At 49.8% G+C, this 129,405-nt stretch overlaps 7 protein-coding genes across 7 annotated transcripts; 1 reads left to right on the top strand and 6 right to left on the bottom strand.

The window, feature by feature from the left end:
- Positions 1-2,029: 2,029 nt before the first annotated feature.
- On the bottom strand, positions 2,030-2,416 carry LOC138356657 (uncharacterized). Its single transcript, XM_069312848.1, has one exon. The coding sequence runs from the start codon at positions 2,414-2,416 to the stop codon at positions 2,030-2,032; it is 387 nt and encodes a 128-aa protein (XP_069168949.1).
- A 367-nt stretch (positions 2,417-2,783) lies between these two features.
- Positions 2,784-4,273, top strand: LOC138356656 (ice nucleation protein-like). The gene is made up of 3 exons (XM_069312847.1): positions 2,784-2,788; positions 2,956-3,266; positions 3,372-4,273. The coding sequence occupies exons 1-3, from the start codon at positions 2,784-2,786 to the stop codon at positions 4,271-4,273; spliced, it is 1,218 nt and encodes a 405-aa protein (XP_069168948.1).
- Positions 4,274-12,337: 8,064 nt separating this feature from the next.
- On the bottom strand, positions 12,338-14,677 carry LOC138356654 (uncharacterized). The gene is made up of 2 exons (XM_069312845.1): positions 14,363-14,677; positions 12,338-12,463 (listed from the first exon to the last, which is right to left on the bottom strand). Exons 1-2 carry the CDS (start codon positions 14,675-14,677, stop codon positions 12,338-12,340), a joined length of 441 nt encoding a protein of 146 aa, XP_069168946.1.
- Positions 14,678-15,506: 829 nt separating this feature from the next.
- LOC138356653 (uncharacterized) lies at positions 15,507-16,534 on the bottom strand. The gene is made up of 2 exons (XM_069312844.1): positions 16,289-16,534; positions 15,507-15,980 (listed from the first exon to the last, which is right to left on the bottom strand). The coding sequence occupies exons 1-2, from the start codon at positions 16,532-16,534 to the stop codon at positions 15,507-15,509; spliced, it is 720 nt and encodes a 239-aa protein (XP_069168945.1).
- Positions 16,535-16,788: 254 nt separating this feature from the next.
- LOC138356652 (uncharacterized) lies at positions 16,789-20,779 on the bottom strand. Its single transcript, XM_069312843.1, has 3 exons — positions 20,302-20,779; positions 17,526-17,935; positions 16,789-16,806 (listed from the first exon to the last, which is right to left on the bottom strand). The coding sequence occupies exons 1-3, from the start codon at positions 20,777-20,779 to the stop codon at positions 16,789-16,791; spliced, it is 906 nt and encodes a 301-aa protein (XP_069168944.1).
- An 887-nt stretch (positions 20,780-21,666) lies between these two features.
- On the bottom strand, positions 21,667-51,225 carry LOC138356651 (uncharacterized). The gene is made up of 5 exons (XM_069312842.1): positions 50,932-51,225; positions 50,281-50,424; positions 38,170-38,313; positions 26,871-27,155; positions 21,667-21,675 (listed from the first exon to the last, which is right to left on the bottom strand). Exons 1-5 carry the CDS (start codon positions 51,223-51,225, stop codon positions 21,667-21,669), a joined length of 876 nt encoding a protein of 291 aa, XP_069168943.1.
- Positions 51,226-51,515: 290 nt separating this feature from the next.
- Positions 51,516-96,422, bottom strand: LOC138356650 (uncharacterized). The gene is made up of 5 exons (XM_069312841.1): positions 96,150-96,422; positions 85,129-85,272; positions 75,034-75,177; positions 55,972-56,115; positions 51,516-51,536 (listed from the first exon to the last, which is right to left on the bottom strand). The coding sequence occupies exons 1-5, from the start codon at positions 96,420-96,422 to the stop codon at positions 51,516-51,518; spliced, it is 726 nt and encodes a 241-aa protein (XP_069168942.1).
- Positions 96,423-129,405: the final 32,983 nt, after the last annotated feature.

Below are 129,405 nucleotides of genomic sequence, written 5' to 3'. Positions count from 1 at the left end.
GCATTTTCGTTTGACTATTTCACTTGCAAGAAACAGATCTTACGACACTTACAGTAATTAATCTGGGGTAAATGATATGATAGCATATCTCTTACTAGTGACAAGTAACAAGTACGCACGTATAGAAAACGGTGAAGCAAACACAATGTCAAGAAAGGTCTCTGTAGACATGATCATGTTGAAGGTCACACACACAATCTGCGCATTGTCATCATGGCTATTATATAGTGACACCAGTTGCTTACTAATGCGATTACTGCAGTACGAGTTCTGAATATTGTTGTACATATCATTGAATGTGCTAACAATTAGATGGTTTACCTTGTATTGAAGTCACTGAGGATTACTATCTGCTATGCATTCAAGTCACTAGAGGTAATTATCTGCCTTGTATTGGTCACTAAGAGTAATTATTTGCCTTGCATTGGTCACTAAGAGTAATTATTTGCCTTGCAGTGGTCACTAAGAGTAATTATCTGCCTTGCATTGGTCACTAAGGATAATTATCTGCCTTGCATTGGTCACTAAGAGTAATTATTTGCCTTGCATTGGTCGCTAAGAGTAATTATTTGCCTTGTAGTGGTCACTAAGAGAAATTATCTGCCTTGCATTGGTCACTAAAGGTAATTATCTCCCTTGCAGTGGTCACTAAGAGTAATTATTTGCCTTGCAGTGGTCACTAAGAGAAATTATCTGCCTTGCATTGGTCACTAAAGGTAATTATCTGCCTTGCAGTGGTCACTAAGAGTAATTAATTGCCTTGCATTGGTCACTAAGTGTAATTATCTGCCTTGCATTGGTCACTAAGGATAATTATCTGCCCTGCATTGGTCACTAAGAGTAATTATTTGCCTTGCAGTGGTCACTAAGAGTAATTATTTGCCTTGCAGTGGTCACTAAGAGTAATTATTTGCCTTGCATTGGTCACTAAGAGTAATTATCTGCCTTGCATTGGTCACTAAGAGTAATTATCTGCCTTGCATTGGTCACTAAGAGTAATTATCTGCCTTGCATTGGTCACTAAGAGTAATTATCTGCCTTGCATTGGTCACTAAGAGTAATTATTTGCCTTGCAGTGGTCACTAAGATAAATTATCTGTCTTGCATTGGTCACTAAAGGTAATTATCTGCCTTGCAGTGGTCACTAAGAGTAATTATTTGCCTTGCATTGGTCACTAAGTGTAATTATCTGCCTTGCATTGGTCACTAAGGATAATTATCTGCCTTGCATTGGTCACTAAGAGTAATTATCTGCCTTGCATTGAAGCCACCCATAATGATGGTCGGGTTTAGCACAGTTTTGAAGGTTCATATAATTAAACTTGTCAGCAGACTGGAAATATTGAGTTAAGAGTTTACTTCATAAATTCTCACTCCGCGGTACTGAAGCCCTTCGGTTCTTCAGCTGTGAGGAGAAAGGAGGGGGGGAGGTCAGGGGGATTTTTGTAACCTGCGAGATATAGAAGTTAAGCGATTAATGGTTGTAGGCAAGAAGGGAGTGGGTGTAGGAGGGGGTCAGTGATTGGGTGTCGCAGGGGGCTTGGGGTGGATATGGGATTATATTCAGCTTTTGCTACAGTTCTGGCTGTTTATATACTATTCTCAGGTAGCCGTTGGTGGGACCTACACCGGGCTCTTTCCATCCCCCTCTGCTAGACATGGTTCTTGGTCCTACCTTTCCTCATTTAGGGAGATTGGTTAGGGATAGTTCTGTCCACCTCCGTTCCCTCCCTAGTGGAGATTAGTCCTGGGCCCTCACTTGCATCTCTGGTTAAAAGTTAAATAACCAGTCACATTTCTTTAATAACTCACACAAGTGCTGTAAAACTTGCCAGCACATCACCGAGAACATATTCGCCTCGCAGCAACTACAAAACCGGCTGATATCTTACTCTCAGACCATAAATAGATCCGGATTTCCCGGATGCGGTTGTTACCTGTGATGGGAGCTGGAGACGGTTGGCAGCGAGGCTTCCGCAGCGTCGTGCACTACAAGTATTTCAAGGTCATTAGCCTTTTAATATTACATTTAAATGTTTGTCTCCTCTTCCCCCATCCCTACGGCCACGTTGTCACCTGTGAACATCCCTACGGTCACGTTGTCACCTGTGAACATCCCTACGGTCACGTTGTCACCTGTGGACATCCCTACGGCCGCGTTGTTACCTGTGGACATCTCTACGGTCACGTTGTCACCTGTGGACATCCATACGGCCACGTTGACAACTGTGGACATCCCTACGGCCACGTTGTTACCTGTGGACATCCCTACGGTCACGTTGTCACCTGTGGACATCCATACGGCCACGTTGACAGCTGTGGACATCCCTACGGCCACGGTGTCACCTGTGGACATCCCTACGGTCACGTTGTCACCTGTGGACATCCTTACGGTCACGTTGTCACCTGTGGACATCCTTACGGCCACGTTGACACCTGTGGCCTCCCCCACCCTCCATGGCCACGGTCTCACCACGTGATCAGGGGATACGAATATCAAGACAATAATTCGCCTTACCATTACACGAGTGAAAGTACACGTCTAAGAACAGGTTAATGTTGCTACTGATGTACTCAACATGTTCCTAGTATGCTCATTACTTGAAACTCTTGTACTCTGTGCATGTCGGATAAGAATGATAATCACAATATATGCCAAAAAATATATTTAAAATGCAAATACATTTTGATTTGTTGATAATTCATAATAATTTTTTTATACAGTACATAACTTTTTTTTTATATGTACAATATTGGAATAGAGGTAATATAATGCCTTCAGTATGAGGTGAGGTTTATCACAGAGATCCCTAACACTGTTATATGGGGGAAGGTTATCTTGAGGTTATCTTTGTATGTGGTGTATAGTCATGGTGTTTGATGCCCGGACCTGCGCGAGGAGACATGCGCAGGCCGGATTTTTGCTCCCTTTCCTAGCTGCGCGTCATCTTGCAGTCCTTATTCACCGGGCCACCTGCGCACTGGTGCATGGGGCCACCTGCGCACTGGTGCATGGGGCCACCTGCGCACTGCAACATGGGGCCACCTGCGCACTGGTGCATGGGGCCACCTGCGCACTGCAACATGGGGCCACCTGCGCACTGGTGCATGGGGCCACCTGCGCACTGGTGCATGGGGCCACCTGCGCACTACAACATGGGGCCACCTGCGCACTGGTGCATGGGGCCACCTGCGCACTGCAACATGGGGCCACCTGCGCACTGGTGCATGGGGCCACCTGCGCACTGCAACATGGGGCCACCTGCGTACTGGTGCATGGGGCCACCTGCGCACTGCAACATGGGGCCACCTGTGCACTGCAACATGGGGCCACCTGCGCACTGCAACATGAGGCCACCTGCGCACTGCAGCATGGGGCCACCTGCACACTGCAACATGGGGCCACCTGCGCACTGGTGCATGGGGCCACCTGCGCACTGGTGCATGGGGCCACCTGCGTACTAGTGCATTGGGCCACCTGCGCACTGCAACATGGGGCCACCTGCGCACTGCAACATGGGGCCACCTGCGCACTGGTGCATGGGGCCACCTGCGCACTGCAACATGGGGCCACCTGCGCACTGCAGCATGGGGCCACCTGCGCACTGCAACATGGGGCCACCTGCGCACTGGTGCATGGGGCCACCTGCGCACTGCAACATGGGGCCACCTGCGCGCTGCAACATGGGGCCACCTGCGCACTGCAGCATGGGGCCACCTGCGCACTGCATCATGGGGCCACCTGCGCACTGCATCATGGGGCCACCTGCGCACTACAGCATGGGGCCACCTGCGCACTGCATCATGGGACCACCTGCGCACTGCATCATGGGGCCACCTGCGCACTGCAGCATGGGGCCACCTGCGCACTACAGCATGGGACCACCTGCGCACTGCAACATGGGGCCACCTGCGCACTGCAACATGGGGCCACCTGCGCACTGCATCATGGGGCCACCTGCGCACTGCAGCATGGGGCCACCTGCGCACTACAGCATGGGGCCACCTGCGCACTGCATCATGGGGCCACCTGCGCACTGCAGCATGGGGCCACCTGCGCACTGCATCATGGGGCCACCTGCGCACTGCATCATGGGGCCACCTGCGCACTGCATCATGGGGCCACCTGCGCACTGCATCATGGGGCCACCTGCGCACTGCAGCATGGGGCCACCTGCGCACTGCAGCATGGGGCCACCTGCGCACTGCAGCATGGGGCCACCTGCGCACTGCAGCATGGGGCCACCTGCGCACTAAAGCACATGTCCATTAAAGGTGTAAATGAAGGTGGCTTCCCCAACTTCTTTTCTTAAGGCACCCTTAACGTTAATGGTGTTCGTGGCCGAAGCCATGATAGTCGGTGAAGTGTGTGTGGCCCCCGGATGGGTAGTAGGTGGTGTAGTGGGTGTGGTCGCCGTGGTGGACGTGGGTGGTAAAGGGAGCACCGAAGGGACTGTAATGTCTGCGATATCCACCAAAACCAAACTGAGCCGCCGCCAGAGGGCTTGGCAGGGCTAGAGTCAACCCCGCCGCCACACACACGCACATCAACACCAGTATCTGCGGAAAGACATTGTCTTAATATGATATTTCGCCCGTGTTAATTTAAAACTACATGATTAATCATAATTTATGGATCGATGATCACAAATACATTAAGGTGTGAGAGTGAAAGAGAGCGAGGAGAGGGGCGAGAGGGGATAGGTAAAGGTGCGGGGGGAGAGATAGGTGGACCAGCACATGGTATTGCTGCAACACACTCGCTGTACACTGACTCATAAAGTCCGGTCACCGCTACACTAGCATGCCAAGGCGCGAGAGTAGGAATAAGACCTTGAAATCTTAGCAACATGTCTAACTTCATTTCCTGGGTGGAAGTGTGACTGTGAATATTATAACTAGATTATATTGTACCGCGGCTCATATCACAACCCGTTCTCACACCAGGCTGTTTAAAACAGCGGCCGTCCTCCCCAGATGCATTCTTCAATTTTAACATACTATGTATTAAATATTGGTTTGTTCTCATATATAAATTAATATTCTTATTCATAAAATTTTTTTGGCGTAGGTTAGATTATGTGCTTAGGTTCTGTTGGTAATTATTTGTATTTATAGGTTCGTGGGTGAAGCATTTCAACCCGTCCTCGACTCAAGTCCATTACATTCAGCGGTCGACCCCACAGACGCATTCATAAATTTTAACATGCTGTTCATTTAAAACGGGAATTTTCTCAAGTATAAATTAATATTATAATATATTGGCATATTGTGTATATATAGGCATAGGATAGGTTAGGTTAGGTGATTAGGTTCTGTTGGCGATTATTTGTATTTATAGTACGTGGGTGAAGCATTTATAGCGTTGTGATTCGAACAAAATTCGTCAGTGAAGCACTTGTTCCGGATATGCTCGAACGTCAGCAGTTGTGAGTCGTGTGTAAACCGTTTTTCATTCATAAACAGGGGGTTTGGCGGGTGCATGGAATCACTGTTGGATCTTTGTTCGGAGGACGGGCTGAGCATTTATAGAATTGTGGTTCGAACAGAGGACGTGAGCGAAGCACTTGTTCCGCAAGTGTTCGGACGTCATCAGTTGTGAGTCGTGTGTAAACAGCTATTCGTTCATAAACAGGGGGGGGGGGGGGTTGGCTGCTGGATTAAAGAGCTTGGATCTTTGTTTGTATGGGAGAACGGGTTGCATACCGTGAACGGTAGGCCGAAGCATGACTTATGAACACAGAAAGGACATTGAACCGATCCCAGTTAATATATAGAATACTGTAGTTCTGCCAGTTCTGAAGAAACAATGTTTATTAGGCAATGAAAGTCGCGTCTGGTGTCGAATTTTTAATTCGTCTGAAAACGTGTTAGTCTGTGTATACAAGTTATCCTGAAGTTGATTTTTTAACTTGACTATATAGGGCAACAAGCGTTTTAAAACATACATTTACATTAATATTAGTTATATAAGATTAATTTAATCAAAATGACATTCAGTAATCACGATTTCCTAAGATGTATTGACACTAGAGTAGGAAGGAAGACACGTCAGCAACACTTACAATCTTCATGCTGGTTGTTAAGACGCCAGCCGCTGCCCAGGACTGTTGTGTGCTTGTGAGGTGCGCAGGTGAGTCCCGGATATATATACCCGAGGGTGTGAGGAGTGGCCTTGAGAAGGTAGGCAGGGGAGGTGCTAGCAGCCGTCGCTCGCCAAAAATGGCCACAAAATGGGTAACGTTCGCCACTCAACATTTGAGTGCACGTAAACATTCCGTTGTTGACGTGCACTCAAAGTTTAAAAATATAGACCGTACAGCGAATGGCTTACGGGCTCGCCATAGCCCGTGCTACATGGACATTCCGTTGTCAGTAGCTAAATCTAAAACAACGACAACAACATTGTATGGTGAGTCGCAGATAATGGCTAGTAATCAACGACAACAACATTGTATGGTGACTCGCAGATAACGGCTAGTAATCAACGACAACAACATTGTATGGTGAGTCGCAGATAACGGCCAGTAATCAACGACAACAACATTGTATGGTGACTCGCAGATAACGGCCAGTAATCAACGACAACAACATTGTATGGTGAGTCGCAGATAACGGCCAGTAATTTAACATAAGTATTGTCAAGATAGATTATACTGGGTGTCTTTTGTTGTTATTATACTGGGTGTCTTTTGTTGTTATTATACTGGGTGTCTTTTGTTGTTATTATACTGGGTGTCTTTTGTTGTTATTATACTGGGTGTCTTTTGTTGTTATTATACTGGGTGTCTTTTGTTGTTATTATACTGGGTGTCTTTTGTTGTTATTATACTGGGTGTCTTTTGTTGTTATTATACTGGGTGTCTTTTGTTGTTATTATACTGGGTGTCTTTTGTTGTTATTATACTGGGTGTCTTTTGTTGTTATTATACTGGGTGTCTTTTGTTGTTATTGGATATTATAAATTTGTGAGTTGCTTCATGTTAGTCCCTCTCCCTGCAGTGTTGCCGGCGTCCCTCTCCCTGCAGTGTTGCCGGCGTCCCTCTCCCTGCAGTGTTGCCGGCGTCCCTCTCCCTGCAGTGTTGCCGGCGTCCCTCTCCCTGCAGTGTTGCCGGCGTCCCTCTCCCTGCAGTGATGCCGGCGTCCCTCTCCCTGCAGTGTTGCCAGCGTCCCTGCGAAGTGTTGCCGGCGTCCCTGCGTAGTGTTGCCGGCGTCCCTGCACATTGTTGCCGGCGTCCCTACGCAGTGTTGCCAGCGTCCCTGCACATTGTTGCCGGCGTCCCTGTACAGTGTTGCTGACGTCCCTGCACAGTGTTGCCGGCGTCCCTGCACAGTGTTGCCGGCGTCCCTGCACAGTGTTGCCAGCGTCCCTGCACAGTGTTGCCGGCGTCCCTGCACAGTGTTGCCGGCGTCCCTGCACAGTGTTGCCAGCGTCTCTGCACAGTGTTGCCGGCGTCCCTGCACAGTGTTGCCGGCGTCCCTGCACATTGTTGCCGGCGTCCCTGTACAGTGTTGCTGACGTCCCTGCACAGTGTTGCCGGCATAAATGCACAGTGTTGCCGGCGTCCCTGCACAGTGTTGCCGGCGTCCCTACGCAGTGTTTCCGGCATAAATGCACAGTGTTGCCGGCGTCCCTGCACAGTGTTGCCGGCGTCCCTGCACAGTGTTGCCAGCGTCCCTACGTAGTGTTGCCGGCGTCCCTACGCAGTGTTGCCGGCGTCCCTGCACAGTGTTGCAGGCGTCCATGCACAGTGTTGCTGGCGTCCATGCACAGTGTTGCCGGCGTCCCTGCACAGTGTGGCTGGCGTCCATGCATAGTGTTGCCGGCGTCCCTGCGCACTGTTGCCGGCGTCCCTGCACAGTGTTACCAGCGTCCCTGCGCAGTGTTGCCGGCGTCCTTGAACAGTGTTGCCGGCGTTCCTGTGTAGTGTTGCTGGCGTCCATGCACAGTGTTGCTGGCGTCCATGCACAGTGTGGCCGGCGTCCATGCACAGTGTTGCTGGCGTCCCTGCACAGTGTTGCCGGCGTCCCTGCACAGTGTTGCTGGCGTTCCTGCACAGTGTTGCTGGCGTCCCTGCACAGTGTTGCTGGCGTCCCTGCACAGTGTTGCTGGCGTCCCTGCACAGTGTTGCTGGCGTCCCTGCACAGTGTTGCTGGCGTCCCTGCACAGTGTTGCTGGCGTCCCTGCACAGTGTTGCTGGCGTCCCTGCACAGTGTTGCCGGCGTCCCTGCACAGTGTTGCCGGCGTCCCTGCACAGTGTTGCCAGCGTCTCTGCACAGTGTTGCCGGCGTCCCTGCACAGTGTTGCCGGCGTCCCTGCACATTGTTGCCGGCGTCCCTGTACAGTGTTGCTGACGTCCCTGCACAGTGTTGCCGGCATAAATGCACAGTGTTGCCGGCGTCCCTGCACAGTGTTGCCGGCGTCCCTACGCAGTGTTTCCGGCATAAATGCACAGTGTTGCTGACGTCCCTGCACAGTGTTGCCGGCGTCCCTGCACAGTGTTGCCGGCGTCCCTGCACAGTGTTGCCAGCGTCCCTACGCAGTGTTGCCGGCGTCCCTACGCAGTGTTGCCGGCGTCCCTGCACAGTGTTGCAGGCGTCCATGCACAGTGTTGCTGGCGTCCATGCACAGTGTTGCCGGCGTCCCTGCACAGTGTGGCTGGCGTCCATGCACAGTGTTGCCGGCGTCCCTGCGCACTGTTGCCGGCGTCCCTGCACAGTGTTACCAGCGTCCCTGCGCAGTGTTGCCGGCGTCCTTGAACAGTGTTGTCGGCGTTCCTGTGTAGTGTTGCTGGCGTCCATGCACAGTGTTGCTGGCGTCCATGCACAGTGTGGCCGGCGTCCCTGCACAGTGTTGCTGGCGTCCCTGCACAGTGTTGCTGGCGTCCCTGCACAGTGTTGCTGGCGTCCCTGCACAGTGTTGCTGGCGTCCCTGCACAGTGTTGCTGGCGTCCCTGCACAGTGTTGCTGGCGTCCCTGCACAGTGTTGCTGGCGTCCCTGCACAGTGTTGCCGGCGTCCCTGCACAGTGTTGCCGGCGTCCCTGCACAGGGTTGCCGGCGTCCCTGCACAGTGTTGCCGGCGTCCCTGCACAGGGTTGCCGGCGTCCCTGCACAGTGTTGCCGGCGTCCCTGCACAGTGTTGCTGGCGTCCCTGCACAGTGTTGCTGGCGTCCCTGCACAGGGTTGCTAGCGTCCCTGCACAGGGTTGCTGGCGTCCATGCACAGTGTTGCCGGCGTCCATGCACAGGGTTGCTGGCGTCCCTGCACAGTGTTGCCGGCGTCCATGCACAGGGTTGCTGGCGTCCCTGCACAGGGTTGCCGGCGTCCATGCACAATGTTGCAGGCGTCCATGCACAGTGTTGCTGGCGTCCATGCACAGTGTTGCTGGCGTCGATGCACAGTGTTGCCGGCGTCCATGCAAAGTGTTGCCGGCGTCCCTGCACAGTGTTGCCGGCGTCCATGCACAGTGTTGCCGGCGTCCATGCACAGTGTTGCCGGCGTCCCTGCACAGTGTTGCCGGCGTCCATGCACAGTGTTGCTGGCGTCCCTGCACAGTGTTGCCGGCGTCCCTGCACAGTGTTGCCGGCGTCCCTTCACAGGGTTGCTGGCGTCCCTGCACAGTGTTGCCGGCGTCCCTGCACAGGGTTGCCGGCGTCCCTGCACAGTGTTGCCGGCGTCCCTGCACAGTGTTGCCGGCGTCCCTGCACAGTGTTGCCGGCGTCCCTGCACAGTGTTGCCGGCGTCCCTGCACAGTGTTGCCGGCGTCCCTGCACAGGGTTGCTGGCGTCCATGCACAGTGTTTCCGGCATAAATGCACAGTGTTGCTGGCGTCCCTGCACAGTGTTACCAGCGTCCCTGCACAGTGTTGCCGGCGTCCCTGCGCAGTGTTGCCGGCGTCCTTGAACAGTGTTGCCGGCGTTCCTGTGTAGTGTTGCCGGCGTCCGTGCACAGTGTTGCCGGCGTCCGTGCACAGTGTTGCCGGCGTCCGTGCACAGTGTTGCCGGCGTCCGTGCACAGTGTTGCCGGCGTCCGTGCACAGTGTTGCCGGCGTCCCTGCGTAGTGTTGCCGGCGTCCATACACAGTGTTGCCGGCGTCCGTGCACAGTGTTGCCGGCGTCCGTGCACAGTGTTGCCGGCGTCCGTGCACAGTGTCCGGCTGGTCTACCTCCACCAGCAGCCACGACGCGGTCGGAAATCCCATGGACATTCCGTAGCGGAAAAGATGAATACAAAAACGTAACCGAGTTCTCAAGGAGGTGTTCTACAACCTTTGTCTCGGCCATGTACAGATACGTATTTATCCACAATGTGTCCAGGGTGCCGGGGTAACCCTTAAATGCGTCAAGCTTGAATGCTAACATGCATCTGATGCTTGTTAGTTTGGGGACCATTTAAGGTTGACGCACAAATGATACTCATGCGGCCCCAGCATGATTAAGTGATTTGATGAAATAGCTGTGCCCAAAGTGGTCAACGACAGCTGTCGGGTATTGGGTTAAGGGTCAAACGACTTCCAAATCTTTTGTACAGTCAGTGTGGCCTAGTGGTATCAGTATTGGACACGCCAAAGGGCATTGAGCCCTGACTGTCCAGACTCGAATCCTTCAAGGAGTAGAGTTTTCTGAGAAAATATATATATATTGTGACGATAATCTCTTTCAAGAGAGATTGAGCTGACTCTTCTCTACATCAAGTTACGTATATTATACAACAATAAGATGCTACCTTCAAGATACGTCTACCAGTAGCCAACATTGACTACATACCAGTACTAACATTGAGAAGATTTGGATATTGACTAATTAGGGCAGACTCAATTAAATTCCGTTCCACAAAGCCATTGCAATTGGCAATGCTTTTCCCCCCATCCCAATTAATAGTGTGATCACACAAACTTGTATGTAGATACAAAGCATTAGACGTTTGGGCAGTTCTTACACTATAAGCATGTTGGGACATACGTAATTGTAAGGATTCTTCTGTTTTTCCAAAGTACACAGACTCACAATCATTGCAGGGAATCGAATACACACAACCTGCAGTACCAGGGGACATTTTGTTTATTAAATTAGACTTGATCGTATTATTACTGAACACCAAATTGATATTAAGGTTCTTAAAAACTGGGGAAAGTTTCTCCAACCCCATCGCATAAGGTACCACCAATGAGTTTCTAATTTCTGGTTTCACTTTGGAGACATTATTATAAAACGAACGTTTAGCTTTCCCAAACGAACAATCCAAAAATATCTTAGGGTACTGTAAACTCTCCCCAATTTCATTGTTTGGGAAACGATTGTTCGTTTGGGAAAGCTAAACGATGGGGGAAATAGCCTTGGGTACCATCAGCTTTTGTCCGGTCGTGATGGTCGAGTGGGTAAAGTGCCCTGTACACCAGCTGCATAGTGCTCCTGGCAGTATGGGTTTGAGTCACTTCTGGGGTGTGAGTTTTCAGTTGCATATATGCCTGGGGACCATTCAGGATTGTTCGCGCATATATATATATATATATATATGTCGTACCTAGTAGCCAGAACGCACTTCTCAGCCTACTATGCAAGGCCCGATTTGCCTAATAAGCCAAGTTTTCATGAATTAATTGTTTTTCGAGTACCTAACCTACCTAACCTAACCTAACTTTTTCGGCTACCTAACCTAACCTAACCTATAAAGATAGGTTAGGTTAGGTAGGGTTGGTTAGGTTCGGTCATATATCTACGTTAATTTTAACTCCAATAAAAAAAATTGACCTCATACATAATGAAATGGGTAGCTTTATCATTTCATAAGAAAAAAATGTGAGAAAATATATTAATTCAGGAAAACTTGGCTTATTAGGCAAATCGGGCCTTGCATAGTAGACCGAGTACGACGTTCTGGCTACTAGGTACAACATATATATATTATGTATAAATATATATATAATTTTTTTTTCAAATAATTTACTGTTTACATTTGAGATTTATTTATGCCTTTCTTATATTGACGATTTCTGTATATCTATACATGACAATATATTTTGATTAATTTCGACAGAGCAACTGTATTTTTGTTCTTGGCGGTCAATTTAAATTGGTCTGATGTCAATTTACTCATCCATTAAAAACAATTGTTTATTACAAAAATGATTTCCTAGCAATAAAAAAAGTCTTAAAAAATAAGCTATTGAGGTTTTTGGCTGCGCTGGTTTTAGGCAGAATTTAAAGATTTTTGGTATGATATAATTGCTTTTTCCAGCCTGTGACGTATATTTTCGAGAAAAAAAATTCATAGATGGAGTCACGTTTAACTAGCAACTAGGTTCACGCAATTAACGGGGAAGCTGTTAAATGTTTCTCAGTGGATTACACCCACATGTAAGACCACACTCATTTTCCTAGTATTATTTTGTTTAATCAGGATCTGTGAACCGCTGAGGACCGGTTGACGTATAACTGGTTGTCGTGGGAACGTCAGCGGCACCTGAAGAATTTTGAACGTCAGTCATCTTTTTAGTCATGGTTAGTACGTAGCCTCATCACCTTCCCACGCCCCGGGGGGCGCCAGGTGTTGACCCGCGTGTAGAGTCACGGAGACCCTCAGTCACAGAGACGGTGTCCTCAGTCAGGGAGACGGTGTCCACAGTCATAGTGACGGTGTCCACAGTCATAGTGACGGTGTCCACAGTCATAGTGACGGTGTCCACAGTCAGAGTGACGGTGTCCACAGTCAGAGTGACGGTGTCCACAGTCACGGAGACGGTGTCCACAGTCACGGAGACGGTTTCCACAGTCACGGAGATGATGTCCGCAGTCATAGTGACGGTGTCCACAGTCATAGTGACGGTGTCCACAATCATAGTGACGGTGTCCCCAGTCACAGAGACGGTGTCCACAGTCACGGAGATGATGTCCACAGTCATAGTGACGGTGTCCACAGTCATAGTGACGGTGTCCACAATCATAGTGACGGTGTCCACAGTCACAGAGACGGTGTCCACAGTCACGAAGACGGTGTCCACAGACACAGAGACGGTGTCCACAGTCACGGAGACGGTGTCCACAGTCATAGTGACGGTGTCCATAGTCATAGTGACGGTGTCCACAGTCACGGAGACGGTGTCCACAGTCACGGAGACGGTGTCCACAGTGACGGTGTCCACAATCATAGTGACGGTGTCCACAGTCACGGAGACGGTGTTCACAGTCACGGAGACGGTGTTCACAGTCACGGAGACGGTGTCCACAGTCACGGAGACGGTGTCCACAGTCACGGAGACGGTGTCCACAGTCACGGAGACGGTGTCCACAGTCACAGAGAAGGTGTCCGAAGCCACGGTGACGGTGTCCACAGTCACGGAGACTGTTTCCACAGTAACGGTGACGGTGTCCACATTCACGTTGACGGTGTCCACAGTCACGGTGACGGTGTCCACAGTCACGGTGACGGTGTCCACAGACACGGAGACGGTGTCCACAGTCACGGAGATGGTGTCCACAGTCACGGAGATGGTGTCCACAGTCAGGGAGATGGTGTCCACAGTCACGGAGACGGTGTCCACAGTCACGGAGACGGTGTCCACAGTCACGGAGACGGTGTCCACAGTCACGAAGACGGTGTCCACAGTCACGGAGACGGTGTCCACAGTCATAGTGACGGTGTCCACATCTACAGAGACGATGTTTGCAGTCATAGTGACGGTGTCCACAGTCACGGAGACGGTGTCCACAGTCAGTGAAGGTGTCCACAGTCATAGTAACGGTATCCACAGTCATGGTGATGGTGTCCACAGTCATAGTGACGGTGTCCACTGTCATAGTGACGGTGTCCACAGTCACGGAGACGGTGTCCACAGTCACGGAGACGGCATTCACAGTCATAGTGATGGTGTCCACAGTCACGGAGACGGTGTCCACAGTCACGGAGACGGTGTCCACAGTCATAGTGACGGTGTCTACAGTCAGAGACGGTGTCCACAGTCACAGAGACGGTGTCCACAGTCATAGTAACGGTGTCCACAGTCACAGAGACGGTATCCACAGTCATAGTGACGGTGTCCACAGTCACGGAGACGGTGTTCACAGTCACAGAGACAGTGTCCACAGTCACGGAGACGGTGTCCACAGTCACGGAGACGGTGTCCACAGTCATAGTAACGGTGTCCACAGTCACGGAGACGGTGTCCACAGTCACGGAGACGGTGTTCACAGTCATAGTGATGGTGTCGACAGTCACGGAGACGGTGTCCACAGTCACGGAGACGGTGTTCACAGTTATAGTGATGGTGTCGACAGTCACGGAGACGGTGTCCACAGTCACGGAGACGGTGTCCACAGTCACGGAGACGGTGTCCACAGTCACGGAGACGGTGTCCACAGTCACAGAGACGGTGTCCACAGTCACAGAGACGGTGTCCACAGTCACGGAGACGGTGTCCACAGTCACATAGACGATGTCCGCAGTCATAGTGACGGTGTCCATTGTCACGGTGACGGTGTCCACAGTCACGGAGACGGTGTCCACAGTCACAGAGACGGTGCCCACAGTCACAGAGACGGTGTCCTCAGTCACGGAGACGATGTCCACAGTCATAGTGACGGTGTCCACAGTCACGGAGACGGTGTCCACAGTCACGGAGATGGTGTCCACAGTCACGGAGAGGGTGTCCGCAGTCACAGTGACGGTGTCCACAATCATAGTGACGGTGTCCACAGTCACAGAGACGGTGTCCACAGTCACAGAGACGGTGTCCACAGTCATAGTGACGGTGTCCACAGTCACGGAGACGGTGTTCACAGTCACAGAGACAGTGTCCACAGTCACGGAGACGGTGTCCACAGTCACAGAGACGGTATCCACAGTCATTGTGACAGTGTCCACAGTCACAGTACCGGTGTCCACAGTCACAGAGACAGTGTCCACAGTCATAGTGAGTGTCCACAGTCATAGTGACGGTGTCCACAGCCAAGGAGTCGGTGTCCACAGTCACGGAGACGGTGTCCACAGTCATAGTGACAGTATCCACAGTCACAGTGACGGTGTCCACAGTCTCGGAGACGGTGTCCACAGTCATAGTGACGGTGTCCACAGTCATAGTGACGGTGTCCACAGTCACAGTGACGGTGTCCACAGTCTCGGAGATGGTGTCCACAGTCACGGAGACGGTGTCCACAGTCACGGAGACGGTGTTTCATAGTCACTGTGACGGTGTTCACAGTCATAGTGACGGTATCCACAGTCACTGAGACGATGTCCACAGTCACGGAGACGGTGTCCATTGTCACTGTGACGGTGTTCACAGTCATAGTGACAGTATCCACAGTCACAGTGACGGTGTCCACAGTCTCGGAGACGGTGTCCACAGTCATAGTGACGGTGTCCACAGTCATAGTGACGGTATCCACAGTCACGGAGACAGTGTCCACAGTCACGGAGGCGGTGTCCACAGTCAGTGACGGTGTCCACAGTCACAGTGATGGTGTCCACAGTCACGGAGACGGTGTCCACAGTCACGGAGATGGTGTCCTTAGTCACTGTGACGGTGTCCACAGTCACTGTGACGGTGTCCACAGTCACTGTGACGGTGTTCACAGTCAATGTGACAGTGTCCAGAGTCATAGTGACGATGTCCATTCACTGTGACGGTGTCCAAAGGCACTGTGAAGGTGTCCAGAGTCACTGTGACGGTGTCCACAGTCACTGTGACGGTGTCCACAGTCACTGTGACGGTGTCCACAGTCACTGTGACGGTGTCCACAGTCACTGTGACGGTGTTCACAGTCATAGTGACCGTGTTCACAGTCACAGAGATGGTGTCCACACTCACGGAGACGGTGTCCATAGTCACTGTGAGGTGATCACTGTCAATTAGACGGTGTCCACAGTCAATTAGACGGTGTCCACAGTCATAGTGACGGTGTCCACATTCACTGTGACTGTGTCCACAGTCTCGGAGACGGTGTCCACAGTCATTGAGGCGATGTCCACTGTCACGGAGATGCTGTCCACAGTCATAGTGACGGTGTCCATAGTCACAATGACGGTGTCCACAGTTATAGTGACGGTGTCCATAATCACAATGACGGTGTCCACAGTCACGGAGACGGTGTCCACAGTCACGGAGACGGTGTCCACAGTCATAGTGTCGGTGTCCACAGTCACGGAGACGGTGTCAACAGTCATATTAACGGTGTCTACAGTCATAGTGACGGTGTCCACAGTCAAGGAGACGGTGTCCACAGTCACAATGACGGTGTCCACAGTCACGGAGACGGTGTCCACAGTCACAGAGACGGTGTCCACAGTAACAGAGACAATGTCCACAGTCATAGTGACGGTGTCCACGGTCACGGAGACGGTGTCCACAGTCTTAGTGACGGTATCCACGGTCATAATGACGGTGTCCACAGTCACAGAGACGGTGTCCGCAGTCACGGTGACGGTGTCCACAGTCACGGAGACTGTATCCACAGTAACGGTGACGGTGTCCATATTCACGTTGACGGTGTCCACAGTCACGGTGACGGTGTCCACAGACACGGAGACGGTGTCCATAGTCACAGAGACGGTGTTCACAGTCACGGAGTCGGTGTCCACAGTCACGTAGACGGTGTCCACAGTCAGGGAGACGGTGTCCACAGTCACGGAGACGGTGTCCACAGTCACGGAGACGGTGTCCACACTCATAGTGACGATGTCAACAGTCACAGAGACGGTGTCCACAGTCACGGAGACGGTGTCCACAGTCACGGAGACGGTGTCCACAGTCACGAAGACGGTGTCCACAGTCATAGTGACGGTATCCACAATTACAGAAATGGTGTCCACTGTCACAAAAACGGTGTCCACAGTCACGGAGACGATGTCCGCAGTCATAGTGACGGTGTCCACAGTCACGGAGACGGTGTCCACAGTCACGGAGATGGTGTCCGCAGTCACAGTGACGGTGTCCACAATCATAGTGACGGTGTCCACAGTCACAGAGACGGTGTCCACAGTCATAATGACGGTGTTCATAGTGATAGTGACGGTGTCCACAATAATAGTGACGGTGTCCACAGACATATTGTAGATGTCTACAGTCATTGTGACGGTGTCCACAGTCACGTAAACGGTGTCCACAGTCACAGAGACAGTGTTCACAGTCATAGTTACGGTGTCCACAGTCACTGAGAAGGTGTCCACAGTCACGGAGACGGTGTCCACAGTCACAAAGACGGTGTCCACAGCCACAAAGACGGTGTCCACAGTCACGGAGACGGTGTCCACAGTCATAGTGACAGTGTCCACAGTCAAGGAGACGGTGTCCACAGTCATAGTGACGGTGTTCACAGTCACGGAGACAGTGTCCACAGTCATGGAGACGGTGTCCACAGTCATAGTGACAGTGTCCACAGTCAAGGAGACGGTGTCCACAGTCACAGAGACGGTGTCCACAGTCACGGAGACAATGTCCACAGTCATAGTGACGGTGTCCACAGTCACGGAGACGGTGTCCACAGTCATGGAGACGGTGTCCACAGTCATAGTAACGGTGTCCTCTCACGGAGACGGTGTTCACTGTCACGGAGACGGTGTCCACAGTCATAGTGACGGTTTCCACAGTCAAAGAGACGGTGTCCACAGTCAAAGAGACGGTGCCCACAGTCACAGTGACGGTGTCCACAGTTATAGTGACGGTGTCCACAGTGACAGTGACGGTGTCCACAGTCACTGAGACGGTGTCAACTGTCACAATGACGGTGTCCACAGTCACGGAGACTGTGTCCACAGTCACGGAGACGGTGTCCACAGTTTCGGAGACGATCTCCACAGTTTCGAAGACGGTGTCCACAGTTTCGGAGACGGTGTCCACAGTCACCGAGACGGTGTCCAAAGTCATATTGACGGTGTACACAGTCATAGTGACGTTGTCCTCAGTCACGGAGACGGTGTCCATAGTCACGGAGACGGTGTCTACAGTCATATTAACGGTGTCCAAAGTCATAGTGACGGTGTCCACAATCACGGAGACGGTGTCCACAGTCACGGTGACGGTGTCCACAGTCACGGAGACGGTGTCCACAGTCACAGGTACGTTGTCCACAGTCATAGTGACGGTGTCCACAGTTATAGTGACGGTGTACACAGTCATAGTGACGGTGTCCACAGTCACTGAGATGGTGTCCACAGTCATAGTGACGGTGTCCACAGACATAGTGACGGTGTCCACAGTCATAGTGACGGTGTCCACAGTCACGGAGACGGTGTCAACAGTCCTAGTGACGGTGTCCACAGTCACGGAGACGGTGTCCACAGTCACGGAGACCGTGTCCACAGTCACGGAGACGGTGTCCACAGTCACGGAGACGGTGTCGACAGTCTCGGAGACAATGTCCACAGTCATAGTGACGGTGTCCACAGTCACGGAGACGGTGTCCACAGTCATAGAGACGGTGTCCACAGTCATAGTAACGGTGTCCACTCACGGAGACGGTGTTCACTGTCACGGAGACGGTGTCCACAGTCATAGTGACGGTTTCCACAGTCAAAGAGACGGTGTCCACAGTCAAAGAGACGGTGCCCACAGTCACAGTGACGGTGTCCACAGTTATAGTGACGGTGTCCACAGTGACGGTGTCCACAGTCACGGAGACGGTGTCCATAGTCACGGAGACGGTCTCCACAGTCACGGAGACGGTGTCCACAGTCACGGAGACGGTGTCCACAGTCATAGTGACGGTGTCCACAGCCATAGTGACGGTGTCAACAGTCACGGAGACGGTGTCCACAGTCATATTGATGATGTCTACAGTCATAGTGACGGTGTCCACAGTCATATTGACGATGTCTACAGTCATAGTGATGGTGTTTACAGTGATAGTGACGGTGTCCACAGTCACGGAGATGGTGTCCACAGTCATAGTGACGGTGTCCACAGTCACGGAGACGGTGTCCACTGTCACGGAGACGGTCTCCACAGTCCCGGAGACGGTGTCCACAGTCACGGAGACGGTGTCCACAGTCATAGTGACGGTGTCCACAGCCATAGTGACGGTGTCCACAGTCACAAAGACGGTGTCCACATTCATAGTGACGGTGTCCATAGTCACGGAGACGGTGTCCACAGTCATAGTGATGGTGTCAACAGTCACGGAGACGGTGTCCACAGTCATATTGATGATGTCTACAGTCATAGTGACGGTGTCCACAGTCATATTGACGATGTCTACAGTCATAGTGATGGTGTTCACAGTGATAGTGACGGTGTCCACAGTCACGGAGATGGTGTCCACAGTCATAGTGACGGTGTCCACAGTCACGGAGACGGTGTCCACTGTCACGGAGACGGTCTCCACAGTCACGGAGACGGTGTCCACAGTCACGGAGACGGTGTCCACAGTCATAGTGACGGTGTCCACAGCCATAGTGACGGTGTCCACAGTCACAAAGACGGTGTCCACATTCATAGTGACGGTGTCCACAGTCACGGAGACGGTGTCCACAGTCATAGTGATGGTGTCCACAGTCATAGTGACGGTGTCCACAGTCTTTGTGAAGGTGTCCACAGTCACGGAGACGGAGTCCACAGTCATAGTAACGGTGTCCACAGTCATAGTGACAGTGTCCACAGTCATAATGACGGTGTCCACAGTCACGGAGGCGGTGTCCATAGTCTCGGAGACGGTGTCAACAGTCACGGAGACGGTGTCAACAGTCACGGAGACGGTGTCCACAGTCACGGAGACGGTGTCCACAACCACAGTGACGGTATCCACAGTCATAGTGACGGTGTCTACAGTCACTGAGACGGTGTCCACAGTCATATTGACGGTGTCCACAGTCATAGTGACGGTGTCCACAGTCACGGAAACGGTGTCCACAGTCATTAACGGTGTCCACAGTCACGATGACGGTGTCCACAATCACGGAGACGATGTCCGCAGTCACGGAGTCAGTGTACACAGTCACAGTGACGGTGTCCACAGTTACGATGACGGAGTCCACACGGACACAGTCACATTGACGGTGTCCACATTTACGAAGACGGTGTCCACAGTCACAGAGACGGTGTCCACAGTCACGAAGACGGTGTGCACAGTCACGAAGACGGTGTGCACAGTCACGGAGACGATGTCCACAGTCATAGTGACGGTGTCCACAGTCACGGAGACGGTGTCCACAGTCACGGAGACGGTGCCCACAGTCACGGAGACGGTGTTTACAGTCACGGAGACGGTGTCCACAGCCACGGAGACGGTGTCCACAGCCACGAAGACGGTGTCCACAGTCATAGTGACGGTGTCCACAGTTGCGAAGACGGTGTCCACAGTCATAGTGACCGTGTTCACAGTCATTGTGACGGTGTCCACAGTGATAGTGACGGTGTTCACGGTGATAGTGACGATGTCCACAGTCACGGAGACGGTGTCCACAGTCATAGTGACGGTGTCCCACCGTCTCGAAGATGGTGTCGACAGTCACGGAGACGGTGTCCACAGTTATAGTGACGGTGTCCACATTCACGGAGACGGTGTCCACAGTCATATTGATGGTGACCACAGTGATAGTGACGGTGTGCCCAGTCACGGTGACGGTGTCCACGGTCACAGGTACATTGTCCACAGTCAAAGTGACGGTGTCCACAGTCACGGAGTCGGTGTCCACATTCATAGTGATGGTGTCCACAGTCATAGTGATGGTGTCCACAGTCACGGAGACGGTGTCCACAGTTACAGAGACGGTGTACACATTCATAGCGACGGTGTCCACAATCACGGAGACTGTGTCCACAGTCATAGGTATGGTATCCACAGTCATAGTGACGGTGTCCACAGTCATAGTGACGGTGTCCACAGTCATAGTGACGGTGTCCACAGTCATAATGACGGTGTCCACAGTCACAGAGACGGTGTCCACAGTCACGGAGAGGGTGACCACAGTCACGTTGATGGTGTCCACAGTCATTACCAGTGTCCACAGTCATAGTGACGGTGTCCACAGTCACGGAGACGGTGTCCACAGTCACGGAGACGGTGTCCACAACCACAGTGACGGTGTCCACAGTCATAGTGACGGTGTCTACAGTCACGGAGACGGTGTCCACAGTCATATTGACGGTGTCCACAGTCATAGTGACGGTGTCCACAGTCACGGAGACGGTGTCCACAGTCACGGAGACGGTGACCACAGTCACGTTGATGGTGTCCACAGTCATTACCGGTGTCCACAGTCATAGTGACGGTGTCCACAGTCACGGAGACAGTGTCCACAGTCACGGTGATGGTGTCCACAGTCACAGAGACGATGTCCACAGTCACGGAGTCAGTGTACATAGTCACAGTGACGGTGTCCACAGTTACGAAGACGGTGTCCAAACGGACACAGTCACGGAGACGGTGTCCACAGTCACGGAGACGGTGTCCACAGTCACGGAGACGGTGTCCACAGTCACGGAGACAGTGTACACAGTCACAGAGACGGTGTCCACAGTCTCGGAGACGGTGTCCACAGTCACGAAGACGGTGTGCACAGTCACGGAGACGGTGTCCATAGTCACAATGACGGTGTCCACATTCACAGAGACAGTGTCCACAGTCACGAAGACGGTGTGCACAGTCACGGAGACGGTGTCCACATTTTATGATCTCAGCCTACAGGAGAAACGAGTCTCCCTCCTTGAGAGTTATTCATCAAGCCTGACCTAACTAGAACGTCTAGCAGATATTGAGGTGATAACCCATATGTAAAATGGCTGGTTGGATATGTATAACAATTTAAGATTATGGGCAATGAAGAAGAAAACAGATAAATGACTGGCTAGGAGATGTGGACATTTTGCTGGAGGCGTGAGGCTCGCTTCTGGAGGGGCTTTGACCTCACTTGAGTGCCAGACATCGCAGGGGAAAGCCGCGCTCCGTTCGAGCTCCCGTCAGAAGGGAACCCCTAGTGATATATCTCGAAGAGAAGAGAAGTGTGCAGACGTACCACCTGTGGAATCGAGCTGGGAACGTTGTGGTCTCAAGTCCTGGTCGACGAGCAGATATTAAATCGCCAAGAGGCATTATTGTGGGCGGTGGAAGCGCCGTGACCAGACGCCGTCAGAGGGAGAAGCGCCCTCGACCAGACGATCTGTGGTAAGCATGATATACGCCAGTTCATAGTGATTGCTTGTAGTTGGTCGTGTGCCTGATAGTAGCAATGTTTATTTATAAGTTAGACATGTTTTAATAAGGCAGAAAGCCTGAAATAGGAGAGTGAAGAGGGAGGAACACGGAGCGACGTCCGTCCCCTCTGAGCTCTGACAGACGACTGAGGGAGCCCGGCTCCTGACGGAGGAAGATCCTCCCAGCGAGTGAGGACCGCCGCCGGGCGAGGTGGAGTATGGACCCGCCCAAAACGGGGGAGTCCACTCTCACTGTATGTAGAGGACAGATAGAGGTTTGAGGCAAACATATTGTGTGATTATTTGTGTTATGTGTTAAAGGGAAACAATTTTATTGGAGTGTCGATGGGTTGCAGGTTTGTCTTTGGGGGAAGAAGTTGCTGAGAACTTCGAAGCCAGCATAGATGAAGTAATTGATGAGACTCCAAGGTAGTGAAGCAGAGGACCTCGAGCTGTGAGAAGCAGTGAAGAGGAGTGTCAAGTGCTTCTGTAGAGGTGGAGAAGCACCATAGTTGCTCGAGGAAACTTCATGGTGTAGCAGCCAAGGGAGCTGTGGAGGAACCTAGCAGAAGGGTGAAGCACCGTAGTTGCTCAAGGAAACTTCATGATAGCAGCCTGAAGGAGCTGCAGAGGATCCTGGTAGTGAAGCCCGGAAGAACCTGAAGATATCAGGGTAGTGAACTTCCAGAGGTGGAAGGGAAGTTCTGGTGGATTACTTGTAGGGAGTTGATAGTGTTTGGTTGTCATTAGTGTGCAAGACGCAGTGAGAGGTGAGTGGTTGTTTGCATTCTTATGTCAAGGAGTGATTTATTCTGAAGTTTAGAGTTGCAGTCGTAGGCTTGATTACCTACAGATGTATGTGTTCTAGGGCTGATAGAGTGATCGATTGATCATTGTTGTGTATCAATGAATATTTATACTGATATATGTTATTGCATTCATATGCTGATTTTCTTTGTACACATTTATAGATACATATATATATTCTCTTGCTGATGGTGCAACAGTGTATGTAGACTTGATCAACTTGAGGAGGTTGATAGTATCAGGTAGTGAACCAGGAGATAGGAAACCACTTGATAAGCTGATGGTAGAGTTCTGGTTGTGTTGGAGAGCAACCTGATTGTAATAGTATAGAGTATAGGATTCATTATTATTATATGTGTGTATGTATTGTGTATGTGCTCTGTCCAGTAAATGTATTCCAATTTGCCGGTGTTTGCCCTTGTCCTAGTGAGGCTTCCCAGGAGGTAGTAAAGAAGGAGAGAGAGAGAGAAAGAACTAAGAACCACTGCTGTGGACAGGGTAGGAGGTAATACTAGTAAGTCATAGGGGATTGAGGAGATCATATCACCTAGGGAGAGAGTGGGGAGTCACAGCGGCTCGAGTGGGTGTGTGCACGTGACAACGAGGTTGAGTGTTGGAGCCGCATCCCCTAAACGTGTGACGTTGAGCCCCTCTCCAAGAGCCAGGAGCGCCAAGGGTTATCTCCTAGTGAGGTATAAGCACTCTACCGAGTTGTGGGTTGGGTTGTCCATAGAGAAGGATCAACGACGACAACACCAACCAACCCACAGACTATAATACCACAGTCATAGTGACGGTGTCCACAGTCATAGTGACGGTGTCCATAGTCACAGTGACGGTGTCCACAGTCACGGAGACGGTGTCCACAGGCACGGAGACGGTGTCCACAGCCACGGAGACGGTGTCCACAGGCACGGAGACGGTGTCCATAGCCACGGAAACGGTGTCCACAGTCATAGTGTCGGTGTCCACAGTCACGGTGACGGTGTCCACAGTCACGGCGACGGTGTCCACAGTCATTGTGACGGTGTCCACAGTCATAGTGACGGTGTTCACAGTCATAGTGACGGTGTTCACAGTCATAGTGATGGTGTTCACAGTCATAGTGACGGTGTCCACAGTGATAGTGGCGGTGTTCACAGTGATAGTGACGGTGTCCACAGTCACAGAGACAGTGTCCACAGTCACAGAGACGGTGTCCACAGTCACGGAGACGGTGTCCACATTCATAGTGACGGTGTCCACAGTCACGGAGACGGTGTCCACAGTCATAGTGACGATGTCTACAGTCATAGTGACGGTGTCCACAGTCACGGAGACGGTGTCCACAGTCATAGTGACGGTGTCCACAGTCATAGTGACGGTGTCCACAGTCACGGAGAAGGTGCCCACAGTCACCGAGACGGTGTCCACAGTCACGGAGAAGGTGCCCACAGTCACCGAGACGGTGTCCACAGTCACGGAGACAGTGTCCACAGTCACGGAGACGGTGTCCACAGTCACCGAGACGGTAAACACAGTCACTAAGACGGTGTCCACACTCACAATGACGGTGTCCACATTCACGGAGACGGTGTCCACAGTTACGGAGACAGTGTCCACAGTTTCGGAGACGGTGTCCACAGTTTCGGAGACGGTGTCCACAGTCACCGAGACGGTGTCCAAAGTCATATTGACGGTGTCCACAGTCATAGTGACGGTGTCCACAGTCATAGTGACGGTGTCCTTAGTCACGGAGACGGTGTCCACAGTCACGGAGACCGTGTCCACAGCCATATTGACGGTGTCCACAGTCATAGTGACGGTGTCCACAATCACGGAGACGGTGTCCACAGTCACGGTGACGGTGTCCAAAGTCATATTGACGGTGTCCACAGTTATAGTGACGGTGTCCACAGTTATTGTGACGGTGTTCACAGTCATAGTGATGGTGTTCACAGTCATAGTGACGGTGTCCACAGTGATAGTGGCGGTGTTCACAGTGATAGTGACGGTGTCCACAGTCACGGAGACAGTGTCCACAGTCACAGAGACGGTGTCCACAGACACAGAGACGGTGTCCACAGTCATAGTGACGGTGCCCACAGTCACGGAGACGGTGTCCACAGTCACAGAGACGGTGTCCACATCCACAATGACGGTGTCCACAGTCACGGAGACGGTGTCCACAGTCTCGGAGTCGGTGTCCACAGTCACGGAGACGGTGTCCACATCCACAATGACGGTGTCCACAGTCACGGAGACGGTGTCCACAGTCACAGAGACGGTGTCCACAGTCTCGGAGACGGTGTCCACAGTCACGGAGACGGTGTCCACAGTCATAGTGACGGTGTCCACAGTCATAGTGACGGTGTCCACAGTCAGGGAGACGGTGTCCACAGTCATATTAACGGTGTCCACAGTCATATTAACGGTGTCCACAGTCATAGTGACGTTGTCCACAGTCACGGAGACGGTGTCCACAGTCACGGTGACGGTGTCCACAGTCGCGGAGACGGTGTCCACAGTCACAGGTACGTTGTCCACAGTCATAGTGACGGTGTCCACAGTTATTGTGACGGTGTCCACTGTCATAGTGACGGTGTCCACAGTCATAGTGATGGTGTCCACAGTCACGGACGAGACGGTGTCAACAGTCGTAGTGACGGTGTCCACAGTCACGGAGACGGTGTCCACAGTCATAGTGACGGTGTCCACAGTCACGAAGGCGGTGTCCACAGTCACGGAGACGGTGTCCACAGTCACAAAGACGGTGTCCACAGTCACGGAGACGGTGTTAACAATCATAGTTGCGTTGTCCACATTCATAGTGACGGTGTCCACAGTCACGGAGACGGTGTCCACAATCATAGTGACGATGTCAACAGTCATAGTGACGGTGTCCACAGTCACGGAGACGGTGTCCACAGTCATAGTGACGGTGTCCACAGTCATAGTGACGGTGTCCACAGTCACGGAGAAGGTGCCCACAGTCACCGAGACGGTGTCCACAGTCACCGAGACGGTGTCCACAGTCACTAAGACGGTGTCCACAGTCACAATGACGGTGTCCACAGTCACGGAGACGGTGTCCACAGTTACGGAGACAGTGTCCACAGTTTCGGAGAGGGTGTCCACAGTTTCGGAGACGGTGTCCACAGTTTCGGAGACGGTGTCCACAGTCACCGAGACGGTGTCCACAGTCACCGAGACGGTGTCCAAAGTCATATTGACGGTGTCCACAGTCATAGTGACGGTGTCCACAGTCATAGTGACGGTGTCCTTAGTCACCGAGACGGTGTCCACAGTCACGGAGACCGTGTCCACAGCCATATTGACGGTGTCCACAGTCATAGTGACGGTGTCCACAATCACGGAGACGGTGTCCACAGTCACGGTGACGGTGTCCAAAGTCATATTGACGGTGTCCACAGTTATAGTGACGGTGTCCACAGTTATTGTGACGATGTCCACATTCATATGACGGTGTCCACAGTCACTGAGATGGTGTCCACAGTCATAGTGACGGTGTCCACAGTCACGGAGACGGTGTCAACAGTCGTAGTGACGGTGTCCACAGTCACGGAGACGGTGTCCACAGTCATAGTGACGGTGTCAACAGTCACAAAGACGGTGTCCACAGTCACAGAGACGGTGTCCACAGTCACGGAGACGGTGTCCACAGTCATAGTAACGGTGTCCACAGTCACGGAGACGGTGTTCACTGTCAAGGAGATGGTGTCCACAGTCACGGTGACGGTGTCCAGTCATAGTGACGGTGTCCACAGTCACGGAGACGGTGTCCACAGTCATAGTGACGATGTCTACAGTCATAGTGACGGTGTCCACAGTCACGGAGACGGTGTCCACAGTTATAGTGACGGTGTCCACAGTCATAGTGACGGTGTCCACAGTCACGGAAAAGGTGCCCACAGTCACCGAGACGGTGTCCACAGTCACGGAGACAGTGTCCACAGTCACAGAGACGGTGTCCAAAGTCACGGAGACGGTGTCCACAGTCACCGAGACGGTAAACACAGTCTCTAAGACGGTGTCCACAGTCACAATGACGGTGTCCACATTCACGGAGACGGTGTCCACATTTTCGGAGACGGTGTCCACAGTTTCGGAGACGGTGTCCACAGTCACCGAGACGGTGACCACAGACACCGAGACGGTGTCCAAAGTCATATTGACGGTGTCCACAGTCATAGTGACGGTGTCCACAGTCATAGTGACGGTGTCCTTAGTCACGGAGACGGTGTCCACAGTCACGGAGACCGTGTCCACAGCCATATTGACGGTGTCCACAGTCATAGCGACGGTGTCCACAATCACAGAGACGGTGTCCACAGTCACGGTGACGGTGTCCAAAGTCATATTGACGGTGTCCACAGTTATAGTGACGGTGTCCACAGTTATTGTGACGGTGTTCACAGTCATAGTGATGGTGTTCACAGTCATAGTGACGGTGTCCACAGTGATAGTGGCGGTGTTCACAGTGATAGTGACGGTGTCCACAGTCACGGAGACAGTGTCCACAGTCACAGAGACGGTGTCCACAGACACAGAGACGGTGTCCACAGTCATATTGACGATGTCTACAGTCATAGTGACGGTGTCCACAGTCACGGAGACGGTGTCCACACTCACAGAGACGGTGTCCACATCCACAATGACGGTGTCCACAGTCACGGAGACGGTGTCCACAGTCTCGGAGTCGGTGTCCACAGTCACGGAGACGGTGTCCACAGTCATAGTGGCGGTGTCCACAGTCATAGTGACGGTGTCCACAGTCAGAGAGACGGTGTCCACACTCATATTAACGGTGTCCACAGTCATATTAACGGTGTCCACAGTCATAGTGACGTTGTCCACAGTCACGGAGACGGTGTCCACAGTCACGGTGACGGTGTCCACAGTCACGGAGACGGTGTCCACAGTCACAGGTACGTTGTCCACAGTCATAGTGACGGTGTCCACAGTCACGGAGACGGTGTCAACAGTCGTAGTGACGGTGTCCACAGTCACGGAGACGGTGTCCACAGTCATAGTGACGGTGTCCACAGTCACGAAGGCGGTGTCCACAGTCATAGTGATGGTGTCCACAATCATAGTGATGGTGTCCACGGTCACGGAGACGGTGTCAACAGTCATAGTGATGGTGTCCACAGTCACGGAGACGGTGTCAACAGTCATAGTGACGGTGTCCACAGTCACAGAGACGGTGTCCACAGTCATAGTGACGGTGTCTACAGTCACGAAGGCGGTGTCCACAGTCACGGAGACGGTGTCCACAGTCACAAAGACGGTGTCCACAGTCACGGAGACGGTGTTAGCAATCATAGTGGCGTTGTCCACAGTCAGATTGACGGTGTCCACAGTCACGGAGACGGTGTCCACATTCATGGTGACGGTGTCCACAGTCACAGAGACGGTGTCCACAATCATAGTGACGATGTCTACAGTCATAGTGACGGTGTCCACAGTCACGGAGACGGTGTCCACAGTCATAGTGACGGTGTCCACAGTCATAGTGACGGTGTCCACAGTCACGGAGAAGGTGCCCACAGTCACCGAGACGGTGTCCACAGTCACCGAGACGGTGTCCACAGTCACTGAGACGGTGTCCACAGTCACATTGACGGTGTCCACAGTCACGGAGACGGTGTCCACAGTTACAAAGACCATCTGTGGACAACTGTGGACACCATCACTATGACGGTGTCCACAGTTTCGGAGACGGTGTCCACAGTTTCGGAGACGGTGTCCACAGTCACCGAGACGGTGTCCACAGTCACCGAGACGGTGTCCAAAGTCATATTGACGGTGTCCACAGTCATAGTGACGGTGTCCACAGTCATAGTGACGGTGTCCTTAGTCACGGAGACGGTGTCCACAGTCACGGAGACCGTGTGCACAGCCATATTGACGGTGTCCACAGTCATAGTGACGGTGTCCACAATCACGGAGACGGTGTCCACAGTCACGGTGACGGTGTCCAAAGTCATATTGACGGTGTCCACAGTTATAGTGACGGTGTCCACAGTTATTGTGACGATGTCCACAGTCATAGTGACGGTGTCCACAGTCATAGTGACGGTGTCCACAGTCACGGAGACGGTGTCAACAGTCGTAGTGACGGTGTCCACAGTCACGGAGACGGTGTCCACAGTCATAGTGACGGTGTCAACAGTCACAAAGACGGTGTCCACAGTCACGGAGACGGTGTCCACAGTCACGGAGACGGTGTCCACAGTCATAGTAACGGTGTCCACAGTCACGGAGACGGTGTTCACTGTCAAGGAGATGGTGTCCACAGTCATGGAGACGGTGTCCACAGTCATAGTGACGGTGTCCACAGTCATAGTGACGGTGTCCACAGTCATAGTAACGGTGTCCACAGTCACGGAGACGGTGTTCACTGTCAAGGAGATGGTGTCCACAGTCACGGAGACGGTGTCCACAGTCATAGTGACGGTGTCCACAGTCATAGTGACGGTGTCCACAGTCATAGTGACGGTGTCCACAGTCACGGAGACGGTGTCCACAGTCACGGAGACGGTGTCCACAGTCACGGAGACGGTGTCCACAGTCACGGAGACGGTGTCCACAGTCACGGAGACGGTGTCCACAGTCACGGAGATGGTGTCCACAGTCATAGTGACGGTGTCCACAGTCATAGTGACGGTGTCCACAGTCACAATGACGGTGTCCACAGTCATAGTGACGGTGTCCACAGTCACGGAGACGGTGCCCACAGTCACGGAGACGGTGTCTACAGTCACAGTGATGGTGTCCACAGTCACGGAGACGGTGTCCACAGTCACAATGACGGTGTCCACAGTCACGGAGACGGTGTCCACAGTCACGGAGACGGTGTCCACAGTCACGGAGACGGTGTCCACAGTCATAGTGACGGTGTCCACAGTCACAATGACGGTGTCCACAGTCATAGTGACGGTGTCCACAGTCACGGAGACGGTGCCCACAGTCACGGAGACGGTGCCCACAGTCACGGAGACGGTGTCCACAGTCACATTGACGGTGTCCACAGTCACGGAGACGGGGCCCACAGTTTCGGAGACGGTGTCCACAGTCACGGCGACGGTGTCCACATTCAAAGTGACGGTGTCCACAGTCAAGGAGACGGTGTCCACAGTCATAGTGACGATGTCTACAGTCATAGTGACGGTGTCCACAGTCACGGTGACGGTGTCCACAGTCATAGTGACGGTGTCCACAGTCATAGTGACGGTGTCCACAGTCACGGAGAAGGTGCCCACAGTCACCGAGACGGTGTCCACAGTCACCGAGACGGTGTCCACAGTCACTAAGACGGTGTCCACAGTCACAATGACGGTGTCCACAGTTTCGGAGACGGTGTCCACAGTTTCGGAGACGGTGTCCACAGTCACCGAGACGGTGTCCAAAGTCATATTGACGGTGTCCACAGTCATAGTGACGGAGTCCACAGTCATAGTGACGGTGTCCTTAGTCACGGAGACGGTGTCCACAGTCACGGAGACCGTGTCCACAGCCATATTGACGGTGTCCACAGTCATAGTGACGGTGTCCACAATCACGGAGACGGTGTATATAGTCACAGTGACGGTGTCCAGAGTCATATTGACGGTGTCCACAGTTATAGTGACGGTGTCCACAGTTATTGTGACGGTGTCCACATTCATAGTGACGGTGTCCACAGTCACTGAGATGGTGTCCACAGTCATAGTGACGGTGCCCACAGTCACAGTGACGGTGTCCACAGTCACGGAGACGGTGTCAACAGTCGTAGTGACGGTGTCCACTGTCACGGAGACGGTGTCCACAGTCATAGTGACGGTGTCAACAGTCACAAAGACGGTGCCCACAGTCACGGAGACGGTGTTAGCAATCATAGTGGCGTTGTCCACAGTCAGATTGACGGTGTCCACAGTCACGGAGACGGTGTCCACATTCATGGTGACGGTGTCCACAGTCACAGAGACGGTGTCCACAATCATAGTGACGATGTCTACAGTCATAGTGACGGTGTCCACAGTCACGGAGACGGTGTCCACAGTCATAGTGACGGTGTCCACAGTCATAGTGACGGTGTCCACAGTCACGGAGAAGGTGCCCACAGTCACCGAGACGGTGTCCACAGTCACCGAGACGGTGTCCACAGTCACTGAGACGGTGTCCACAGTCACATTGACGGTGTCCACAGTCACGGAGACGGTGTCCACAGTTACAAAGACCATCTGTGGACAACTGTGGACACCATCACTATGACGGTGTCCACAGTTTCGGAGACGGTGTCCACAGTTTCGGAGACGGTGTCCACAGTCACCGAGACGGTGTCCACAGTCACCGAGACGGTGTCCAAAGTCATATTGACGGTGTCCACAGTCATAGTGACGGTGTCCACAGTCATAGTGACGGTGTCCTTAGTCACGGAGACGGTGTCCACAGTCACGGAGACCGTGTGCACAGCCATATTGACGGTGTCCACAGTCATAGTGACGGTGTCCACAATCACGGAGACGGTGTCCACAGTCACGGTGACGGTGTCCAAAGTCATATTGACGGTGTCCACAGTTATAGTGACGGTGTCCACAGTTATTGTGACGATGTCCACAGTCATAGTGACGGTGTCCACAGTCATAGTGACGGTGTCCACAGTCACGGAGACGGTGTCAACAGTCGTAGTGACGGTGTCCACAGTCACGGAGACGGTGTCCACAGTCATAGTGACGGTGTCAACAGTCACAAAGACGGTGTCCACAGTCACGGAGACGGTGTCCACAGTCACGGAGACGGTGTCCACAGTCATAGTAACGGTGTCCACAGTCACGGAGACGGTGTTCACTGTCAAGGAGATGGTGTCCACAGTCATGGAGACGGTGTCCACAGTCATAGTGACGGTGTCCACAGTCATAGTGACGGTGTCCACAGTCATAGTAACGGTGTCCACAGTCACGGAGACGGTGTTCACTGTCAAGGAGATGGTGTCCACAGTCACGGAGACGGTGTCCACAGTCATAGTGACGGTGTCCACAGTCATAGTGACGGTGTCCACAGTCATAGTGACGGTGTCCACAGTCACGGAGACGGTGTCCACAGTCACGGAGACGGTGTCCACAGTCACGGAGACGGTGTCCACAGTCACGGAGACGGTGTCCACAGTCACGGAGACGGTGTCCACAGTCACGGAGATGGTGTCCACAGTCATAGTGACGGTGTCCACAGTCATAGTGACGGTGTCCACAGTCACAATGACGGTGTCCACAGTCATAGTGACGGTGTCCACAGTCACGGAGACGGTGCCCACAGTCACGGAGACGGTGTCTACAGTCACAGTGATGGTGTCCACAGTCACGGAGACGGTGTCCACAGTCACAATGACGGTGTCCACAGTCACGGAGACGGTGTCCACAGTCACGGAGACGGTGTCCACAGTCACGGAGACGGTGTCCACAGTCATAGTGACGGTGTCCACAGTCACAATGACGGTGTCCACAGTCATAGTGACGGTGTCCACAGTCACGGAGACGGTGCCCACAGTCACGGAGACGGTGCCCACAGTCACGGAGACGGTGTCCACAGTCACATTGACGGTGTCCACAGTCACGGAGACGGGGCCCACAGTTTCGGAGACGGTGTCCACAGTCACGGCGACGGTGTCCACATTCAAAGTGACGGTGTCCACAGTCAAGGAGACGGTGTCCACAGTCATAGTGACGATGTCTACAGTCATAGTGACGGTGTCCACAGTCACGGTGACGGTGTCCACAGTCATAGTGACGGTGTCCACAGTCATAGTGACGGTGTCCACAGTCACGGAGAAGGTGCCCACAGTCACCGAGACGGTGTCCACAGTCACCGAGACGGTGTCCACAGTCACTAAGACGGTGTCCACAGTCACAATGACGGTGTCCACAGTTTCGGAGACGGTGTCCACAGTTTCGGAGACGGTGTCCACAGTCACCGAGACGGTGTCCAAAGTCATATTGACGGTGTCCACAGTCATAGTGACGGAGTCCACAGTCATAGTGACGGTGTCCTTAGTCACGGAGACGGTGTCCACAGTCACGGAGACCGTGTCCACAGCCATATTGACGGTGTCCACAGTCATAGTGACGGTGTCCACAATCACGGAGACGGTGTCCATAGTCACAGTGACGGTGTCCAGAGTCATATTGACGGTGTCCACAGTTATAGTGACGGTGTCCACAGTTATTGTGACGGTGTCCACATTCATAGTGACGGTGTCCACAGTCACTGAGATGGTGTCCACAGTCATAGTGACGGTGCCCACAGTCATAGTGACGGTGTCCACAGTCACGGAGACGGTGTCAACAGTCGTAGTGACGGTGTCCACTGTCACGGAGACGGTGTCCACAGTCATAGTGACGGTGTCAACAGTCACAAAGACGGTGCCCACAGTCACGGAGACGGTGTCTACAGTCATTGTGACGGTGTCCACAGTCACTGAGACGGTGTCCACAATCATAGAGACGGTGTCCACAGTCACGGAGACGGTGTCCACAGTCACGGAGACGGTGTCCACAGTCACGGAGACGGTGTCCACAGTCATAGTAACGGCGTCCACAGTCACGGAGACGGTGTTCACTGTCAAGGAGATGGTGTCCACAGTCATAGTGACGGTGTCCACAGTCATAGTGACGGTGTCCACAGTCACGGAGACGGTGTCCACAGTCACGGAGACGGTGTCCACAGTCACGGAGACGGTGTCCACAGTCACGGAGACGGTGTCCACAGTCACGGAGACGGTGTCCACAGTCACGGAGACGGTGTCCACAGTCATAGTGACGGTGTCCACAGTCACAATGACGGTGTCCACAGTCACGAAGACGGTGTCCACAGTCATAGTGACGGTGTCCACAGTCACGGAGACGGTGCCCACAGTCACAGAAACGGTGTCCACAGTCACAATGACGGTGTCCACAGTCACGGAGACGGGGCCCACAGTTTCGGAGACGGTGTCCACAGTCACGGAGACGGTGTCCACAGTCATAGTGACGGTGTCCACAGTCACAATGACGGTGTCCACAGTCATAGTGACGGTGTCCACAGTCACAATGACGGTGTCCACAGTCATAGTGACGGTGTCCACAGTGACGGAGACGGTGCCCACAGTCACGGAGACGGTGTCTACAGTCACAGTGATGGTGTCCACAGTCACGGAGACGGTGTCCACAGTCACAATGACGGTGTCCACAGTCACGGAGACGGTGTCCACATTCATAGTGACGGTGTCCTCAGTCTCGGAGACGGTGTCCACAGTCATAGTGACGGTGTCAACAGTCACAAAGACGGTGTCCACAGTCACAGAGACGGTGTACACATTCATAGTGACGGTGTCCACAGTCATAGTGACGGTGTCCACAGTCACGGAGATGGTGTCCAGAGTCATAGTGATGGTGTCCACAGTCATAGTGACGGTGTCCACAGTCATAATGACGGTGTCCACAGTCACAGAGACGGTGTCCTCAACCACGGTGACGGTGTCCACAGTCACGGTGACGGTGTCAACAGTCACGGAGACGGTGTCCACAGTCATAGTGACGGTGTCCACAGTCATAGTGACGGTGTCCACAGTCATAATGACGGTGTCCACAGTCACGGAGACGGTGTCCTCAACCACGGTGACGGTGTCCACAGTCACGGAGACGGTGTCCACAACCACAGTGACGGTGTCCACAGTCATAGTGACGGTGTCTACAGTCACGGAGACGGTGTCCACAGTCATAGTGACGGTGTCCACAGTCACGGAGACGGTGTCCACAGTCATTAACGGTGTCCACAGTCATAGTGACGGTGTCCACAGTCACGGAGAAGGTGTCCACAGTCATAGTGACGGTGTCCACAGTCACGGAGACGGTGTCCACAGTCACGGTGATGGTGTCCACAGTCACGAAGACGGTGTGCACAGTCACGAAGACGGTGTGCACAGTCACGGAGACGGTGTCCACAGTCATAGTGACGGTGTCCACAGTAACGAAGACGGTGTCCACAGTCACGGCGACGGTGTCCACAGTCATTGTGACGGTGTCCACAGTCATAGTGACGGTGTTCACAGTCATAGTGATGGTGTTCACAGTCATAGTGACGGTGTTCACAGTGATAGTGACGGTGTCCACAGTCACGGAGACAGTGTCCACAGTCACAGAGACGGTGTCCACAGACACAGAGACGGTGTCCACAGTCATATTGACGGTGTCCACAGTCACGGAGACGGTGTCCACAGTCACAGAGACGGTGTCCACATCCACAATGACGGTGTCCACAGTCACGGAGACGGTGTCACAGTCTCGGAGTCGGTGTCCACAGTCACGGAGACGGTGTCCACATCCACAATGACGGTGTCCACATTCATGGAAACTGTCTCCACAGTCACGGAGACGGTGTCCACATTCATAGTGACGGTGCCACAGTCATAGTGACGGTGTCCACAGTCACAATGACGGTGTCCACAATCATAGTGACGGTGTCCACAGTCACAATGACGGTGTCCACAGTCATAGTGACGGTGTCCACAGTCACGGAGAAGGTGTCCACAGTCACGGAGACGCTGTCTACAGTCACAGTGATGGTGTCCACAGTCACGGAGACGGTGTCCACAGTCACAATGACGGTGTCCACAGTCACGGAGACGGTGTCCACATTCATAGTGACGGTGTCCACAGTCTCGGAGACGGTATCCACAGTCATAGTGACGGTGTCAACAGTCACAAAGACGGTGTCCACAGTCACAGAGACGGTGTACACATTCATAGTGACGGTGTCCACAGTCATAGTGACGGTGTCCACAGTCACGGAGATGGTGTCCAGAGTCATAGTGACGGTGTCCACAGTCATAATGACGGTGTCCACAGTGACAGAGACGGTGTCCTCAACCACGGTGACGGTGTCCACAGTCAAGGTGACGGTGTCAACAGTCACGGAGACGGTGTCCACAGTCATAGTGACGGTGTCCACAGTCATAGTGACTGTGTCCACAGTCATAATGACGGTGTCCACAGTCATAATGACGGTGTCCACAGTCACGGAGACGGTGTCCTCAACCACGGTGACGGTGTCCACAGTCACGGAGACGGTGTCCACAACCACAGTGACGGTGTCCACAGTCATAGTGACGGTGTCTACAGTCACGGAGACGGTGTCCACAGTCATAGTGACGGTGTCCACAGTCACGGAGACGGTGTCCACAGTCATTAACGGTGTCCACAGTCATAGTGACGGTGTCCACAGTCACGGAGACGGTGTCCACAGTCACGGTGATGGTGTCCACAGTCACGAAGACGGTGTGCACAGTCACGAAGACGGTGTGCACAGTCACGGAGACGGTGTCCACAGTCATAGTGACGGTGTGCACAGTCACGAAGACGGTGTGCACAGTCACGGAGACGGTGTCCACAGTCATTGTGACGGTGTCCACAGTCATAGTGACGGTGTTCACAGTCATAGTGATGGTGTTCACAGTCATAGTGACGGTGTTCACAGTGATAGTGACGGTGTCCACAGTCACGGAGACAGTGTCCAGAGTCACAGAGACGGTGTCCACAGACACAGAGACGGTGTCCACAGTCATATTGACGGTGTCCACAGTCACGGAGACGGTGTCCACAGTCACAGAGACGGTGTCCACAGTCTCGGAGTCGGTGTCCACAGTCACGGAGACGGTGTCCACATCCACAATGACGGTGTCCACAGTCACGGAGACGGTGTCCACAGTCTCGGAGACGGTGTCCACATCCACAATGACGGTGTCCACAGTCTCGGAGACGGTGTCCACAGTCTCGGAGACGGTGTCCACAGTCACGGAGACGGTGTCCACAGTCATAGTGACGGTGTCCACAGTCATAGTGACGGTGTCCACAGTCAGGGAGACGGTGTCCACAGTCATATTAACGGTGTCCACAGTCATAGTGACGTTGTCCACAGTCACGGAGACGGTGTCCACAGTAACAGTGACGGTGTCCACAGTCACGGAGACGGTGTCCACAGTCACAGGTACGTTGTCCACAGTCATAGTGACGGTGTCCACAGTTATTGTGACGGTGTCCACTGTCATAGTGACGGTGTCGACAGTCATAGTGATGGTGTCCACAGTCATAGTGACGGTGTCCACAGTCACGGAGACGGTGTCAACAGTCGTAGTGACGGTGTCCACAGTCACGGAGACGGTGTCCACAGTCATAGTGACGGTGTCCACAGTCACGAAGGCGGTGTCCACAGTCACGGAGACGGTGTCCACAGTCACAAAGACGGTGTCCACAGTCACGGAGACGCTGTTAACAATCATAGTGGCGTTGTCCACAGTCACGGAGACGGTGTCCACATTCATAGTGACGGTGTCCACAGTCACGGAGACGGTGTCCACAGTCATAGTGACGATGTCTACAGTCATAGTGACGGTGTCCACAGTCACGGAGACGGTGTCCACAGTCATAGTGACGGTGTCCACAGTCACCGAGACGGTGTCCACAGTCACCGAGACGGTGTCCAAAGTCATATTGACGGTGTCCACAGTCATAGTGACGGTGTCCACAGTCATAGTGACGGTGTCCTTAGTCACGGAGACGGTGTCCACAGTCACGGAGACCGTATCCACAGTCATAGTAACGGTGTCCACAGTCACGGAGACGGTGTTCACTGTCAAGGAGATGGTGTCCACAGTCATAGTGACGGTGTCCACAATCACGGAGACGGTGTCCACAGTCACGGTGACGGTGTCCAAAGTCATATTGACGGTGTCCACAGTTATAGTGACGGTGTCCACTGTTATTGTGACGGTGTCCACATTCATAGCGACGGTGTCCACAGTCACTGAGATGGTGTCCACAGTCATAGTGACGGTGTCCACAGTCATAGTGACGGTGTCCACAGTCACGGAGTCGGTGTCAACAGTCGTAGTGACGGTGTCCACAGTCACAGAGACGGTGTCCACAGTCATACTGACGGTGTCAACAGTCACAAAGACGGTGTCTACAGTCACGGAGACGGTGTGCACAGTCACGAAGACGGTGTGCACAGTCACGGAGACGGTGTCCACAGTCATAGTGACGGTGTCCACAGTAACGAAGACGGTGTCCACAGTCACGGCGACGGTGTCCACAGTCATTGTGACGGTGTCCACAGTCATAGTGACGGTGTTCACAGTCATAGTGATGGTGTTCACAGTCATAGTGACGGTGTTCACAGTGATAGTGACGGTGTCCACAGTCACGGAGACGGTGTCCACAGTCACAGAGACGGTGTCCACATCCACAATGACGGTGTCCACAGTCACGGAGACGGTGGCCTCAGTCTCGGAGTCGGTGTCCACAGTCACGGAGACGGTGTCCACATCGACAATGACATTGTCCACAGTCACGGAGACGGTGTCCACAGTCTCGGAGACGGTGTCCACATCCACAATGACGGTGTCCACAGTCTCGGAGACGGTGTCCACAGTCTCGGAGACGGTGTCCACAGTCACGGAGACGGTGTCCACAGTCATAGTGACGGTGTCCACAGTCATAGTAACGGTGTCCACAGTCAGGTAGACGGTGTCCACAGTCATATTAACGGTGTCCACAGTCATAGTGACGTTGTCCACAGTCACGGAGACGGTGTCCACAGTCACGGTGACGGTGTCCACAGTCACGGAGACGGTGTCCACAGTCACAGGTACGTTGTCCACAGTCATAGTGACGGTGTCCACAGTTATTGTGACGGTGTCCACTGTCATAGTGACGGTGTCCACAGTCATAGTGATGGTGTCCACAGTCATAGTGACGGTGTCCACAGTCACGGAGACGGTGTCCACAGTCATAGTGACGGTGTCCACAGTCACGAAGGCGGTGTCCACAGTCACGGAGACGGTGTCCACAGTCACAAAGACGGTGTCCACAGTCACGGAGACGGTGTTAACAATCATAGTGGCGTTGTCCACAGTCAGATTGACGGTGTCCACAGTCACAGAGACGGTGTCCACATTCATGGAAACTGTCTCCACAGTCACGGAGACGGTGTCCACATTCATAGTGACGGTGTCCACAGTCACGGAGACGGTGTCTACAGTCACGGAGACGGTGTCCACAGTCATAGTGACGATGTCTACAGTCATAGTGACGGTGTCAACAGTCACGGAGACGGTGTCCACAGTCATAGTGACGGTGTCCACATTCACCGAGACGGTGTCCACAGTCACCGAGACGGTGTCCAAAGTCATATTGACGGTGTCCACAGTCATAGTGACGGTGTCCACAGTCATAGTGACGGTGTCCTTAGTCACGGAGATGGTGTCCACAGTCACGGAGACCGTGTCCACAGTCATAGTAACGGTGTCCACAGTCACGGAGACGGTGTTCACTGTCAAGGAGATGGTGTCCACAGTCATAGTGACGGTGTCCACAATCACGGAGACGGTGTCCACAGTCACGGTGACGGTGTCCAAAGTCATATTGACGGTGTCCACAGCTATAGTGACGGTATCCACAGTTATTGTGACGGTGTCCACATTCATAGTGACGGTGTCCACAGTCACTGAGATGGAGTCCACAGTCATAGTGACGGTGTCCACAGTCATAGTGACGGTGTCCACAGTCACGGAGACGGTGTCAACAGTCGTAGTGACGGTGTCCACAGTCACGGAGACGGTGTCCACAGTCATAGTGACGGTGTCAACAGTCACAAAGACGGTGTCTACAGTCACGGAGACGGTGTCAACAGTCATTGTGACGGTGTCCACAGTCACGGAGACGGTGTCCACAATCACAGAGACGGTGTCCACAGTCACGGAGACGGTGTCCACAGTCACGGAGACGGTGTCCACAGTCACAGGTACGTTGTCCACAGTCATAGTGACGGTGTCCACAGTTATTGTGACGGTGTCCACTGTCATAGTGACGGTGTCCACAGTCATAGTGATGGTGTCCACAGTCATAGTGACGGTGTCCACAGTCACGGAGACGGTGTCAACAGTCGTAGTGACGGTGTCCACAGTCACGGAGACGGTGTCCACAGTCATAGTGACGGTGTCCACAGTCACGAAGGCGGTGTCCACAGTCACGGAGACGGTGTCCACAGTCACAAAGACGGTGTCCACAGTCACGGAGACGGTGTTAACAATCATAGTGGCGTTGTCCACAGTCAGATTGACGGTGTCCACAGTCACAGAGACGGTGTCCACATTCATGGAAACTGTCTCCACAGTCACGGAGACGGTGTCCACATTCATAGTGACGGTGTCCACAGTCACGGAGACGGTGTCTACAGTCACGGAGACGGTGTCCACAGTCATAGTGACGATGTCTACAGTCATAGTGACGGTGTCAACAGTCACGGAGACGGTGTCCACAGTCATAGTGACGGTGTCCACATTCACCGAGACGGTGTCCACAGTCACCGAGACGGTGTCCAAAGTCATATTGACGGTGTCCACAGTCATAGTGACGGTGTCCACAGTCATAGTGACGGTGTCCTTAGTCACGGAGATGGTGTCCACAGTCACGGAGACCGTGTCCACAGTCATAGTAACGGTGTCCACAGTCACGGAGACGGTGTTCACTGTCAAGGAGATGGTGTCCACAGTCATAGTGACGGTGTCCACAATCACGGAGACGGTGTCCACAGTCACGGTGACGGTGTCCAAAGTCATATTGACGGTGTCCACAGCTATAGTGACGGTATCCACAGTTATTGTGACGGTGTCCACATTCATAGTGACGGTGTCCACAGTCACTGAGATGGAGTCCACAGTCATAGTGACGGTGTCCACAGTCATAGTGACGGTGTCCACAGTCACGGAGACGGTGTCAACAGTCGTAGTGACGGTGTCCACAGTCACGGAGACGGTGTCCACAGTCATAGTGACGGTGTCAACAGTCACAAAGACGGTGTCTACAGTCACGGAGACGGTGTCAACAGTCATTGTGACGGTGTCCACAGTCACGGAGACGGTGTCCACAATCACAGAGACGGTGTCCACAGTCACGGAGACGGTGTCCACAGTCACGGAGACGGTGTCCACAGTCACGGAGACGGTGTCCACAGTCATAGTAACGGTGTCCACAGTCACGGAGACGGTGTTCACTGTCAAGGAGATGGTGTCCACAGTCATAGTGACTGTGTCCACAGTCATAGTGACGGTGTCCACAGTCACGGAGACGGTGTCCACTGTCACGGAGACATTGTCCACAGTCACGGAGACGGTGTCCACAGTCACGGAGACGGTGTCCACAGTCATAGTGACGGTGTCCACAGTCACGGAGACGGTGCCCACAGTCACGGAGACGGTGTCTACAGTCACAGTGATGGTGTCCACAGTCATGGAGACGGTGTCCACAGTCACAATGACGGTGTCCACAGTCACGGAGACGGGGCCCACAGTTTCTCAGACGGTGTCCACAGTCACGCAGACGGTGTCCACAGTCATAGTGACGGTGTCCACAGTCACAATGACGGTGTCCACAGTCATAGTGACGGTGTCCACAGTCACGGAGACGGTGTCCACAGTCACGGAGACGGTGTCAACAGTCATTGTGACGGTGTCCACAGTCACAGAGACGGTGTCCACAATCACAGAGACGGTGTCCACAGTCACGGAGACGGTGTCCACAGTCACGGAGACGGTGTCCACAGTCACGGAGACGGTGTCCACAGTCATAGTAACGGCGTCCACAGTCACGGAGACGGTGTTCACTGTCAAGGAGATGGTGTCCACAGTCATAGTGACGGTGTCCACAGTCATAGTGACGGTGTCCACAGTCACGGAGACGGTGTCCACAGTCACGGAGACGGTGTCCACAGTCACGGAGACGGTGTCCACAGTCACAGAGACGGTGTCCACAGTCACGGAGACGGTGTCCACAGTCACGGAGACGGTGTCCACAGTCATAGTGACGGTGTCCACAGTCACAATGACGGTGTCCACAGTCACGAAGACGGTGTCCACAGTCATAGTGACGGTGTCCACAGTCACGGAGACGGTGCCCACAGTCACAGAAACGGTGTCCACAGTCACAATGACGGTGTCCACAGTCACGGAGACGGGGCCCACAGTTTCGGAGACGGTGTCCACAGTCACGGAGACGGTGTCCACAGTCATAGTGACGGTGTCCAGAGTCACAATGACGGTGTCCACAGTCATAGTGACGGTGTCCACAGTCACAATGACGGTGTCCACAGTCATAGTGACGGTGTCCACAGTGACGGAGACGGTGCCCACAGTCACGGAGACGGTGTCTACAGTCACAGTGATGGTGTCCACAGTCACGGAGACGGTGTCCACAGTCACAATGACGGTGTCCACAGTCACGGAGACGGTGTCCACATTCATAGTGACGGTGTCCTCAGTCTCGGAGACGGTGTCCACAGTCATAGTGACGGTGTCAACAGTCACAAAGACGGTGTCCACAGTCACGGAGACGGTGTACACATTCATAGTGACGGTGTCCACAGTCATAGTGACGGTGTCCACAGTCACGGAGATGGTGTCCAGAGTCATAGTGATGGTGTCCACAGTCATAGTGACGGTGTCCACAGTCATAATGACGGTGTCCACAGTCACAGAGACGGTGTCCTCAACCACGGTGACGGTGTCCACAGTCACGGTGACGGTGTCAACAGTCACGGAGACGGTGTCCACAGTCATAGTGACGGTGTCCACAGTCATAGTGACGGTGTCCACAGTCATAATGACGGTGTCCACAGTCACGGAGACGGTGTCCTCAACCACGGTGACGGTGTCCACAGTCACGGAGACGGTGTCCACAACCACAGTGACGGTGTCCACAGTCATAGTGACGGTGTCTACAGTCACGGAGACGGTGTCCACAGTCATAGTGACGGTGTCCACAGTCACGGAGACGGTGTCCACAGTCATTAACGGTGTCCACAGTCATAGTGACGGTGTCCACAGTCACGGAGAAGGTGTCCACAGTCATAGTGACGGTGTCCACAGTCACGGAGACGGTGTCCACAGTCACGGTGATGGTGTCCACAGTCACGAAGACGGTGTGCACAGTCACGAAGACGGTGTGCACAGTCACGGAGACGGTGTCCACAGTCATAGTGACGGTGTCCACAGTAACGAAGACGGTGTCCACAGTCACGGCGACGGTGTCCACAGTCATTGTGACGGTGTCCACAGTCATAGTGACGGTGTTCACAGTCATAGTGATGGTGTTCACAGTCATAGTGACGGTGTTCACAGTGATAGTGACGGTGTCCACAGTCACGGAGACGGTGTCCACAGACACAGAGACGGTGTCCACAGTCATATTGACGGTGTCCACAGTCACGGAGACGGTGTCCACAGTCACAGAGACGGTGTCCACATCCACAATGACGGTGTCCACAGTCACGGAGACGGTGTCCACAGTCTCGGAGTCGGTGTCCACAGTCACGGAGACGGTGTCCACATCCACAATGACGGTGTCCACATTCATGGAAACTGTCTCCACAGTCACGGAGACGGTGTCCACATTCATAGTGACGGTGTCCACAGTCATAGTGACGGTGTCCACAGTCACAATGACGGTGTCCACAATCATAGTGACGGTGTCCACAGTCACAATGACGGTGTCCACAGTCATAGTGACGGTGTCCACAGTCACGGAGACGGTGTCCACAGTCACGGAGACGCTGTCTACAGTCACAGTGATGGTGTCCACATTCACGGAGACGGTGTCCACAGTCACAATGACGGTGTCCACAGTCACGGAGACGGTGTCCACATTCATAGTGACGGTGTCCACAGTCTCGGAGACGGTATCCACAGTCATAGTGACGGTGTCAACAGTCACAAAGACGGTGTCCACAGTCACAGAGACGGTGTACACATTCATAGTGACGGTGTCCACAGTCATAGTGACGGTGTCCACAGTCACGGAGATGGTGTCCAGAGTCATAGTGACGGTGTCCACAGTCATAATGACGGTGTCCACAGTGACAGAGACGGTGTCCTCAACCACGGTGACGGTGTCCACAGTCACGGTGACGGTGTCAACAGTCACGGAGACGGTGTCCACAGTCATAGTGACGGTGTCCACAGTCATAGTGACGGTGTCCACAGTCATAATGACGGTGTCCACAGTCATAATGACGGTGTCCACAGTCACGGAGACGGTGTCCTCAACCACGGTGACGGTGTCCACAGTCACGGAGACGGTGTCCACAACCACAGTGACGGTGTCCACAGTCATAGTGACGGTGTCTACAGTCACGGAGACGGTGTCCACAGTCATAGTGACGGTGTCCACAGTCACGGAGACGGTGTCTACAGTCACGGAGACGGTGTCCACAGTCATAGTGACGATGTCTACAGTCATAGTGACGGTGTCAACAGTCACGGAGACGGTGTCCACAGTCATAGTGACGGTGTCCACATTCACCGAGACGGTGTCCACAGTCACCGAGACGGTGTCCAAAGTCATATTGACGGTGTCCACAGTCATAGTGACGGTGTCCACAGTCATAGTGACGGTGTCCTTAGTCACGGAGATGGTGTCCACAGTCACGGAGACCGTGTCCACAGTCATAGTAACGGTGTCCACAGTCACGGAGACGGTGTTCACTGTCAAGGAGATGGTGTCCACAGTCATAGTGACGGTGTCCACAATCACGGAGACGGTGTCCACAGTCACGGTGACGGTGTCCAAAGTCATATTGACGGTGTCCACAGCTATAGTGACGGTATCCACAGTTATTGTGACGGTGTCCACATTCATAGTGACGGTGTCCACAGTCACTGAGATGGAGTCCACAGTCATAGTGACGGTGTCCACAGTCATAGTGACGGTGTCCACAGTCACGGAGACGGTGTCAACAGTCGTAGTGACGGTGTCCACAGTCACGGAGACGGTGTCCACAGTCATAGTGACGGTGTCAACAGTCACAAAGACGGTGTCTACAGTCACGGAGACGGTGTCAACAGTCATTGTGACGGTGTCCACAGTCACGGAGACGGTGTCCACAATCACAGAGACGGTGTCCACAGTCACGGAGACGGTGTCCACAGTCACGGAGACGGTGTCCACAGTCACGGAGACGGTGTCCACAGTCATAGTAACGGTGTCCACAGTCACGGAGACGGTGTTCACTGTCAAGGAGATGGTGTCCACTGTCATAGTGACTGTGTCCACAGTCATAGTGACGGTGTCCACAGTCACGGAGACGGTGTCCACTGTCACGGAGACATTGTCCACAGTCACGGAGACGGTGTCCACAGTCACGGAGACGGTGTCCACAGTCATAGTGACGGTGTCCACAGTCACGGAGACGGTGCCCACAGTCACGGAGACGGTGTCTACAGTCACAGTGATGGTGTCCACAGTCATGGAGACGGTGTCCACAGTCACAATGACGGTGTCCACAGTCACGGAGACGGGGCCCACAGTTTCTCAGACGGTGTCCACAGTCACGCAGACGGTGTCCACAGTCATAGTGACGGTGTCCACAGTCACAATGACGGTGTCCACAGTCATAGTGACGGTGTCCACAGTCACGGAGACGGTGTCCACAGTCACGGAGACGGTGTCAACAGTCATTGTGACGGTGTCCACAGTCACAGAGACGGTGTCCACAATCACAGAGACGGTGTCCACAGTCACGGAGACGGTGTCCACAGTCACGGAGACGGTGTCCACAGTCACGGAGACGGTGTCCACAGTCATAGTAACGGCGTCCACAGTCACGGAGACGGTGTTCACTGTCAAGGAGATGGTGTCCACAGTCATAGTGACGGTGTCCACAGTCATAGTGACGGTGTCCACAGTCACGGAGACGGTGTCCACAGTCACGGAGACGGTGTCCACAGTCACGGAGACGGTGTCCACAGTCACAGAGACGGTGTCCACAGTCACGGAGACGGTGTCCACAGTCACGGAGACGGTGTCCACAGTCATAGTGACGGTGTCCACAGTCACAATGACGGTGTCCACAGTCACGAAGACGGTGTCCACAGTCATAGTGACGGTGTCCACAGTCACGGAGACGGTGCCCACAGTCACAGAAACGGTGTCCACAGTCACAATGACGGTGTCCACAGTCACGGAGACGGGGCCCACAGTTTCGGAGACGGTGTCCACAGTCACGGAGACGGTGTCCACAGTCATAGTGACGGTGTCCAGAGTCACAATGACGGTGTCCACAGTCATAGTGACGGTGTCCACAGTCACAATGACGGTGTCCACAGTCATAGTGACGGTGTCCACAGTGACGGAGACGGTGCCCACAGTCACGGAGACGGTGTCTACAGTCACAGTGATGGTGTCCACAGTCACGGAGACGGTGTCCACAGTCACAATGACGGTGTCCACAGTCACGGAGACGGTGTCCACATTCATAGTGACGGTGTCCTCAGTCTCGGAGACGGTGTCCACAGTCATAGTGACGGTGTCAACAGTCACAAAGACGGTGTCCACAGTCACGGAGACGGTGTACACATTCATAGTGACGGTGTCCACAGTCATAGTGACGGTGTCCACAGTCACGGAGATGGTGTCCAGAGTCATAGTGATGGTGTCCACAGTCATAGTGACGGTGTCCACAGTCATAATGACGGTGTCCACAGTCACAGAGACGGTGTCCTCAACCACGGTGACGGTGTCCACAGTCACGGTGACGGTGTCAACAGTCACGGAGACGGTGTCCACAGTCATAGTGACGGTGTCCACAGTCATAGTGACGGTGTCCACAGTCATAATGACGGTGTCCACAGTCACGGAGACGGTGTCCTCAACCACGGTGACGGTGTCCACAGTCACGGAGACGGTGTCCACAACCACAGTGACGGTGTCCACAGTCATAGTGACGGTGTCTACAGTCACGGAGACGGTGTCCACAGTCATAGTGACGGTGTCCACAGTCACGGAGACGGTGTCCACAGTCATTAACGGTGTCCACAGTCATAGTGACGGTGTCCACAGTCACGGAGAAGGTGTCCACAGTCATAGTGACGGTGTCCACAGTCACGGAGACGGTGTCCACAGTCACGGTGATGGTGTCCACAGTCACGAAGACGGTGTGCACAGTCACGAAGACGGTGTGCACAGTCACGGAGACGGTGTCCACAGTCATAGTGACGGTGTCCACAGTAACGAAGACGGTGTCCACAGTCACGGCGACGGTGTCCACAGTCATTGTGACGGTGTCCACAGTCATAGTGACGGTGTTCACAGTCATAGTGATGGTGTTCACAGTCATAGTGACGGTGTTCACAGTGATAGTGACGGTGTCCACAGTCACGGAGACGGTGTCCACAGACACAGAGACGGTGTCCACAGTCATATTGACGGTGTCCACTGTCACGGAGACGGTGTCCACAGTCACAGAGACGGTGTCCACATCCACAATGACGGTGTCCACAGTCACGGAGACGGTGTCCACAGTCTCGGAGTCGGTGTCCACAGTCACGGAGACGGTGTCCACATCCACAATGACGGTGTCCACATTCATGGAAACTGTCTCCACAGTCACGGAGACGGTGTCCACATTCATAGTGACGGTGTCCACAGTCATAGTGACGGTGTCCACAGTCACAATGACGGTGTCCACAATCATAGTGACGGTGTCCACAGTCACAATGACGGTGTCCACAGTCATAGTGACGGTGTCCACAGTCACGGAGACGGTGTCCACAGTCACGGAGACGCTGTCTACAGTCACAGTGATGGTGTCCACATTCACGGAGACGGTGTCCACAGTCACAATGACGGTGTCCACAGTCACGGAGACGGTGTCCACATTCATAGTGACGGTGTCCACAGTCTCGGAGACGGTATCCACAGTCATAGTGACGGTGTCAACAGTCACAAAGACGGTGTCCACAGTCACAGAGACGGTGTACACATTCATAGTGACGGTGTCCACAGTCATAGTGACGGTGTCCACAGTCACGGAGATGGTGTCCAGAGTCATAGTGACGGTGTCCACAGTCATAATGACGGTGTCCACAGTGACAGAGACGGTGTCCTCAACCACGGTGACGGTGTCCACAGTCACGGTGACGGTGTCAACAGTCACGGAGACGGTGTCCACAGTCATAGTGACGGTGTCCACAGTCATAGTGACGGTGTCCACAGTCATAATGACGGTGTCCACAGTCATAATGACGGTGTCCACAGTCACGGAGACGGTGTCCTCAACCACGGTGACGGTGTCCACAGTCACGGAGACGGTGTCCTCAACCACGGTGACGGTGTCCACAGTCACGGAGACGGTGTCCACAACCACAGTGACGGTGTCCACAGTCATAGTGACGGTGTCTACAGTCACGGAGACGGTGTCCACAGTCATAGTGACGGTGTCCACAGTCACGGAGACGGTGTCCACAGTCATTAACGGTGTCCACAGTCATAGTGACGGTGTCCACAGTCACGGAGACGGTGTCCACAGTCACGGTGATGGTGTCCACAGTCACGAAGACGGTGTGCACAGTCACGAAGACGGTGTGCACAGTCACGGAGACGGTGTCCACAGTCATAGTGACGGTGTGCACAGTCACGAAGACGGTGTGCACAGTCACGGAGACGGTGTCCACAGTCATTGTGACGGTGTCCACAGTCATAGTGACGGTGTTCACAGTCATAGTGATGGTGTTCACAGTCATAGTGACGGTGTTCACAGTGATAGTGACGGTGTCCACAGTCACGGAGACAGTGTCCAGAGTCACAGAGACGGTGTCCACAGACACAGAGACGGTGTCCACAGTCATATTGACGGTGTCCACAGTCACGGAGACGGTGTCCACAGTCACAGAGACGGTGTCCACAGTCTCGGAGTCGGTGTCCACAGTCACGGAGACGGTGTCCACATCCACAATGACGGTGTCCACAGTCACGGAGACGGTGTCCACAGTCTCGGAGACGGTGTCCACATCCACAATGACGGTGTCCACAGTCTCGGAGACGGTGTCCACAGTCTCGGAGACGGTGTCCACAGTCACGGAGACGGTGTCCACAGTCATAGTGACGGTGTCCACAGTCATAGTGACGGTGTCCACAGTCAGGGAGACGGTGTCCACAGTCATATTAACGGTGTCCACAGTCATAGTGACGTTGTCCACAGTCACGGAGACGGTGTCCACAGTAACAGTGACGGTGTCCACAGTCACGGAGACGGTGTCCACAGTCACAGGTACGTTGTCCACAGTCATAGTGACGGTGTCCACAGTTATTGTGACGGTGTCCACTGTCATAGTGACGGTGTCGACAGTCATAGTGATGGTGTCCACAGTCATAGTGACGGTGTCCACAGTCACGGAGACGGTGTCAACAGTCGTAGTGACGGTGTCCACAGTCACGGAGACGGTGTCCACAGTCATAGTGACGGTGTCCACAGTCACGAAGGCGGTGTCCACAGTCACGGAGACGGTGTCCACAGTCACAAAGACGGTGTCCACAGTCACGGAGACGCTGTTAACAATCATAGTGGCGTTGTCCACAGTCACGGAGACGGTGTCCACATTCATAGTGACGGTGTCCACAGTCACGGAGACGGTGTCCACAGTCATAGTGACGATGTCTACAGTCATAGTGACGGTGTCCACAGTCACGGAGACGGTGTCCACAGTCATAGTGACGGTGTCCACAGTCACCGAGACGGTGTCCACAGTCACCGAGACGGTGTCCAAAGTCATATTGACGGTGTCCACAGTCATAGTGACGGTGTCCACAGTCATAGTGACGGTGTCCTTAGTCACGGAGACGGTGTCCACAGTCACGGAGACCGTATCCACAGTCATAGTAACGGTGTCCACAGTCACGGAGACGGTGTTCACTGTCAAGGAGATGGTGTCCACAGTCATAGTGACGGTGTCCACAATCACGGAGACGGTGTCCACAGTCACGGTGACGGTGTCCAAAGTCATATTGACGGTGTCCACAGTTATAGTGACGGTGTCCACAGTTATTGTGACGGTGTCCACATTCATAGCGACGGTGTCCACAGTCACTGAGATGGTGTCCACAGTCATAGTGACGGTGTCCACAGTCATAGTGACGGTGTCCACAGTCACGGAGTCGGTGTCAACAGTCGTAGTGACGGTGTCCACAGTCACAGAGACGGTGTCCACAGTCATACTGACGGTGTCAACAGTCACAAAGACGGTGTCTACAGTCACGGAGACGGTGTGCACAGTCACGAAGACGGTGTGCACAGTCACGGAGACGGTGTCCACAGTCATAGTGACGGTGTCCACAGTAACGAAGACGGTGTCCACAGTCACGGCGACGGTGTCCACAGTCATTGTGACGGTGTCCACAGTCATAGTGACGGTGTTCACAGTCATAGTGATGGTGTTCACAGTCATAGTGACGGTGTTCACAGTGATAGTGACGGTGTCCACAGTCACGGAGACGGTGTCCACAGTCACAGAGACGGTGTCCACATCCACAATGACGGTGTCCACAGTCACGGAGACGGTGGCCACAGTCTCGGAGTCGGTGTCCACTGTCACGGAGACGGTGTCCACATCCACAATGACATTGTCCACAGTCACGGAGACGGTGTCCACAGTCTCGGAGACGGTGTCCACATCCACAATGACGGTGTCCACAGTCTCGGAGACGGTGTCCACAGTCTCGGAGACGGTGTCCACAGTCACGGAGACGGTGTCCACAGTCATAGTGACGGTGTCCACAGTCATAGTAACGGTGTCCACAGTCAGGTAGACGGTGTCCACAGTCATATTAACGGTGTCCACAGTCATAGTGACGTTGTCCACAGTCACGGAGACGGTGTCCACAGTCACGGTGACGGTGTCCACAGTCACGGAGACGGTGTCCACAGTCACAGGTACGTTGTCCACAGTCATAGTGACGGTGTCCACAGTTATTGTGACGGTGTCCACTGTCATAGTGACGGTGTCCACAGTCATAGTGATGGTGTCCACAGTCATAGTGACGGTGTCCACAGTCACGGAGACGGTGTCAACAGTCGTAGTGACGGTGTCCACAGTCACGGAGACGGTGTCCACAGTCATAGTGACGGTGTCCACAGTCACGAAGGCGGTGTCCACAGTCACGGAGACGGTGTCCACAGTCACAAAGACGGTGTCCACAGTCACGGAGACGGTGTTAACAATCATAGTGGCGTTGTCCACAGTCAGATTGACGGTGTCCACAGTCACAGAGACGGTGTCCACATTCATGGAAACTGTCTCCACAGTCACGGAGACGGTGTCCACATTCATAGTGACGGTGTCCACAGTCACGGAGACGGTGTCTACAGTCACGGAGACGGTGTCCACAGTCATAGTTACGATGTCTACAGTCATAGTGACGGTGTCAACAGTCACGGAGACGGTGTCCACAGTCATAGTGACGGTGTCCACATTCACCGAGACGGTGTCCACAGTCACCGAGACGGTGTCCAAAGTCATATTGACGGTGTCCACAGTCATAGTGACGGTGTCCACAGTCATAGTGACGGTGTCCTTAGTCACGGAGATGGTGTCCACAGTCACGGAGACCGTGTCCACAGTCATAGTAACGGTGTCCACAGTCACGGAGACGGTGTTCACTGTCAAGGAGATGGTGTCCACAGTCATAGTGACGGTGTCCACAATCACGGAGACGGTGTCCACAGTCACGGTGACGGTGTCCAAAGTCATATTGACGGTGTCCGCAGCTATAGTGACGGTATCCACAGTTATTGTGACGGTGTCCACATTCATAGTGACGGTGTCCACAGTCACTGAGATGGAGTCCACAGTCATAGTGACGGTGTCCACAGTCATAGTGACGGTGTCCACAGTCACGGAGACGGTGTCAACAGTCGTAGTGACGGTGTCCACAGTCACGGAGACGGTGTCCACAGTCATAGTGACGGTGTCAACAGTCACAAAGACGGTGTCTACAGTCACGGAGACGGTGTCAACAGTCATTGTGACGGTGTCCACAGTCACGGAGACGGTGTCCACAATCACAGAGACGGTGTCCACAGTCACGGAGACGGTGTCCACAGTCACGGAGACGGTGTCCACAGTCACAGGTACGTTGTCCACAGTCATAGTGACGGTGTCCACAGTTATTGTGACGGTGTCCACTGTCATAGTGACGGTGTCCACAGTCATAGTGATGGTGTCCACAGTCATAGTGACGGTGTCCACAGTCACGGAGACGGTGTCAACAGTCGTAGTGACGGTGTCCACAGTCACGGAGACGGTGTCCACAGTCATAGTGACGGTGTCCACAGTCACGAAGGCGGTGTCCACAGTCACGGAGACGGTGTCCACAGTCACAAAGACGGTGTCCACAGTCACGGAGACGGTGTTAACAATCATAGTGGCGTTGTCCACAGTCAGATTGACGGTGTCCACAGTCACAGAGACGGTGTCCACATTCATGGAAACTGTCTCCACAGTCACGGAGACGGTGTCCACATTCATAGTGACGGTGTCCACAGTCACGGAGACGGTGTCTACAGTCACGGAGACGGTGTCCACAGTCATAGTGACGATGTCTACAGTCATAGTGACGGTGTCAACAGTCACGGAGACGGTGTCCACAGTCGTAGTGACGGTGTCCACATTCACCGAGACGGTGTCCACAGTCACCGAGACGGTGTCCAAAGTCATATTGACGGTGTCCACAGTCATAGTGACGGTGTCCACAGTCATAGTGACGGTGTCCTTAGTCACGGAGATGGTGTCCACAGTCACGGAGACCGTGTCCACAGTCATAGTAACGGTGTCCACAGTCACGGAGACGGTGTTCACTGTCAAGGAGATGGTGTCCACAGTCATAGTGACGGTGTCCACAATCACGGAGACGGTGTCCACAGTCACGGTGACGGTGTCCAAAGTCATATTGACGGTGTCCACAGCTATAGTGACGGTATCCACAGTTATTGTGACGGTGTCCACATTCATAGTGACGGTGTCCACAGTCACTGAGATGGAGTCCACAGTCATAGTGACGGTGTCCACAGTCATAGTGACGGTGTCCACAGTCACGGAGACGGTGTCAACAGTCGTAGTGACGGTGTCCACAGTCACGGAGACGGTGTCCACAGTCATAGTGACGGTGTCAACAGTCACAAAGACGGTGTCTACAGTCACGGAGACGGTGTCAACAGTCATTGTGACGGTGTCCACAGTCACGGAGACGGTGTCCACAATCACAGAGACGGTGTCCACAGTCACGGAGACGGTGTCCACAGTCACGGAGACGGTGTCCACAGTCATTGTGACGGTGTCCACAGTCATAGTAACGGTGTCCACAGTCACGGAGACGGTGTTCACTGTCAAGGAGATGGTGTCCACAGTCATAGTGACTGTGTCCACAGTCATAGTGACGGTGTCCACAGTCACGGAGACGGTGTCCACTGTCACGGAGACATTGTCCACAGTCACGGAGACGGTGTCCACAGTCACGGAGACGGTGTCCACAGTCATAGTGACGGTGTCCACAGTCACGGAGACGGTGCCCACAGTCACGGAGACGGTGTCTACAGTCACAGTGATGGTGTCCACAGTCACGGAGACGGTGTCCACAGTCACAATGACGGTGTCGACAGTCACGGAGACGGGGCCCACAGTTTCTCAGACGGTGTCCACAGTCACGCAGACGGTGTCCACAGTCATAATGACGGTGTCCACAGTCACAATGACGGTGTCCACAGTCATAGTGACGGTGTCCACAGTCACGGAGACGGTGCCCACAGTCACGGAGACGGTGTCTACAGTCATTGTGACGGTGTCCACAGTCACTGAGACGGTGTCCACAATCATAGAGACGGTGTCCACAGTCACGGAGACGGTGTCCACAGTCACGGAGACGGTGTCCACAGTCACAGAGACGGTGTCCACAGTCATAGTAACGGCGTCCACAGTCACGGAGACGGTGTTCACTGTCAAGGAGATGGTGTCCACAGTCATAGTGACGGTGTCCACAGTCATAGTGACGGTGTCCACAGTCACGGAGACGGTGTCCACAGTCACGGAGACGGTGTCCACAGTCACGGAGACGGTGTCCACAGTCACGGAGACGGTGTCCACAGTCACGGAGACGGTGTCCACAGTCACGGAGACGGTGTCCACAGTCATAGTGACGGTGTCCACAGTCACAATGACGGTGTCCACAGTCACGAAGACGGTGTCCACAGTCATAGTGACGGTGTCCACAGTCACGGAGACGGTGCCCACAGTCACAGAAACGGTGTCCACAGTCACAATGACGGTGTCCACAGTCACGGAGACGGGGCCCACAGTTTCGGAGACGGTGTCCACAGTCACAGAGACGGTGTCCACAGTCATAGTGACGGTGTCCACAGTCACAATGACGGTGTCCACAGTCATAGTGACGGTGTCCACAGTCACAATGACGGTGTCCACAGTCATAGTGACGGTGTCCACAGTCACGGAGACGGTGCCCACAGTCACGGAGACGGTGTCTACAGTCACAGTGATGGTGTCCACAGTCACGGAGACGGTGTCCACAGTCACAATGACGGTGTCCACAGTCACGGAGACGGTGTCCACATTCATAGTGACGGTGTCCTCAGTCTCGGAGACGGTGTCCACAGTCATAGTGACGGTGTCAACAGTCACAAAGACGGTGTCCACAGTCACAGAGACGGTGTACACATTCATAGTGACGGTGTCCACAGTCATAGTGACGGTGTCCACAGTCACGGAGATGGTGTCCAGAGTCATAGTGATGGTGTCCACAGTCATAGTGACGGTGTCCACAGTCAGGGAGACGGTGTCCACAGTCATATTAACGGTGTCCACAGTCATAGTGACGTTGTCCACAGTCACGGAGACGGTGTCCACAGTAACAGTGACGGTGTCCACAGTCACGGAGACGGTGTCCACAGTCACAGGTACGTTGTCCACAGTCATAGTGACGGTGTCCACAGTTATTGTGACGGTGTCCACTGTCATAGTGACGGTGTCGACAGTCATAGTGATGGTGTCCACAGTCATAGTGACGGTGTCCACAGTCACGGAGACGGTGTCAACAGTCGTAGTGACGGTGTCCACAGTCACGGAGACGGTGTCCACAGTCATAGTGACGGTGTCCACAGTCACGAAGGCGGTGTCCACAGTCACGGAGACGGTGTCCACAGTCACAAAGACGGTGTCCACAGTCACGGAGACGCTGTTAACAATCATAGTGGCGTTGTCCACAGTCACGGAGACGGTGTCCACATTCATAGTGACGGTGTCCACAGTCACGGAGACGGTGTCCACAGTCATAGTGACGATGTCTACAGTCATAGTGACGGTGTCCACAGTCACGGAGACGGTGTCCACAGTCATAGTGACGGTGTCCACAGTCACCGAGACGGTGTCCACAGTCACCGAGACGGTGTCCAAAGTCATATTGACGGTGTCCACAGTCATAGTGACGGTGTCCACAGTCATAGTGACGGTGTCCTTAGTCACGGAGACGGTGTCCACAGTCACGGAGACCGTATCCACAGTCATAGTAACGGTGTCCACAGTCACGGAGACGGTGTTCACTGTCAAGGAGATGGTGTCCACAGTCATAGTGACGGTGTCCACAATCACGGAGACGGTGTCCACAGTCACGGTGACGGTGTCCAAAGTCATATTGACGGTGTCCACAGTTATAGTGACGGTGTCCACAGTTATTGTGACGGTGTCCACATTCATAGCGACGGTGTCCACAGTCACTGAGATGGTGTCCACAGTCATAGTGACGGTGTCCACAGTCATAGTGACGGTGTCCACAGTCACGGAGTCGGTGTCAACAGTCGTAGTGACGGTGTCCACAGTCACAGAGACGGTGTCCACAGTCATACTGACGGTGTCAACAGTCACAAAGACGGTGTCTACAGTCACGGAGACGGTGTGCACAGTCACGAAGACGGTGTGCACAGTCACGGAGACGGTGTCCACAGTCATAGTGACGGTGTCCACAGTAACGAAGACGGTGTCCACAGTCACGGCGACGGTGTCCACAGTCATTGTGACGGTGTCCACAGTCATAGTGACGGTGTTCACAGTCATAGTGATGGTGTTCACAGTCATAGTGACGGTGTTCACAGTGATAGTGACGGTGTCCACAGTCACGGAGACGGTGTCCACAGTCACAGAGACGGTGTCCACATCCACAATGACGGTGTCCACAGTCACGGAGACGGTGGCCACAGTCTCGGAGTCGGTGTCCACAGTCACGGAGACGGTGTCCACATCCACAATGACATTGTCCACAGTCACGGAGACGGTGTCCACAGTCTCGGAGACGGTGTCCACATCCACAATGACGGTGTCCACAGTCTCGGAGACGGTGTCCACAGTCTCGGAGACGGTGTCCACAGTCACGGAGACGGTGTCCACAGTCATAGTGACGGTGTCCACAGTCATAGTAACGGTGTCCACAGTCAGGTAGACGGTGTCCACAGTCATATTAACGGTGTCCACAGTCATAGTGACGTTGTCCACAGTCACGGAGACGGTGTCCACAGTCACGGTGACGGTGTCCACAGTCACGGAGACGGTGTCCACAGTCACAGGTACGTTGTCCACAGTCATAGTGACGGTGTCCACAGTTATTGTGACGGTGTCCACTGTCATAGTGACGGTGTCCACAGTCATAGTGATGGTGTCCACAGTCATAGTGACGGTGTCCACAGTCACGGAGACGGTGTCAACAGTCGTAGTGACGGTGTCCACAGTCACGGAGACGGTGTCCACAGTCATAGTGACGGTGTCCACAGTCACGAAGGCGGTGTCCACAGTCACGGAGACGGTGTCCACAGTCACAAAGACGGTGTCCACAGTCACGGAGACGGTGTTAACAATCATAGTGGCGTTGTCCACAGTCAGATTGACGGTGTCCACAGTCACAGAGACGGTGTCCACATTCATGGAAACTGTCTCCACAGTCACGGAGACGGTGTCCACATTCATAGTGACGGTGTCCACAGTCACGGAGACGGTGTCTACAGTCACGGAGACGGTGTCCACAGTCATAGTGACGATGTCTACAGTCATAGTGACGGTGTCAACAGTCACGGAGACGGTGTCCACAGTCATAGTGACGGTGTCCACATTCACCGAGACGGTGTCCACAGTCACCGAGACGGTGTCCAAAGTCATATTGACGGTGTCCACAGTCATAGTGACGGTGTCCACAGTCATAGTGACGGTGTCCTTAGTCACGGAGATGGTGTCCACAGTCACGGAGACCGTGTCCACAGTCATAGTAACGGTGTCCACAGTCACGGAGACGGTGTTCACTGTCAAGGAGATGGTGTCCACAGTCATAGTGACGGTGTCCACAATCACGGAGACGGTGTCCACAGTCACGGTGACGGTGTCCAAAGTCATATTGACGGTGTCCGCAGCTATAGTGACGGTATCCACAGTTATTGTGACGGTGTCCACATTCATAGTGACGGTGTCCACAGTCACTGAGATGGAGTCCACAGTCATAGTGACGGTGTCCACAGTCATAGTGACGGTGTCCACAGTCACGGAGACGGTGTCAACAGTCGTAGTGACGGTGTCCACAGTCACGGAGACGGTGTCCACAGTCATAGTGACGGTGTCAACAGTCACAAAGACGGTGTCTACAGTCACGGAGACGGTGTCAACAGTCATTGTGACGGTGTCCACAGTCACGGAGACGGTGTCCACAATCACAGAGACGGTGTCCACAGTCACGGAGACGGTGTCCACAGTCACGGAGACGGTGTCCACAGTCACAGGTACGTTGTCCACAGTCATAGTGACGGTGTCCACAGTTATTGTGACGGTGTCCACTGTCATAGTGACGGTGTCCACAGTCATAGTGATGGTGTCCACAGTCATAGTGACGGTGTCCACAGTCACGGAGACGGTGTCAACAGTCGTAGTGACGGTGTCCACAGTCACGGAGACGGTGTCCACAGTCATAGTGACGGTGTCCACAGTCACGAAGGCGGTGTCCACAGTCACGGAGACGGTGTCCACAGTCACAAAGACGGTGTCCACAGTCACGGAGACGGTGTTAACAATCATAGTGGCGTTGTCCACAGTCAGATTGACGGTGTCCACAGTCACAGAGACGGTGTCCACATTCATGGAAACTGTCTCCACAGTCACGGAGACGGTGTCCACATTCATAGTGACGGTGTCCACAGTCACGGAGACGGTGTCTACAGTCACGGAGACGGTGTCCACAGTCATAGTGACGATGTCTACAGTCATAGTGACGGTGTCAACAGTCACGGAGACGGTGTCCACAGTCATAGTGACGGTGTCCACATTCACCGAGACGGTGTCCACAGTCACCGAGACGGTGTCCAAAGTCATATTGACGGTGTCCACAGTCATAGTGACGGTGTCCACAGTCATAGTGACGGTGTCCTTAGTCACGGAGATGGTGTCCACAGTCACGGAGACCGTGTCCACAGTCATAGTAACGGTGTCCACAGTCACGGAGACGGTGTTCACTGTCAAGGAGATGGTGTCCACAGTCATAGTGACGGTGTCCACAATCACGGAGACGGTGTCCACAGTCACGGTGACGGTGTCCAAAGTCATATTGACGGTGTCCACAGCTATAGTGACGGTATCCACAGTTATTGTGACGGTGTCCACATTCATAGTGACGGTGTCCACAGTCACTGAGATGGAGTCCACAGTCATAGTGACGGTGTCCACAGTCATAGTGACGGTGTCCACAGTCACGGAGACGGTGTCAACAGTCGTAGTGACGGTGTCCACAGTCACGGAGACGGTGTCCACAGTCATAGTGACGGTGTCAACAGTCACAAAGACGGTGTCTACAGTCACGGAGACGGTGTCAACAGTCATTGTGACGGTGTCCACAGTCACGGAGACGGTGTCCACAATCACAGAGACGGTGTCCACAGTCACGGAGACGGTGTCCACAGTCACGGAGACGGTGTCCACAGTCATTGTGACGGTGTCCACAGTCATAGTAACGGTGTCCACAGTCACGGAGACGGTGTTCACTGTCAAGGAGATGGTGTCCACAGTCATAGTGACTGTGTCCACAGTCATAGTGACGGTGTCCACAGTCACGGAGACGGTGTCCACTGTCACGGAGACATTGTCCACAGTCACGGAGACGGTGTCCACAGTCACGGAGACGGTGTCCACAGTCATAGTGACGGTGTCCACAGTCACGGAGACGGTGCCCACAGTCACGGAGACGGTGTCTACAGTCACAGTGATGGTGTCCACAGTCACGGAGACGGTGTCCACAGTCACAATGACGGTGTCGACAGTCACGGAGACGGGGCCCACAGTTTCTCAGACGGTGTCCACAGTCACGCAGACGGTGTCCACAGTCATAATGACGGTGTCCACAGTCACAATGACGGTGTCCACAGTCATAGTGACGGTGTCCACAGTCACGGAGACGGTGCCCACAGTCACGGAGACGGTGTCTACAGTCATTGTGACGGTGTCCACAGTCACTGAGACGGTGTCCACAATCATAGAGACGGTGTCCACAGTCACGGAGACGGTGTCCACAGTCACGGAGACGGTGTCCACAGTCACAGAGACGGTGTCCACAGTCATAGTAACGGCGTCCACAGTCACGGAGACGGTGTTCACTGTCAAGGAGATGGTGTCCACAGTCATAGTGACGGTGTCCACAGTCATAGTGACGGTGTCCACAGTCACGGAGACGGTGTCCACAGTCACGGAGACGGTGTCCACAGTCACGGAGACGGTGTCCACAGTCACGGAGACGGTGTCCACAGTCACGGAGACGGTGTCCACAGTCACGGAGACGGTGTCCACAGTCATAGTGACGGTGTCCACAGTCACAATGACGGTGTCCACAGTCACGAAGACGGTGTCCACAGTCATAGTGACGGTGTCCACAGTCACGGAGACGGTGCCCACAGTCACAGAAACGGTGTCCACAGTCACAATGACGGTGTCCACAGTCACGGAGACGGGGCCCACAGTTTCGGAGACGGTGTCCACAGTCACAGAGACGGTGTCCACAGTCATAGTGACGGTGTCCACAGTCACAATGACGGTGTCCACAGTCATAGTGACGGTGTCCACAGTCACAATGACGGTGTCCACAGTCATAGTGACGGTGTCCACAGTCACGGAGACGGTGCCCACAGTCACGGAGACGGTGTCTACAGTCACAGTGATGGTGTCCACAGTCACGGAGACGGTGTCCACAGTCACAATGACGGTGTCCACAGTCACGGAGACGGTGTCCACATTCATAGTGACGGTGTCCTCAGTCTCGGAGACGGTGTCCACAGTCATAGTGACGGTGTCAACAGTCACAAAGACGGTGTCCACAGTCACAGAGACGGTGTACACATTCATAGTGACGGTGTCCACAGTCATAGTGACGGTGTCCACAGTCACGGAGATGGTGTCCAGAGTCATAGTGATGGTGTCCACAGTCATAGTGACGGTGTCCACAGTCATAATGACGGTGTCCACAGTCACAGAGACGGTGTCCTCAACCACGGTGACGGTGTCCACAGTCACGGTGACGGTGTCAACAGTCACGGAGACGGTGTCCACAGTCATAGTGACGGTGTCCACAGTCATAGTGACGGTGTCCACAGTCATAATGACGGTGTCCACAGTCACGGAGACGGTGTCCTCAACCACGGTGACGGTGTCCACAGTCACGGAGACGGTGTCCACAACCACAGTGACGGTGTCCACAGTCATAGTGACGGTGTCTACAGTCACGGAGACGGTGTCCACAGTCATAGTGACGGTGTCCACAGTCACGGAGACGGTGTCCACAGTCATTAACGGTGTCCACAGTCATAGTGACGGTGTCCACAGTCACGGAGAAGGTGTCCACAGTCATAGTGACGGTGTCCACAGTCACGGAGACGGTGTCCACAGTCACGGTGATGGTGTCCACAGTCACGAAGACGGTGTGCACAGTCACGAAGACGGTGTGCACAGTCACGGAGACGGTGTCCACAGTCATAGTGACGGTGTCCACAGTAACGAAGACGGTGTCCACAGTCACGGCGACGGTGTCCACAGTCATTGTGACGGTGTCCACAGTCATAGTGACGGTGTTCACAGTCATAGTGATGGTGTTCACAGTCATAGTGACGGTGTTCACAGTGATAGTGACGGTGTCCACAGTCACGGAGACAGTGTCCACAGTCACAGAGACGGTGTCCACAGACACAGAGACGGTGTCCACAGTCATATTGACGGTGTCCACAGTCACGGAGACGGTGTCCACAGTCACAGAGACGGTGTCCACATCCACAATGACGGTGTCCACAGTCACGGAGACGGTGTCCACAGTCTCGGAGTCGGTGTCCACAGTCACGGAGACGGTGTCCACATCCACAATGACGGTGTCCACATTCATGGAAACTGTCTCCACAGTCACGGAGACGGTGTCCACATTCATAGTGACGGTGTCCACAGTCATAGTGACGGTGTCCACAGTCACAATGACGGTGTCCACAGTCATAGTGACGGTGTCCACAGTCACAATGACGGTGTCCACAGTCATAGTGACGGTGTCCACAGTCACGGAGACGGTGTCCACAGTCACGGAGACGCTGTCTACAGTCACAGTGATGGTGTCCACAGTCACGGAGACGGTGTCCACAGTCACAATGACGGTGTCCACAGTCACGGAGACGGTGTCCACATTCATAGTGACGGTGTCCACAGTCTCGGAGACGGTATCCACAGTCATAGTGACGGTGTCAACAGTCACAAAGACGGTGTCCACAGTCACAGAGACGGTGTACACTGTGACGGTAACGCGTTGGTGTTCGGCTGTTTAAGGCTAGGGGTATGGCCTCGTCACATAGTTATAAAAAAAAAATAGAAAAACTGGAACTTCGTCTGTGGTAAGGTAAGGAGAAGACACACAAAACACAAGTAAAACTTTAACAATGAAATTTTAATTACGTTAAATAAATCAAAACATGAAAATAATGCACAAACAAATATGTATAATAAAATCAATGAATCAAAATAATAAGAATACTTAAATGACACAATGAAAGTTACGTTAAGGCAAAATAATAAGAAGTGCAACACAAAAGTTAAGTGGGAGGTGCTGGAATATTGGCTTAAAGCCACCACCTCTCTCAGTACACGCTAACGTCTAGCTGGGAGGAGTGCTGGCTACGAAAGCACGGAACATTCTGAGGACTGATGTTGGGGCGACCCCAGACATCAGGTAGTATTGGGGGGGGCGGGGCAGGTGCAGCCAGACCGGCGACCAATCAGCGGAGTCGTAGCGATCAACGGGTAGTTTGGTGGTTGGAGTTCGAACAGGTGGCTGGTTGCATACGTTTCTGCTCACCCTGGCAAGCCTTGCTGGTGTTTGTTGTCGTTGTTGGACATTTCTTCCATAGTCTTTTATATAGTTGTGAAGACGTAATTTTGGAGGGAAGAGCAGGCTCAATCTCTTGAAGGAGATTATCGTCACAACTCTCCCCCGAAGCCTGCGGTTCTGGAAGAAGTACGTCGTTATGTGGTGGAGTAATGGATGGAGTTGCTTCTACTTCATAAACTCTGGAGAGATCATGGGCTAAGATGTTGTCAGACTCTTGGTATAGCGTGTCTCCAGGTTGAATTTCTGCAGTTAGCAAGCCCATAGTAGAAGACGTTGAGATGAGAAGTGGGCGTGCTGCAGGAGGTGTAGGGTGGTGTGGTCCGTATTGATGGTGGACCGAGCACTTTTCAGGTGTGGAGTGAAGTGCTGAAGCTTCAGGATGAGGAAGAGTAGCTCCTTGCCAATTGTTCCGTAGATCCTTGTAGCAGTAGTCGCTGACAGGTGTATTCTTCTCGCCTCGTTGCTGCATCACGACACCACCCACGTCGGTACCATTGGCGTCGACATGGAGGATGAAGGGCTTATCTGACGAGGTGAGAGTGGAATTAGAAGAGGGCATAGGAGCACGATTATTATCCTGAAAGCATTTGGGAAGATCATTAAGGATTTTGGAATTAGAAAGCGCCGACTCCTTGTCAGTGCTTTCGGGAGAAGAAGCCGGGATGGTCTCACTGTGGATGTAGGGTTCTGTGAAGGTAGAACAATTAATCAAGACAGTGGGAGGAGTACCATTATATTGCTTCAGGAGGTTGACGTGGCACAGCTGGGTCTTCCGCCGCCTATCAGGAGTCTCTATCACATAATTATTATTATTCCTGCACTCTTTGACGCAGTAGGGTCCTGAAAATCTGTTTTGTAAAGGTGAACCTGGGATAGGGAAATAAGCAAGGACGAAGTCTCCCGGCTTGAATTTTCTTACTTTGCTGGTCTGGTCGTAATGAGTCTTCATTCTCACCTGGGCTTTCAATAGATTATCATGGGCAAAGCGGTGGACTCTCTCTAGAATGTGCTGAAGGTTTTGAAGAAACTGGGGCACATTCTGATGCTCACTGAAGGTGGCATCTCTGAGAGAGTCTTTGAAAGCCTTAAGGGGAGTACGGCACTTACGGCCGTAGAGCATCTCATAAGGAGATACTCCTAGGGACTCATTGGGGAGACTTCTGAAAATACACATTATTAGGTCAATCTGCTTATCCCAATCCTTTGAGGTTTCACTACAAAACTTTTTCAAGAGTGCTTTGATGGTCTGATGACTACGTTCAAGAGAACCCTGTGAAGCAGGATGATAGGGGCTGGACAATACCTGTTTGATGTTGAACTCCTCCAGTGTCCTTTTGAAGAGATCACTGGTGAAGTTGGTGCCACAGTCACTTTGAATCTCCCTGGGAAATCCGTATTGAGTGAAGATCTTCAGTAGATGTTTGATAACCGTAGCAGCCGTGATGTTCTTCACTGGAACTGCTATGGGAAATCTGGTGGTAGGACACAGGATGGTTAGGATGTAGGCGTTACCTGAACTGGTCCGAGGTAAAGGACCGACACAGTCTATTATGAGTCTGTGGAAAGGTTCCGCAGGCACCTGTATGGGAATCAGTGGTGCTCTGGGAATGGAGACGTTCGGTTTGCCTGCCATCTGACATGTATGACACTGTTTTACGTACTGTTTGACGTTATTTACCATACCTGGCCAGTAGTAGTCTTGGCGAATCCCATGGTAAGTCTTGTTGAAGCCGTAGTGGGAGAATGCTCCATGGGCCAGGTGTAGAATAGTGGGCCGCAGGCTGGTGGGAATCACAAGTTGTTCGGTGTTGGCCCAATCGTCCTCCTCCTTCAGTTTACTGGGTCTATATCTGCGGTAGAGCAAGTCGTTCTCTAGGAAGAACCCAGGAATACTGTCGGGTTGAGTCTCAGCCTGGAAAAACAATGGTGTTAAAGTAAGATCTTCCCTCTGCAACTTACGGAACTCCAACTTGGTCAGATGCGGGGGTAGTTTCTGAGGGTCTTGAGGGACAGCGGTAGCAGTAGAGTCAGCTGGCTGTGGACGTGCGGCTTGTGCACGGGTGGTCACGAGAACCGGAGGAGAAACTTCATCACTCTCTTGAACCTCTGCTGGAACATACTCAAGAATAGGGTTACTTGGCACAGAGTTACACACCTGGGGTTTGTCCATGACGATCAGGTTGGTCGGTTGCAGGTCTTCTGCCAAGTCGTTGCCTAGGAGAAGTTGCACTCCAGGCATGGGAAAAGGCTTTTCCCTGACGGCGACTTGGACTTCCCCGTTCACGTAGGGACAATCCAGGTGGACTCTGGCGAGAGGGTATGGAGTGGTAGCAGTGAGGTCAGTGATGAAGACTGTTTCCCCGGTGTAGACTATGTTGGGCACAGCCGACTTCAAGATGATCGATTGTAGAGCCGCTGTGTCCCTCAAGATCTTCAATTTGAAACGTCCCTCCGGATTTGAACCGTTGGCAGAGACAGTTCCAGTATACAGGTGGTTACTGAAAAGAGAAAGATCATTAACATCAACACCAACATTCATCACAGGCTTACCGGACTTAGGAGGAGTTGGTTTGGGTCGTTGTTGGTCAGTGGTTCCCTTGTATTGAGACTTACCACACTTGTCTATGGTATGTCCATAGAGTCTACAATATTTGCAGTACAGTTGTGAACCAGCTTGATCGGGGCTCACCTTCTCGTAACTGTACCACGACTTCTTACTGGAGGATGGTTCAGGTGTCAGCCGGTGAATGAGGCTGTAAGTGTCAGCCGACTTAGCACACTTCAGGTAGTCGGTTTCTTCTTTATCTGCTAAGTAGAGGCGGACAGGAGGCGGCACACGTCTCAAGAATTCTTCAACAAGCATCAGGTTGACGAGTTCTGTAAAAGTAGAGACATGTGCTGCTTCCAGCCATTTCATGAAATACCTCCGTTTCGTGTTAGCAAACTCGAGGAAGGTAGTGGTACTTGCCTTCAGGTGGTCACGGAATTTCCTTCTATAACTTTCAGTAGAGAGGAGGTAGGCGTCCAACACTGCTTGTTTCAGAGTGTAGTAGTCATTCTCAGACGCCAAAGTACTGAGTGTGACTGCAGCTCTACCTGTAAGATGGACTCTGAGAAGTGTGGCCCATTGGTCGACAGGCCAACTGAGTTGATTAGCAAGGGTTTCAAAGGTGGTAAAGAACACATCAACTTCTGCTTCTACAAAGGATGGCATTAACTTACTTGCATGTGATATATTAAAACTGACGGGAAGATTGGCAGTAGCTTGCTGGCGTTGAGCGAGGTGTGAAGTTTCTAACGTGTATTCCCGTTGACGACACTCAAGAGCCAGAGTCGCTTGTTGCTTGTCATGTTCACGTTGCATTTCCAACTCGCGTTGTTTGGTTTCAAGCCGTATGCGTTCCCGCTCCTGGAGTAAGGCAATCTCACGTTCTTGTTCTTCCCTTCGTATGGCAGCTGCTCGTTCTTGTTGTTCGAGGGCTTCCCTTTGCTGTTCGCGGGCTTCCTTTTGCTGCTCACGTTCAATCTTAGCCAGCTCTAGTTCAAGTTTCATCGTTGCCAAGTCAGTTTTATCTGCAATATAGTAAGTTTCATGAGTTTCAGAGTCTATCTTACCTTGCTCTAAATAGTAATCCAGCAACAGGTTGTGTAGGTCATTTTTGTTGGCTTGGTAGGGAACTTCTAGTTGATACTCATGTGCAAGAGTTTGTAGTTCAGTCCTCTTGGCACGACTTAAAGTCCCTATTTCACCTGCTGGATTTGCACGGAAAGTTTGGAGACGAAACATGGTGAAATTAGCAAATAAAGGTACACGAATGTTCAATAATGAAATGTCAGAAACAGGACAACGTGGCAACTGGTACCTATCCTGTGTGATCTTTAACAATTAACGTTAAGTGAAAGATATTAAATGATTACATTAAATCAAGGGCGCAGGAAATCTTGTACCCGGTACTCATGTAAGAGAATAAGGGCAAGAAAATCCTACTAACAAATGAAACAAAGTTTCGAAAACAAATGAAACAGTTAAATGCTTCAAAAGTAAAATTGGTAGTCCAAGGATGTAGGCATACCTTGCCAAGTCTCTATAGGACATAAAGCAAGTTTTTCCTACTGAATTTAATATGATACTTACAGAATTAGCGAACTTTTGTGCTCTGAAAAAATAAGCTAATTCCCTACCGTTGTATGTATCATCATCTCTGACTGACGTGTAGGGGTGCGAGGTGTCAACTGGTGACGAGAACTGCTGCTGAGGTCCCAATTCAGCAACTAAAGTTCGAGCTAGAGGAACTATGGCCCTCTTTGTCCTCCTACAGTCAGATTGCAGAAGATTGGGTACTCTTGACCCGGGGCAGACCACAGTACCAGGGTACCAATATGATGATCTGTCAGAATGAGAAATATTCAAGGGACATAGATGGTAAATACGAGTAATAACATGGAGGGAGAGATGACCAATTAAGAGTATGACTGAGGCCTACAGTCACCACGTAATCCAAAGTTGTCTCACCTTCACTATATGTTACTCTCGTAATGCACAATACACCGCACCTTATAAAAAATGAAATTGAATGAAAAATAGTAAAGCTACGTTAACAGAGTTAAATACGCTTACCATAAATTACCACTTGGCACCAGTACCTGAGTGAGGCTCCCGGACAGGCCCCCATATAACTTGTGACGGTAACGCGTTGGTGTTCGGCTGTTTAAGGCTAGGGGTATGGCCTCGTCACATAGTTATAAAAAAAAAATAGAAAAACTGGAACTTCGTCTGTGGTAAGGTAAGGAGAAGACACACAAAACACAAGTAAAACTTTAACAATGAAATTTTAATTACGTTAAATAAATCAAAACATGAAAATAATGCACAAACAAATATGTATAATAAAATCAATGAATCAAAATAATAAGAATACTTAAATGACACAATGAAAGTTACGTTAAGGCAAAATAATAAGAAGTGCAACACAAAAGTTAAGTGGGAGGTGCTGGAATATTGGCTTAAAGCCACCACCTCTCTCAGTACACGCTAACGTCTAGCTGGGAGGAGTGCTGGCTACGAAAGCACGGAACATTCTGAGGACTGATGTTGGGGCGACCCCAGACATCAGGTAGTATTGGGGGGGGCGGGGCAGGTGCAGCCAGACCGGCGACCAATCAGCGGAGTCGTAGCGATCAACGGGTAGTTTGGTGGTTGGAGTTCGAACAGGTGGCTGGTTGCATACGTTTCTGCTCACCCTGGCAAGCCTTGCTGGTGTTTGTTGTCGTTGTTGGACATTTCTTCCATAGTCTTTTATATAGTTGTGAAGACGTAATTTTGGAGGGAAGAGCAGGCTCAATCTCTTGAAGGAGATTATCGTCACAACACATTCATAGTGACGGTGTCCACAGTCATAGTGACGGTGTCCACAGTCACGGAGATTGTGTCCAGAGTCATAGTGACGGTGTCCACAGTCATAATGACGGTGTCCACAGTGACAGAGACGGTGTCCTCAACCACGGTGACGGTGTCCACAGTCACGGTGACGGTGTCAACAGTCACAGAGACGGTGTCCACAGTCATAGTGACGGTGTCCACAGTCATAGTAACGGTGTCCACAGTCATAATGACGGTGTCCACAGTCATAATGACGGTGTCCACAGTCACGGAGACGGTGTCCTCAACCACGGTGACGGTGTCCACAGTCACGGAGACGGTGTCCACAACCACAGTGACGGTGTCCACAGTCATAGTGACGGTGTCTACAGTCACGGAGACGGTGTCCACAGTCATAGTGACGGTGTCCACAGTCACGGAGACGGTGTCCACAGTCATTAACGGTGTCCACAGTCATAGTGACGGTGTCCACAGTCACGGAGACGGTGTCCACAGTCATAGTGACGGTGTGCACAGTCACGGAGACGGTGTCCACAGTCACGGTGATGGTGTCCACAGTCACGAAGACGGTGTGCACAGTCACGAAGACGGTGTGCACAGTCACGGAGACGGTGTCCACAGTCATAGTGACGGTGTCCACAGTAACGAAGACGGTGTCCACAGTCACGGCGACGGTGTCCACAGTCATTGTGACGGTGTCCACAGTCATAGTGACGGTGTTCACAGTCATAGTGATGGTGTTCACAGTCATAGTGACGGTGTTCACAGTGATAGTGACGGTGTCCACAGTCACGGAGACAGTGTCCACAGTCACAGAGACGGTGTCCACAGACACAGAGACGGTGTCCACAGTCATATTGACGGTGTCCACAGTCACGGAGACGGTGTCCACAGTCACAGAGACGGTGTCCACAGTCTCGGAGTCGGTGTCCACAGTCACGGAGACGGTGTCCACATCCACAATGACGGTGTCCACAGTCACGGAGACGGTGTCCACAGTCTCGGAGACGGTGTCCACATCCACAATGACGGTGTCCACAGTCTCGGAGACGGTGTCCACAGTCTCGGAGACGGTGTCCACAGTCACGGAGACGGTGTCCACAGTCATAGTGACGGTGTCCACAGTCATAGTGACGGTGTTCACAGTCAGGGAGACGGTGTCCACAGTCATATTAACGGTGTCCACAGTCATAGTGACGTTGTCCACAGTCACGGAGACGGTGTCCACAGTCACAGTGACGGTGTCCACAGTCACGGAGACGGTGTCCACAGTCACAGTGACGGTGTCCACAGTCACGGAGACGGTGTCCACAGTCACAGGTACGTTGTCCACAGTCATAGTGACGGTGTCCACAGTTATTGTGACGGTGTCCACTGTCATAGTGACGGTGTCCACAGTCATAGTGATGGTGTCCACAGTCATAGTGACGGTGTCCACAGTCACGGAGACGGTGTCAACAGTCGTAGTGACGGTGTCCACAGTCACGGAGACGGTGTCCACAGTCATAGTGACGGTGTCCACAGTCACGAAGGCGGTGTCCACAGTCACGGAGACGGTGTCCACAGTCACAAAGACGGTGTCCACAGTCACGGAGACGCTGTTAACAATCATAGTGGCGTTGTCCACAGTCACGGAGACGGTGTCCACATTCATAGTGACGGTGTCCACAGTCACGGAGACGGTGTCCACAGTCATAGTGACGATGTCTACAGTCATAGTGACGGTGTCCACAGTCACGGAGACGGTGTCCACAGTCATAGTGACGGTGTCCACAGTCACCGAGACGGTGTCCACAGTCACCGAGACGGTGTCCAAAGTCATATTGACGGTGTCCACAGTCATAGTGACGGTGTCCACAGTTATTGTGACGGTGTCCACATTCATAGCGACGGTGTCCACAGTCACTGAGATGGTGTCCACAGTCATAGTGACGGTGTCCACAGTCATAGTGATGGTGTCCACAGTCACGGAGTCGGTGTCAACAGTCGTAGTGACGGTGTCCACAGTCACAGAGACGGTGTCCACAGTCATACTGACGGTGTCAACAGTCACAAAGACGGTGTCCACAGTCACGGAGACGGTGTCCACAGTCACGGAGACGGTGTCCACAGTCATAGTGACGGTGTCCACAGTAACGAAGACGGTGTCCACAGTCACGGCGACGGTGTCCACAGTCATTGTGACGGTGTCCACAGTCATAGTGACGGTGTTCACAGTCATAGTGATGGTGTTCACAGTCATAGTGACGGTGTTCACAGTGATAGTGACGGTGTCCACAGTTACGGAGACAGTGTCCACAGTCACAGAGACGGTGTGCACAGACACAGAGACGGTGTCCACAGTCATATTGACGGTGTCCACAGTCACGGAGACGGTGTCCACAGTCACAGAGACGGTGTCCACATCCACAATGACGGTGTCCACAGTCACGGAGACGGTGGCCACAGTCTCGGAGTCGGTGTCCACAGTCACGGAGACGGTGTCCACATCCACAATGACGGTGTCCACAGTCACGGAGACGGTGTCCACAGTCTCGGAGACGGTGTCCACATCCACAATGACGGTGTCCACAGTCTCGGAGACGGTGTCCACAGTCTCGGAGACGGTGTCCACAGTCACGGAGACGGTGTCCACAGTCATAGTGACGGTGTCCACAGTCATAGTGACGGTGTCCACAGTCAGGTAGACGGTGTCCACAGTCATATTAACGGTGTCCACAGTCATAGTGACGTTGTCCACAGTCACGGAGACGGTGTCCACAGTCACGGTGACGGTGTCCACAGTCACGGAGACGGTGTCCACAGTCACAGGTACGTTGTCCACAGTCATAGTGACGGTGTCCACAGTTATTGTGACGGTGTCCACTGTCATAGTGACGGTGTCCACAGTCATAGTGATGGTGTCCACAGTCATAGTGACGGTGTCCACAGTCACGGAGACGGTGTCAACAGTCGTAGTGACGGTGTCCACAGTCACGGAGACGGTGTCCACAGTCATAGTGACGGTGTCCACAGTCACGAAGGCGGTGTCCACAGTCACGGAGACGGTGTCCACAGTCACAAAGACGGTGTCCACAGTCACGGAGACGGTGTTAACAATCATAGTGGCGTGTCCACAGTCAGATTGACGGTGTCCACAGTCACAGAGACGGTGTCCACATTCATGGAAACTGTCTCCACAGTCACGGAGACGGTGTCCACATTCATAGTGACGGTGTCCACAGTCACGGAGACGGTGTCCACAGTCACGGAGACGGTGTCCACAGTCATAGTGACGATGTCTACAGTCATAGTGACGGTGTCAACAGTCACGGAGACGGTGTCCACAGTCATAGTGACGGTGTCCACATTCACCGAGACGGTGTCCACAGTCACCGAGACGGTGTCCAAAGTCATATTGACGGTGTCCACAGTCATAGTGACGGTGTCCACAGTCATAGTGACGGTGTCCTTAGTCACGGAGATGGTGTCCACAGTCACGGAGACCGTGTCCACAGTCATAGTAACGGTGTCCACAGTCACGGAGACGGTGTTCACTGTCAAGGAGATGGTGTCCACAGTCATAGTGACGGTGTCCACAATCACGGAGACGGTGTCCACAGTCACGGTGACGGTGTCCAAAGTCATATTGACTGTGTCCACAGCTATAGTGACGGTATCCACAGTTATTGTGACGGTGTCCACATTCATAGTGACGGTGTCCACAGTCACTGAGATGGAGTCCACAGTCATAGTGACGGTGTCCACAGTCATAGTGACGGTGTCCACAGTCACGGAGACGGTGTCAACAGTCGTAGTGACGGTGTCCACAGTCACGGAGACGGTGTCCACAGTCATAGTGACGGTGTCAACAGTCACAAAGACGGTGTCTACAGTCACGGAGACGGTGTCAACAGTCATTGTGACGGTGTCCACAGTCACGGAGACGGTGTCCACAATCACAGAGACGGTGTCCACAGTCACGGAGACGGTGTCCACAGTCACGGAGACGGTGTCCACAGTCACGGAGACGGTGTCCACAGTCATAGTAACGGTGTCCACAGTCACGGAGACGGTGTCCACAGTCACGGAGACCGTATCCACAGTCATAGTAACGGTGTCCACAGTCACGGAGACGGTGTTCACTGTCAAGGAGATGGTGTCCACAGTCATAGTGACGGTGTCCACAATCACGGAGACGGTGTCCACAGTCACGGTGACGGTGTCCAAAGTCATATTGACGGTGTCCACAGTTATAGTGACGGTGTCCACAGTTATTGTGACGGTGTCCACATTCATAGCGACGGTGTCCACAGTCACTGAGATGGTGTCCACAGTCATAGTGACGGTGTCCACAGTCATAGTGATGGTGTCCACAGTCACGGAGTCGGTGTCAACAGTCGTAGTGACGGTGTCCACAGTCACAGAGACGGTGTCCACAGTCATACTGACGGTGTCAACAGTCACAAAGACGGTGTCTACAGTCACGGAGACGGTGTGCACAGTCACGAAGACGGTGTGCACAGTCACGGAGACGGTGTCCACAGTCATAGTGACGGTGTCCACAGTAACGAAGACGGTGTCCACAGTCACGGCGACGGTGTCCACAGTCATTGTGACGGTGTCCACAGTCATAGTGACGGTGTTCACAGTCATAGTGATGGTGTTCACAGTCATAGTGACGGTGTTCACAGTGATAGTGACGGTGTCCACAGTTACGGAGACAGTGTCCACAGTCACAGAGACGGTGTGCACAGACACAGAGACGGTGTCCACAGTCATATTGACGGTGTCCACAGTCACGGAGACGGTGTCCACAATCACAGAGACGGTGTCCACATCCACAATGACGGTGTCCACAGTCACGGAGACGGTGGCCACAGTCTCGGAGTCGGTGTCCACAGTCACGGAGACGGTGTCCACATCCACAATGACGGTGTCCACAGTCACGGAGACGGTGTCCACAGTCTCGGAGACGGTGTCCACATCCACAATGACGGTGTCCACAGTCTCGGAGACGGTGTCCACAGTCTCGGAGACGGTGTCCACAGTCACGGAGACGGTGTCCACAGTCATAGTGACGGTGTCCACAGTCATAGTGACGGTGTCCACAGTCAGGTAGACGGTGTCCACAGTCATATTAACGGTGTCCACAGTCATAGTGACGTTGTCCACAGTCACGGAGACGGTGTCCACAGTCACGGTGACGGTGTCCACAGTCACGGAGACGGTGTCCACAGTCACAGGTACGTTGTCCACAGTCATAGTGACGGTGTCCACAGTTATTGTGACGGTGTCCACTGTCATAGTGACGGTGTCCACAGTCATAGTGATGGTGTCCACAGTCATAGTGACGGTGTCTACAGTCACGGAGACGGTGTCCACAGTCATAGTGACGGTGTCCACAGTCACGGAGACGGTGTCCACAGTCATTAACGGTGTCCACAGTCATAGTGACGGTGTCCACAGTCACGGAGACGGTGTCCACAGTCACGGTGATGGTGTCCACAGTCACGAAGACGGTGTGCACAGTCACGAAGACGGTGTGCACAGTCACGGAGACGGTGTCCACAGTCATAGTGACGGTGTGCACAGTCACGAAGACGGTGTGCACAGTCACGGAGACGGTGTCCACAGTCATTGTGACGGTGTCCACAGTCATAGTGACGGTGTTCACAGTCATAGTGATGGTGTTCACAGTCATAGTGACGGTGTTCACAGTGATAGTGACGGTGTCCACAGTCACGGAGACAGTGTCCAGAGTCACAGAGACGGTGTCCACAGACACAGAGACGGTGTCCACAGTCATATTGACGGTGTCCACAGTCACGGAGACGGTGTCCACAGTCACAGAGACGGTGTCCACAGTCTCGGAGTCGGTGTCCACAGTCACGGAGACGGTGTCCACATCCACAATGACGGTGTCCACAGTCACGGAGACGGTGTCCACAGTCTCGGAGACGGTGTCCACATCCACAATGACGGTGTCCACAGTCTCGGAGACGGTGTCCACAGTCTCGGAGACGGTGTCCACAGTCACAGAGACGGTGTCCACAGTCATAGTGACGGTGTCCACAGTCATAGTGACGGTGTCCACAGTCAGGGAGACGGTGTCCACAGTCATATTAACGGTGTCCACAGTCATAGTGACGTTGTCCACAGTCACGGAGACGGTGTCCACAGTAACAGTGACGGTGTCCACAGTCACGGAGACGGTGTCCACAGTCACAGGTACGTTGTCCACAGTCATAGTGACGGTGTCCACAGTTATTGTGACGGTGTCCACTGTCATAGTGACGGTGTCGACAGTCATAGTGATGGTGTCCACAGTCATAGTGACGGTGTCCACAGTCACGGAGACGGTGTCAACAGTCGTAGTGACGGTGTCCACAGTCACGGAGACGGTGTCCACAGTCATAGTGACGGTGTCCACAGTCACGAAGGCGGTGTCCACAGTCACGGAGACGGTGTCCACAGTCACAAAGACGGTGTCCACAGTCACGGAGACGCTGTTAACAATCATAGTGGCGTTGTCCACAGTCACGGAGACGGTGTCCACATTCATAGTGACGGTGTCCACAGTCACGGAGACGGTGTCCACAGTCATAGTGACGATGTCTACAGTCATAGTGACGATGTCCACAGTCACGGAGACGGTGTCCACAGTCATAGTGACGGTGTCCACAGTCACCGAGACGGTGTCCACAGTCACCGAGACGGTGTCCAAAGTCATATTGACGGTGTCCACAGTCATAGTGACGGTGTCCACAGTCATAGTGACGGTGTCCTTAGTCACGGAGACGGTGTCCACAGTCACGGAGACCGTATCCACAGTCATAGTAACGGTGTCCACAGTCACGGAGACGGTGTTCACTGTCAAGGAGATGGTGTCCACAGTCATAGTGACGGTGTCCACAATCACGGAGACGGTGTCCACAGTCACGGTGACGGTGTCCAAAGTCATATTGACGGTGTCCACAGTTATAGTGACGGTGTCCACTGTTATTGTGACGGTGTCCACATTCATAGCGACGGTGTCCACAGTCACTGAGATGGTGTCCACAGTCATAGTGACGGTGTCCACAGTCATAGTGACGGTGTCCACAGTCACGGAGTCGGTGTCAACAGTCGTAGTGACGGTGTCCACAGTCACAGAGACGGTGTCCACAGTCATACTGACGGTGTCAACAGTCACAAAGACGGTGTCTACAGTCACGGAGACGGTGTGCACAGTCACGAAGACGGTGTGCACAGTCACGGAGACGGTGTCCACAGTCATAGTGACGGTGTCCACAGTAACGAAGACGGTGTCCACAGTCACGGCGACGGTGTCCACAGTCATTGTGACGGTGTCCACAGTCATAGTGACGGTGTTCACAGTCATAGTGATGGTGTTCACAGTCATAGTGACGGTGTTCACAGTGATAGTGACGGTGTCCACAGTCACGGAGACGGTGTCCACAGTCACAGAGACGGTGTCCACATCCACAATGACGGTGTCCACAGTCACGGAGACGGTGGCCTCAGTCTCGGAGTCGGTGTCCACAGTCACGGAGACGGTGTCCACATCGACAATGACATTGTCCACAGTCACGGAGACGGTGTCCACAGTCTCGGAGACGGTGTCCACATCCACAATGACGGTGTCCACAGTCTCGGAGACGGTGTCCACAGTCTCGGAGACGGTGTCCACAGTCACGGAGACGGTGTCCACAGTCATAGTGACGGTGTCCACAGTCATAGTAACGGTGTCCACAGTCAAGTAGACGGTGTCCACAGTCATATTAACGGTGTCCACAGTCATAGTGACGTTGTCCACAGTCAAGGAGACGGTGTCCACAGTCACGGTGACGGTGTCCACAGTCACGGAGACGGTGTCCACAGTCACAGGTACGTTGTCCACAGTCATAGTGACGGTGTCCACAGTTATTGTGACGGTGTCCACTGTCATAGTGACGGTGTCCACAGTCATAGTGATGGTGTCCACAGTCATAGTGACGGTGTCCACAGTCACGGAGACGGTGTCCACAGTCATAGTGACGGTGTCCACAGTCACGAAGGCGGTGTCCACAGTCACGGAGACGGTGTCCACAGTCACAAAGACGGTGTCCACAGTCACGGAGACGGTGTTAACAATCATAGTGGCGTTGTCCACAGTCAGATTGACGGTGTCCACAGTCACAGAGACGGTGTCCACATTCATGGAAACTGTCTCCACAGTCACGGAGACGGTGTCCACATTCATAGTGACGGTGTCCACAGTCACGGAGACGGTGTCTACAGTCACGGAGACGGTGTCCACAGTCATAGTGACGATGTCTACAGTCATAGTGACGGTGTCAACAGTCACGGAGACGGTGTCCACAGTCATAGTGACGGTGTCCACATTCACCGAGACGGTGTCCACAGTCACCGAGACGGTGTCCAAAGTCATATTGACGGTGTCCACAGTCATAGTGACGGTGTCCACAGTCATAGTGACGGTGTCCTTAGTCACGGAGATGGTGTCCGCAGTCACGGAGACCGTGTCCACAGTCATAGTAACGGTGTCCACAGTCACGGAGACGGTGTTCACTGTCAAGGAGATGGTGTCCACAGTCATAGTGACGGTGTCCACAATCACGGAGACGGTGTCCACAGTCACGGTGACGGTGTCCAAAGTCATATTGACGGTGTCCACAGCTATAGTGACGGTATCCACAGTTATTGTGACGGTGTCCACATTCATAGTGACGGTGTCCACAGTCACTGAGATGGAGTCCACAGTCATAGTGACGGTGTCCACAGTCATAGTGACGGTGTCCACAGTCACGGAGACGGTGTCAACAGTCGTAGTGACGGTGTCCACAGTCACGGAGACGGTGTCCACAGTCATAGTGACGGTGTCAACAGTCACAAAGACGGTGTCTACAGTCACGGAGACGGTGTCAACAGTCATTGTGACGGTGTCCACAGTCACGGAGACGGTGTCCACAATCACAGAGACGGTGTCCACAGTCACGGAGACGGTGTCCACAGTCACGGAGACGGTGTCCACAGTCACAGGTACGTTGTCCACAGTCATAGTGACGGTGTCCACAGTTATTGTGACGGTGTCCACTGTCATAGTGACGGTGTCCACAGTCATAGTGATGGTGTCCACAGTCATAGTGACGGTGTCCACAGTCACGGAGACGGTGTCAACAGTCGTAGTGACGGTGTCCACAGTCACGGAGACGGTGTCCACAGTCATAGTGACGGTGTCCACAGTCACGAAGGCGGTGTCCACAGTCACGGAGACGGTGTCCACAGTCACAAAGACGGTGTCCACAGTCACGGAGACGGTGTTAACAATCATAGTGGCGTTGTCCACAGTCAGATTGACGGTGTCCACAGTCACAGAGACGGTGTCCACATTCATGGAAACTGTCTCCACAGTCACGGAGACGGTGTCCACATTCATAGTGACGGTGTCCACAGTCACGGAGACGGTGTCTACAGTCACAGTGATGGTGTCCACAGTCACGGAGACGGTGTCCACAGTCACAATGACGGTGTCCACAGTCACGGAGACGGTGTCCACATTCATAGTGACGGTGTCCTCAGTCTCGGAGACGGTGTCCACAGTCATAGTGACGGTGTCAACAGTCACAAAGACGGTGTCCACAGTCACGGAGACGGTGTACACATTCATAGTGACGGTGTCCACAGTCATAGTGACGGTGTCCACAGTCACGGAGATGGTGTCCAGAGTCATAGTGATGGTGTCCACAGTCATAGTGACGGTGTCCACAGTCATAATGACGGTGTCCACAGTCACAGAGACGGTGTCCTCAACCACGGTGACGGTGTCCACAGTCACGGTGACGGTGTCAACAGTCACGGAGACGGTGTCCACAGTCATAGTGACGGTGTCCACAGTCATAGTGACGGTGTCCACAGTCATAATGACGGTGTCCACAGTCACGGAGACGGTGTCCTCAACCACGGTGACGGTGTCCACAGTCACGGAGACGGTGTCCACAACCACAGTGACGGTGTCCACAGTCATAGTGACGGTGTCTACAGTCACGGAGACGGTGTCCACAGTCATAGTGACGGTGTCCACAGTCACGGAGACGGTGTCCACAGTCATTAACGGTGTCCACAGTCATAGTGACGGTGTCCACAGTCACGGAGAAGGTGTCCACAGTCGTAGTGACGGTGTCCACAGTCACGGAGACGGTGTCCACAGTCACGGTGATGGTGTCCACAGTCACGAAGACGGTGTGCACAGTCACGAAGACGGTGTGCACAGTCACGGAGACGGTGTCCACAGTCATAGTGACGGTGTCCACAGTAACGAAGACGGTGTCCACAGTCACGGCGACGGTGTCCACAGTCATTGTGACGGTGTCCACAGTCATAGTGACGGTGTTCACAGTCATAGTGATGGTGTTCACAGTCATAGTGACGGTGTTCACAGTGATAGTGACGGTGTCCACAGTCACGGAGACGGTGTCCACAGACACAGAGACGGTGTCCACAGTCATATTGACGGTGTCCACAGTCACGGAGACGGTGTCCACAGTCACAGAGACGGTGTCCACATCCACAATGACGGTGTCCACAGTCACGGAGACGGTGTCCACAGTCTCGGAGTCGGTGTCCACAGTCACGGAGACGGTGTCCACATCCACAATGACGGTGTCCACATTCATGGAAACTGTCTCCACAGTCACGGAGACGGTGTCCACATTCATAGTGACGGTGTCCACAGTCATAGTGACGGTGTCCACAGTCACAATGACGGTGTCCACAATCATAGTGACGGTGTCCACAGTCACAATGACGGTGTCCACAGTCATAGTGACGGTGTCCACAGTCACGGAGACGGTGTCCACAGTCACGGAGACGCTGTCTACAGTCACAGTGATGGTGTCCACATTCACGGAGACGGTGTCCACAGTCACAATGACGGTGTCCACAGTCACGGAGACGGTGTCCACATTCATAGTGACGGTGTCCACAGTCTCGGAGACGGTATCCACAGTCATAGTGACGGTGTCAACAGTCACAAAGACGGTGTCCACAGTCACAGAGACGGTGTACACATTCATAGTGACGGTGTCCACAGTCATAGTGACGGTGTCCACAGTCACGGAGATGGTGTCCAGAGTCATAGTGACGGTGTCCACAGTCATAATGACGGTGTCCACAGTGACAGAGACGGTGTCCTCAACCACGGTGACGGTGTCCACAGTCACGGTGACGGTGTCAACAGTCACGGAGACGGTGTCCACAGTCATAGTGACGGTGTCCACAGTCATAGTGACGGTGTCCACAGTCATAATGACGGTGTCCACAGTCATAATGACGGTGTCCACAGTCACGGAGACGGTGTCCTCAACCACGGTGACGGTGTCCACAGTCACGGAGACGGTGTCCACAACCACAGTGACGGTGTCCACAGTCATAGTGACGGTGTCTACAGTCACGGAGACGGTGTCCACAGTCATAGTGACGGTGTCCACAGTCACGGAGACGGTGTCTACAGTCACGGAGACGGTGTCCACAGTCATAGTGACGATGTCTACAGTCATAGTGACGGTGTCAACAGTCACGGAGACGGTGTCCACAGTCATAGTGACGGTGTCCACATTCACCGAGACGGTGTCCACAGTCACCGAGACGGTGTCCAAAGTCATATTGACGGTGTCCACAGTCATAGTGACGGTGTCCACAGTCATAGTGACGGTGTCCTTAGTCACGGAGATGGTGTCCACAGTCACGGAGACCGTGTCCACAGTCATAGTAACGGTGTCCACAGTCACGGAGACGGTGTTCACTGTCAAGGAGATGGTGTCCACAGTCATAGTGACGGTGTCCACAATCACGGAGACGGTGTCCACAGTCACGGTGACGGTGTCCAAAGTCATATTGACGGTGTCCACAGCTATAGTGACGGTATCCACAGTTATTGTGACGGTGTCCACATTCATAGTGACGGTGTCCACAGTCACTGAGATGGAGTCCACAGTCATAGTGACGGTGTCCACAGTCATAGTGACGGTGTCCACAGTCACGGAGACGGTGTCAACAGTCGTAGTGACGGTGTCCACAGTCACGGAGACGGTGTCCACAGTCATAGTGACGGTGTCAACAGTCACAAAGACGGTGTCTACAGTCACGGAGACGGTGTCAACAGTCATTGTGACGGTGTCCACAGTCACGGAGACGGTGTCCACAATCACAGAGACGGTGTCCACAGTCACGGAGACGGTGTCCACAGTCACGGAGACGGTGTCCACAGTCACGGAGACGGTGTCCACAGTCATAGTAACGGTGTCCACAGTCACGGAGACGGTGTTCACTGTCAAGGAGATGGTGTCCACAGTCATAGTGACTGTGTCCACAGTCATAGTGACGGTGTCCACAGTCACGGAGACGGTGTCCACTGTCACGGAGACATTGTCCACAGTCACGGAGACGGTGTCCACTGTCACGGAGACGGTGTCCACAGTCATAGTGACGGTGTCCACAGTCACGGAGACGGTGCCCACAGTCACGGAGACGGTGTCTACAGTCACAGTGATGGTGTCCACAGTCATGGAGACGGTGTCCACAGTCACAATGACGGTGTCCACAGTCACGGAGACGGGGCCCACAGTTTCTCAGACGGTGTCCACAGTCACGCAGACGGTGTCCACAGTCATAGTGACGGTGTCCACAGTCACAATGACGGTGTCCACAGTCATAGTGACGGTGTCCACAGTCACGGAGACGGTGTCCACAGTCACGGAGACGGTGTCAACAGTCATTGTGACGGTGTCCACAGTCACAGAGACGGTGTCCACAATCACAGAGACGGTGTCCACAGTCACGGAGACGGTGTCCACAGTCACGGAGACGGTGTCCACAGTCACGGAGACGGTGTCCACAGTCATAGTAACGGCGTCCACAGTCACGGAGACGGTGTTCACTGTCAAGGAGATGGTGTCCACAGTCATAGTGACGGTGTCCACAGTCATAGTGACGGTGTCCACAGTCACGGAGACGGTGTCCACAGTCACGGAGACGGTGTCCACAGTCACGGAGACGGTGTCCACAGTCACAGAGACGGTGTCCACAGTCACGGAGACGGTGTCCACAGTCACGGAGACGGTGTCCACAGTCATAGTGACGGTGTCCACAGTCACAATGACGGTGTCCACAGTCACGAAGACGGTGTCCACAGTCATAGTGACGGTGTCCACAGTCACGGAGACGGTGCCCACAGTCACAGAAACGGTGTCCACAGTCACAATGACGGTGTCCACAGTCACGGAGACGGGGCCCACAGTTTCGGAGACGGTGTCCACAGTCACGGAGACGGTGTCCACAGTCATAGTGACGGTGTCCAGAGTCACAATGACGGTGTCCACAGTCATAGTGACGGTGTCCACAGTCACAATGACGGTGTCCACAGTCATAGTGACGGTGTCCACAGTGACGGAGACGGTGCCCACAGTCACGGAGACGGTGTCTACAGTCACAGTGATGGTGTCCACAGTCACGGAGACGGTGTCCACAGTCACAATGACGGTGTCCACAGTCACGGAGACGGTGTCCACATTCATAGTGACGGTGTCCTCAGTCTCGGAGACGGTGTCCACAGTCATAGTGACGGTGTCAACAGTCACAAAGACGGTGTCCACAGTCACGGAGACGGTGTACACATTCATAGTGACGGTGTCCACAGTCATAGTGACGGTGTCCACAGTCACGGAGATGGTGTCCAGAGTCATAGTGATGGTGTCCACAGTCATAGTGACGGTGTCCACAGTCATAATGACGGTGTCCACAGTCACAGAGACGGTGTCCTCAACCACGGTGACGGTGTCCACAGTCACGGTGACGGTGTCAACAGTCACGGAGACGGTGTCCACAGTCATAGTGACGGTGTCCACAGTCATAGTGACGGTGTCCACAGTCATAATGACGGTGTCCACAGTCACGGAGACGGTGTCCTCAACCACGGTGACGGTGTCCACAGTCACGGAGACGGTGTCCACAACCACAGTGACGGTGTCCACAGTCATAGTGACGGTGTCTACAGTCACGGAGACGGTGTCCACAGTCATAGTGACGGTGTCCACAGTCACGGAGACGGTGTCCACAGTCATTAACGGTGTCCACAGTCATAGTGACGGTGTCCACAGTCACGGAGAAGGTGTCCACAGTCATAGTGACGGTGTCCACAGTCACGGAGACGGTGTCCACAGTCACGGTGATGGTGTCCACAGTCACGAAGACGGTGTGCACAGTCACGAAGACGGTGTGCACAGTCACGGAGACGGTGTCCACAGTCATAGTGACGGTGTCCACAGTAACGAAGACGGTGTCCACAGTCACGGCGACGGTGTCCACAGTCATTGTGACGGTGTCCACAGTCATAGTGACGGTGTTCACAGTCATAGTGATGGTGTTCACAGTCATAGTGACGGTGTTCACAGTGATAGTGACGGTGTCCACAGTCACGGAGACGGTGTCCACAGACACAGAGACGGTGTCCACAGTCATATTGACGGTGTCCACAGTCACGGAGACGGTGTCCACAGTCACAGAGACGGTGTCCACATCCACAATGACGGTGTCCACAGTCACGGAGACGGTGTCCACAGTCTCGGAGTCGGTGTCCACAGTCACGGAGACGGTGTCCACATCCACAATGACGGTGTCCACATTCATGGAAACTGTCTCCACAGTCACGGAGACGGTGTCCACATTCATAGTGACGGTGTCCACAGTCATAGTGACGGTGTCCACAGTCACAATGACGGTGTCCACAATCATAGTGACGGTGTCCACAGTCACAATGACGGTGTCCACAGTCATAGTGACGGTGTCCACAGTCACGGAGACGGTGTCCACAGTCACGGAGACGCTGTCTACAGTCACAGTGATGGTGTCCACATTCACGGAGACGGTGTCCACAGTCACAATGACGGTGTCCACAGTCACGGAGACGGTGTCCACATTCATAGTGACGGTGTCCACAGTCTCGGAGACGGTATCCACAGTCATAGTGACGGTGTCAACAGTCACAAAGACGGTGTCCACAGTCACAGAGACGGTGTACACATTCATAGTGACGGTGTCCACAGTCATAGTGACGGTGTCCACAGTCACGGAGATGGTGTCCAGAGTCATAGTGACGGTGTCCACAGTCATAATGACGGTGTCCACAGTGACAGAGACGGTGTCCTCAACCACGGTGACGGTGTCCACAGTCACGGTGACGGTGTCAACAGTCACGGAGACGGTGTCCACAGTCATAGTGACGGTGTCCACAGTCATAGTGACGGTGTCCACAGTCATAATGACGGTGTCCACAGTCATAATGACGGTGTCCACAGTCACGGAGACGGTGTCCTCAACCACGGTGACGGTGTCCACAGTCACGGAGACGGTGTCCACAACCACAGTGACGGTGTCCACAGTCATAGTGACGGTGTCTACAGTCACGGAGACGGTGTCCACAGTCATAGTGACGGTGTCCACAGTCACGGAGACGGTGTCCACAGTCATTAACGGTGTCCACAGTCATAGTGACGGTGTCCACAGTCACGGAGACGGTGTCCACAGTCACGGTGATGGTGTCCACAGTCACGAAGACGGTGTGCACAGTCACGAAGACGGTGTGCACAGTCACGGAGACGGTGTCCACAGTCATAGTGACGGTGTGCACAGTCACGAAGACGGTGTGCACAGTCACGGAGACGGTGTCCACAGTCATTGTGACGGTGTCCACAGTCATAGTGACGGTGTTCACAGTCATAGTGATGGTGTTCACAGTCATAGTGACGGTGTTCACAGTGATAGTGACGGTGTCCACAGTCACGGAGACAGTGTCCAGAGTCACAGAGACGGTGTCCACAGACACAGAGACGGTGTCCACAGTCATATTGACGGTGTCCACAGTCACGGAGACGGTGTCCACAGTCACAGAGACGGTGTCCACAGTCTCGGAGTCGGTGTCCACAGTCACGGAGACGGTGTCCACATCCACAATGACGGTGTCCACAGTCACGGAGACGGTGTCCACAGTCTCGGAGACGGTGTCCACATCCACAATGACGGTGTCCACAGTCTCGGAGACGGTGTCCACAGTCTCGGAGACGGTGTCCACAGTCACGGAGACGGTGTCCACAGTCATAGTGACGGTGTCCACAGTCATAGTGACGGTGTCCACAGTCAGGGAGACGGTGTCCACAGTCATATTAACGGTGTCCACAGTCATAGTGACGTTGTCCACAGTCACGGAGACGGTGTCCACAGTAACAGTGACGGTGTCCACAGTCACGGAGACGGTGTCCACAGTCACAGGTACGTTGTCCACAGTCATAGTGACGGTGTCCACAGTTATTGTGACGGTGTCCACTGTCATAGTGACGGTGTCGACAGTCATAGTGATGGTGTCCACAGTCATAGTGACGGTGTCCACAGTCACGGAGACGGTGTCAACAGTCGTAGTGACGGTGTCCACAGTCACGGAGACGGTGTCCACAGTCATAGTGACGGTGTCCACAGTCACGAAGGCGGTGTCCACAGTCACGGAGACGGTGTCCACAGTCACAAAGACGGTGTCCACAGTCACGGAGACGCTGTTAACAATCATAGTGGCGTTGTCCACAGTCACGGAGACGGTGTCCACATTCATAGTGACGGTGTCCACAGTCACGGAGACGGTGTCCACAGTCATAGTGACGATGTCTACAGTCATAGTGACGGTGTCCACAGTCACGGAGACGGTGTCCACAGTCATAGTGACGGTGTCCACAGTCACCGAGACGGTGTCCACAGTCACCGAGACGGTGTCCAAAGTCATATTGACGGTGTCCACAGTCATAGTGACGGTGTCCACAGTCATAGTGACGGTGTCCTTAGTCACGGAGACGGTGTCCACAGTCACGGAGACCGTATCCACAGTCATAGTAACGGTGTCCACAGTCACGGAGACGGTGTTCACTGTCAAGGAGATGGTGTCCACAGTCATAGTGACGGTGTCCACAATCACGGAGACGGTGTCCACAGTCACGGTGACGGTGTCCAAAGTCATATTGACGGTGTCCACAGTTATAGTGACGGTGTCCACAGTTATTGTGACGGTGTCCACATTCATAGCGACGGTGTCCACAGTCACTGAGATGGTGTCCACAGTCATAGTGACGGTGTCCACAGTCATAGTGACGGTGTCCACAGTCACGGAGTCGGTGTCAACAGTCGTAGTGACGGTGTCCACAGTCACAGAGACGGTGTCCACAGTCATACTGACGGTGTCAACAGTCACAAAGACGGTGTCTACAGTCACGGAGACGGTGTGCACAGTCACGAAGACGGTGTGCACAGTCACGGAGACGGTGTCCACAGTCATAGTGACGGTGTCCACAGTAACGAAGACGGTGTCCACAGTCACGGCGACGGTGTCCACAGTCATTGTGACGGTGTCCACAGTCATAGTGACGGTGTTCACAGTCATAGTGATGGTGTTCACAGTCATAGTGACGGTGTTCACAGTGATAGTGACGGTGTCCACAGTCACGGAGACGGTGTCCACAGTCACAGAGACGGTGTCCACATCCACAATGACGGTGTCCACAGTCACGGAGACGGTGGCCACAGTCTCGGAGTCGGTGTCCACAGTCACGGAGACGGTGTCCACATCCACAATGACATTGTCCACAGTCACGGAGACGGTGTCCACAGTCTCGGAGACGGTGTCCACATCCACAATGACGGTGTCCACAGTCTCGGAGACGGTGTCCACAGTCTCGGAGACGGTGTCCACAGTCACGGAGACGGTGTCCACAGTCATAGTGACGGTGTCCACAGTCATAGTAACGGTGTCCACAGTCAGGTAGACGGTGTCCACAGTCATATTAACGGTGTCCACAGTCATAGTGACGTTGTCCACAGTCACGGAGACGGTGTCCACAGTCACGGTGACGGTGTCCACAGTCACGGAGACGGTGTCCACAGTCACAGGTACGTTGTCCACAGTCATAGTGACGGTGTCCACAGTTATTGTGACGGTGTCCACTGTCATAGTGACGGTGTCCACAGTCATAGTGATGGTGTCCACAGTCATAGTGACGGTGTCCACAGTCACGGAGACGGTGTCAACAGTCGTAGTGACGGTGTCCACAGTCACGGAGACGGTGTCCACAGTCATAGTGACGGTGTCCACAGTCACGAAGGCGGTGTCCACAGTCACGGAGACGGTGTCCACAGTCACAAAGACGGTGTCCACAGTCACGGAGACGGTGTTAACAATCATAGTGGCGTTGTCCACAGTCAGATTGACGGTGTCCACAGTCACAGAGACGGTGTCCACATTCATGGAAACTGTCTCCACAGTCACGGAGACGGTGACCACATTCATAGTGACGGTGTCCACAGTCACGGAGACGGTGTCTACAGTCACGGAGACGGTGTCCACAGTCATAGTGACGATGTCTACAGTCATAGTGACGGTGTCAACAGTCACGGAGACGGTGTCCACAGTCATAGTGACGGTGTCCACATTCACCGAGACGGTGTCCACAGTCACCGAGACGGTGTCCAAAGTCATATTGACGGTGTCCACAGTCATAGTGACGGTGTCCACAGTCATAGTGACGGTGTCCTTAGTCACGGAGATGGTGTCCACAGTCACGGAGACCGTGTCCACAGTCATAGTAACGGTGTCCACAGTCACGGAGACGGTGTTCACTGTCAAGGAGATGGTGTCCACAGTCATAGTGACGGTGTCCACAATCACGGAGACGGTGTCCACAGTCACGGTGACGGTGTCCAAAGTCATATTGACGGTGTCCGCAGCTATAGTGACGGTATCCACAGTTATTGTGACGGTGTCCACATTCATAGTGACGGTGTCCACAGTCACTGAGATGGAGTCCACAGTCATAGTGACGGTGTCCACAGTCATAGTGACGGTGTCCACAGTCACGGAGACGGTGTCAACAGTCGTAGTGACGGTGTCCACAGTCACGGAGACGGTGTCCACAGTCATAGTGACGGTGTCAACAGTCACAAAGACGGTGTCTACAGTCACGGAGACGGTGTCAACAGTCATTGTGACGGTGTCCACAGTCACGGAGACGGTGTCCACAATCACAGAGACGGTGTCCACAGTCACGGAGACGGTGTCCACAGTCACGGAGACGGTGTCCACAGTCACAGGTACGTTGTCCACAGTCATAGTGACGGTGTCCACAGTTATTGTGACGGTGTCCACTGTCATAGTGACGGTGTCCACAGTCATAGTGATGGTGTCCACAGTCATAGTGACGGTGTCCACAGTCACGGAGACGGTGTCAACAGTCGTAGTGACGGTGTCCACAGTCACGGAGACGGTGTCCACAGTCATAGTGACGGTGTCCACAGTCACGAAGGCGGTGTCCACAGTCACGGAGACGGTGTCCACAGTCACAAAGACGGTGTCCACAGTCACGGAGACGGTGTTAACAATCATAGTGGCGTTGTCCACAGTCAGATTGACGGTGTCCACAGTCACAGAGACGGTGTCCACATTCATGGAAACTGTCTCCACAGTCACGGAGACGGTGTCCACATTCATAGTGACGGTGTCCACAGTCACGGAGACGGTGTCTACAGTCACGGAGACGGTGTCCACAGTCATAGTGACGATGTCTACAGTCATAGTGACGGTGTCAACAGTCACGGAGACGGTGTCCACAGTCATAGTGACGGTGTCCACATTCACCGAGACGGTGTCCACAGTCACCGAGACGGTGTCCAAAGTCATATTGACGGTGTCCACAGTCATAGTGACGGTGTCCACAGTCATAGTGACGGTGTCCTTAGTCACGGAGATGGTGTCCACAGTCACGGAGACCGTGTCCACAGTCATAGTAACGGTGTCCACAGTCACGGAGACGGTGTTCACTGTCAAGGAGATGGTGTCCACAGTCATAGTGACGGTGTCCACAATCACGGAGACGGTGTCCACAGTCACGGTGACGGTGTCCAAAGTCATATTGACGGTGTCCACAGCTATAGTGACGGTATCCACAGTTATTGTGACGGTGTCCACATTCATAGTGACGGTGTCCACAGTCACTGAGATGGAGTCCACAGTCATAGTGACGGTGTCCACAGTCATAGTGACGGTGTCCACAGTCACGGAGACGGTGTCAACAGTCGTAGTGACGGTGTCCACAGTCACGGAGACGGTGTCCACAGTCATAGTGACGGTGTCAACAGTCACAAAGACGGTGTCTACAGTCACGGAGACGGTGTCAACAGTCATTGTGACGGTGTCCACAGTCACGGAGACGGTGTCCACAATCACAGAGACGGTGTCCACAGTCACGGAGACGGTGTCCACAGTCACGGAGACGGTGTCCACAGTCATTGTGACGGTGTCCACAGTCATAGTAACGGTGTCCACAGTCACGGAGACGGTGTTCACTGTCAAGGAGATGGTGTCCACAGTCATAGTGACTGTGTCCACAGTCATAGTGACGGTGTCCACAGTCACGGAGACGGTGTCCACTGTCACGGAGACATTGTCCACAGTCACGGAGACGGTGTCCACAGTCACGGAGACGGTGTCCACAGTCATAGTGACGGTGTCCACAGTCACGGAGACGGTGCCCACAGTCACGGAGACGGTGTCTACAGTCACAGTGATGGTGTCCACAGTCACGGAGACGGTGTCCACAGTCACAATGACGGTGTCGACAGTCACGGAGACGGGGCCCACAGTTTCTCAGACGGTGTCCACAGTCACGCAGACGGTGTCCACAGTCATAATGACGGTGTCCACAGTCACAATGACGGTGTCCACAGTCATAGTGACGGTGTCCACAGTCACGGAGACGGTGCCCACAGTCACGGAGACGGTGTCTACAGTCATTGTGACGGTGTCCACAGTCACTGAGACGGTGTCCACAATCATAGAGACGGTGTCCACAGTCACGGAGACGGTGTCCACAGTCACGGAGACGGTGTCCACAGTCACAGAGACGGTGTCCACAGTCATAGTAACGGCGTCCACAGTCACGGAGACGGTGTTCACTGTCAAGGAGATGGTGTCCACAGTCATAGTGACGGTGTCCACAGTCATAGTGACGGTGTCCACAGTCACGGAGACGGTGTCCACAGTCACGGAGACGGTGTCCACAGTCACGGAGACGGTGTCCACAGTCACGGAGACGGTGTCCACAGTCACGGAGACGGTGTCCACAGTCACGGAGACGGTGTCCACAGTCACGGAGACGGTGTCCACAGTCATAGTGACGGTGTCCACAGTCACAATGACGGTGTCCACAGTCACGAAGACGGTGTCCACAGTCATAGTGACGGTGTCCACAGTCACGGAGACGGTGCCCACAGTCACAGAAACGGTGTCCACAGTCACAATGACGGTGTCCACAGTCACGGAGACGGGGCCCACAGTTTCGGAGACGGTGTCCACAGTCACAGAGACGGTGTCCACAGTCATAGTGACGGTGTCCACAGTCACAATGACGGTGTCCACAGTCATAGTGACGGTGTCCACAGTCACAATGACGGTGTCCACAGTCATAGTGACGGTGTCCACAGTCACGGAGACGGTGCCCACAGTCACGGAGACGGTGTCTACAGTCACAGTGATGGTGTCCACAGTCACGGAGACGGTGTCCACAGTCACAATGACGGTGTCCACAGTCACGGAGACGGTGTCCACATTCATAGTGACGGTGTCCTCAGTCTCGGAGACGGTGTCCACAGTCATAGTGACGGTGTCAACAGTCACAAAGACGGTGTCCACAGTCACAGAGACGGTGTACACATTCATAGTGACGGTGTCCACAGTCATAGTGACGGTGTCCACAGTCACGGAGATGGTGTCCAGAGTCATAGTGATGGTGTCCACAGTCATAGTGACGGTGTCCACAGTCATAATGACGGTGTCCACAGTCACAGAGACGGTGTCCTCAACCACGGTGACGGTGTCCACAGTCACGGTGACGGTGTCAACAGTCACGGAGACGGTGTCCACAGTCATAGTGACGGTGTCCACAGTCATAGTGACGGTGTCCACAGTCATAATGACGGTGTCCACAGTCACGGAGACGGTGTCCTCAACCACGGTGACGGTGTCCACAGTCACGGAGACGGTGTCCACAACCACAGTGACGGTGTCCACAGTCATAGTGACGGTGTCTACAGTCACGGAGACGGTGTCCACAGTCATAGTGACGGTGTCCACAGTCACGGAGACGGTGTCCACAGTCATTAACGGTGTCCACAGTCATAGTGACGGTGTCCACAGTCACGGAGAAGGTGTCCACAGTCATAGTGACGGTGTCCACAGTCACGGAGACGGTGTCCACAGTCACGGTGATGGTGTCCACAGTCACGAAGACGGTGTGCACAGTCACGAAGACGGTGTGCACAGTCACGGAGACGGTGTCCACAGTCATAGTGACGGTGTCCACAGTAACGAAGACGGTGTCCACAGTCACGGCGACGGTGTCCACAGTCATTGTGACGGTGTCCACAGTCATAGTGACGGTGTTCACAGTCATAGTGATGGTGTTCACAGTCATAGTGACGGTGTTCACAGTGATAGTGACGGTGTCCACAGTCACGGAGACAGTGTCCACAGTCACAGAGACGGTGTCCACAGACACAGAGACGGTGTCCACAGTCATATTGACGGTGTCCACAGTCACGGAGACGGTGTCCACAGTCACAGAGACGGTGTCCACATCCACAATGACGGTGTCCACAGTCACGGAGACGGTGTCCACAGTCTCGGAGTCGGTGTCCACAGTCACGGAGACGGTGTCCACATCCACAATGACGGTGTCCACATTCATGGAAACTGTCTCCACAGTCACGGAGACGGTGTCCACATTCATAGTGACGGTGTCCACAGTCATAGTGACGGTGTCCACAGTCACAATGACGGTGTCCACAGTCATAGTGACGGTGTCCACAGTCACAATGACGGTGTCCACAGTCATAGTGACGGTGTCCACAGTCACGGAGACGGTGTCCACAGTCACGGAGACGCTGTCTACAGTCACAGTGATGGTGTCCACAGTCACGGAGACGGTGTCCACAGTCACAATGACGGTGTCCACAGTCACGGAGACGGTGTCCACATTCATAGTGACGGTGTCCACAGTCTCGGAGACGGTATCCACAGTCATAGTGACGGTGTCAACAGTCACAAAGACGGTGTCCACAGTCACAGAGACGGTGTACACATTCATAGTGACGGTGTCCACAGTCATAGTGACGGTGTCCACAGTCACGGAGATTGTGTCCAGAGTCATAGTGACGGTGTCCACAGTCATAATGACGGTGTCCACAGTGACAGAGACGGTGTCCTCAACCACGGTGACGGTGTCCACAGTCACGGTGACGGTGTCAACAGTCACGGAGACGGTGTCCACAGTCATAGTGACGGTGTCCACAGTCATAGTAACGGTGTCCACAGTCATAATGACGGTGTCCACAGTCATAATGACGGTGTCCACAGTCACGGAGACGGTGTCCTCAACCACGGTGACGGTGTCCACAGTCACGGAGACGGTGTCCACAACCACAGTGACGGTGTCCACAGTCATAGTGACGGTGTCTACAGTCACGGAGACGGTGTCCACAGTCATAGTGACGGTGTCCACAGTCACGGAGACGGTGTCCACAGTCATTAACGGTGTCCACAGTCATAGTGACGGTGTCCACAGTCACGGAGACGGTGTCCACAGTCATAGTGACGGTGTGCACAGTCACGGAGACGGTGTCCACAGTCACGGTGATGGTGTCCACAGTCACGAAGACGGTGTGCACAGTCACGAAGACGGTGTGCACAGTCACGGAGACGGTGTCCACAGTCATAGTGACGGTGTCCACAGTAACGAAGACGGTGTCCACAGTCACGGCGACGGTGTCCACAGTCATTGTGACGGTGTCCACAGTCATAGTGACGGTGTTCACAGTCATAGTGATGGTGTTCACAGTCATAGTGACGGTGTTCACAGTGATAGTGACGGTGTCCACAGTCACGGAGACAGTGTCCACAGTCACAGAGACGGTGTCCACAGACACAGAGACGGTGTCCACAGTCATATTGACGGTGTCCACAGTCACGGAGACGGTGTCCACAGTCACAGAGACGGTGTCCACAGTCTCGGAGTCGGTGTCCACAGTCACGGAGACGGTGTCCACATCCACAATGACGGTGTCCACAGTCACGGAGACGGTGTCCACAGTCTCGGAGACGGTGTCCACATCCACAATGACGGTGTCCACAGTCTCGGAGACGGTGTCCACAGTCTCGGAGACGGTGTCCACAGTCACGGAGACGGTGTCCACAGTCATAGTGACGGTGTCCACAGTCATAGTGACGGTGTTCACAGTCAGGGAGACGGTGTCCACAGTCATATTAACGGTGTCCACAGTCATAGTGACGTTGTCCACAGTCACGGAGACGGTGTCCACAGTCACAGTGACGGTGTCCACAGTCACGGAGACGGTGTCCACAGTCACAGTGACGGTGTCCACAGTCACGGAGACGGTGTCCACAGTCACAGGTACGTTGTCCACAGTCATAGTGACGGTGTCCACAGTTATTGTGACGATGTCCACTGTCATAGTGACGGTGTCCACAGTCATAGTGATGGTGTCCACAGTCATAGTGACGGTGTCCACAGTCACGGAGACGGTGTCAACAGTCGTAGTGACGGTGTCCACAGTCACGGAGACGGTGTCCACAGTCATAGTGACGGTGTCCACAGTCACGAAGGCGGTGTCCACAGTCACGGAGACGGTGTCCACAGTCACAAAGACGGTGTCCACAGTCACGGAGACGCTGTTAACAATCATAGTGGCGTTGTCCACAGTCACGGAGACGGTGTCCACATTCATAGTGACGGTGTCCACAGTCACGGAGACGGTGTCCACAGTCATAGTGACGATGTCTACAGTCATAGTGACGGTGTCCACAGTCACGGAGACGGTGTCCACAGTCATAGTGACGGTGTCCACAGTCACCGAGACGGTGTCCACAGTCACCGAGACGGTGTCCAAAGTCATATTGACGGTGTCCACAGTCATAGTGACGGTGTCCACAGTTATTGTGACGGTGTCCACATTCATAGCGACGGTGTCCACAGTCACTGAGATGGTGTCCACAGTCATAGTGACGGTGTCCACAGTCATAGTGATGGTGTCCACAGTCACGGAGTCGGTGTCAACAGTCGTAGTGACGGTGTCCACAGTCACAGAGACGGTGTCCACAGTCATACTGACGGTGTCAACAGTCACAAAGACGGTGTCCACAGTCACGGAGACGGTGTCCACAGTCACGGAGACGGTGTCCACAGTCATAGTGACGGTGTCCACAGTAACGAAGACGGTGTCCACAGTCACGGCGACGGTGTCCACAGTCATTGTGACGGTGTCCACAGTCATAGTGACGGTGTTCACAGTCATAGTGATGGTGTTCACAGTCATAGTGACGGTGTTCACAGTGATAGTGACGGTGTCCACAGTTACGGAGACAGTGTCCACAGTCACAGAGACGGTGTGCACAGACACAGAGACGGTGTCCACAGTCATATTGACGGTGTCCACAGTCACGGAGACGGTGTCCACAGTCACAGAGACGGTGTCCACATCCACAATGACGGTGTCCACAGTCACGGAGACGGTGGCCACAGTCTCGGAGTCGGTGTCCACAGTCACGGAGACGGTGTCCACATCCACAATGACGGTGTCCACAGTCACGGAGACGGTGTCCACAGTCTCGGAGACGGTGTCCACATCCACAATGACGGTGTCCACAGTCTCGGAGACGGTGTCCACAGTCTCGGAGACGGTGTCCACAGTCACGGAGACGGTGTCCACAGTCATAGTGACGGTGTCCACAGTCATAGTGACGGTGTCCACAGTCAGGTAGACGGTGTCCACAGTCATATTAACGGTGTCCACAGTCATAGTGACGTTGTCCACAGTCACGGAGACGGTGTCCACAGTCACGGTGACGGTGTCCACAGTCACGGAGACGGTGTCCACAGTCACAGGTACGTTGTCCACAGTCATAGTGACGGTGTCCACAGTTATTGTGACGGTGTCCACTGTCATAGTGACGGTGTCCACAGTCATAGTGATGGTGTCCACAGTCATAGTGACGGTGTCCACAGTCACGGAGACGGTGTCAACAGTCGTAGTGACGGTGTCCACAGTCACGGAGACGGTGTCCACAGTCATAGTGACGGTGTCCACAGTCACGAAGGCGGTGTCCACAGTCACGGAGACGGTGTCCACAGTCACAAAGACGGTGTCCACAGTCACGGAGACGGTGTTAACAATCATAGTGGCGTTGTCCACAGTCAGATTGACGGTGTCCACAGTCACAGAGACGGTGTCCACATTCATGGAAACTGTCTCCACAGTCACGGAGACGGTGTCCACATTCATAGTGACGGTGTCCACAGTCACGGAGACGGTGTCCACAGTCACGGAGACGGTGTCCACAGTCATAGTGACGATGTCTACAGTCATAGTGACGGTGTCAACAGTCACGGAGACGGTGTCCACAGTCATAGTGACGGTGTCCACATTCACCGAGACGGTGTCCACAGTCACCGAGACGGTGTCCAAAGTCATATTGACGGTGTCCACAGTCATAGTGACGGTGTCCACAGTCATAGTGACGGTGTCCTTAGTCACGGAGATGGTGTCCACAGTCACGGAGACCGTGTCCACAGTCATAGTAACGGTGTCCACAGTCACGGAGACGGTGTTCACTGTCAAGGAGATGGTGTCCACAGTCATAGTGACGGTGTCCACAATCACGGAGACGGTGTCCACAGTCACGGTGACGGTGTCCAAAGTCATATTGACTGTGTCCACAGCTAAAGTGACGGTATCCACAGTTATTGTGACGGTGTCCACATTCATAGTGACGGTGTCCACAGTCACTGAGATGGAGTCCACAGTCATAGTGACGGTGTCCACAGTCATAGTGACGGTGTCCACAGTCACGGAGACGGTGTCAACAGTCGTAGTGACGGTGTCCACAGTCACGGAGACGGTGTCCACAGTCATAGTGACGGTGTCAACAGTCACAAAGACGGTGTCTACAGTCACGGAGACGGTGTCAACAGTCATTGTGACGGTGTCCACAGTCACGGAGACGGTGTCCACAATCACAGAGACGGTGTCCACAGTCACGGAGACGGTGTCCACAGTCACGGAGACGGTGTCCACAGTCACGGAGACGGTGTCCACAGTCATAGTAACGGTGTCCACAGTCACGGAGACGGTGTCCACAGTCACGGAGACCGTATCCACAGTCATAGTAACGGTGTCCACAGTCACGGAGACGGTGTTCACTGTCAAGGAGATGGTGTCCACAGTCATAGTGACGGTGTCCACAATCACGGAGACGGTGTCCACAGTCACGGTGACGGTGTCCAAAGTCATATTGACGGTGTCCACAGTTATAGTGACGGTGTCCACAGTTATTGTGACGGTGTCCACATTCATAGCGACGGTGTCCACAGTCACTGAGATGGTGTCCACAGTCATAGTGACGGTGTCCACAGTCATAGTGATGGTGTCCACAGTCACGGAGTCGGTGTCAACAGTCGTAGTGACGGTGTCCACAGTCACAGAGACGGTGTCCACAGTCATACTGACGGTGTCAACAGTCACAAAGACGGTGTCTACAGTCACGGAGACGGTGTGCACAGTCACGAAGACGGTGTGCACAGTCACGGAGACGGTGTCCACAGTCATAGTGACGGTGTCCACAGTAACGAAGACGGTGTCCACAGTCACGGCGACGGTGTCCACAGTCATTGTGACGGTGTCCACAGTCATAGTGACGGTGTTCACAGTCATAGTGATGGTGTTCACAGTCATAGTGACGGTGTTCACAGTGATAGTGACGGTGTCCACAGTTACGGAGACAGTGTCCACAGTCACAGAGACGGTGTGCACAGACACAGAGACGGTGTCCACAGTCATATTGACGGTGTCCACAGTCACGGAGACGGTGTCCACAATCACAGAGACGGTGTCCACATCCACAATGACGGTGTCCACAGTCACGGAGACGGTGGCCACAGTCTCGGAGTCGGTGTCCACAGTCACGGAGACGGTGTCCACATCCACAATGACGGTGTCCACAGTCACGGAGACGGTGTCCACAGTCTCGGAGACGGTGTCCACATCCACAATGACGGTGTCCACAGTCTCGGAGACGGTGTCCACAGTCTCGGAGACGGTGTCCACAGTCACGGAGACGGTGTCCACAGTCATAGTGACGGTGTCCACAGTCATAGTGACGGTGTCCACAGTCAGGTAGACGGTGTCCACAGTCATATTAACGGTGTCCACAGTCATAGTGACGTTGTCCACAGTCACGGAGACGGTGTCCACAGTCACGGTGACGGTGTCCACAGTCACGGAGACGGTGTCCACAGTCACAGGTACGTTGTCCACAGTCATAGTGACGGTGTCCACAGTTATTGTGACGGTGTCCACTGTCATAGTGACGGTGTCCACAGTCATAGTGATGGTGTCCACAGTCATAGTGACGGTGTCCACAGTCACGGAGACGGTGTCAACAGTCGTAGTGACGGTGTCCACAGTCACGGAGACGGTGTCCACAGTCATAGTGACGCTGTCCACAGTCACGAAGGCGGTGTCCACAGTCACGGAGACGGTGTCCACAGTCACAAAGACGGTGTCCACAGTCACGGAGACGGTGTTAACAATCATAGTGGCGTTGTCCACAGTCAGATTGACGGTGTCCACAGTCACAGAGACGGTGTCCACATTCATGGAAACTGTCTCCACAGTCACGGAGACGGTGTCCACATTCATAGTGACGGTGTCCACAGTCACAGAGACGGTGTCCACAGTCACGGAGACGGTGTCCACAGTCATAGTGACGATGTCTACAGTCATAGTGACGGTGTCAACAGTCACGGAGACGGTGTCCACAGTCATAGTGACGGTGTCCACATTCACCGAGACGGTGTCCACAGTCACCGAGACGGTGTCCAAAGTCATATTGACGGTGTCCACAGTCATAGTGACGGTGTCCACAGTCATAGTGACGGTGTCCTTAGTCACGGAGATGGTGTCCACAGTCACGGAGACCGTGTCCACAGTCATAGTAACGGTGTCCACAGTCACGGAGACGGTGTTCACTGTCAAGGAGATGGTGTCCACAGTCATAGTGACGATGTCCACAATCACGGAGACGGTGTCCACAGTCACGGTGACGGTGTCCAAAGTCATATTGACGGTGTCCACAGCTATAGTGACGGTATCCACAGTTATTGTGACGGTGTCCACATTCATAGTGACGGTGTCCACAGTCACTGAGATGGAGTCCACAGTCATAGTGACGGTGTCCACAGTCATAGTGACGGTGTCCACAGTCACGGAGACGGTGTCAACAGTCGTAGTGACGGTGTCCACAGTCACGGAGACGGTGTCCACAGTCATAGTGACGGTGTCAACAGTCACAAAGACGGTGTCTACAGTCACGGAGACGGTGTCAACAGTCATTGTGACGGTGTCCACAGTCACGGAGACGGTGTCCACAATCACAGAGACGGTGTCCACAGTCACGGAGACTGTGTCCACAGTCACGGAGACGGTGTCCACAGTCACGGAGACGGTGTCCACAGTCATAGTGACGGTGTCCACAGTCACGGAGACGGTGCCCACAGTCACGGAGACGGTGTCTACAGTCACAGTGATGGTGTCCACAGTCACGGAGACGGTGTCCACAGACACAATGACGGTGTCCACAGTCACGGAGACGGGGCCCACAGTTTCTGAGACGGTGTCCACAGTCACGGAGACGGTGTCCACAGTCATAGTGACGGTGTCCACAGTCACAATGACGGTGTCCACAGTCATAGTGACGGTGTCCACAGTCACGGAGACGGTGCCCACAGTCACGGAGACGGTGTCTACAGTCACAGTGATGGTGTCCACAGTCACGGAGACGGTGTCCACAGACACAATGACGGTGTCCACAGTCACGGAGACGGGGCCCACAGTTTCGGAGACGGTGTCCATAGTCACGGAGACGGTGTCCACATTCATAGTGACGGTGTCCACAGTCTCGGAGACGGTGTCCACAGTCATAGTGACGGTGTCAACAGTCACAAAGACGCTGTCCACAGTCACAGAGACGGTGTCCACATTCATAGTGACGGTGTCCACAGTCACAAAGACGGTGTACACAGTCACAGAGACGGTGTACACATTCATAGTGACGGTGTCCACAGTCATAGTGACGGTGTCCACAGTCATAGTGACGGTGTCCACAGTCACGGAGATGGTGTCCACAGTCACAGAGATGGTGTCCACAGTCATAGTGATGGTGTCCACAGTCATAGTGACAGTGTCCACAGTCATAATGACGGTGTCCACAGTCACAGAGACGGTGTTAACAGTCACGGTGACGGTGTCAACAGTCACGGAGACGGTGTCCACAGTCATAGTGACGGTGTCCACAGTCATAATGACAGGTGTCCACAGTCACGGAGACGGTGTCCACAACCACGGTGACGGTGTCCACAGTCACGGAGACGGTGTCCACAACCACGGTGAAGGTGTCCACAGTCATAGTGACGGTGTCTACAGTCACGGAGACGGTGTCCACAGTCATAGTGACGGTGTCCACAGTCACGGAGACGGTGTCCAGGAGTCATTAACGGTGTCCACAGTCATAGTGATGGTGTCCACAGTCACGGAGACGGTGTCCACAGTCACGGTGATGGTGTCCACAGTCACGAAGACGGTGTGCACAGTCACGAAGACGGTGTGCACAGTCACGGAGACGGTGTCCACAGTCATAGTGACGGTGTCCACAGTAACGAAGACGGTGTCCAGAGTCACGGAGACGGTGTCCACAGTCACGGAGACGGTGTCCACAGTCACAGAGACGGTGTCCACAGTCACAGAGACGGTGTCCACAGTCACGGAGAGTAGTAGGGATGGCAACGCACAGACGATATTTTATTTCTGGGAAATATCGTCTGTGTGAGCCAGGGTTTTCAGGTAAATTTAGAATATCGTCTGTGTGAGCCATGGTTTTCAGGTTCCAATATCGTCTGTGTGAGCCAGGGTTTTGAGGTTCCAATATCGTCTGTGTGAGCCATGGTTTTCAGGTTCCAATATCGTCTGTGTGAGCCATGGTTTTCAGGTCAAATATCGTCTGTGTGAGGCATGGTTTTCAGTTTCCAATATCGTGTCTGTGAGCCAGGGTTTTCAGGTAAATTTAGAATATCGTCTGTGTGAGCCATGGTTTTCAGGTTCCAAAATCACGCGTGTGAGCCAAAGTTTTCAGGTTCCAATATCTCGCGTGTGAGCCAGGGTTTTCAGGTAAATTTTGTGTCACAGATTTTAGAAGTAAGGATTTCTTACGAGAAAAATAATTTCCGAGACTTAGAAGTTTGTTAAGGCCTTATGGGACAAATTCAAGTAACGTATGTAGCTCTTTAGGGCTTCCAGGAGAACTCTACGGACATGTTTTACATGTTTTCAACTTACAAAATCGTCTATGTAAGCCTTAGTTATTCATATAAATTTAGAAAATCACCTGTGTAAGTCATAGTTTTCAGGGTTTCGTACATCACACCCCCCTCCCTCCCTCCCCCCTTACCTCGCAATCTGTCGCGTCACCTTTATTTACTTACGCCCGGTCAGCCAGACCTCTTATCTTATCTTATCTTCTTCATAATATCTCGACCATCCCTCCTCTCTCTCTCTCTCTCCTCCTCCTATTTCCTTACAACTATTTTCAGAGTTTCAAATAATCATAGAAGTTTATTTATATATTTATGACCGAATTTGTAAAAGGATCATTTTCAGAGAATATTGTCTTAGATGTTTTGTTAAGGAAAACAGACAACTTATCCATAACACTTAGTTTTATATCCATTTACGGCTATTTCATCTGTAAAGACCAAATTGAACAGAGCCCAGTTTTAAGCTCATATTTCATCAGAGTCCAGTTTATACCTAAAAATGAACAGAGTCCACTTTGAGAGCAAAATTCGTCAGAGACCACTTTGTGAGCAAAATTAGTCAGAGACAGTATTCAGCTCATATTTCATCAGAGTCCAATTATCAACAGAAATTCGCCAGAGTCTACTTTGAGAGCAAATTTCATCAGTGTCCTGTAATCTGTGAAAATTTGACAGAGTCCATTTTATACCCAATTTTCGTCAGAGACCATTTTATACCTAAAAATGAACAGAGTCTACTTTAATAGCAAAATTCATCAGAGTCCAGTTTTCTAGCAAATTTCATCAGTGTCCTGTAATCTGTGAAAATTTGACAGAGTCCAGTTCTTGATCGAAATTCATCAGAGTCCAGTTTTCTAGCAAATTTCATCAGTGTCCTGTAATCTGTGAAAATGTGACAGAGTCCAGTTCTTGATCGAAATTCATCAGAGTCCAGTTTTCTAGCAAAATTCGCCAGAGTCTACTTTGTGCCAAAATATTCAGAGTCCAGTTCATGATCAAAATTAATCAGAGTCTAATTAAAGACCCAAATTTGGCAGAGACCACATTTTCGCTACTAGCAGTCCAATCCCCCTGAAATTTTAAACAGTCATATTTCAGACGTAGTAAATAAGATCAAGTCAGTTACAGAGCTCCAGCTCTTGTCCCCCTGTATTTGCATATTTTCTCTATATTCAGCTGTGTTCTTCACTTTTTGTCCGTGTTTTCTGTGTTCATTCCATGTTCTATAAATGTTCACAGCAAGCTCAGTTCAAATTTTTTCTGCCATTTTTCCCCGTATGTTCACTATGTTCTTTGTCATATTTTCATGTGCATCATATGTTCTCTGTATAACTTTTTATACTCAATATTCATGTTCTCAATGTTCTTAGCTTGTTCTTCACATGTTCACAGTCCCATTCAGTTCATATTTTCACAAGTATCTCCATTTCTTCTATAATCTTTCTCTTAGTCTCATTACTTTCTCTACAAATTCTAGTCATATTTTCTATGTTTTCATGTTCATCACATGTTCTCTTTACAACTTTTATACTCAATATTCATGCTAACTTCCATATGTTGTGTTCTTTGTCAATATTCATGTTCCTCTACAAGTTCATATTCCCAGCATGTTCACTGTATTCATCAACTTTTCTTACATGTGTTCTTTGCCATGTTCCCCATATGTTCTCTGGGTTTTTCCCCTTACATATTATCTAACGTTCCTTAACTAAAAAAATCTTTCACCAATCAACTAAAAACATAGTCACTTTCGTCATTTCTCAACTAAACTTATTATCCAGTCAACTAAAAATAGTCAGAAATAGCCTCGTTCAACACTGTTCTTAACTAAAACAACCTTTCTCTTAGCTAAAAATTGTCAAAGGAAACTTTTTCAGCACTTTCTTAACAGGCGCTATGTTTCATCAAGAAAAATTACCAAAGGAAACTTTCCAAAACTGTTCATAACTAGCTTTTATCCATCGTCAATCAACTAAAAATAATAACTTTCATCATTTCTTAACTAAACATATTCCCCATTCATCAGAAAATAACCGTGTTCTTCATGTTTCATTGTCATTTCTTAACTAAAATTATCTGCCAATCATCAGAAAAAGTCATGTTCATCATGTTTTGGCTTTTGCTCAACTAAAAGTATTCATCGGTCAACTAAAAATAGTTACTTCATCATGTTTCCTTGTCATTTTCTTAACTGAAATATCACTTCTCTCATCTGAAAATAGTCAGGATTAACCTCATTCAACACCGTTCTTAACTAAAACAGCCTTTCGCTTAGCTAAAAATTGTCAAAGGAATCTTTTCAGCACTGTTCATAACTAACTTTATCCATCGTCAAGTCAGAAAATATAGTCAAAGATATCTATCATCGTCGTTCTTAACTGACATTTATACTTTGTGGAGCACTAAAATAGTCAAATGTAACTTTTTTCAGCACTTTCGTAAAAATTATATGTCGTCAAGTACGAAAAAAAATAGTCAAAGGTGCTCTCCGTTACACCAAAGTTACTCTTCGATAAATCAAAGACGCTCTTCAATACATCAAGGACTTACTCAAAGACACCAAGTTACACTCTAAGACATCCTTCGAGACATCAAAGACTTCCTTAAGACTTCAATGGGACTCTTCCATTCATCAAAGACATTCTCTAAGCCCTCAAAGTTATTCTCAGCACAATCAAAAGTTATTCCAAGACAACAAAAGTTATTCTCAGAACAATCAAAAGTTATTCCAAGACAACAAAAGTCATTCTCAGAGCTATCAAAATTATTCTCGGAGTCATCAAAAGGTATTCTCTAACTCACTTTGGTCATTAAAGTTAATTTCTATGTTATAAAAGTTTGTCTCAGAGACATCTAAAGTTAATCTTAGAGTTATCAAATGTAATCTCTAACTCTCTTTTGTTCATCAAAGTTGATCTCAGAGTTAGCAAAGGTAATCTCTAACTCACTCTCGTTCATCAAAGTTGTTTCAAAGACATCAAAGTTATTCAAAGAGCTAACAAAAGTTATTCTCAGAGTCACCTTCGTTCGTCAGAGAAACTTTCCAAAACATCTTTGTTCATCAAACTTGTTTTCAAAGTCATCAAAAGTTAATCTAAGACATCTTCTTTCATCAAAGTTATTTTCAGAGACATCTAAAGTTATTCTCAGAGCTATCAAACTTGTTCTCAGAGTCATCAAATGTTATTCTCGAAGTCATCAAAGTTATTTTCAGAGACATCTAAAGTTAATTTCTATGTTATAAAGTTATTCTCAGAGACATCTAAAGTTAATCTTGATCATCAAAGTTATTTTCAGAGACATCTAAAGTTAATTTCTATGTTATAAAGTTATTCTCAGAGACATCTAAAGTTAATCTTGGTCATCAAAGTTGTTCTCTAAACATCAATGTTGTTCTCCAAGACATCAAAGATGTTCTCAAAATCATAAAAGTTATTCCCAGAGCTATCAAAGTTAATCTCAGAGTTATCCAAAGATATTCTCATGTCCACAAAAGTTATTCCAAGAGACGTCAAAGTTGTTTCAAAGACATCAAAGTTAATCTCAGAGTTATCCAAAGACATTCTCAGAGACATCTAAAGTTATTCTCTAAGACATCAAAGTTGTTCTAAGAGTTATCAAAGTTATTCTCAGTCATGATATGTTATTCTCTAACTCACTTCCATTCATCAAAGACATTCTCTAAGTCCTGAAAGTTATTCTCTAAGACAACAAAGTCTTTCTCAGAGCTACCAAAGTTATTCTCAGAGTCATAAAAGTTAATCTCTAAGTCACCTTCGTTCATTAGAGAAACTTTCCAATCCATATTCATTGACCAAAGTTATTCTCAGAGTCATCAAAGCGATCTCTAATTCACCTTCGTTCTCCCAAAGTTGTTCTCTAAGACACCTTCGTTCATCAAAGAAACTCTCCTTCTTCCATCATGTTATTCTTTAAGACATCTTCAGTCATACAATTTTCTCTCCAAAATGTAACTAGTTCAGCTTTTCATACCAAACCTGCATTTCTGTTAAAACATATTTTCTTAGTTGCTTTACCCTAAAACTGTTCTCTGAACTACACTGTTCAAACCTACGTAACCTATCCTCTCCACCCAATGTTACTTAGTTAACGTAACGTTCCTAAACCTAGCTTTACCTATCCTAACATACCTTACCTTACCTTCCCTATCTTACCTAACTTTACCTATCCTAACATAACTTACCTTACCTTCCCTATCTTACCTAACTTTACCTATCCTAACATAACTTACCTTACCTTCCCTAACTTAACCTAACTTTACCTATCCTAACTTAACTTACCTAACTTATTCTGCTTAACATAACTTACCTTACCTTCCCTATCTTACCTAACTTTACCTATCCTATCCTAACCTAACTTGTCTTACCTAACTTAATCTTACTTTCCCAAACTGATGTATCCTAACTTATCTAGTCCAACCAGACATGATCTAACTTAAGTATTCCTTCTTGTCTTTGTGTTTCGTCAATCATTGTCTCATATTCATTTACTCATTTCATTAGTTAATTTCTCAAATGGTCACTTATGCATTTCAAGTGCTATTTGTTAGAGATTGGATATTTAAGCATTTCAAAGAATTATAATTTCTCAAATGGACGTTTTTGCATTTCAAGTGCTATTTGTTAGAGATTGAATATTTAAGCATTTCAAAGAATTTTTGTTATATATGGGCATTTACTCATTTCAAGGGATAATTTCTCAAATGGACGTTTTTGCATTTCAAGTGTTATTTGTTTAAGATTGGGTATTTAACCATTTCAAAGGATTTTTGTTATATATGGGAACTTACTCGTTTCAAGGGCTAATTTCTCAAATGGTCATTTTTGCATTTCAAGTGCTATTTGTTAGAGATTGGATATTTAACCATTTCAAAGGATTTTTGTTATATATGGGAACTTACTCGTTTCAAGGGCTAATTTCTCAAATGGTCATTTTTGCAGATCAAGGGTTATTTGTTAAAGTTCATCAAGTTGCCCATAAGTTGTATTAGTAGGTTCTATCTTATGTTCTTATTCCCCAACCCTTTAACCTAACCTTTCAGATGTAGTTTGTTGAATATATTATCCTTTTCCTAACCTTTCAGATGTAGTTTTGTTTCTCCTTTTTGTATATTTTTACCCAAACCCACCATCCCACTTAACCTTCTTTCCTTCTTTACTTTGTTTTCACATATAAGTTCTTTCTTTATCATAGTAATAATAAAATTACAATAGTAAAGAATCAGATCTACTAAGACTTGAAATTGAGAAACAAGAGCTCAAGGGAGTGAGAGCATGAAAAGAAGAGCAAGGAGTAAGAGAGAGGGGGCGGAAGAAAATGGGACCAAAGAAGAGAGAATGAGAGAGAGTGTGGGCATGGGAGCACTAAGACTTGAATTGAGAAAAAGAAAAACTAAGTGAATGAGAATGAGGGTGTGAGAATGGGAGCAATAAGACTTGAATTTGAGAAAAAGAAAAACTAAGTGAATGAGAATGAGGGTGTGAGAATGGGGGCAATAAGACTTGAATTTGAGAAACAAGAGAGCATTTGAGCAAATGAGGGAGAGAGAGAGGGAGGAAGAGAGAGAATAAGGGAGAGAGATAGAAAAGGAGGGTTAGAAGGAGTAGGAGACTCAAAGTAAAAGAAGGAAAGAAGGTTAAGTGGGATGGTGGGTTTGGGTAAAAATATACAAAAAGGAGAAACAAAACTACATCTGAAAGGTTAGGAAAAGGATAATATATTCAACAAACTACATCTGAAAGGTTAGGTTAAAGGGTTGGGGAATAAGAACATAAGATAGAACCTACTAATACAACTTATGGGCAACTTGATGAACTTTAACAAATAACCCTTGATCTGCAAAAATGACCATTTGAGAAATTAGCCCTTGAAACGAGTAAGTTCCCATATATAACAAAAATCCTTTGAAATGGTTAAATATCCAATCTCTAACAAATAGCACTTGAAATGCAAAAATGACCATTTGAGAAATTAGCCCTTGAAACGAGTAAGTTCCCATATATAACAAAAATCCTTTGAAATGGTTAAATACCTAATCTTAAACAAATAACACTTGAAATGCAAAAACGTCCATTTGAGAAATTATCCCTTGAAATGAGTAAATGCCCATATATAACAAAAATTCTTTGAAATGCTTAAATATCCAATCTCTAACAAATAGCACTTGAAATGCAAAAACGTCCATTTGAGAAATTATAATTCTTTGAAATGCTTAAATATCCAATCTTAAACAAATAACACTTGAAATGCAAAAACGTCCATTTGAGAAATTATCCCTTGAAATGAGTAAATGCCCATATATAACAATAATTCTTTGAAATGCTTAAATATCCAATCTCTAACAAATAGCACTTGAAATGCAAAAACGTCCATTTGAGAAATTATAATTCTTTGAAATGCTTAAATATCCAATCTCTAACAAAATAGCACTTGAAATGCATAAGTGACCATTTGAGAAATTAACTAATGAAATGAGTAAATGAATATGAGACAATGATTGACGAAACACAAAGACAAGAAGGAATACTTAAGTTAGATCATGTCTGGTTGGACTAGATAAGTTAGGATACATCAGTTTGGGAAAGTAAGATTAAGTTAGGTAAGACAAGTTAGGTTAGGATAGGATAGGTAAAGTTAGGTAAGATAGGGAAGGTAAGGTAAGTTATGTTAAGCAGAATAAGTTAGGATAGGTAAAGTTAGGTTATGAAAGGCAAGTTAAGTTAGGATAGGTAAAGTTAGGTTAAGTTAGGGAAGGTAAGGTAAGTTATGTTAGGATAGGTAAAGTTAGGTTAAGTTAGGGAAGGTAAGGTAAGTTATGTTAGGATAGGTAAAGTTAGGTAAGATAGGGAAGGTAAGGTAAGTTATGTTAGGATAGGTAAAGCTAGGTTTAGGAACGTTACGTTAACTAAGTAACATTGGGTGGAGAGGATAGGTTACGTAGGTTTGAACAGTGTAGTTCAGAGAACAGTTTTAGGGTAAAGCAACTAAGAAAATATGTTTTAACAGAAATGCAGGTTTGGTATGAAAAGCTGAACTAGTTACATTTTGGAGAGAAAATTTTATGACTGAAGATGTCTTAAAGAATAACATGATGGAAGAAGGAGAGTTTCTTTGATGAATGAAGGTGTCTTAGAGAACAACTTTGGAGAACGAAGATGAATTAGAGATCGCTTTGATGGCTCTGAGAATAACTCTGGTCAACGAATATGGATTGGAAAGTTTCTCTAATGAACGAAGGTGAGTTAAGATTAACTTTTATGATTTAGAGAACATCTTTGGTAGCTCTGAGAAAGACTTTGTTGTCTTAGAGAATAACTTTCAGGACTTAGAGAATGTCTTTGATGAATGGAAGTGAGTTAGAGAATAACATATCATGACTGAGAATAACTTTTGATAACTCTTAGAACAACTTTGATGTCTTAGAGAATAACTTTAGATGTCTCTGAGAATGTCTTTGGATAACTCTGAGATTAACTTTGATGTCTTTGAAACAACTTTGACGTCTCTTGGAATAACTTTTGTGGACATGAGAATATCTTTGGATAACTCTGAGATTAACTTTGATAGCTCTGGGAATAACTTTTATGATTTTGAGAACATCTTTGATGTCTTGGAGAACAACATTGATGTTTAGAGAACAACTTTGATGACCAAGATTAACTTTAGATGTCTCTGAGAATAACTTTATAACATAGAAATTAACTTTTAGATGTCTCTGAAAATAACTTTGATGACCAAGATTAACTTTAGATGTCTCTGAGAATAACTTTATAACATAGAAATTAACTTTAGATGTCTCTGAAAATAACTTTGATGACTTCGAGAATAACATTTGATGACTCTGAGAACAAGTTTGATAGCTCTGAGAATAACTTTAGATGTCTCTGAAAATAACTTTGATGAAAGAAGATGTCTTAGATTAACTTTTGATGACTTTGAAAACAAGTTTGATGAACAAAGATGTTTTGAAAGTTTCTCTGACGAACGAAGGTGACTCTGAGAATAACTTTTATGTCTTAGAGAAGAACATTGATGGTTTAGAGAGAATATCTTTGATGAAAAATGATGTCTTAGATTAACTTTGATGACTCTGTGAATAAGTTTGATGACTTTGAGAACAAGTTTGATAGCTCTGAGAATGACTTTTATGCCTCTGAGAATAACTTTGATGAATAAAGATGTTTTGGAAAGTTTCTCTGAAGAACGAAGGTGACTCTGAGAATAACTTTTGTTAGCTCTTTGAATAACTTTGATGTCTTTGAAACAACTTTGATGAACGAGAGTGAGTTAGAGATTACCTTTGCTAACTCTGAGATCAACTTTAATGACCAAAGTGAGTTAGAGAATACCTTTTGATGACTCCGAGAATAATTTTGATAGCTCTGAGAATGACTTTTGTTGTCTTGGAATAACTTTTGATTGTTCTGAGAATAACTTTTGTTGTCTCGGAATAACTTTTGATTGTGCTGAGAATAACTTTGAGGGCTTAGAGAATGTCTTTGATGAATGGAAGAGTCCCATTGAAGTCTTAAGGAAGTCTTTGATGTCTCGAAGGATGTCTTAGAGTGTAACTTTGGTGTCTTTGAGTAAGTCCTTGATGTATTGAAGAGCGTCTTTGATTTATCGAAGAGTAACTTTGGTGTAACGGAGAGCACCTTTGACTATTTTTTTTCGTACTTGACGACATATAATTTTTACGAAAGTGCTGAAAAAGTTACATTTGACTATTTTAGTGCTCCACAAAGTATAAATGTCAGTTAAGAACGACGATGATAGATATCTTTGACTATATTTTCTGACTTGACGATGGATAAAGTTAGTTATGAACAGTGCTGAAAAGATTCCTTTGACAATTTTTAGCTAAGCGAAAGGCTGTTTTAGTTAAGAACAGTGTTGGAAAGAGACTACACATGACTATTTTCAGATGAGAGAAGTGATATTTTAGTTAAGAAATGACAAGGAAACATGATGAAGTAACTATTTTTAGTTGACTGATGAATACTTTAGTTAAGGAAAAAGACAAAACATGATGAACATGACTTTTTCTGATGATTGGCAGATAATTTTAGTTATGAAATGACAATGAAACATGATGAACATGGTTATTTTCTGATGAATGGGGAATATGTTTAGTTAAGAAATGATGAAAGTTATTATTTTTAGTTGATTGACGATGGATAAAAGCTAGATATGAACAGTTTTGGAAAGTTTCCTTTGACAATTTTTTTCTTGATGAAACATAGCGCCTGTTAAGAAAGTGCTGAAAAAAGTTTCCTTTGACAATTTTTAGCTAAGAGAAAGGTTGTTTTAGTTAAGAACAGTGTTGAACGAGGCTATTTCTGACTATTTTTAGTTGACTGGATAATAAGTTTAGTTGAGAAATGACGAAAGTGACTATGTTTTTAGTTGATTGGTGAAAGATTTTTTAGTTATGAAATGACAATGAAACATGAAGAACACGGTTATTTTCTGATGACTAGGGAATAAGTTTAGTTATGAACAGTGTTGGAAAGATTCCTTTGACAATTTTTTGGTTGATTGGATAATAAGTTAGTTGAGAAATGAGGAAAGTGACTATGTTTCAGTTGATTGGCGAAAGATTTTTAGTTAAGAAGTTACAAGAAAGGTGTGTCTTTGTAAATTTGGAACTGAATAAAGTGTAGATTTGTTTAAGAACATGGCTGGTAGAACTATTAAGTTGACTACGAGAATTACTTTGACATAGTTTTTGCAAATAAAAACTTGGTGACTAAAATTGTTGAGGAAACTGTATTGCTGATGCTAATATTTGACAAAGAACTAGTTAGTGAATGGAAGAAACAAAGAACATAAAAAAATTGAGGTTAAGTAAGGGAATGAACACAGTGAACATACGGTGAACACAGAAAACACGTAAGAAAAAGTTGATGAATAGAGTGAACATGCAGGGAATATGAACTTATAGAGAATATGAAGACATGATAAGGAACATAGGGAATACAAACAATGAACACTGAACGTGTGAAGAACAAGCTAAGAACATTGAGAACATGAATATTGAGTATAGAAAGTTATACAGAGAACATATGATGCACATGAAAATATGACAAAGAACATAGTGAACATACGGGGAAAATGGCAGAAAAAATTTGAACTGAGCTTGCTGTGAACATTTATAGAACATGGAATGAACACAGAAAACATGGAAAAAATGTGAAGAACACAGCTGAATATAGAGAAAATATGCAAATACAGGGGGACAAGAGCTGGAGCTCTGTAACTGACTTGATCTTATTTACTACGTCTGAAATATGACTGTTTAAAATTTCAGGGGGATTGGACTGTTAGTAGCGAAAATGTGGTCTCTGTCAAATTTGGGTCTTTAATTGGACTCTGATTAATTTCGATCATGAACTGGACTCTGAATATTTTGGCACAAAGTAGACTCTGGCGAATTTTCGGTATAAACTGGACTCTGATGAAATTTGAGCTTAAAACTGTCTCTGACTAATTTTGCTCACAAAGTAGACTCTGACGAATTTGCTAGAAAACTGGACTCTGATGAATTTCGATCAAGAACTGGACTCTGTCAAATTTTCACAGATTACAGGACACTGATGAAATTTGCTAGAAAACTGGACTCTGATGAATTTCGATCAAGAACTGGACTCTGCCGAAAATTGGGTATAAAATGGACTCTGTCAAATTTTCTCAGATTACAGGACACTGATGAAATTTGCTAGAAAACTGGACTCTGATGAATTTCTGTTGATAATTGGACTCTGATGAAATATGAGCTAAAAACTGTCTCTGACTAATTTTGCTCTCAAAGTAGACTCTGGCGAATTTTCGGTATAAACTGGACTCTGATGAAATATGAGCTTAAAACTGTCTCTGACTAATTTTGCTCTCAAAGTAGACTCTGTTCATTTTTAGGTATAAATTGGACTCTGATGAAATATGAGCTAAATACTGTCTCTGACTAATTTTGCTCACAAAGTGGACTCTGTTCATTTTTAGGTATAAAATGGACTCTGATGAAATATGAGCTAAAACTGTCTCTGACTAATTTGATCTCAAAGTAGACTCTGGCGAATTTCTGTTGATAATTGGACTCTGATGAAATATGAGCTAAATACTGTCTCTGACTATTTTTGCTCACAAAGTAGACTCTGACGAATTTTGCTCTCAAAGTGGACTCTGTTCATTTTTAGGTATAAACTGGACTCTGATGAAATATGAGCTTAAAACTGGGCTCTGTTCAATTTGGTCTTTACAGATGAAATAGCCGTAAATGGATATAAAACTAAATGTTATGGATAAGTTGTCTGTTTTCCTTAACAAAACATCTAAGACAATATTCTCTGAAAATGGTCCTTTTACAAATTCGGTTATAAACATATAAATAAACTTCTATGATTATTTGAAACTCTGAAAATAGTTGTAAGGAAATAGGAGGAGGAGAGAGAGAGAGAGAGGAGGGATGGTCGAGATATTATGAAGAAGATAAGATAAGATAAGAGGTCTGGCTGGCCGGGCGTAAAGTAAATAAAGGTGACGCGACAGATTGCGAGGTAAGGGGGGAGGGAGGGAGGGGGGTGTGATGTACGAGACTTGAAACCCCTGGCCCGCACAGGTGATTTTCTAAATTTATATGAATAACTAAGGCTTACATAGACGATTTTGTAAGTTGAAAACATGTAAAACATGTCCGTAGAGTTCTCCTGGAAGCCCTAAAGAGCTACATACGTTACTTGAATTTGTCCCATAAGGCCTTAACAAACTTCTAAGTCTCGGAAATTATTTTCTCATAAGAATTCCATACTTCTAAAATCTGTGACACAAAATTTACCTGAAAACCCTGGCTCACACGCGAGATATTGGAACCTGAAAACTTTGGCTCACACAGACGATATTGGAATCTGAAAACCATGGCTCACACAGACGATATTGGAACCTCAAAACCCTGGCTCACACAGACGATATTGGAACCTGAAAACCCTGGCTCACACAGACGATATTGGAACCTGAAAACCATGGCTCACACAGACGATATTCTAAATTTACCTGAAAACCCTGGCTCACAGACACGATATTTCCCAGAAATAAAATATCGTCTGTGCGTTGCCATCCCTACTACTACGGAGACGGTGTCCACAGTCATATTGACGGTGTCCACAGTCATAGTGACGGTGTCCACAGTCTCGGAGACGGTGTCCACAGTCATAGTGATGGTGTCCATATTTATTGTGACGGTGTCCACAGTCATTGTGACGGTGTCCACAGTCACTGAGACGGTGTCCACAGTCAGCGTGACGGTGTCCACAGACACAGAGACGGTGTGCACAGTCACGGAGACACTGTCCACAGTCATAGTAACGGTGTCCACAGTCACGGAGACGGTGTCCAGAGTCACGGAGACGGTGTTCACTGTCACGGAGATGGTGTCCACAGTCAAAGAGACGTTGTCCACAGTCAAAGAGACGGTGCCCACAGTGACTGTGTCCACAGTTATAGTGACGGTGTCCACAGTGACAGTGACGGTGTCCACAGTCACGGAGATGGTGTCCACAGTCACAGAGATGGTGTCCAGAGTCATAGTGATGGTGTCCACAGTCATAGTGACGGTGTCCACAGTCATAATGACGGTGTCCACAGTCACAGAGACGGTGTTAACAGTCACGGTGACGGTGTCAACAGTCACGGAGACGGTGTCCACAGTCATAGTGACGGTGTCCACAGTCATAATGACGGTGTCCACAGTCACGGAGACGGTGTCCACAACCACGGTGACGGTGTCCACAGTCACGGAGACGGTGTCCACAACCACGGTGAAGGTGTCCACAGTCATAGTGACGGTGTCTACAGTCACGGTGACGGTGTCCACAGTCATAGTGACGGTGTCCACAGTCACGGAGACGGTGTCCACAGTCATTAACGGTGTCCACAGTCATAGTGACGGTGTCCACAGTCACGGAGACGGTGTCCACAGTCATAGTGACGATGTCTACAGTCATAGTGACGGTGTCAACAGTCACGGAGACGGTGTCCACAGTCATAGTGACGGTGTCCACATTCACCGAGACGGTGTCCACAGTCACCGAGACGGTGTCCAAAGTCATATTGACGGTGTCCACAGTCATAGTGACGGTGTCCACAGTCATAGTGACGGTGTCCTTAGTCACGGAGATGGTGTCCACAGTCACGGAGACCGTGTCCACAGTCATAGTAACGGTGTCCACAGTCACGGAGACGGTGTTCACAGTCAAGGAGATGGTGTCCACAGTCATAGTGACGATGTCCACAATCACGGAGACGGTGTCCACAGTCACGGTGACGGTGTCCAAAGTCATATTGACGGTGTCCACAGCTATAGGGACGGTATCCACAGTTATTGTGACGGTGTCCACATTCATAGTGACGGTGTCCACAGTCATAGTGACGGTGTCCACAGTCACGGAGACGGTGTCAACAGTCGTAGTGACGGTGTCCACAGTCACGGAGACGGTGTCCACAGTCATAGTGACGGTGTCAACAGTCACAAAGACGGTGTCTACAGTCACGGAGACGGTGTCAACAGTCATTGTGACGGTGTCCACAGTCACGGAGACGGTGTCCACAATCACAGAGACGGTGTCCACAGTCACGGAGACGGTGTCCACAGTCACGGAGACGGTGTCCACAGTCACGGAGACGGTGTCCACAGTCATAGTGACGGTGTCCACAGTCACGGAGACGGTGCCCACAGTCACGGAGACGGTGTCTACAGTCACAGTGATGGTGTCCACAGTCACGGAGACGGTGTCCACAGACACAATGACGGTGTCCACAGTCACGGAGACGGGGCCCACAGTTTCTGAGACGGTGTCCACAGTCACGGAGACGGTGTCCACAGTCATAGTGACGGTGTCCACAGTCACAATGACGGTGTCCACAGTCATAGTGACGGTGTCCACAGTCACGGAGACGGTGCCCACAGTCACGGAGACGGTGTCTACAGTCACAGTGATGGTGTCCACAGTCACGGAGACGGTGTCCACAGACACAATGACGGTGTCCACAGTCACGGAGACGGGGCCCACAGTTTCGGAGACGGTGTCCATAGTCACGGAGACGGTGTCCACATTCATAGTGACGGTGTCCACAGTCTCGGAGACGGTGTCCACAGTCATAGTGACGGTGTCAACAGTCACAAAGACGCTGTCCACAGTCACAGAGACGGTGTCCACATTCATAGTGACGGTGTCCACAGTCACAAAGACGGTGTACACAGTCACAGAGACGGTGTACACATTCATAGTGACGGTGTCCACAGTCATAGTGACGGTGTCCACAGTCATAGTGACGGTGTCCACAGTCACGGAGATGGTGTCCACAGTCACAGAGATGGTGTCCACAGTCATAGTGATGGTGTCCACAGTCATAGTGACAGTGTCCACAGTCATAATGACGGTGTCCACAGTCACAGAGACGGTGTTAACAGTCACGGTGACGGTGTCAACAGTCACGGAGACGGTGTCCACAGTCATAGTGACGGTGTCCACAGTCATAATGACGGTGTCCACAGTCACGGAGACGGTGTCCACAACCACGGTGACGGTGTCCACAGTCACGGAGACGGTGTCCACAACCACGGTGAAGGTGTCCACAGTCATAGTGACGGTGTCTACAGTCACGGAGACGGTGTCCACAGTCATAGTGACGGTGTCCACAGTCACGGAGACGGTGTCCAGGAGTCATTAACGGTGTCCACAGTCATAGTGATGGTGTCCACAGTCACGGAGACGGTGTCCACAGTCACGGTGATGGTGTCCACAGTCACGAAGACGGTGTGCACAGTCACGAAGACGGTGTGCACAGTCACGGAGACGGTGTCCACAGTCATAGTGACGGTGTCCACAGTAACGAAGACGGTGTCCAGAGTCACGGAGACGGTGTCCACAGTCACGGAGACGGTGTCCACAGTCACAGAGACGGTGTCCACAGTCACAGAGACGGTGTCCACAGTCACGGAGAGTAGTAGGGATGGCAACGCACAGACGATATTTTATTTCTGGGAAATATCGTCTGTGTGAGCCAGGGTTTTCAGGTAAATTTAGAATATCGTCTGTGTGAGCCATGGTTTTCAGGTTCCAATATCGTCTGTGTGAGCCAGGGTTTTGAGGTTCCAATATCGTCTGTGTGAGCCATGGTTTTCAGGTTCCAATATCGTCTGTGTGAGCCATGGTTTTCAGGTCAAATATCGTCTGTGTGAGGCATGGTTTTCAGTTTCCAATATCGTGTCTGTGAGCCAGGGTTTTCAGGTAAATTTAGAATATCGTCTGTGTGAGCCATGGTTTTCAGGTTCCAAAATCACGCGTGTGAGCCAAAGTTTTCAGGTTCCAATATCTCGCGTGTGAGCCAGGGTTTTCAGGTAAATTTTGTGTCACAGATTTTAGAAGTAAGGATTTCTTACGAGAAAAATAATTTCCGAGACTTAGAAGTTTGTTAAGGCCTTATGGGACAAATTCAAGTAACGTATGTAGCTCTTTAGGGCTTCCAGGAGAACTCTACGGACATGTTTTACATGTTTTCAACTTACAAAATCGTCTATGTAAGCCTTAGTTATTCATATAAATTTAGAAAATCACCTGTGTAAGTCATAGTTTTCAGGGTTTCGTACATCACACCCCCCTCCCTCCCTCCCCCCTTACCTCGCAATCTGTCGCGTCACCTTTATTTACTTACGCCCGGTCAGCCAGACCTCTTATCTTATCTTATCTTCTTCATAATATCTCGACCATCCTCCTCTCTCTCTCTCTCTCCTCCTCCTATTTCCTTACAACTATTTTCAGAGTTTCAAATAATCATAGAAGTTTATTTATATATTTATGACCGAATTTGTAAAAGGATCATTTTCAGAGAATATTGTCTTAGATGTTTTGTTAAGGAAAACAGACAACTTATCCATAACACTTAGTTTTATATCCATTTACGGCTATTTCATCTGTAAAGACCAAATTGAACAGAGCCCAGTTTTAAGCTCATATTTCATCAGAGTCCAGTTTATACCTAAAAATGAACAGAGTCCACTTTGAGAGCAAAATTCGTCAGAGACCACTTTGTGAGCAAAATTAGTCAGAGACAGTATTCAGCTCATATTTCATCAGAGTCCAATTATCAACAGAAATTCGCCAGAGTCTACTTTGAGAGCAAATTTCATCAGTGTCCTGTAATCTGTGAAAATTTGACAGAGTCCATTTTATACCCAATTTTCGTCAGAGACCATTTTATACCTAAAAATGAACAGAGTCTACTTTAATAGCAAAATTCATCAGAGTCCAGTTTTCTAGCAAATTTCATCAGTGTCCTGTAATCTGTGAAAATTTGACAGAGTCCAGTTCTTGATCGAAATTCATCAGAGTCCAGTTTTCTAGCAAATTTCATCAGTGTCCTGTAATCTGTGAAAATGTGACAGAGTCCAGTTCTTGATCGAAATTCATCAGAGTCCAGTTTTCTAGCAAAATTCGCCAGAGTCTACTTTGTGCCAAAATATTCAGAGTCCAGTTCATGATCAAAATTAATCAGAGTCTAATTAAAGACCCAAATTTGGCAGAGACCACATTTTCGCTACTAGCAGTCCAATCCCCCTGAAATTTTAAACAGTCATATTTCAGACGTAGTAAATAAGATCAAGTCAGTTACAGAGCTCCAGCTCTTGTCCCCCTGTATTTGCATATTTTCTCTATATTCAGCTGTGTTCTTCACTTTTTGTCCGTGTTTTCTGTGTTCATTCCATGTTCTATAAATGTTCACAGCAAGCTCAGTTCAAATTTTTTCTGCCATTTTTCCCCGTATGTTCACTATGTTCTTTGTCATATTTTCATGTGCATCATATGTTCTCTGTATAACTTTTTATACTCAATATTCATGTTCTCAATGTTCTTAGCTTGTTCTTCACATGTTCACAGTCCCATTCAGTTCATATTTTCACAAGTATCTCCATTTCTTCTATAATCTTTCTCTTAGTCTCATTACTTTCTCTACAAATTCTAGTCATATTTTCTATGTTTTCATGTTCATCACATGTTCTCTTTACAACTTTTATACTCAATATTCATGCTAACTTCCATATGTTGTGTTCTTTGTCAATATTCATGTTCCTCTACAAGTTCATATTCCCAGCATGTTCACTGTATTCATCAACTTTTCTTACATGTGTTCTTTGCCATGTTCCCCATATGTTCTCTGGGTTTTTCCCCTTACATATTATCTAACGTTCCTTAACTAAAAAAATCTTTCACCAATCAACTAAAAACATAGTCACTTTCGTCATTTCTCAACTAAACTTATTATCCAGTCAACTAAAAATAGTCAGAAATAGCCTCGTTCAACACTGTTCTTAACTAAAACAACCTTTCTCTTAGCTAAAAATTGTCAAAGGAAACTTTTTCAGCACTTTCTTAACAGGCGCTATGTTTCATCAAGAAAAATTACCAAAGGAAACTTTCCAAAACTGTTCATAACTAGCTTTTATCCATCGTCAATCAACTAAAAATAATAACTTTCATCATTTCTTAACTAAACATATTCCCCATTCATCAGAAAATAACCGTGTTCTTCATGTTTCATTGTCATTTCTTAACTAAAATTATCTGCCAATCATCAGAAAAAGTCATGTTCATCATGTTTTGGCTTTTGCTCAACTAAAAGTATTCATCGGTCAACTAAAAATAGTTACTTCATCATGTTTCCTTGTCATTTTCTTAACTGAAATATCACTTCTCTCATCTGAAAATAGTCAGGATTAACCTCATTCAACACCGTTCTTAACTAAAACAGCCTTTCGCTTAGCTAAAAATTGTCAAAGGAATCTTTTCAGCACTGTTCATAACTAACTTTATCCATCGTCAAGTCAGAAAATATAGTCAAAGATATCTATCATCGTCGTTCTTAACTGACATTTATACTTTGTGGAGCACTAAAATAGTCAAATGTAACTTTTTTCAGCACTTTCGTAAAAATTATATGTCGTCAAGTACGAAAAAAAATAGTCAAAGGTGCTCTCCGTTACACCAAAGTTACTCTTCGATAAATCAAAGACGCTCTTCAATACATCAAGGACTTACTCAAAGACACCAAGTTACACTCTAAGACATCCTTCGAGACATCAAAGACTTCCTTAAGACTTCAATGGGACTCTTCCATTCATCAAAGACATTCTCTAAGCCCTCAAAGTTATTCTCAGCACAATCAAAAGTTATTCCAAGACAACAAAAGTTATTCTCAGAACAATCAAAAGTTATTCCAAGACAACAAAAGTCATTCTCAGAGCTATCAAAATTATTCTCGGAGTCATCAAAAGGTATTCTCTAACTCACTTTGGTCATTAAAGTTAATTTCTATGTTATAAAAGTTTGTCTCAGAGACATCTAAAGTTAATCTTAGAGTTATCAAATGTAATCTCTAACTCTCTTTTGTTCATCAAAGTTGATCTCAGAGTTAGCAAAGGTAATCTCTAACTCACTCTCGTTCATCAAAGTTGTTTCAAAGACATCAAAGTTATTCAAAGAGCTAACAAAAGTTATTCTCAGAGTCACCTTCGTTCGTCAGAGAAACTTTCCAAAACATCTTTGTTCATCAAACTTGTTTTCAAAGTCATCAAAAGTTAATCTAAGACATCTTCTTTCATCAAAGTTATTTTCAGAGACATCTAAAGTTATTCTCAGAGCTATCAAACTTGTTCTCAGAGTCATCAAATGTTATTCTCGAAGTCATCAAAGTTATTTTCAGAGACATCTAAAGTTAATTTCTATGTTATAAAGTTATTCTCAGAGACATCTAAAGTTAATCTTGGTCATCAAAGTTGTTCTCTAAACATCAATGTTGTTCTCCAAGACATCAAAGATGTTCTCAAAATCATAAAAGTTATTCCCAGAGCTATCAAAGTTAATCTCAGAGTTATCCAAAGATATTCTCATGTCCACAAAAGTTATTCCAAGAGACGTCAAAGTTGTTTCAAAGACATCAAAGTTAATCTCAGAGTTATCCAAAGACATTCTCAGAGACATCTAAAGTTATTCTCTAAGACATCAAAGTTGTTCTAAGAGTTATCAAAGTTATTCTCAGTCATGATATGTTATTCTCTAACTCACTTCCATTCATCAAAGACATTCTCTAAGTCCTGAAAGTTATTCTCTAAGACAACAAAGTCTTTCTCAGAGCTACCAAAGTTATTCTCAGAGTCATAAAAGTTAATCTCTAAGTCACCTTCGTTCATTAGAGAAACTTTCCAATCCATATTCATTGACCAAAGTTATTCTCAGAGTCATCAAAGCGATCTCTAATTCACCTTCGTTCTCCCAAAGTTGTTCTCTAAGACACCTTCGTTCATCAAAGAAACTCTCCTTCTTCCATCATGTTATTCTTTAAGACATCTTCAGTCATACAATTTTCTCTCCAAAATGTAACTAGTTCAGCTTTTCATACCAAACCTGCATTTCTGTTAAAACATATTTTCTTAGTTGCTTTACCCTAAAACTGTTCTCTGAACTACACTGTTCAAACCTACGTAACCTATCCTCTCCACCCAATGTTACTTAGTTAACGTAACGTTCCTAAACCTAGCTTTACCTATCCTAACATACCTTACCTTACCTTCCCTATCTTACCTAACTTTACCTATCCTAACATAACTTACCTTACCTTCCCTATCTTACCTAACTTTACCTATCCTAACATAACTTACCTTACCTTCCCTAACTTAACCTAACTTTACCTATCCTAACTTAACTTACCTAACTTATTCTGCTTAACATAACTTACCTTACCTTCCCTATCTTACCTAACTTTACCTATCCTATCCTAACCTAACTTGTCTTACCTAACTTAATCTTACTTTCCCAAACTGATGTATCCTAACTTATCTAGTCCAACCAGACATGATCTAACTTAAGTATTCCTTCTTGTCTTTGTGTTTCGTCAATCATTGTCTCATATTCATTTACTCATTTCATTAGTTAATTTCTCAAATGGTCACTTATGCATTTCAAGTGCTATTTGTTAGAGATTGGATATTTAAGCATTTCAAAGAATTATAATTTCTCAAATGGACGTTTTTGCATTTCAAGTGCTATTTGTTAGAGATTGAATATTTAAGCATTTCAAAGAATTTTTGTTATATATGGGCATTTACTCATTTCAAGGGATAATTTCTCAAATGGACGTTTTTGCATTTCAAGTGTTATTTGTTTAAGATTGGGTATTTAACCATTTCAAAGGATTTTTGTTATATATGGGAACTTACTCGTTTCAAGGGCTAATTTCTCAAATGGTCATTTTTGCATTTCAAGTGCTATTTGTTAGAGATTGGATATTTAACCATTTCAAAGGATTTTTGTTATATATGGGAACTTACTCGTTTCAAGGGCTAATTTCTCAAATGGTCATTTTTGCAGATCAAGGGTTATTTGTTAAAGTTCATCAAGTTGCCCATAAGTTGTATTAGTAGGTTCTATCTTATGTTCTTATTCCCCAACCCTTTAACCTAACCTTTCAGATGTAGTTTGTTGAATATATTATCCTTTTCCTAACCTTTCAGATGTAGTTTTGTTTCTCCTTTTTGTATATTTTTACCCAAACCCACCATCCCACTTAACCTTCTTTCCTTCTTTACTTTGTTTTCACATATAAGTTCTTTCTTTATCATAGTAATAATAAAATTACAATAGTAAAGAATCAGATCTACTAAGACTTGAAATTGAGAAACAAGAGCTCAAGGGAGTGAGAGCATGAAAAGAAGAGCAAGGAGTAAGAGAGAGGGGGCGGAAGAAAATGGGACCAAAGAAGAGAGAATGAGAGAGAGTGTGGGCATGGGAGCACTAAGACTTGAATTGAGAAAAAGAAAAACTAAGTGAATGAGAATGAGGGTGTGAGAATGGGAGCAATAAGACTTGAATTTGAGAAAAAGAAAAACTAAGTGAATGAGAATGAGGGTGTGAGAATGGGGGCAATAAGACTTGAATTTGAGAAACAAGAGAGCATTTGAGCAAATGAGGGAGAGAGAGAGGGAGGAGAGAGAGAATAAGGGAGAGAGATAGAAAAGGAGGGTTAGAAGGAGTAGGAGACTCAAAGTAAAAGAAGGAAAGAAGGTTAAGTGGATGGTGGGTTTGGGTAAAAATATACAAAAAGGAGAAACAAAACTACATCTGAAAGGTTAGGAAAAGGATAATATATTCAACAAACTACATCTGAAAGGTTAGGTTAAAGGGTTGGGGAATAAGAACATAAGATAGAACCTACTAATACAACTTATGGGCAACTTGATGAACTTTAACAAATAACCCTTGATCTGCAAAAATGACCATTTGAGAAATTAGCCCTTGAAACGAGTAAGTTCCCATATATAACAAAAATCCTTTGAAATGGTTAAATATCCAATCTCTAACAAATAGCACTTGAAATGCAAAAATGACCATTTGAGAAATTAGCCCTTGAAACGAGTAAGTTCCCATATATAACAAAAATCCTTTGAAATGGTTAAATACCTAATCTTAAACAAATAACACTTGAAATGCAAAAACGTCCATTTGAGAAATTATCCCTTGAAATGAGTAAATGCCCATATATAACAAAAATTCTTTGAAATGCTTAAATATCCAATCTCTAACAAATAGCACTTGAAATGCAAAAACGTCCATTTGAGAAATTATAATTCTTTGAAATGCTTAAATATCCAATCTTAAACAAATAACACTTGAAATGCAAAAACGTCCATTTGAGAAATTATCCCTTGAAATGAGTAAATGCCCATATATAACAATAATTCTTTGAAATGCTTAAATATCCAATCTCTAACAAATAGCACTTGAAATGCAAAAACGTCCATTTGAGAAATTATAATTCTTTGAAATGCTTAAATATCCAATCTCTAACAAAATAGCACTTGAAATGCATAAGTGACCATTTGAGAAATTAACTAATGAAATGAGTAAATGAATATGAGACAATGATTGACGAAACACAAAGACAAGAAGGAATACTTAAGTTAGATCATGTCTGGTTGGACTAGATAAGTTAGGATACATCAGTTTGGGAAAGTAAGATTAAGTTAGGTAAGACAAGTTAGGTTAGGATAGGATAGGTAAAGTTAGGTAAGATAGGGAAGGTAAGGTAAGTTATGTTAAGCAGAATAAGTTAGGATAGGTAAAGTTAGGTTATGAAAGGCAAGTTAAGTTAGGATAGGTAAAGTTAGGTTAAGTTAGGGAAGGTAAGGTAAGTTATGTTAGGATAGGTAAAGTTAGGTTAAGTTAGGGAAGGTAAGGTAAGTTATGTTAGGATAGGTAAAGTTAGGTAAGATAGGGAAGGTAAGGTAAGTTATGTTAGGATAGGTAAAGCTAGGTTTAGGAACGTTACGTTAACTAAGTAACATTGGGTGGAGAGGATAGGTTACGTAGGTTTGAACAGTGTAGTTCAGAGAACAGTTTTAGGGTAAAGCAACTAAGAAAATATGTTTTAACAGAAATGCAGGTTTGGTATGAAAAGCTGAACTAGTTACATTTTGGAGAGAAAATTTTATGACTGAAGATGTCTTAAAGAATAACATGATGGAAGAAGGAGAGTTTCTTTGATGAATGAAGGTGTCTTAGAGAACAACTTTGGAGAACGAAGATGAATTAGAGATCGCTTTGATGGCTCTGAGAATAACTCTGGTCAACGAATATGGATTGGAAAGTTTCTCTAATGAACGAAGGTGAGTTAAGATTAACTTTTATGATTTAGAGAACATCTTTGGTAGCTCTGAGAAAGACTTTGTTGTCTTAGAGAATAACTTTCAGGACTTAGAGAATGTCTTTGATGAATGGAAGTGAGTTAGAGAATAACATATCATGACTGAGAATAACTTTTGATAACTCTTAGAACAACTTTGATGTCTTAGAGAATAACTTTAGATGTCTCTGAGAATGTCTTTGGATAACTCTGAGATTAACTTTGATGTCTTTGAAACAACTTTGACGTCTCTTGGAATAACTTTTGTGGACATGAGAATATCTTTGGATAACTCTGAGATTAACTTTGATAGCTCTGGGAATAACTTTTATGATTTTGAGAACATCTTTGATGTCTTGGAGAACAACATTGATGTTTAGAGAACAACTTTGATGACCAAGATTAACTTTAGATGTCTCTGAGAATAACTTTATAACATAGAAATTAACTTTTAGATGTCTCTGAAAATAACTTTGATGACCAAGATTAACTTTAGATGTCTCTGAGAATAACTTTATAACATAGAAATTAACTTTAGATGTCTCTGAAAATAACTTTGATGACTTCGAGAATAACATTTGATGACTCTGAGAACAAGTTTGATAGCTCTGAGAATAACTTTAGATGTCTCTGAAAATAACTTTGATGAAAGAAGATGTCTTAGATTAACTTTTGATGACTTTGAAAACAAGTTTGATGAACAAAGATGTTTTGAAAGTTTCTCTGACGAACGAAGGTGACTCTGAGAATAACTTTTATGTCTTAGAGAAGAACATTGATGGTTTAGAGAGAATATCTTTGATGAAAAATGATGTCTTAGATTAACTTTGATGACTCTGTGAATAAGTTTGATGACTTTGAGAACAAGTTTGATAGCTCTGAGAATGACTTTTATGCCTCTGAGAATAACTTTGATGAATAAAGATGTTTTGGAAAGTTTCTCTGAAGAACGAAGGTGACTCTGAGAATAACTTTTGTTAGCTCTTTGAATAACTTTGATGTCTTTGAAACAACTTTGATGAACGAGAGTGAGTTAGAGATTACCTTTGCTAACTCTGAGATCAACTTTAATGACCAAAGTGAGTTAGAGAATACCTTTTGATGACTCCGAGAATAATTTTGATAGCTCTGAGAATGACTTTTGTTGTCTTGGAATAACTTTTGATTGTTCTGAGAATAACTTTTGTTGTCTCGGAATAACTTTTGATTGTGCTGAGAATAACTTTGAGGGCTTAGAGAATGTCTTTGATGAATGGAAGAGTCCCATTGAAGTCTTAAGGAAGTCTTTGATGTCTCGAAGGATGTCTTAGAGTGTAACTTTGGTGTCTTTGAGTAAGTCCTTGATGTATTGAAGAGCGTCTTTGATTTATCGAAGAGTAACTTTGGTGTAACGGAGAGCACCTTTGACTATTTTTTTTCGTACTTGACGACATATAATTTTTACGAAAGTGCTGAAAAAGTTACATTTGACTATTTTAGTGCTCCACAAAGTATAAATGTCAGTTAAGAACGACGATGATAGATATCTTTGACTATATTTTCTGACTTGACGATGGATAAAGTTAGTTATGAACAGTGCTGAAAAGATTCCTTTGACAATTTTTAGCTAAGCGAAAGGCTGTTTTAGTTAAGAACAGTGTTGGAAAGAGACTACACATGACTATTTTCAGATGAGAGAAGTGATATTTTAGTTAAGAAATGACAAGGAAACATGATGAAGTAACTATTTTTAGTTGACTGATGAATACTTTAGTTAAGGAAAAAGACAAAACATGATGAACATGACTTTTTCTGATGATTGGCAGATAATTTTAGTTATGAAATGACAATGAAACATGATGAACATGGTTATTTTCTGATGAATGGGGAATATGTTTAGTTAAGAAATGATGAAAGTTATTATTTTTAGTTGATTGACGATGGATAAAAGCTAGATATGAACAGTTTTGGAAAGTTTCCTTTGACAATTTTTTTCTTGATGAAACATAGCGCCTGTTAAGAAAGTGCTGAAAAAAGTTTCCTTTGACAATTTTTAGCTAAGAGAAAGGTTGTTTTAGTTAAGAACAGTGTTGAACGAGGCTATTTCTGACTATTTTTAGTTGACTGGATAATAAGTTTAGTTGAGAAATGACGAAAGTGACTATGTTTTTAGTTGATTGGTGAAAGATTTTTTAGTTATGAAATGACAATGAAACATGAAGAACACGGTTATTTTCTGATGACTAGGGAATAAGTTTAGTTATGAACAGTGTTGGAAAGATTCCTTTGACAATTTTTTGGTTGATTGGATAATAAGTTAGTTGAGAAATGAGGAAAGTGACTATGTTTCAGTTGATTGGCGAAAGATTTTTAGTTAAGAAGTTACAAGAAAGGTGTGTCTTTGTAAATTTGGAACTGAATAAAGTGTAGATTTGTTTAAGAACATGGCTGGTAGAACTATTAAGTTGACTACGAGAATTACTTTGACATAGTTTTGCAAATAAAACTTGGTGACTAAAATTGTTGAGGAAACTGTATTGCTGATGCTAATATTTGACAAAGAACTAGTTAGTGAATGGAAGAAACAAAGAACATAAAAAAATTGAGGTTAAGTAAGGGAATGAACACAGTGAACATACGGTGAACACAGAAAACACGTAAGGAAAAAGTTGATGAATAGAGTGAACATGCAGGGAATATGAACTTATAGAGAATATGAAGACATGATAAGGAACATAGGGAATACAAACAATGAACACTGAACGTGTGAAGAACAAGCTAAGAACATTGAGAACATGAATATTGAGTATAGAAAGTTATACAGAGAACATATGATGCACATGAAAATATGACAAAGAACATAGTGAACATACGGGGAAAATGGCAGAAAAAATTTGAACTGAGCTTGCTGTGAACATTTATAGAACATGGAATGAACACAGAAAACATGGAAAAAATGTGAAGAACACAGCTGAATATAGAGAAAATATGCAAATACAGGGGGACAAGAGCTGGAGCTCTGTAACTGACTTGATCTTATTTACTACGTCTGAAATATGACTGTTTAAAATTTCAGGGGGATTGGACTGTTAGTAGCGAAAATGTGGTCTCTGTCAAATTTGGGTCTTTAATTGGACTCTGATTAATTTCGATCATGAACTGGACTCTGAATATTTTGGCACAAAGTAGACTCTGGCGAATTTTCGGTATAAACTGGACTCTGATGAAATTTGAGCTTAAAACTGTCTCTGACTAATTTTGCTCACAAAGTAGACTCTGACGAATTTGCTAGAAAACTGGACTCTGATGAATTTCGATCAAGAACTGGACTCTGTCAAATTTTCACAGATTACAGGACACTGATGAAATTTGCTAGAAAACTGGACTCTGATGAATTTCGATCAAGAACTGGACTCTGCCGAAAATTGGGTATAAAATGGACTCTGTCAAATTTTCTCAGATTACAGGACACTGATGAAATTTGCTAGAAAACTGGACTCTGATGAATTTCTGTTGATAATTGGACTCTGATGAAATATGAGCTAAAAACTGTCTCTGACTAATTTTGCTCTCAAAGTAGACTCTGGCGAATTTTCGGTATAAACTGGACTCTGATGAAATATGAGCTTAAAACTGTCTCTGACTAATTTTGCTCTCAAAGTAGACTCTGTTCATTTTTAGGTATAAATTGGACTCTGATGAAATATGAGCTAAATACTGTCTCTGACTAATTTTGCTCACAAAGTGGACTCTGTTCATTTTTAGGTATAAAATGGACTCTGATGAAATATGAGCTAAAACTGTCTCTGACTAATTGATCTCAAAGTAGACTCTGGCGAATTTCTGTTGATAATTGGACTCTGATGAAATATGAGCTAAATACTGTCTCTGACTATTTTTGCTCACAAAGTAGACTCTGACGAATTTTGCTCTCAAAGTGGACTCTGTTCATTTTTAGGTATAAACTGGACTCTGATGAAATATGAGCTTAAAACTGGGCTCTGTTCAATTTGGTCTTTACAGATGAAATAGCCGTAAATGGATATAAAACTAAATGTTATGGATAAGTTGTCTGTTTTCCTTAACAAAACATCTAAGACAATATTCTCTGAAAATGGTCCTTTTACAAATTCGGTTATAAACATATAAATAAACTTCTATGATTATTTGAAACTCTGAAAATAGTTGTAAGGAAATAGGAGGAGGAGAGAGAGAGAGAGAGGAGGGATGGTCGAGATATTATGAAGAAGATAAGATAAGATAAGAGGTCTGGCTGGCCGGGCGTAAAGTAAATAAAGGTGACGCGACAGATTGCGAGGTAAGGGGGGAGGGAGGGAGGGGGGTGTGATGTACGAGACTTGAAACCCCTGGCCCGCACAGGTGATTTTCTAAATTTATATGAATAACTAAGGCTTACATAGACGATTTTGTAAGTTGAAAACATGTAAAACATGTCCGTAGAGTTCTCCTGGAAGCCCTAAAGAGCTACATACGTTACTTGAATTTGTCCCATAAGGCCTTAACAAACTTCTAAGTCTCGGAAATTATTTTCTCATAAGAATTCCATACTTCTAAAATCTGTGACACAAAATTTACCTGAAAACCCTGGCTCACACGCGAGATATTGGAACCTGAAAACTTTGGCTCACACAGACGATATTGGAATCTGAAAACCATGGCTCACACAGACGATATTGGAACCTCAAAACCCTGGCTCACACAGACGATATTGGAACCTGAAAACCCTGGCTCACACAGACGATATTGGAACCTGAAAACCATGGCTCACACAGACGATATTCTAAATTTACCTGAAAACCCTGGCTCACAGACACGATATTTCCCAGAAATAAAATATCGTCTGTGCGTTGCCATCCCTACTACTACGGAGACGGTGTCCACAGTCATATTGACGGTGTCCACAGTCATAGTGACGGTGTCCACAGTCTCGGAGACGGTGTCCACAGTCATAGTGATGGTGTCCCATATTTATTGTGACGGTGTCCACAGTCATTGTGACGGTGTCCACAGTCACTGAGACGGTGTCCACAGTCAGCGTGACGGTGTCCACAGACACAGAGACGGTGTGCACAGTCACGGAGACACTGTCCACAGTCATAGTAACGGTGTCCACAGTCACGGAGACGGTGTCCAGAGTCACGGAGACGGTGTTCACTGTCACGGAGATGGTGTCCACAGTCAAAGAGACGTTGTCCACAGTCAAAGAGACGGTGCCCACAGTGACTGTGTCCACAGTTATAGTGACGGTGTCCACAGTGACAGTGACGGTGTCCACAGTCACGGAGATGGTGTCCACAGTCACAGAGATGGTGTCCAGAGTCATAGTGATGGTGTCCACAGTCATAGTGACGGTGTCCACAGTCATAATGACGGTGTCCACAGTCACAGAGACGGTGTTAACAGTCACGGTGACGGTGTCAACAGTCACGGAGACGGTGTCCACAGTCATAGTGACGGTGTCCACAGTCATAATGACGGTGTCCACAGTCACGGAGACGGTGTCCACAACCACGGTGACGGTGTCCACAGTCACGGAGACGGTGTCCACAACCACGGTGAAGGTGTCCACAGTCATAGTGACGGTGTCTACAGTCACGGTGACGGTGTCCACAGTCATAGTGACGGTGTCCACAGTCACGGAGACGGTGTCCACAGTCATTAACGGTGTCCACAGTCATAGTGACGGTGTCCACAGTCACGGAGACGGTGTCCACAGTCATAGTGACGATGTCTACAGTCCATAGTGACGGTGTCAACAGTCACGGAGACGGTGTCCACAGTCATAGTGACGGTGTCCACATTCACCGAGACGGTGTCCACAGTCACCGAGACGGTGTCCAAAGTCATATTGACGGTGTCCACAGTCATAGTGACGGTGTCCACAGTCATAGTGACGGTGTCCTTAGTCACGGAGATGGTGTCCACAGTCACGGAGACCGTGTCCACAGTCATAGTAACGGTGTCCACAGTCACGGAGACGGTGTTCACTGTCAAGGAGATGGTGTCCACAGTCATAGTGACGATGTCCACAATCACGGAGACGGTGTCCACAGTCACGGTGACGGTGTCCAAAGTCATATTGACGGTGTCCACAGCTATAGGGACGGTATCCACAGTTATTGTGACGGTGTCCACATTCATAGTGACGGTGTCCACAGTCATAGTGACGGTGTCCACAGTCACGGAGACGGTGTCAACAGTCGTAGTGACGGTGTCCACAGTCACGGAGACGGTGTCCACAGTCATAGTGACGGTGTCAACAGTCACAAAGACGGTGTCTACAGTCACGGAGACGGTGTCAACAGTCATTGTGACGGTGTCCACAGTCACGGAGACGGTGTCCACAATCACAGAGACGGTGTCCACAGTCACGGAGACGGTGTCCACAGTCACGGAGACGGTGTCCACAGTCACGGAGACGGTGTCCACAGTCATAGTGACGGTGTCCACAGTCACGGAGACGGTGCCCACAGTCACGGAGACGGTGTCTACAGTCACAGTGATGGTGTCCACAGTCACGGAGACGGTGTCCACAGACACAATGACGGTGTCCACAGTCACGGAGACGGGGCCCACAGTTTCTGAGACGGTGTCCACAGTCACGGAGACGGTGTCCACAGTCATAGTGACGGTGTCCACAGTCACAATGACGGTGTCCACAGTCATAGTGACGGTGTCCACAGTCACGGAGACGGTGCCCACAGTCACGGAGACGGTGTCTACAGTCACAGTGATGGTGTCCACAGTCACGGAGACGGTGTCCACAGACACAATGACGGTGTCCACAGTCACGGAGACGGGGCCCACAGTTTCGGAGACGGTGTCCATAGTCACGGAGACGGTGTCCACATTCATAGTGACGGTGTCCACAGTCTCGGAGACGGTGTCCACAGTCATAGTGACGGTGTCAACAGTCACAAAGACGCTGTCCACAGTCACAGAGACGGTGTCCACATTCATAGTGACGGTGTCCACAGTCACAAAGACGGTGTACACAGTCACAGAGACGGTGTACACATTCATAGTGACGGTGTCCACAGTCATAGTGACGGTGTCCACAGTCATAGTGACGGTGTCCACAGTCACGGAGATGGTGTCCACAGTCACAGAGATGGTGTCCACAGTCATAGTGATGGTGTCCACAGTCATAGTGACAGTGTCCACAGTCATAATGACGGTGTCCACAGTCACAGAGACGGTGTTAACAGTCACGGTGACGGTGTCAACAGTCACGGAGACGGTGTCCACAGTCATAGTGACGGTGTCCACAGTCATAATGACGGTGTCCACAGTCACGGAGACGGTGTCCACAACCACGGTGACGGTGTCCACAGTCACGGAGACGGTGTCCACAACCACGGTGAAGGTGTCCACAGTCATAGTGACGGTGTCTACAGTCACGGAGACGGTGTCCACAGTCATAGTGACGGTGTCCACAGTCACGGAGACGGTGTCCAGGAGTCATTAACGGTGTCCACAGTCATAGTGATGGTGTCCACAGTCACGGAGACGGTGTCCACAGTCACGGTGATGGTGTCCACAGTCACGAAGACGGTGTGCACAGTCAC

This window comes from Procambarus clarkii, chromosome 73 (genome assembly GCF_040958095.1).
Source record: "Procambarus clarkii isolate CNS0578487 chromosome 73, FALCON_Pclarkii_2.0, whole genome shotgun sequence".
In the NCBI taxonomy this organism is placed as follows: Eukaryota; Metazoa; Arthropoda; class Malacostraca; order Decapoda; family Cambaridae; genus Procambarus; species Procambarus clarkii.
Note: the sequence above shows the minus strand (reverse complement) of the source record. Positions and strands in the feature narration are given on the sequence as shown.

What these genes read in the sequence shown, in the direction of transcription:
- LOC138356657 (XM_069312848.1), bottom strand. Translation starts at nt 2,416, where the DNA reads ATGTCCACAGGTGACAACGTGACCGTAAGGATGTCCACAGGTGACAAC.
- LOC138356656 (XM_069312847.1), top strand. An exon ending in TGCAACATGGGGCCACCTGC is followed by an intron (nt 3,267 to 3,371) that starts GTACTGGTGCAT and finishes TGCGCACTGCAG; the next exon opens with CATGGGGCCACCTGCACACT.
- LOC138356654 (XM_069312845.1), bottom strand. Translation starts at nt 14,677, where the DNA reads ATGATTGTGGACACCGTCACTGTGACTGCGGACACCCTCTCCGTGACT. An exon ending in TGACTGTGGACACCGTCTCT is followed by an intron (nt 12,464 to 14,362) that starts GTGACTGTGGAC and finishes AAAATTCTTCAG; the next exon opens with GTGCCGCTGACGTTCCCACG.
- LOC138356653 (XM_069312844.1), bottom strand. Translation starts at nt 16,534, where the DNA reads ATGGACACCGTCTCCGTGTCTGTGGACACCGTCACCGTGACTGTGGAC. An exon ending in TGACTGTGGACATTGTCTCT is followed by an intron (nt 15,981 to 16,288) that starts GTTACTGTGGAC and finishes GACTGTGGACAG; the next exon opens with CATCTCCGTGACAGTGGACA.
- LOC138356652 (XM_069312843.1), bottom strand. Translation starts at nt 20,779, where the DNA reads ATGACTGTGGATACCATACCTATGACTGTGGACACAGTCTCCGTGATT. An exon ending in TCACAATGACTGTGAACACG is followed by an intron (nt 17,936 to 20,301) that starts GTCACTATGACT and finishes ATATGACTGTAG; the next exon opens with ACACCGTCTCCGTGACTATG.
- LOC138356651 (XM_069312842.1), bottom strand. Translation starts at nt 51,225, where the DNA reads ATGACTGTGGACACCGTCTCCGTGACTGTTGACACCGTCACTATGACT. An exon ending in TGACTGTGGACACCGTCTCC is followed by an intron (nt 50,425 to 50,931) that starts GTGACTGTGGAC and finishes ACCGTCTCCGAG; the next exon opens with ACTGTGGACACCGTCTCCGT. An exon ending in TGGATGTGGACACCGTCTCT is followed by an intron (nt 38,314 to 50,280) that starts GTGACTGTGGAC and finishes ACCGTCTCCGAG; the next exon opens with ACTGTGGACACCGTCTCCGT.
- LOC138356650 (XM_069312841.1), bottom strand. Translation starts at nt 96,422, where the DNA reads ATGAATGTGGACACCGTCTCCGTGACTGTGGAGACAGTTTCCATGAAT. An exon ending in CGACTGTTGACACCGTCTCC is followed by an intron (nt 85,273 to 96,149) that starts GTGACTGTGGAC and finishes ACCGTCTCCGAG; the next exon opens with ACTGTGGACACCGTCTCCGT. An exon ending in TGGATGTGGACACCGTCTCT is followed by an intron (nt 51,537 to 55,971) that starts GTGACTGTGGAC and finishes CCGTCACTATAG; the next exon opens with CTGCGGACACCGTCAATATG.